The following is a 114,883-nucleotide window of genomic DNA, read 5'->3' as shown; positions in this document are numbered from 1 at the left end:
ATGACTTTTCAAGGAACCATTTATCTTTCTACACAGCAAGCAGGAGGAGCTGTTTACCCACAATAGCTGCTTATGGAAACATCAACGCCATGATTAAAAGAACGTGAGATAGAAAGAGTGTCCGACAAAAAGGAAAAATGAAGAAAGACATTCAGACTCATTTTATGGCTGGTCTACTGTGCATTTTCCGTCTATCCTTGTATTCTACTAATGTCTGTGTGTGTGTATGTTGGTGTCTAAATTTAAAAGCAATCTTCAAGTAATGCACTTGCAAATGGTCAGTTTGAACAGTTGGATGTAATCGAAGTACCAAGAGAAGAAAAGAAAAAACTTGGCGGGAAGGGAAACAATGTCGCAACGCACATGCACGCATTATCATACGCACACACCTACACACACAAACACACAAAGCAGCAGAAAAGCCAATGTATGTCTGATCAAACTAACAGAGCTACTTGGGTAAAATCCTATGTTGTAGGTCAGGTGTACAGCGGAGACAAAATAACACTCTCAGTACAACCCCGACCTTGCAGCTGTGGTTTGTAGACTTGTAGATTTTTTGGAACAACAAAAGGAAACATTAAGCCTGACACAAATAGAGAAGTAGGTACTATGACAAATCAAAAAAAAGAAAGAAAAAGAAGACGATCAAAACTCAACATTGAGTAGATACAGCTTGGTCTGGAGAAAATACAGACAAACGTACAGACAAATCATTTAAAAAACCCTGTTTATATATATTTATATATATTTATATTTCAATACAATTATTCAGCTCCCAGATATACGCTATACTGTATATATACACTATTGGGATATCTTAAATGGAAACAAATCCTAAATTGCAGAGACAAATGACACTGTTCTCTGCCATTTAGAATGGTTCAGAGGCTGAGAGAGAGAGAGAGGGAGAGAGAGAGAGATAGCAGATCTGTAGCGTTGCTAGGCCTCAGACGACTGATAAAGAGGGCGACACTGGATGGAAAAACAAATAGTGATGAATGGGATGCGGTGGAGGTGGGATGAGGTGGAGTTTTGAAACTGGGAGTTTACTGGGTCCAGGCCCCTGAAAACCAGACTGTACCGGGTCGGGCGGGGCGGGGTTGGGGGTTGGGGGGGGGGGGGGGCTCAGGGTGGCAGGTTGTAGGGAAGGGGTTTGGACCGGCCGGTCAGACATTTTGTCAGTTGGAATAGAAGGAGGATGTGAATCCGCTGGTGTCTGGGTAATCTGGTCTGAAAGAGAGAGGAAAAAAGGCCAGAGTATAAAGCAGATGCACTCAATGTCTCAATTTTTTAATATATATCAATATATTACAATATTTATTCATTAAAATCGAAGCATATTTATATACCTTCACTGGATTTTTGGCTGATACTGATTTAGATATTTCGTTTTTTTTACAGTCTCTTATAGCTGCAATAATCAAAACTTTTATAATATAAACCGATCAAACGTCTTCTAATACTATAAAATGTGTGACAAACCCTCAGATGATTATCATCCATTCCGCAGTTCCCCTTGTAATGAGTTTTAATCAGCACCTTTTCATTTTGCTTCAATTTTGTGGAATAAATAACCCAAAAAATCAAAGAGGAAATGTATCTTAAGGTCAAATAAAGTGCAATGGTACGATGAAAAGTAACACAAAGTTTTTAAATTCCTCTCACCTGATGAGCAGCAGCATTCACGGTCTAACACAACCTCAGTCCTCTAGAGCCACCATCCCTTTTACTGGGTCCTTCACTCTCATCTGATGCACATACAGAGAAATGTTGTAGCTGAATGATAACGAACACTCTGATCCAAATAGAACACCTCGGAGCCTCTACAGTTTCAGGACTACTTGTTTTTAATGATTAAATAATTAAATGTGTTTTTTTATTTGCTTACTTCATCTAGCTCCTTGCGTGTCTGCTCCTCCATGCGACGAATGTCCTCCATGTTCAATTCAATCCACTTGTCGATCCAGCAGAACAGCTGACGGTGGAAGTTAGTGAACAAACGCTTCTCTTGCTGTAAAACAACAAAGGGAGGATCAAATGAAAAGCCCAAAAAGCTGGGGTTGGAAGAGAGGACAAGGTTGTCCTGATCAAATAAAGTTGTTTGATTATCAGAAAAGTTTTAATTCCATCCTTCTTTACCCTGTTTATCCACTAGAGGATGGTGCAGCCCATATGTACGGCATTACACTTCGTGGTACTTTTCCACTATGACCTCAAGCTAATAAGATGTCGGACACTGTATTTACTGTATGTATGCACAGGATACGAGACACTATGACAGAAGAACAGACACAGACACACAGACACACAGACACACACACAGACACACACACACACACACACACACACACACACACACACACACACACACACACACACACACACGCACACAGGACAACGAACAAACTGTCCAGTAAAGGAAATAACATTTCCTGCAAGGCAATTATCAGGTTAAACACTTTTTTGTTTACAATCTCCCATTAGGCCTAGTAGCCGGCCTTGACCTGTGGCTAACCGGATGTCATATTTATCATAAAGTGACAAAAAAGTATGTAGGCCTTCAGAACTGTAAACAGACCTTTTGAATGAAGTTCTCCACTTTGTTTTGCAGACCCCACCACTTGAATTTGACAGTGACCAGTTTGTAGGCACACATGTGTGGGCAGTCTTTCTTGTTAGGAAGCTCCTTCTGCAAGTTCACAAATATAAACACAGGGCTTAGCAGTTGCAATCAGGGCTGTAGACATCTTTTATGAAACACTTACATAGGTATTGAGTCTCCCCTGACCCCTGCACCAATACATTTTGAACACAAAAAACTAAACAACAACAGCAAACGGTTTCTAAAACTTTAAAATTATTAGTCTTTCTCATAACTTATGGATTGAGACAGGTTGTCAATTTTATTGACTGTAAACATTTAATTTCCCTACATGGCAGCTAAAATGGTCACTCTCTACACTACCAACACTTTAAAAAAACTTAAACCTTTACTTGTTTTTTTTCTTGTTTCTGACATTATGTAAATAGTCAAATTGAAATATAATGAGTTAAAAAATACTAGACTTTCACCATCTGCTAGTGGGTGTTAGTGGTTCAGTTAAAGGATGTGCTAGAATGTAACTCCCCTATGCTTCCCAAAAAAAGAGTTCCTACCTTCCAGTCTGGTCCTAGAGGGCCTCGGCCTGTCTTTACTGACTTGTACCTGCAAGGATCCTCCTCTGGCTTGTAGTCCTGGAGAGAAACAGAGACAAGATAAAACCAAATGATCAACAAGGATGAGGTGATACAATGCGGCAGAGGAGATCTAGTTGATAGTCCCTATCGATATATTGATATTCAACTGAACATGTTCACCTTCGAGTCCACTTGGGTTCTGTCCGCAATATCAATGTAGACTACATCCACCTTCTTCCAGGTTTCTGCATCCAAACCATGTACCTGAAACAGAACCAATAGAACATTTTAAATTAAAAATATTTTTAAGAAGCTTTAGAGAATGATATATGGGTGATAGATTTCTCATGAGTCCTTTTCTTTTGCAGTTTGTCTCATGATCATATTTGTGTGTAAATATAGAGGCACTTTCCCAAATAAATTATGCAAGTGCATATGAGTTGTTGGAGCAGTTTTAAATGAGAAGATAAGCAGACAGTCCAACGCAGTGGAAAACATGTGGCACTTCATGGCCAGCAACTACAGGAAATGGATAGTAAACAGAAACACCCATACACCCAAGATGTGAGATATAGACAGCTTTAAAATCAAGTATTAGCTGAGTAAAATTAACACTTCTTTGCAAAAACTTAAAAAAAGCCCCTATTGCTGCTCAAACACATAAACCTCTTCAACTCATTACAGTTTTTACTAATTACATTTTCAAGGTGTCCTGTGTCAGGTTTGTGCCATGTCTCAATCTTGATCAGGAAGTTATCTTTCATATACTCGTTCTGCAGAGAGAATAGAAACATTGTGAATGAGTGAAGAGGGAACAGTTCAGTCAACAGAATACTCTGTACAATTGAAAACAGGTCATCCACCTGCTCACACACACACACACACACACACACACACACACACACACACACACACACACACACACACACACACACACACACACACACACACACACACACACACAGTACACACACAGTAAACACACAGTAATGGTGTCTGACTATCCCCGCTGCCGCTGTTGTGTCAGTGAAATAGCTCATATTTCTTCACAACTTTCAGGTTAATTTGCTCCCTCTATGGGCGTCAAAGTTTGGTGTTTCCTTTGTATTAACACATTGGAAATGATCAAGCAGGAAAGAAACAAAAAATTAAATACTTACAGTGATAACTGCAGAGCCAGGTGAAAGAAAGCCCAGGAGCAAATGTAGAGAAAGAAAAAGATAATGTAGTTTAGGAACATATGAGAGCTGTATTATTTACAGTATTGGACAATACAAAGGGGAGTTGTCCATCAATATTTGTCAGAGAGGTTTGGTTGTGTTGGTTCATCTTGTGCCTTTGACTGTCCCCTGTGTTTGTGTGGCAGATGGCTGTGTGGCAGCTAGTAGAGTGTGTGTGTGTGTGTGTGTGTGTGTGTGTGTGTGTGTGTGTGTGTGTGTGTGTGTGTGTGTGTGTGTGTGTGTGTGTGTATGTGTGAGAGAGATCTCAGCCTGAAATACTTGAGTGATTGCATGACTCTTCTCACTGGGCATACAGTTAATTATTCAACGACTCATTTAAGGTGACAGATACCCAGAGAGAGAGAGAGAGAGAGAGAGAGAGAGAGAGAGAGAGAGAGAGAGAGAGAGAGAGGTACCCAGTGGACCACAATTTCTTTGACAGAGCAGCCTCCATGTGACCTAAGTAATTTGAGTCAATTGTATTCACACATTTCTAGGATCAAGATACACAGGATTTCTAGAAGATTTGCATCATTATTATTTATTATTAATTTAGTAAAATGTCGACAACAGTTCTTTAAGTCCTGTGATGTAGGTTTATTTTAGCAATCCCTCTGACTCCTGTTTCATACTTATTTGGGAACATCTTCACCATATAATACATCAAAGTATGGATCATTATGGTGGGCATAATCCTCCATAAATTATTGTGAAGCCTTTGAAAAAGCCTTTACAAAGTTCCTGTGTGTCTACAGTATGTGTGTGTGTGTGTGTGTGTGTGTGTGTGTGTGTGTGTGTGTTACCTGTGCGACAGTATGGGTATGCGTTCCAGGCTTTCTCGTGGATGTTGAGAGCTGAAGCTGGAGCCAACATTCTGACAAATGACGGCACTTTACTGCAGGACACAGGAGTAAAGAGATAACAAGATTAATGGTATTTAAAATAAAATTAAGTTTATTGACGGATATCAGAATAGATTAGATTCACGGGTACAAAGCATAGTTGATCAAATTAACGTTAGATTTTTTTTGCACTGTGTGTGATAAACACCCCAGACTACCTTCTTAGCATCAGTATGTTAGCATTGTCCTTGTGCATATGTTAGCATGACAAATGTCTTATTTCATAGTGTTCAGCTAGGCAAACCATAACTGCTGGAGGTAGCTTAATTTTAACTGTAACCTACAAACAAGTTAGTGGTATTGTGAGGAAGCTGCACTCACTCCCTCACCTGACAGGTCAGCTCTTTGTTTATTACTTAATAAGGATCCAATTTAGTTGATTAAAGATGAAGTGAGCGATATATTTATGTTAATATACGTACTCTATATTCATACAGTGGTCACTTATATAGGGTCTGCGCTTCATAACACAGGTCTCTCAGTCATCCACTCTGCATGTAATCGTCAAATAAACTTTTTCGCACTTATGGATCTGAGATGATGCTAGATAACTCGCTGCTTGAAGACCGCAGTGCATTAATGTGGTGAAGTAGGGACGAGGGAGGGGACTGCTAACTGCAGTCACTGACAGGAAGTTAGCTAAAATAACCATTTCGCTTACTGAACCTTCAATGCATTTGTTTAAATTAATATATTTTCATTCAAATATTTGTTTCATTGATTATTTGTTTGACTTGATTTCTAATCCTTATTCTTTTGTGAATCACTTCCTCGTTGAGGCCTGGTGTTCTCGATCGTGCGCACATGAATGCTACATGTCCATCAGGTGTTTTCAATGTGAGCTAAACATATACTGTAGCTTGAGGAATGGGGAGGGAAGAATTGTTTTTCTTTTGAGTGTTCTTTTTCTCCCCACTTTTGTCCTCATTTTGGCACTTCCATTCTCCCAGACTGCCTGGTCACATCAAGATTTAAAAGGTTGAAGCATCTATCAATCGTCTCATCTAACTCTTGGTGAGTAAGCAAATAAGCATATTAGCAAAAATTTTAATTTTTCCATAAGAAGTAGTCATGGTTTTCTGCTTTCTATACTGCATGCACTTTAAAGGGATGGGATAGTAGGCCAAAGCAGAAATATATTGGCTATAAATGGAATGAAGCCAAGAGATGACTCAGGGGTGAAATTAATGATGTCGTCTGAGTGAACTTTCTGTGAACCTCTGGCCCCCTCGTTAGCATTTAAACATTTCGGACAACTGCTTACCTCTGCAAATGGTAAATTTTGTGGGTGTACTGTCCCTTCTCTCCATCTTTCTCGTAGGGCTCATTTTTCAGCACCTCCACACCTTCTCCTCCACCCGTTTCATTCTTACTGGCCTCAGCCACAGAGTACAGCTGGCCCACCTGGTACTGGATCGAAAACAAGAGAAGACAGCAGGTTGGTAGAAAGCGGGTTTGAAGGGAAAAATGAAAAGATGTTTTCCCTAAAGCCTAAACCCTATTTAATATTGGCATCATGCATGTTTTAGTCTCTGCGTATTTTCCTGTAGATCAGTGAGCCCCACCAGTCACATATATCCTTTTTTCTCATGCATTTCATCTGCTCATCTTTGAATCTTAAGTAGTGGATTACTTTTTTTCTTCTGATCCTTTTCCTGATCGCTATATCTTCTCCTGTCCTCCAGTCCTCATAATCTGATCCCATACAATCTCTTTTTTTGTCGTCTTGTCTGTTGACTTTTTTTTTTTCTCATTCATAAACTGCAACACTTTTTCCTTCTTTCATTGTTTCATCTCATGTCATTCTCATAGGCTTGATCCTTAGTGAGCATGTGAATGTTTGAACACCGCACAATGGCTCCTTTCATTTCTTAATCACCTCTAATCCACCACATAACCTCTGCACAAAGCTGGACCAGAGCACAGACACTTGCAACATTGCAAAGATGGAGCAAGTTGTTGATGGAATCATTTTACACAGGAGGAGGATAACAATTACATTTTCTATTATTATTTGTATAAAACATTTAATAAACATTAACAAATGAACAGTAATAATGTTTATTATTAATTATAGGTTACATTTGATCAAAGAAGCAGCATTGTCTGTGGTCAGCTTTTACACTCCATCTTTACAGAGGATGTGGATTTGACATGAGAGAGTTTGTTTTAGTGGGAATGTCATGAGTCATCTTGAATAGGTATACAGATAGTGTGATAGAATGAAAACGTCTGCACAAATCAGTATATGTTAATATTAAGAAGCTGTTATGTGAATCTTCGCCCACTGAGGGCATTATGTTTTTTTCCTATTTCAATATATTTAACTATCTGGAGGACATTTTAAATATTTCAAGCTATATAAGTGGAGTCCATTTACAATTTACTTTTGAGTGTTTCAAAGGTGTCAGAGGCAGTATATACAGTAATGACAATACATTAAATGAAAGAACAAGTCTGGTTATACCAGAACTTACTTTTTCACAAAAAAAAAACCCTGATCAAGCTTGCTTGAGACTGTTGTTGAATGAAATTAAACCATAGTTATTCATCCCTTGTGAATACACAACAGATTTAGTCAAATTAAATTGTGGGCAAAAAGTAAAAAAAAAATTAAAGAATAGAAATGAAATGAACTCAGCGATGGATTGAGTCACTACCCCCCTTGTACTGTTTGCTTGGATTGAAAACCTCCATATCTTGCATTTTGCGGCAAATAACCAAAGACTGCTGCGTCAGAGGGCTGGGATTGTAGAGAGGGAGACAGAGGAGATGAAACTCTGGAGGGATGTGATTCACTGACATGAGGGGGCCCAATGTGGTTCCAAAGACAGGAGACGTTACTCAACTGTATTCAGGCCTCGTGGCTCACATTCCAGTCGACAAAATTATCTCTTAGTTTTTTTTTTCCAGCGCCTAATTGCAACATTGCATGGTGACTGCCGCACAGTTTCCGGTGTCTGCATTCGGCCTTAGAGGAAAACCAGCCTCATTATGTAGAGATTTGATTGAGATAAAAAGCTACAAATACACAAGTTAATGAGAAGCCACAAGTGTGGATCTAAAGCCAACGTTAGCCATAAGAAATGCAAGGGGGAGGAATCAGTGGCACATACTGTATTGCTCCGTCCACTACCTCATAGTTTGGAGTTAGAATGAGAATGGATAAGTGTAAACACAGATTTGAGCAGTGAAAATATATGATTTGGTTCTCAATGAGATACACATTTCAAAGCTTTGAAAAGAGCTTCGTTTCTTCCAGTTTATTTGTCAGTAATAGACAGCACAAGTCAAATGTCTTAAACGTAGATGTCAGTGCAAATGATGCATACATGTGAGGGTGACCAGTGTGGGGAGGGGGGTGCATGGGGAGTCATGGCAGAAGTTTCGGGTGACTCATTTACAATGCAGGCCTGAATAGTGGAGCAAACTGCAGTGGAGATGATGATAGCAGAGAACATGGAGTCGAAGATTGTGCTGACTGTGTTGATTTGAATGGTTCTGATCTGATAAAAAACATCTTCAATCTTTTTCAAGAAGCGATGCTGCATTTCTTTTGAACGCATAGGGTGCATACACAATATACATTTAAAAGGTCTTCTCTATTTGTTGGAACACATGAACAACTTATATACTGTATAAACAAAAATAAGGGTCTGATAGCCACCCAAAAAAAGAGCACCTTCAGCTATGGCATGCACTCGTGCTGCACTTCAATAATACAATGAACCAAAGAATCACATAACAAAAGCTGAGCCTTGAGCCATTTTAGCCACACACTCACACACACACATGCACACAAGCACATACACACACACACACACACACACACACACACACACACACACACACACACACACACACACACACACACACACACACACACACACACACTGAAATGTACTTAAAATGAAACATACCTCTTCCACAGAGATAGGAAGAATCACTCGACTGGAAGAGAAGGGAAAAAAGAAAAGGAAGTTACTTTAAAAATCATCAAGTAACAATCAAACCAAGTATGTGCTCCTCCTCAAATCTGTTGTATAAATGCTATGCTGAAATGAAGAAGGCTTGAGTCATAAAGAGAAATGTTGGGGACTTTGGTCAGCTAAATGTGCATTTAACAACAGGCAGATACAGTAATACCATGGGAAACAAATATAGTGAGAATAGGGAGCTCAAGATCCAGATATTTTGGATTACTTTCCCTTCAGATGGAGACTTGTCTTTATCAACTCCTATCAAAATATCCGTTTTATCCCAGTGAACAAACTATGCGATGTGATTGTTGTTTAAGGTCTGTAATTTACAATATGGCATTCAGCATGCTTTAATCTGGCAGTAAGTAACACACTTGAGCATGGGGAATTCTAGTGAGTGACACGCTGACATACTGACATCTTTGACCATTGAGTTTGACACAGATCCGGACTCCAATTATCCAACAAACGTGTTTTTTTCCGATGATGCTGTCTCCGGGGAGTCTTCAGCTGAGCTGCAGGATGGAACTACATGTGCTTGGTGAGCAGTAACATGTCAATCAAACCCTCATGGTACTGACTTCTTTCAACTTAAAATCGGTCACCAAGATAAGCACTTCTCAGGTTACTTCCCTTGAGAGGAACTGTACCTCTTGCGGGGCAAAGAGGAGACTGACTTTTGCAAAGTAAATGTCAAGGCTTCTTTTGTGTTGCTTGTCATCATGACACACACTCCCTTTTATCAACAATAATTACAGGACAAGGAATTCCAACAGGGTTTTTTTTTCAAACTGCAACAACAGCCCATCAAGTGTTGAATTACATTTTTATTTTTTTATTTTTTGAGAAGATGAGAATATGCTTCACTGAAGAAGGAAAACAGACAGATTCTATTCAAAAACTGAGATGTGAAGCCTGGTTTTCAGGCTGAGCAGTTCTAAAAAGGTTGATAACAGTTTTCACCAGAGTCAGAGGGTATTCTTCATACATAGGGTGAGGATGTGTTTTAATAGGCTATCATTATTATTATTTCATATAATCAAGAGAAGGTGTAGATAAGGTGAAGGATGACACCTTTCTTGTTGAAGCGCTGAGCAGCACTTGTTACCATACAGGAAACTTTTAATTTCAGAACTTCATAAAAGTTAACATTATCTAAAGTGTCCATCTTTGTTGATTGTTTTGTTACTGTGTGATTTGTTTGCCTAAATTCAGATAATCCTGCATCCCACTCGCCACCGAACATAATCTGGTCCAAGACAGACATCGGATGGGAGACAAGATGCTGCAAGGAAGGCACAGACCGTGAAAACCTACCTGTGATGTCAAATATGATTGCATGTACAGTTGATACATTTTTTATTTATTTAAATAGTTATGCAGCTATTTATATGTGTCAATTGAAGCCAGAATGATTATTTTTAAAGCTCATAAATACCAAATTATAATACTTTTGTGTCGCCTAAAATATGAGGTAAATGTCAAAAACATCACAATTTATTTACTTTATATTAGGCTTAAGCTATACAAAGACTAAAGTCACTTGATTGCTTTTTCTCTCTCTCCATCTCTCCTTAGTCTGAAGGTCTTGACTGTGAGATCAGGTGTCTTTCGGCAGCTTCAGAAAACAAACACCCCTCTTCTCGCCTGCATCTTTTCTGATCTCTTCTCTTTTCTCCTTTTTCAGTCTGTCTCTACTCTTTCACCACTTCTAGTCCACTCTCGTCATCACATCATTATACAGTACATTGTACCATGGCCTGGCTTCTGTGTTGCTCTGAGAGAAGTACAAGGTCCAGAAAAAAGCCTAGATGTACTACAGTAGGAAATATATATCAATTCACTGTCTCTTGATTATTGACCCTCCTTGTGATAGTGTGTGTGTGTGTGTGTGTGTGTGTGTGTGTGTGTGTGTGTGTGTGTGTGTGTGTGTGTGTGTGTGTGTGTGTGTGTGTGCACATGCATGTAAAAGCCTCTCCGTGTGCCTGTGTGTTGACAGTGTGTGCATTTGGCATTTCATTGTGACCGATTGAATTAATTTGCCAGGTCGACTGCTGAGACCCAGACTCTCCCTAATCACTTCAGATCTTTAGCCATAGCCATGCCATCACTCTCATCCCGGGCTCTTTTTGTTGGCCTGGGCCATTTATTGATTAAACATAATGTGGTGAACAATAATGACTGTTGGTGAATGCAATGCCTGTTTAAGCGATACTCTGATCAGTGCAGATTTGTCAAGATTAGATGGGGTTATTTTTAGGCTGAATTTAAGCTGTCAATATCGGAAAGACGAGCAAATGTACAGTATAGTGTCGCTCTGACCTTGCCATAGAGATAAAATAAAAACAGGGAACATGTTAAGAATAGCAATGTGCCTGGATAGCAAAAAATAAATAAACATATTTGAAATATTCCTCAGAAAAGAGGGACTTATACTGTAACACGGAAAAACATGAATGAAATCAGACTGAGGGCATTTTTTTCACAGGTGGGTCACAATCTCCTTAAGGAAAACTGAGTCTGACTGACACTCACATCAGCCAAATACATTGTATTGTATTGCATAGGAACCACCAACCTCTCTGAATAATTTTGTTTTTCATTTGAAGGCCAACATCATCCCAAACTATCGGCCTTACCCATAGTCTACCTACCAACAGCTGATTCTTCTGAGTAGGCCTCAGTCGGATGTCCTTACAGCACACCGAGGCCCGCGAAAGCGATGCGTAAAAGTGATGAGTTAAAAATAACCCCACATCTTCCCTTTTACACGCACGATCCCACTGTACATGCCACCTAGTGCCTTTGGCCCAGCTGTCACATTTTCAAAAATGTCTGCTTGGTGCGTTAAAAGCCTCACCATTTTTTTATTTATTTTTTTTATCTTGTATTGCCAAAGCTTTTCAACCATCTCCCCTACCTACCCCGTTTCCAACCAATCTCCCCATCAGCATCTCTATACAGCTCGCTATCCCCATACCACAGGAGGTAAATGCCGGAATGCTTCCATCAGTCACTCGTTTCACCTTCACCGCGCATCAATAACATGGCCACAGCGGCTTACAGGGGTGGACCGCGACGCTGGCACGGGGCACGGCGCGGCTTACACCAGCCATCCCTCATTTTATCACCACAGCAAATGACATGTTAGTATCTGTTAGAGTAGAAGCCCCCGGGTTGCAATATGTGGTGCAAAATGTGAAGGGCACAGCCATGCCTGCGCCGGCTGCTGATGCGACCACATCCACAGCTGCCGCTTTTTTTGATCGCTCGGTTAATTCTCCTTATGCTTTGAGGGGATGGAGTTTCGTGTGCGTGAAAAACGATGACGGACATGGAGTGAGGCAGACACGGGATATCGACATCAACTAGCCGGACTCTTGTAAACCACTCTCGGGCGACCGGCCACAATGTCAGCGCTGCGAAACCTGACGGATAAACGCGCACACATCCCCCCTCTCTCCCACACACTCATCCAGACATGCACACACACACACACACTCTTGCACACACAGCTACTTACAATTCCTTTATGAGCATATTTTTCTGGAGGTGCAGTGTAGCCTTTCCCTGAGGGAAGCAGCTCAATATACAGGTCCAGAAACAGGGTCGATCCCTCCAGTTTCTTCTTTTCACCGCTTGCTTGTCTCCCACCTCGTCCCCCTCTATGTCATCCTACCTCCACAGTCGCTTATTTTCTTCAAATTCACTTCCTGATCGGGGCCGCGGCGCGGCGTTGCTGTTGCGCGCAGAACGGCGAGGCCAGTGCAGAGCAGCGAACACACAGAAAAGGATGGTTCACCAAAGGGGAGGGTGTGATGGTTATGATGAGTCTGTAGCTTATTTTCTGGACTGAATCACTGAATTTCTAAATTGAGGCATCCAATTTTATAAATATCGGCTGAATTGAACAAAAATAAATCGGTTAATAGCCTATGTCTTTAATAGCCTATAATAATCAATAATCACAAAAACACAGGAGTACATGATAATGTAAGACTGATATGAAATAGCATTAGGCTATATTTGTCATAACAAATCCAAAAAAAGAGAAAGGCCTAGTTTACACCAAGTAATTGCAGTAATGAATAAAAAAATAAACACATCAGTGGTCCAGGCTCCTCTGAATCGTTTTTCTTGAGAGTGTGATACACCCCCTGCGTCATCACAGTCACGGTGACGTAGAAGCGTGGCTTTTCACCGTCACAGTATATAAGCCTAGATATGGGCATGACGAGGGGAGCACCACCGTTGGCACAAACGCATGGTGCGTCAGGACAACCTCCACCAGACATCTTGACACCATGACACGACTTTCAAAATACATCTCTGAGTCAGTGTATTTCCAATGTCGATCTTATATAAGTACAAGCTGATATCGTGAAGGTGATCTTGTGCAGGCCGACCAGCAGTCTTCTCTGGCCCAGTGCTTTGGTCCACCACACGGAGTCGATATGGTGTGTTGGCCCGTGATGCAATGACAAGGCGTCACAGGTCCCTTAATCCAGTCCCAAGTCCCGGAGATTGCTGGATGTGAGTGAGTCTAAAATTATGTCACAGCGCGCTGCTGCTGCTGTATTTTTAGCGCATCTGTATCCTTCTGCCAACATCCGCTTACCATTCCTCTCTCTTCTCATGTTTAGAACCGATTTCAAAAACGGCAGTCTATTTCTATCTATCTATCTATCTATCTATCTATCTATCTATCTATCTATCTATCTATCTATCTATCTATCTATCTATCTATCTATCTATCTATCTATCTATCTATCTATCTATCTATCTATCTATCTATCTATCTATCTATCTATCTATCTATCTATCTATCTATCTATCTATCTATCTATCTATCTATCTATCTATCTATCTATCTATCTATCTATCTATCTCTCTCTCTCTCTCTCTCTCTCTCTCTCTCTCTCTCTGCAGGTTCATCGAAGTTCCAATTCTTAACTTGACATTTAGAATGATTGGAGCCTATATAAGGTGTCAATAAAAGTTACAGTTTTTCTCAGTCGCTTTGGTGCTTTTCTCACATCACTATTAACATTTGCACAGCAGTTAGTGCATTTCTCAAAACAATTAGTGCAAACTGCAAAACGCAGTGGATAACCTGCAAAAGTACGTCACTTGCTCAAAATGGATAGTCTATTCCTCAAAAGCAAGTATTCATGTCAATGAAACTGCCAGTGTCATCAAACTGAGAAGTTTTGGTATTTTCATGCTTTATTGATAGTGTAGAGACAGAGTTGAAATGGGGCAGAGAGGGGAGTGACATGCAGAGAACGACCGCGGGCTGGAATCGAACCTGAGTCCGCTGCTGGCCGAGGCCCATGGGGGGAGGGGCACCCTACCAACTGAGGTAAGGGCGCCCCCCCCATAGACATTATAATTTATAATGTCATAGACATTATAATTTATAATGTCTATGCGCCCCCCCATGTTGCTTCTTTGAACATGTGCACCGGAACTTTCTACCACATAGCTTCACTCACTCAGAGACCCACGAGCCCTGCACTGATGTAAGTGACGTTGTTTCCAGCTCTATTCTCAGGTGACGAGATGGGGCTGCTGAGGTATCGAGTGATGACCTGATGCTGGAGTGCAGTGTAAGGTTGCAGCTTTGAGTGCTGACAGTCAGACCAGGTAAAACCAAACCTGTACAGTGAGAGTGTGGAAGCATCTTGCGAAAAAAAACAAAAAAAAAACGGGTCATAAATTAATCTAAATCTCACCTCTGGACAAACCACCTGGTTAACAGAGTCAATAGACTTTTCTGTTAGCGCTGTTGTTACTGTAAATCAGATTTTTACATGGGAGCAATTCCTGGATAAATAGAACACATATTAAACATTGCAATTGTGTTGTGTTGTGTTGTGTTGTGTTGTGTTGTGTTGTGTTGTGTGTGCGTGCCTGTGTGTGTGTGTGTGTGCGTGTGTGTATGTGTGTGTGTGTGTGTGCGTGTGTGTGTGAGAGAGAGAGACAGAGAGAGAGAGAGAGAGAGAGAGAGAGAGAGAGAGAAAGAGAGAAATGTGTGTTGAAAACCCAAATCAGAATCAGTTTAGTCAAGAAAGCATGTCTTTGGTTCTGCAGGTTTGGTTCAAATGTTTGGGAATGAGTTTCCGTCGTTTGTCACTATACGTTTCAAATCCTGGTGTGTTTGTATACAAAAACAGTAAAACTGAACCTTTATTCAGTTACTATTAGGCCTTAAAGGACCATCACATACCATGGTTTATTGATCTACTTTGATGGCTTTTGAAACCACACTGCCAACACTGACCTCTGCTGGCTTGTTGCTAAACAAACTGAAACTCCATTACTGTAACTGCAAAACTGTCTTTTCTTTACACCATTTCTGATATTATAATCTATCTTTCCAGCCTAACCATGTATGACCATAAAAGCCAGTTGGTAATATCTTCTCACAGATAGTACTGCAGAGCAAGGAACTATTGTTTCCTTCCTTACATAACAACAATCCATCATCAGCACACTCAGAAGTGAGTGTTAAATATCCACAGTTTCTTCCTACAGGTATGGAATTACACAGGTACAGAAACACAGAGACATATGATGTAGCCTGGTGAGTGTCATTAAAAAACTAAAATAAAAACTATTCCAAGCATTTAATTAATCTTTATTAAACCATCACAAATTCTTCCATATTTAAACAGGGAAAAAACATTTCTACATTGTTCTCTATGACAGAAAAAATAGCGCTACAAACAATACAGCATACTGGTCAGGCACACCTCAGTAGTTGCCAGCACCGCTCAATTTATTGAGTTAATAAAAGAGCGGGTGCTGAATGAAATAAATACTCGTATGAAGGTAGGAGGAGCCTTAAGATTAAAGTGGGACTATTTCTCTGGAGAGGCATAAGGAGAGAAGTGCTGAAAGGAGCTGATGACAGTGACATTTAACAGGATTTAAAGTGCCAAAGAGTATGTAGATAAACTGAACGTATCTGAATGATGATGACCATATTGACTCTCCTAATGTTAATATTATCTCAATGTCAAAAAACCTTGATGAATTGACGGTATTGCCACGTAATGTAAAGCGGAGACTACTGATATGTGTCAAATTTTCAATAGAACTTGCTGCCCATTGAACACATCTTCTCTCTTTACATAAGGTCATATTCAAAAGGCACCCCTGGTAAAACTTAAAGTATAAAAAGACTTAAGAAAGCAGGAAACAATATAAATACTCTTAACGTACATATGAACATCTGGCTTTTTAACCAAACTTGACAAAGTTTGTTTGATGTCCCTAACAAAATACAGTCCCAAAAACCAGCTAAGCTACAGTAGTTCTATACTGTAATAAGATGTTAGCCTTTGCAAATACCCAGCCCGATAATTCATTATAATGACTTAATGTCTGTTGTACTCTTCCAAGAAACATCAGCAATAAGGCTCTTCTCTCTTCTCTGTCACTCACTAGCGCCATTTAGGTAGTCCACACCTACTTAACACAATCCATCATGAAAATACAGCTGAAGTACAGATAGTATGCACCACGTTATGGGATTTACAGACAGGGTGATTTAAAGTAAAAATATTAAACACAATAGAAAAAAAACAGTAAAATGGGGCATCCGCTCATAACAGGCGTGGTCTCCTGGGAGGGTGACGTTAAAAAAGTCTTGCTTGCGCCACAAATTCACGGGATCCATTTCATATTTTTTCCACTGCTCGTATGGGGGATAAGCAGAAAGGAATGCAGCTGCATTGATGTGCCGCTCAGAGAGGAGGGAATAATAAGAGAAGTCAGAGGGTTTGGGGGGAATACAGAGGCATGACACCTCTTTCCTTTCACAGTCTTTCCTCACTAGATTCTTCATCTTTTCCCTCTTTTCTCTCTCTTCTCCTCTTTAAGTCTTTTTGTCCAATGGATTCGTTTCTGTGACAACCATAGCACCAGTTCATCTTGGTGGGATTTCGGGGAAAATGGCTGTGGAAGTCTGTTTATATGTGTGTGTCTGTGTGTTACACCTTATGTTAAAATGTGATATTCTTATTTGTTAAGACTTCAATTGTCCTTGTGTATGCAAGTATGACTGCATTGGCAAGTTTCTATGTAAGACAAAAACGTCTCTTTAGATGTAGGCCTCAGGGAGGTCGCAGCCGTTGATTTTTTTGAAGAGTTGAGAGTCCTCCTCCTTCTCGTGAAGCTCTCTGTAGAGCTGCCGTCTGTAGTAGACCAGGTAGAGAGGCAGCATGAAGCCAAACAAACTGAGAACAATGAGACCCACGTTGACCTGCAGGACCACATCACAGTTAGCCAGGCTTGAATCTTTCATTTGACAGTGCATCTCTTTGAGCATGTGTGTTTTTGTGTGTGTGTGTGTGTGTGTGTGTGTGTGTGTGTGTGTGAGAGTGAGCATTCGTACCCAGAGTGGATCTCCCTCCAGAGGTCCCATCATGGCCAGAAACAGGGGTTGCTGCAGTAGAGAAAACACAGCACTGACCAGAGACTGCATGCCTGTTAGACTGCCAAACTGGGAGGAAGGATACCTGAAGAGACAGCAGTGGTTCAGTTAGTTTTTTTAATTTGTAAGATTTGCATCCACATACAGAAGTCAAAGATGAAGTGTTTGTTTGTGTGTGTGTGTGTGTGTGTGTGTGTGTGTGTGTGTGTGTGTGTGTGTATGTGTGTGTGTGTGTGTGTGTGTGTGTGTGTGTATGTGTGTGTGTGTGTGTGTGTGTGTGTGTGTGCGCGTGCGTGCGTGCATGCACATCTAGACTTACACAGCAGCATAGAGACCTCCAACGGCTGAGTGAATGAATCCTCTCACCACAGTGTGTAAGACAAATGACACAATCTGAGGAGATATGAAAGCGGATGAAATCATTATTCGGGGCCTTAAAGGAACAGGTCAACATTTGTGGAAATGCATCTATTTCCTTTCTTGCCAAAGAGTTAAATGAATCCATCGACAACACTTTATTGTCTGTCTGAGTGGCTATTTAACTTGGCTAACTTGACTGGAAACAGTAGGGAAACAGCTAGCCTGCTTCTGTCCAAAGGCAACACAATCCACCTACCATCCTTTCTAAAGCGTGCCCATTAATACATCATATATCTTATTTGTTAAATATACATCCAGTCTAAGCTAAGCAAAGCCAGCTGTCTTCTGGCTTGTAGGCAAACGTTACTACTTTCCTACAGAGTCAGGTTAGCTATTTCTCGGTTTCCTGATACATTGTCACTATGCAGAATTAATTTGGAGAACATAAAGTTGGTAAAAAAAACGTATAAAAACTTAAGGTACAAATAATGTCATAAAATCATTTTACCTGCACCGGGAGATTGGGAATGAGGCTGGTGATCCCAAATCCAACTAAAAGAAGGTTTGTGAGGACGAACGCTCGCATGGCATTTGTCACCTTCTGGATCATTTTGTTACGCTTTTTCTGTGGCTCCCCGCTAGTGGTTTTGAAATCAATGCAAGAGAACAAGAGATCAATTCACTGGCAAAAAAAACAAAACGTTACACTCATTATCTGGTGCGATACATGGAAAACCGTCAGGGTATGGGCAGTCCGAGGAAACAACTTAAAACTTGACTCACTTGCTGCAGATTTCCTTTTCACTATCGTCACACTCCTTTAGCCTCCAGTCCATGATTTGACCAATCACAGGAGTGGTCATCAAGCAGAGCAGCTGCAGCACGCCAAAGATGGAGGAGTACAGACCCACTGAGAGAGAGGGAGACCAGAATTAGGATTAGAAGCTTGTCAAATGAATATTAGAAATTGAAAGGGAATAAGAAAAAGCTAAGGGGTAAAAATGTGGTGGAAGGGGGTTCAGGTCCTTTTTCTACCTGGATAGTACTATATGAAACAAGCAGTTAATCATTCGTCCATGGCTGTGTAGCAGTATTACGTGTATAGGGAGATAGGTACTGTACAAAAGTCAATGTTATGCCATTATGAGCTGCTTTATGGCTGTGTAATGATGTGTGAAAAGTGTGGCATGTGAAACAAACTACACGTGATGTGTGCAGCACTGTGCTCTTGCTGAGGGGGCTAAGTTAGTTAATTAGTACAACAAGTTGTACCTGCTGGTTTTTAGATTAAAACTGAATGACAGGTGAAGGACTATGTTATTGATAAAAAGCCAAGGTCATATGATGCAATAACAACACTAGTTTTGACGAAAGCCAGCAATGAGTGGTAGTGGTTCATGTACATTTTAGTGATGGCAAACCGGACTTAAGGTTAAATTAGTTGTCATCTCTAAAGTATTTATATCAACAGTCTGCTGATATAAATGTAGGATTCTAGTCTTACCGACTTCCATTCTTTCCACTGAAACATTCAATTAAGACCCAGTAAGTCACCGTTCTTAAAGTGAATCAAAGTTACTGTGCAGTTGTTGTCATAAGACATAGTAAGAAACAAGTTGATTATGTATAAAAAAAAATAAAGAAAATAGGAAATGGCAGAGAGACAGACCTTTGTTGAGGTCTCCATCCGCCAGTGCCTCGAGGACGCTGTTCATGGCCCCCATGTAGAACAAGAGACGAAGCTGTGTGATGGACATGGTCACCAGGCTGAGTATGAAGACCGTGGAGCTGATGGTTTTGAAGAATGACTGAGCTGCAGAGGAGAAAGACAATAGAAAACGTGAGGGAAGTGACATGCATTCGAAGGGGAGGGAGAATCAGCTTGTAACTTAACATAAGCTTTTAGAATTCTGAACTCGTACATTCGTTTTGTTGCTTTTGCGCCGTGTCCAGGTCCGGGGTGGACAGGTAGTTGCCCAGGCTGAGCCGGCGGCCCACCGTGGTCACTTGGCTGAAGAACTTCTTCCCTGTGATTTTGTGGTCAAAGCCCAGCCAGCTAAACTTGATCTTAATACTGAGAAGAGAGAGAAATATACAACATTGTGTTAATATAGAAAGAAACAGTACTGTAAAATGTGTGTCACATTAATGGTTGCCAATAATTAAAAAATAAAAAGTATGGCTTCATCATGTGAAGGTTATGGTCAGATTCTCCTTCAAGAATCATTAAACTGGAAAAGTTGTTTTTCTAACTGATAAAAGGAAGTCAAAAGTGGGTCTCAAGTCACAAGGATTAACCACAGTTCAGTAGACTAGCATGGTCAGCATAAAGACTTTAACCCGTCAGCATTTCACTGTACATTTTTGCACACATTACGTAAGTGTGAGCGGTGATTAACACTCCATACACTATGTAAGATGTAAGAGAGTTTTAACACTCCATTTGTCCAGCACTTAAAGGACAAACACGTATTGTCAACTTCATTATCACTGCAATGTCTACTGTTATATCTGGAGCTGTGAAAAAGGATCTCCACGAGAACGAGAATGACTCTGTTAATAGAAATTGAATGTAATTAGTGACAAAGTGTTACATGTGTGTGTTGCATCCTCTTGCTCGGAAGCAAGCCCTATATTTGTACATGTTCGACTTTTACTGTCAGTGGTATGCATGCCGTGTGCCAGTGTGTGTGCATCTGTGGTGGTCCTTACGTGAAGTCCATGTCGTCCGGTGCTGGGAATGGTTCCAGTGGCCAGTTCAAGAAGCAGTTTAAGAAGACAAATCCAGAGCAGAAGCACCACACGACCAGAATAGTGATGAAAGGTATGCCGAAGTCATAGATCACCTGTTGATTAAAAAAAACAATAAAAATAAACCACTACAAACACATCTAAAGAGTGTGTATACTCCTGCTAAGGCTTCACAATAAGCATAAAACTACTTTTCGGTCCAGATCCAAACCACAAAATGGCATCCACCATATTTATAAAAAAACAAAACAATACCAGGGCTTAATAATACAAGGATAATGTGTGCTCAATGGTTGCAGTTTAGAATGATCAAGTCACCATGGTGCATAGGGGTACAGGAGAACAAATGCTCATGCGTAGAGTGTCAATGCGCTTTCGGGGATGTTTGAGGGTGAATTAGTATTTATTACCTTGACACCAGGGAATGTGACGGCGGACGAGGCATAGGAGCCAATCATCAGGGCGATGAAGGTGGAGCGGAGGTCACCAAACAAGTTAGGGAGCTGGAGGGAAAGACAATAGAGACAGCATTTTAGATAATCACATCCTCACAATCTGTCCTCATTTTACTGTAGAATTAAGACCCTCTGCTGCCATGGATGGTGGTGAGCTGAGCTGCAGTGTGGCCGCCCCACGATTGAGTCTGGAGACAGATTGGGGACACTATGAGGATGGTGTCTACTGACATTGGGGTCAATGTGGAGTGGACAATGGGAACCAATTAGCAAGTGGACATGACATAAAAGAACGTCAGTAGTAAACAAATTCCACTGTTGAGGTGAGGTGACATTTCTTCTGTCTTTGGTCCCGTTTGAGTAAAGTGAACAGAGTTGAGCAAACACATTTAAAAAAGCAGAGAAAAATTGAGACAGTGGGTGGTAAAACATCCAAATACAAAGGCATTCACAATCTGTTTGGTTTACAAGAGACTGAACAACAACAATCACATTCAATTACATAAGACCAAATCAGAGGAAGAGATACATGCACTACTGTGTGTGTGTGTGTGTGTGTGTGTGTGTGTGTGTGTGTGTGTGTGTGTGTGTGTGTGTGTGTGTGTGTGTGTGTCTTTGTGGACTAAATTGAACAATACACCACATTACAAATACAGTGGCAGCTGAGGGCAGTATTGCCCAATACCCATCAGCTGGGAATGAATACCTCTAGGTCTGAGGGGGGTTTATAAGGGTAAATGTGCCTTTATGTACAACCCTGAAACTTTCGGGAAAACATCAAAACAAAACCCTTACATTTTGATTTTACTATACCACAGGACATTCAGAAAGATACTAATCAGAGATTTACGTAGATCCAACAAATACCACATGGGCGTTTAAAGATCTTCATCACAGACACAGTCAAGGGTGGTGTACAAAAGGGGGCATTTTATTGGGAGATTTACTGGATTGCAGCCCCTCTCTAGTGAACAGCATCACCATGGTACAGCGCCAGGACTCTGACTGTGAGTCGCGCAGGCTGAACTGTAGGCAAGGGGAGGGAACAGGAGGAGGATGAAGTACAGCAGGGAAAGAATGTGAAGGAATGGTGAGGGGATGACCCTGTGAACTCTGCGATTCTTGGAAAGCATCCGTTTTTGTTCACACCTTGTGTATTTGATGTTCAGCTCGACCTCAAAGTGAAAGTGCACCGATTTCTGCACATTTACGTCTGTTTTCCAGGAATTTAGAAAATGTTATTAGAGGCTAAATTGGCCACTACACACCTGAATATCAGACTTAACTAGTTGGGGTTCTCGTCACCAATAGACCTATAATAGTAGAAAATATCGTCTGGACATGACGCGGCTGTAGGATTATACAGTATTACACAATTTGGCACCACACACTTACTGTGAGGGAGGTGAAGGTCATGCACATGCCCCCAAAGCCGTTGAATGTCAGGGCGATGAAGATGAGGACAGAGAGTTCTGCAAAAGAACACAGACGTTATAGCTCATGAGCCTGTCAACAACCAATCAACCAACAGTGCAAACACCTACACCTGCATGGGCAATCATCAGGGCAGACTTACCATTTGGTTTGTAGGCTCCATAAGCAATGAGTAGACAGGAAAATCCAAAACACGTACTGAAAAAAAAATCGAACACTTTACTTTGGAGGACGGTTTCATTTGTAAATATTCCAAATACAAGTAAAGCTGAAAATAATTGTGTGAACATCTACATATTAGGTCTTTCCAGAAATTATTGTAAAACTCTGCAAAACTGTCTTCTGTTTTCTTTGCTTACCTGCCCAGCAGTCGTAGCTTGCGAGGCCCATATTTATCCATGACGATCCCCAGCGGCAGGGTGATAGCTGAGAGCAGGAAGGATCCTATTGTGAAGGCCAGGTTCAGCATCTCATCCTGTTCTTTACAGATCAGCCAGCCGTTCATCCTGAGGGGCCCATGGGGGACCAGGGGCCTCATCTCTACCCCGTCTCCCAGACCCGCCATGCCACCCTCACTGTCATAGTATTCAGCATACTCATCAGGTATCTGCGTTGCCACGGGTTCCGACACATTGTAGCTGGAACTGTTACCTAAAGAAAATAATGAAAGTGGGTGGAAGAGGAGGTGTTAGATATTTACGGCGGAGAAAAACACGTGGACAGGACACCACACGTGCAAGTGGAACAGATCGCCATACTGTTCATGTAGTCCAACCGGTACACAGAAATGTGTGAGAGGTGTGAATTATCACATGACTGTGTAAGATGGAGGTGGTTATAGGCTGCCTTGGCTTCTAATCATACAGATGCATTTTTGAAGGTTGGCAGGTCATCTTATTCACATCATCTTGATACATCCACATGTACAGGCCAGGCCACATGTGCACTGAGCACGTGAGGTGTATATGGAGTGTATAACTTCATATCAGGGGCAGGGGCCGAAGCAAATAAGATTTGGAGACTTACAGTCAAGACCCACATAAAGATTAAAATGTGCCGACGTGCCTTTACTTTTGAATTTGTATAGTGCGTTGGTATGCCAGGGACAAAAAGTGATTAGCTGGCACTTGTGGCAATAAACTTCACACTATCATCAGAACTTGCGGGGGAGATAATGTGACTAGGTACAAAGGGCCAGGGGAAGTCCACGTGAGGGGAAAAAAAATGGTAGCAGCAGTTTTCGAACTTGATGTATGTAGGAGGTGAGGTTTTTTGAATCAGGTTTCCCTTACACCTCCACGATATCACCAGACAGACGTATTGGTAGTCACGTTTGTGTGGGAGCCCTGTGTTAAAACATTGTGACGCTCTCATAGCAAAGTGAGAAATCACTTTCATATGGTATGAGTATCTGCAGCATGTGCACAAAAGCCTTATCTAAACTACATCATTATCTATAACCCAACACTTTGTTCTTACAGTCCACCCTAGCAGCAGTTTCTACTACTCATCACTTTGCTATCAGTCTCCTCTCCCTCCCTGTCCTTTATCAGTGGACTTTAAACGTCCATATAACCAGTAATAAAAAACAACCGTAGATCTCTCTGTCATGAATCACATGCATGAAAAGAGCTGAGCTAGTTTCCGCTGCTCTCTCCCAGTTCCCTGTTCCCTGTTCTCACAAGATAAAATGTCTACTAAAGTGTTACGTCAGTGGACTGTCCGCTACATGTGCCAATACACAGCTGCTTGTAAAAGTGACAAGAATTAGTCTTGTGTCATCGAAAGTTTTATTGCTGAGTTCTAGGTATGCTACCAACGATATACTGGATAAGCCTGAAGATCAAACAAACTGGCTGAACAAAGTTGTGTCACTTGCGAAAGTAGATTCCTAGGTAGGCCGTGACAGAGACTAGTAGGAGTTGGAAAAACAAGTCTGTGGTCATTTAAATCAATTGTGTAAACTCCCCAGGAGATAGGACTGGCTCCTTTAATGGGAGAGAAAAAAACTGAATGCAACCAATAGTGTGTTGACTGTGTGAGATTAGCAGAGCTCATCCCAGTCACATTCTTCTTTGCTTACTCTCTTCTTTAAGACCTGACTGGGGCCATTGTCTGCCATCAATTCCACCTTTGTACTTAAAAAGACAAAGCACCTGCCGCCTTGCTTTGGTCAAAGTGCGGGACCAGACCAGGCACAACATGGAAGATTTCTTTACAGGAGAAGGCAAAAGGAGACAGCTTATCCAGGTTCATCAGTTGCACACTCAATCATTCTGCTGCTGTGTCTCCATTGAGTTGGAGCCACTGGAACTCCTATTTCCCTCTTTAACTTTGGACCACGTTGCCAACCTGCAACTCCTGTTCTCTCTTTAATTAAACTGATCTGGTTTACTCTCCCGAGTCCCTTAAAAACAGCTCACGGTCCCCTTAATAGAAGCACTAACTCTTTCTAGTGAATGGAAGATTCCAAAGGGCAGACGTGTTAAATTACTTGAATAAACCTTGCCTACCCCCTCGTCACAACTCCCAGTGACATTCACTGCCAAGGCAGCCCTCATCACCAAATCCCACTTTCTTTTTTTTTTGCATGACACATTAAAAATCTAAAATCTTACCCTCTTCCTCGTTGCACATGTACGAGTAGAAGCCTTCCGACTTGAGCATGATGAGGAGGGATCCCCATCCCAATAGCACAGCGGAGAAGAGCAGGTTCTCAATGATAGCTGTCACGGCCATCCACCAGCGCCTGGCAAACGCTGTGGTCAGGGTCGGAGCCATGGTTGAGGGTTAAGGGAAGACGACTGAAGGGCAGAACCAGAGGAGAAAAATGGAGAGAGAGAGATATAAAGAAAGAGATAGCGAGACCACCAGAGAGGAATAGAGAGAGAGACAAGAATAAGCTCAAAACGCAGAGAGAGAGAGAGGCTGGAAGCGCAGACAGTCAGTCTCCCTGACTGACTGACGCTCAGGACCAAGAATCACTGCTCACTTATCTGTGAAGAGAAAAGCACAAGAGGAAAGGGGAGGTTCTAGAGTTAGCCTATCACTGAAGACACTTGAAGGACACAAAGGGTCTGTCATTTTCTTATTATAAGATGAAACCACTTAATTTTGAGACTAACTGGTTGAATTGGCTGAAATAAAGTGAACATGAACCTTAGATGGTGTACACACATTCACCATTTGTTTCATAATTTTGATTAATCCTTTCTGATTGACACAGATGAGCGACAATGCCTAAAGCACTAAACTCACTAATAATAACAGCGGTTGAAGAATGATTAACTTTCCTGATAGTGCAAACTAGATCATTACATAACCCTGCTGAATGGGACAATTATCTTACATCACATAACGGGCACCAATAACTAGCTGTTTGGTGGGAAAAGACAAACTGGACTGAACTGGACTCAAGAAGCAAATGGGGCCCTCTCACTTCTCCCTCACACCATGGCCCTCTCTCTCTCTCTTTCTCTGTCTTTCCCTTTCTCCCCTACTCAACCCCTCAATGTCCTCTCAGGCCCATCCAACCGCAACTTTGCTGTTCAATTACTGTGGGGCATGCAAAACATAAAAGAGATGCCAGACAAACAATAAACAAATCAGCTAACAAACCCAGCCAACCTTTCTCTCTCTCTCTCTCTCTTTCTGTATCGCTCTCTCTCACACACACACACACACACACACACACTACTGTACATGCACCTTCTTGCAATATGTTCAACCAGTGAACATGTAATCAGGGATAACCTGTTGCTCTATCAAATCTATTCCCATAAATCATCCATTTCTCTACAATGCAAAGTCTATTACAGCTATTTACCCGTCCAGTCAAATAATTACAAACTTCCTTACCTCTCCAGGTTGTAAGCAGCACCACCCAGCTTCAAACTTGCAGTGAAGTGAGCAGTCATCTGTGAGAGGCAAGGCTTATATTATCTGACATCCTCACATGGCGCCCCCGATTGACCAACAGTTTTCTGATGTCTGCACCTCAGCCAATCCGCCCACTAAAGCATTGTACACAGACCTAGCACTTTTGTATTTCTACTAAACAAATAGTAGTTTGCAGCTTGGGAGTCAGTTTGTAAGGCTATGTAAACTGTCTATGTGCTAGAGCTGTATGAAGAAAATAGTCTGTACAAATCAGAATTCCAGTTGATGTTATGGTCATTGTGCAATGGATGGATGTGTCTTAACTGGGTGAGAGGAAAGGATTAATCAGGCCCTAACAAAGTCTTGTTGAAAACAAATTGGATCTCAGCAGATACAGATAAGAATGTGTTTTCGTCTAGATCAATAACAGGAATTGACCGAGGGCAAAAGACAGACTGGAAGGTTGACTCCCCATGTTTGGTCCATGACAGAGTATTTACTGGGATTTGTTCAATGTTCACCAATGATTAGGTTGAAGTCTGTGCCCACAAACACACACAGACACAATAATTTCTGAACATTTTGTCCCGTTCTGACCCTTATTTCTGCATCAACGTGCAGCTACATTTGCATGATCAATAGTGTTCCTGCTGACTGCCCTTTTTTGGTGCAATAGAGAGCGTTGAAAGTAGGTCCACATTAAATGTGTTTAAAATCGAGTGGCACCATCTTCTATCTCTGACAAACAAGCAGCAATCAAAACCTGTTTCCGTAATCATTATGCAACTCAATAGCAGAGTACCAACTGTGAACCTATCTAAATAAACATTTATATGGTAATATGGGATGTTACTGATCACTGTCTCAGATTAAAGGTAAAAAAGCACACACTTTGACATTCAAATTTGCTTTCAGTCTGGCCAGCCGGTCATGCCGATGGGGGCTTTTGATCTATACATTCTAGATTAACCAATCAGACTGTTTGAGTATCACACAGAGGATGAGTCTGCCCTGATTTAACAGTTATTTACAGAGCCATAACAAAGCAAACACATCATCAAATACAGCACCAGCTCAGTTACATTTTATTTCCTAGACTTTATCAAAAACAATTAGTGATCTGATCAGCTACATTACATGCTATAGGATACCCCAGATTATCAAGAAGGGATTCCAGTGTGTGAGACTAGCGCAGTATATCACTGTCAAAATATTCAACTCTTAAATCCTGTGTGTATTAAAACTTAAAGTGGAGCTAAATATGAAGAAGTCACATTCAACAAAGGGCACACTGTCCTAAAATCTACAAAAAGAGTTGAAAAGTTCTAAGGAATTGTTGTTACCACAACAAAGTAAAACAACGTTGCACATGGCTGAACATGACCAATGACACACAAATGTCACAACACAGTGGAATAATTGTCTTTATTGCACATTCATAACTAGGAATCAAATATTTGGTAAGAGCAGTGTTTTGCAAAACAACATCAAACACAGAATATAGAAACAATCCACCAATATAAAATGCCACTTTACATCCTGTAAGAAATCCTGAACTATACACACGTTGGTATATATTTTGACTGTTCTGATCATTGCTTTATTATTTACATTCATAACGACCAGCAAATAGGTAAATGCAACAGTGATATTTCCCCTGGAAAGTGCATCAGTGAGCACTGGTAACACACACATACATCCCAGTGTCAGTGTCTTTTGTTAGTGCAGTCCACCTATAACCATTAGGCCAAGAGCTAGTGAGAGCAGCAGGATCTTTATGGAGCCAACTGGTGCTGTAGGCCAGACAGACAAAGAGGTAAGAAATTAGAAAAGGGACATGAGAAACATGAATTTAAGTTAAAAATACATACTGCCCGAGTGGGTTTCTTTTTGGCACATTCACCATCACAGGATAACCCAATAAACCTCCAATCCTTACCTATTCTAGCCTTGAAGGACGCCATTTAAAGTGTCTAGTTAGGGCTTTAACACAGGTAGCGCTACCTCAATTCATTTTTTCATGGAATCTGAGTTCAATGCTTTGGTCAGGAATGCCTGACCTTAATGACGTGTTTTTCCCTAATGCCAATACATAGTCTGCAAAGGTAGATAACATTTGGAAAAACATTCCGCATCCATGTCATAACAGAACAGACAGAGAAAGTCCAATGCCTGCTTTTCCACTTTTGAATTTAACCTTAACCAGACCAAAGAAATTAATAGTTTGCTCTGACTGTGATCAGACCACGTTGAACTATAAAGAGTCTGGAAGGACTAAAGGTCTTGTTTTAGCCTGTTTACTACAAATCACTATATACAGTAATAATAATACATCATAAATCAAAACTAATGCAGGCCTGATGGTCTACACACATCGTAAGACAGTTTGTTTGGTAACACTTTAGTTTGATAGTCCACTGTTGACACTCAACAAGCCATCAGTAGATATGCAGTTGCATGTCAACAGTGAATGAGTTGAACTATCTCAACAGATAAGTAACATGTATTCAACTAACTGTAAGTTAACTATAAGTTGCACTATTAGTAGATGGTTAGTTGATATTCAACAGAGCTTGTTCAACAAATAAGAAACATGCATTCAACTAACTGTAAGTTAACTACAAGTTGCACTATTAGTAGATGGTTAGTTGATATTCAACAGAGCTTGTTCAACAAATAAGTAACATGTATTCAACTAACTGTAAGTTAACTACAAGTTGCACAATTAGTAGATGTTTAGTTGATATTCAACAGTGAGTTAGTTGACACTCAACAGAACTGTCAAGAAACATGTAACATACATTCAACTAAGTGTTAGTTAACTATAGGATCATTTTATTTTGTTAATTTCTTCTTACAAAAACAGTCTGCAACAGACATTATAATGTTTACTACATGTTCTTTACAAATATTCAACTATCAGTTGAGTGTCAACTTCTAGTAAGTTGACTATCAACTGCTGTTATTAACCAATACTCCACCTACGTTTCATATGGATCAACTTTCCCCCCACTCACAAGGAACACATCTAATGAATGAACATTCAACCCTCTGTTGATCATATATGTTCATTGTAAAATAAAGATGAGAATATTTTATCAATAGGCACCCTGTGTAGGTGACAATCTGTTGATTGTCATATGACTGTCGACAAACTATCAGTCAATATTCAACTAAACATTAGTAGAGAGGACTGTCAAATTAAAGTGAAAACAGTTGAGAACAGTAGACATTCTACGAACTAGTAACAGTACAAAATAGAGACAAGTTTTGCTCAACTGACGAGTAACACTGGATGACCCCAATGTAAAGTTAGATAAATATAGGCAGAATATCTGAGCAGGAAAGCACATTCATTTGAAGTAAATTGAACTTTTTTCAGTAGTTACACAACAAGTACGTACACAGCAAGTACCATCAATACCTAAAAAAAAAAGACAATAAAACTAATACATTTATTTAGGTGTCATTTCTGCAATTTCTTAACCACATATCGTCCAAAAATTGACATTCAAAAAGCTCAGTAAAGTTTACCATAACACCCAATACCACTAGTTATGATACTGAGCAAACATAGGTATAACATCAGTTCTCATAAAACGCTATATGGTAAAATATATAATTTTGTTGTGGACCAGAATATCAGAAGCTCCAGGTCGCTTGGGAGAAAATGGATTACTGAAATGGTGAAACAAGACACACTGATTCAGCAGTTAGGTTGGACAAGTAAATGTAAAATATATATTTTCTACTCTCTCTTCCTTGAAGTGTATATCATTGTTGTTTCTCAGTGCAACATTAAAAAAAATTTAAAAACATAACAGTGCCATTTTTAATTATGGACTGAAGATAAAACAACATAATTATCATCTCTTGTGACTAAAAACTAGTTTAACCTGGTCCTGCCACTGTTATTTCAATGAGCACATTGGAATCATTTTTCGCTCTCTTTAGCTCCGGTTCTTGGGTTTGCTGGCCACTCTCCAGGCCTGCTGTAGCCTAGCTGATCACCCAGTTGATCAACATAGAAAGAAATGACCTGAGAATTACCACAAAATAGTTCAAAAGCATTTTGGTTTCCTTTATCCAAATCATTATAGCATAATGGTTCCACATTGGATAACATAATGCTTTGTATTGCTTAAATGAAATATATTTGGTACCCTAATCAAATACAATTCTCACTGAACCTTATACAAATTAACATTATTTTTTAATTAAAAAAAACATATAATCTCTATGACCATTCTACACAACACCATCCATCTCACACTAAAGACCCGTGGGGGTCACAATAATGCTGCCATTAGCCAACGGAAATAATTGGTGAGTTAACTGAGGTATTTGTGAGATATCGTTTTGTGTATGTAAGAATAATGTGATATATATTAGCGAAGCGGCCTCCCGCTAGCATAGCTACGTTAGCATTAGCGCCGCGGTTAGCACGCTAGCTACATTAGGACCGTTAGCATGAGCCTAGAGCTGTCTCGCTTCACACATATCTGTCTGAATAAATTGTGTTTATAGACACTAAACTGTATGTGAATACATGTTTGCATATTCCATATTCATTAACATATTAATTAACTCGACGTCATTGTAAATGAGGGTCACCCCTCAATTGGTCTCTCGAGGATAAATAAAAGTTAAATGAAAATGAAAAATTACTTTGGGGTCATCCAGTGTTACTCGTCAGTTGAGCAAAACTTGTCTCTATTTTGTACTGTTACTAGTTCGTAGAATGTCTACTGTTCTCACTTTAATTTGACAGTCCTAAGACCTCTCTACTAATGTTTAGTTGAATATCGACTGATAGTTTGTTGAGAATCAACTATTTTCTCTGCTTTGCTCTGTTAATAGTTTGCAGACACTAAACTGTTTTCACTTTAATTTGACAGTCCTAAGACCTCTCTACTAATGCTTAGTTGAATATTGACTGATAGTTTGTCGACAGTCATATGACAATCAACAGATTGTCACCTACACAGGGTGCCTATTGATAAAATATTCTCATCTTTATTTTACAATGAACATATATGATCAACAGAGGGTTGAATGTTCATTCATTAGATGTGTTCCTTGTGAGTGGGGGGAAAGTTGATCCATATGAAACGTAGGTGGAGTATTGGTTAATAACAGCAGTTGATAGTCAACTTACTAGAAGTTGACACTCAACTGATAGTTGAATATTTGTAAAGAACATGTAGTAAACATTATAATGGCCGCGTTTCCCAGATTCGTTAAGAGCCTCTTTGGGCTAAAGTACTTATTTGGAGCGCTCTTAAGAACGTTGTGAAAGAAGAATGCGTTTCCCAGATTCGTTCTTAGCGAAAGTAGCTCTTTCACTAAGATGGAATTGTAAGATGGAGCTGACCCACTCTTACAACCTTCTTAGCGACCAAATCGTCAGTGATCATGCCGCATGAGGGAAATTTATTTCCTCCACTTTTCGAAATAATAAAACAATGCTCAATGCGGACCACTGGCGAAATAAACATAGACTAACAGTAGAGAAAAAAAATGTTTTAATGAATTAGACGTTTACGTTTTCCACACACATGAGTTTATAGTACTAGGCTACACATAAAAAAACATCAACAACCCTTTGGCATTTCACAGATATCAAGGAAACAGATTTAATTGAATTCAGCTGAACCTCATTGAGAGCGGCTCCACCTGCTACTCTATATAAAGGCGTTGCCAGAGTCCGTGCGTGTGAGAAACCATGGCTGCAATACAACACCTTCTCGCTGCGAACCAACAGCCTTGCCGTGCGCGAAGCCAGACGGTTTACATAAATGCATACGTGCGTCGGCACTTCTCCCCACTGGACGTGCTATCAGACCAGGCCGTCCAGGCAAAGTACCGGCTGCCCCGTGCGGAGATCCAACGGCTGATCACTCTGATGTCTCCACACATCCAGAGCAACCCGCTGCAATTTTCCCTTCAGCCCGGAGATGCAGCTCCTGGCTGCGTTTTTAGGAACACATCAATCTCTTCTGAGGTCCAACAACCCCAGCCCCTACGTCTTCACCACCAGTCACCAAGCACTGATCACTAAACCACAAACCCACAACCACCACATCACCCATATCAACTGTCAGGCCTGAAGGCTGAAATAAATAAACAGAACCAGAAGGCTACATGTAACGTCCTGCACACTATAATTTATTGCTGCAGTGTCCGGGTGCTTTACCTGAAAGTCTGGCACTGGAATGTTAAGGAAGTATTGTTGCATACTGTATGTGGGAGTATAGTGTCCACGTTTCTGAGGTGACCACGTAACAAGTGGGAAATTAGCGGAAAACATGCTGTGTTGAAAGGGCACACAATACGCACACGTCATTAACCTACGCTTAGATAAATTACAAATTGCCTGGGATTTTTTGTTGCTTGGTTTGACACCCTCATTTCAATGCAAAATTATCTACACAATACATGGTTGAAAAGAAACCAAAATAGTTTATTGAAACCGTATGGGAGAGGGGTTACTCCGCGCTGTCTTTACTGGGCGTCTGCATCACCTGCAACGAAGGGAGATTGATTAGTGAAACCTTCGCACTCTTCCTTTTTGTTTGGTTCTAGAACTCCTGCTACTTCTTCCTCACAGCGCGCCAGTCACGCAGGCCACATGGGCAGGAGGGGGACATATTTTCGGCTATGGCCTGCCTAACACGGTTCTTCACAGTGATGTTCTTTTTGCCCCTTTTTCCCCGAATAAAACTCCCCGGTGCTGCCAGACCTCGTCCACTAAGACGCCCATCTCCTCCGCGGTAAACGACGGTGCCCGCTTGTTTCTTTTGCTGCCGCTTTCTTCCACTCTCACATGTGTGTGCCTATATCCACGGGGTACATGCGCTAATGGGCTTGATTACTACTTGGATACACTTGTTGCCACACACACACCCGCACCCACACACCCCCCCACACACACGATACATGCGTAGCCTAATTCCACCTGTGTGGGGGAGACCACGGGGCGCTGTGTGTGACTTATGCGCTGATAAAGAGGTGGGTGATCGATTCGCCTGGCATCGATTTATTCAGTTTCAGCACCACCGCGGTGGACAGCTCCCACTAAGAACCTTCTTTCGTTTCATCTTACGCGTTCTCCAAAGAAGGCACTTAAGATGGCATCTGGGAAACACCCGTATCTTAGCGCGCCTTCTTAGGCGAACCCTTCTTTCGACCCTTCTTTGGTCCCAAAGAACGATCGAATCTGGGAAACGCGGCCATTGTCTGTTGCAGACTGTTTTTGTAAAAAGAAATCAACAAAATAAAATGATCCTATAGTTAACTAACACTTAGTTGAATGCATGTTACATGTTTCTTGACAGTTCTGTTGAGTGTCAACTAACTCACTGTTGAATATCAACTAAACATCTACTAATTGTGCAACTTATAGTTAACTTACAGTTAGTTGAAAGCATGTTTCTTATTTGTTGAACAAGCTTTGTTGAATATCAACTAACCATCTACTAATAGTGCAGCGTATAGTTAACTTACAGTTAGTTGAATACATGTTACTTATCTGTTGAGATAGTTCAACTCATTCACTGTTGACATGCAACTGCATATCTACTGATGGCTTGTTGAGTGTCAACAGTGGACTATCAAACTAAAGTGTTACCGAAAGGTTCATACGCGAGTTTCAGAGTCTGCTCATTAATTGACATACTAGTAATAAATGAATGGAAAAGAAAATTACTCAATTTCAGACTCTGTGAGGTTATTGTATAGGTTGTGGGCTACTTCCAATTTCTGCTGAATTAAATTGCTTTATAATTGTCCTTACATATTTATTATTGTCATTTTAAGGTGGTAACAGCTACCACACCGCAACATCTACACAGCAGGTACAAACTGTAGTGTAGTCAATTGGTAAATAAAACAAGTCTTACCTTGTGAGGAGTTTTCTGGAATTGAAAAAGATAAAAATCGAAACGTTATCCCAATCCTCTTCATTTGATTTTCTTACCCATGTAAATACTGAATATGCAAACATACTGTACATCCTTCACAAACAAACACACACTTTTGATGGTGAACGTGGTCTCCATTCCGGCATTGATGTGGTCAGTCACGTGGCAGTGGAGCAACCAAGTCCCTGGGTTCCCTGCAACCATCTCCACAGTCTGGAAAGTCCCGGGAAAGAGGTCGAAAACGTCTGCACGGTGCACAAGGTCCGTCTGACACACACACACACACACACACATTTTCTGTGTTTCAGGACAACCTTCTGATAGGACTTTTTTTTTTATACAAGTCATAAATCAATCAATGTAGCTGCAATGGCTTACCTTGTAGGTGAAAGTCTCGGCGTGGAAGTGAACGGTGTGCATGTCTACTTCATTGCCCATGCCCAGTAGGTACCAGTCAACTTTATGGCCCTGCGTCATCACCAGTCCGTGGAGGTTACCGTACAGCTTACCATTGATCCCTTCAATAGAAACGTTCACACATAAAGATTAGCACACAGACAGAATCAGACAAAGACCAGTGCAACAGGGAAACCACAATTTAGACTTCCTACAAACAACAGAAAAAACCTTAAGGATATTTTAAACACTTACCAAATTCTCTTATGAAAAACTAATATTAAATCCAATATAGGATGTAATTTAGTTGGGCTACACTTTAATTTTCTATATTTGACTTGTAGGATTGCAAATCTCAGTTTAAAACTGTCACTAGACTGTAACTTTATTCTCATTGTTCCATTAGAGCTTGTGTGTTGGGTTTACACATTTGTTGTGTATATGTTATTTATTATAAGCTTCATATATTATATTATGTGTTTCATATCTCTAGTAAGAGCCATATCTTCCAATTGTTCAGTATTTTTGTTATTTTCCTTTGAACACTAGGGGGTGTCTTTGGGAGGCCAAGGCTGGCCTCAATAGGGACATGTGTTGCTGTTTGGAAGAACGTGAACTGCTTTTGACTATGCTCCACCATCTATCATTAGTATATCCTTTTCAATTTGTATTTAGAGGACTTATTGGATGTCAGGGTATTTAAAGATATATACTGTACAAAGTAGGACAATAAACACAGTATTGACAAGCCGAATATCATATATTTTTATGAGCGCACGCAAGCAACCACTTTCGGCCTTATAAGTGTATGTTAAGGTACTAAAGTTTGATTAAAAAACTGTTTGGCTGCAAGACCTTGTGGACAAAAACAATGAAAAGTATCAATACTTTATGGTCAATTCTACACTGTGTTCTCGGTTTATCCCACGGGTTTCTATCTTCCTTTTCTTATGTTAAATCCCACACTAATGCTTTCCCTGCTGGGTTGACCTGCTTTTTCTTTCGGGGAGGATCCATAAAACTCCACTTAAATACTTTCATGGATATGACCTTAACCCCTCTGGCTGCCTCCCCTCCATTCTTTCTTATCTCTCACCGTGCATCATGTTACTCTCCTCAAAGTCTTCGTCCCGACTGAAAGTGTCGGGGTCGGCGCCGAGATATGTTCTGATGTTGTCCTCCAGGTACCACGACTGGTTTTCATCGTGCACCATGAAGAGAAGGGCAAACTCCTTCTCCACGTCCCCCCTCTGTCTGTCGGGCCCCTCGCCGCGTCGCAGTGTCCCGGGCCTGCATATCACCAGGGGCCCCAGGAGACCACTGTACAGATCCTGGAACAATGAACCAGTAAACCCCCGTTCGGTCACAAACATGTCATACTTCCACTCCTATCTTATCATCTAATTAAAGGAGAAGTAAGTGATATTAATGTGTTAATATACGTGTTAAATCACTCTTACTTTGCAGTAATTGGCAGATAAAACTTCGAGTATCCTGCTTGTTTTTATCCAATCAGGAGTCAGAGCACTATAAAGAGGCGGGTCTCTGTGCCAGTGAACGATGACTTGCCGCTCTCCATCGTGGCACTATCTGAAGAAGACGGCTGCGCGTTCATGTGGTGGTGACGTAGGGACAAGGGAGGGGAATGCTAATTGCAGTCACTGACATGAAGACATCACTAACTATGATCATATCACTTACTTCTCCTTTAAGGTACATTTAAATAAATGGGACTGTTGGTGCATACAGTGTATATATTTACCCTAATGAAATCAACGCTGGAGTAGTAGGCGTAAGAGATGCAGTTAGGATCAGAAACCCCTGGACCAGAGCTTGGAGGAACGTCCCACGTCAACTCGATTATGAAGCCTGAAGGCAGGAGGACACAACACACACACACACACACAGAAAACATCAGTCACAACTGCTTCAGTGTTCAGCAGTTTGATCCTTTTGTTAGAAAACAACAGGAACGGCATGCAATTGTTATGTACTCAATTCAAATTCCATTCTCACCAGGCTGGACAGGAATGTGTGCACCGCTGGCTTTAACCCCATGCGGGCTTATGGAGTACGGCCTGCTGGCTTTGTTCTTGAACGTGATCACGATCTGCTCTCCGACCTCTGCTTTGATGATTGGACCTAAAGGAGAGAAGGAAACAGCCATAACGTCTTCTGTCAGGCTCTTCAGCGAAAAGCGGCAGACAGGGTGGCCGAGCTCACCTAGAATTCCCAAGTGCTGTCTCCGTTTCTTCTTAACGCTGAAGGTGTCATCGGTGTATTCTCTGTACACCACCTTCTTATAGCGAGAGCCAATCATGCGTTTCCCCTTCTCCACAAATATATTGCCTGGGCTGTGGAGAGACATGTAGCAATTTGCTTCCGTTACAAACAGTAATAATTTGTGCCACTAATCAAAGGCTACAACAATGAAATACATCATCCTACAATTATCTTAGACACACACACACACACACACACACACACAAACACACACACACACACACACACACACACACACACACACACACACACACACACACACACACACACACACACACACACACACACACACACACACACACACACACCTGTCCTCTGATTGGCCATGGTGTTTCTCAAACTCCCAGTCTCTGTCGGGCGAGAAGTCCCACTCTAATTCTTCAGCACTAATGAAATACTGAACGATCTTGGTCGGCTGTGTGTGCGTGTGCTTCACTTTGTGTTTGGGGCATTGGCTCACTGAGTACCTCTGCCTCATGCCAGCTGAGTAGTGGTCTGTGACTCTGCAGCTTACCTCGTACACACCTGTGCCAGGAGGATGAAAAGAGGTTCAGGGTTTAGATATATATGAATGGATGTGTTTAACACTTTGCATTGGTGCAAAGCAACTTTTACCATGGCTCTCTTTACACACTTTAGTCGTTTACTTTGGGGGGTTGCATTTCAAATTTCGGATGACATCTAGTGTGCTACAAATGTCGGCATGTTGGATAAGCCTGAAACCTAGACTATTTTTTATTACAACATTGCTCTGTTTTTGCTTATTTTTACTTCACTTGGATTTTTGGGCTTTACTATTTACTATGATGATGTGTGATATATGAACATAGTTTTAAAATACACATTTTGCCAAGTACATAGATTTAGAATGTAAATAAAATTTAAAACCATTCTGAACTAGGAGTCTGAGACATTTCAGACACAAATTTATATGGCTTAACAGTTTTCCCTTGTTGATCTTTGGAGTTCAGGAATCCACACTCAAGTTTTGTACGAGTATTATAGAAATAAGTAACCTGACAGTATCTTAATGACACACTTTGTACCTCTATCTGTATTGAAACCTAACATCACTTTCTGTGTGCATCTACTAACAAAGGGCATCTTGTGTCTTGTACAGTGCGTGACTAACCAGGAGTGTTTGGCTGCATGAGGACCGTAGCAGTGGTGTGAGGGAACAGGCTGATCGTGTCACGTGTTGTGCTCTGCTTCTCGAATGTGTTCCCCTCGAAATAAACTCCATGCATGTCCACCTCTGTACCAAGGCCAAAGGTGTACCATCTAACTTTGTCCCCGGCACACATCTCCAATCCGGGAAGGTTCCCATACATGCGTCCATTTACAGCTGAAATTAAAGGGAGCATTTAAACACAAAACTAGGAAACACTTAATCAATACCATTAATAGCACCCTGATTACCATGCATCAAATTGCTCTCCTCAAAGTCATCGCTGTCTGGATTTGTCTCGCTGCTGCCAAACATCTTGATATTCTCCTCCAAATACCAGCTAGTGTTTTCATCCATGACGGAAAACAGAAGGAATAGCTCCTTATCCACACCTTTCTGTCAAACAATGCACACACAGTCAAAGTTAGGACATGCAAGGTTTGCAGATTGTAGCAAAAAAGGAAAAGTGACCCATGATAAAGGCATTTAGAAAAACTATATCAAAATAGCATTCCTTGCACTAATGGTCTTGTTTGCTGTTACATGTCATTTATGATCATCAGAGGAAAAATGTGACTGTTTCAGAAATAGAAAAAAGTTCCTCATAGCACCTTTAGATTAAAATGCGTGTGAATGGATAATAAAGCAGCACCTGCGTTCTTTCCACCCGCAGCGTTCCTTTCTTGCACACGAGCAGAGGGCCCACTAATCCAGAGTTGGTGTCCTTGGCAGGATCGGTGGCAGAGTAGTACAGGTAGGGGATGCAGGGAGAATCAGATGACGATGGACCTTCTAGTACCTGCCAGGTGTAGGTGAAGGTCTCCCCCGGGCCAACGTGGGAGCCTGGCTCGTCAACACCTTCAGTTTGGGCCACAAAGAACTGCAACAATCAGATCTTCAGTCACCATGTTAGAGGTGTCGTCTCATATTCTCTCATCGTTAATGAATCCTATCCCTTTTATTATCACTCAGCTGAGCCCTGAAATCTAATAATCGAAAAGATATCAACTTAAAGCCACTGGAAACCTGGTGTAAATAGTAAAAATGAATACATGATATGTGTGTTTTAATAAGCTTTTTCAAAAATGTCATGGAAAATAAATGTCCATAAATCAAATTTAAAAAATGATTTTTTTACCGTCTACACACCATTTGAAAGGATTGTGTGGGCATGGGCTTATCAAACGGTCTCCATGTCAACAGTTATTGTTTTCATAGAACATTCTGGCAGAAGCTGCCGTGATTGGTTCAAAAATACTCATTGTGTAATAAGAACCAGAGCATAGCCCGCCTCGTGTAAACAGAATTTCTGTAAAGTTTGTCAAACTTAAATGATAATATCTTTAAGTGTGATTGATGAATATGCCGAAATCTTTTCAGATGCTTACCATCATGCAACCAACTCCCCAAATGACATAGTTAGAAGGATTTGTTGGATTTGGGTTAACAGTGGCTACCTTCAACTTGTAGCTATAGTAATGCACCCAGCTGCTTTCCTCACCGTCCTCATAGCTGCTTCCCTGGAAGTGTTTGTCATAGTGCAGGCCATGGGGCTGAATGCTGTAGTTTCTATCAGCTAGATTCATGAATGTCACTCTAAGAGTGTCTCCTTCTTCTGCCCTCAGCACTGGACCTGGACAAACAGAAGACCATTGTGACCAGTCCAAAGATGTTGAAAGAACAAAGGTAAAAGGCAAGATACCAGTGTAAAGTGATAAGAAACAAATTAGGGAGTTATGAGATTCCGGCCAAATCTAGAACTCAAGGTCTCACCTAAAAGCCCCAGGTGACGAGAATCGGGTGTTTGTGGTTTTGTGTTGTTGAAGGTATCGTCTGTGTACTCTTTGTATATCACTTTCTGGTAGCGGCCTCCAATCCTTCCACCATCTTTGCCAAAAAACACCTCGGGTGAACTAGAAGAGGAAGGGGTGGAGGAGGAAGGAGGAAGGATATGATCAACAATATACGGTAAGTGTGGGCTACAGAGGAGAAGTGAAATAGATCTGACTTGGATGAAGCAACGGTGAGTGATTATTTTCTTACGACAGAAGGACTAAACAAAGTAAAAAGCTGGCCAGTCAGATGGCTATCACTGTCAGGTCAGGGAACAAGGCACGATAAAAACTGAGTCACTGCATCACTATCCACATGTTTACTCTATAGACACCAAAAGACTGGGAGTCTGCAGAGTGAGTTTCTTACTTTAAATTGATTTACTTTCCTGATGCAAAAAAATATAAATTTGATATGTTTAAGACATTTGAATGATGGAGCTGCCTGGCTGTAAACACAGGGATTCTTCTTTTGTATAGGTGCTTGGTGTCATTTGATGGTAATCTAATGGTTTTATTACAGTTGTAAATACATTTGTTCCAGTTGCATCTTGTTACTGGTTTTGGATTGAACCTATTCCTTTATCCACACAACCAATTACAATATATTGTGAGTGTGTTAAAAAGAAGTTGCTTTAAGGATCCTATAACATATATAAACATGGACAACAGAACAGTCTCATATTGAAAACTTGAGATTCTATAACACTGTACCTGTTTGGCAACAACTTTGTGGAGTAAAACCCTTTTTTGTCTGAATTTGGAATCAACTAGATAGAAATAAACAGCTTGACTTTGAACAAACTCACTCGCAACCAACTTGGATTTAGAAATAAAACAACTCAAATCTCACTCAAACATGACTCATGTTAACCTATACTAGACTACAAATGGGCCGAGCTCACTTTGTTTTATACTACTTCATTAGGGTTTGAGTGACGATGTTACAAAAAAAATAAAAAATCTAATAAATAAAATAATTTGGTGAGTAGTCTGCCCACCTGTATGCCTCTGTAAGAGATACATTATTAATCAGATCCATTCCTGTGGGAGCATAGTTCCACAGGACTTTCTCAGCTGCCAGGTAGTAATCCCTCACAATACCACCGCCTATCTCTGTGGTGCTGTCCTCACTGCCACATGACTTCACCTCATAAAAGGCCTGCATCCCAGCTGAAATGGATAAATACACACAAAAACACACATTACACACACACACACACACACACCATAACTCACATGTACAAAGCAAAAGTTTGAGCTGAAACTGCACTCGCAGAGCCTTAGGGAATGTTAATGGCATAGAATCCACCCGACAAGGGTCAAATTTAATAGACCATAAAATAATAAATATTCCAGGGTTCAAAACGTAAACTCCCTTATCTTTCCCTATAGCATAAGAAGTCAGTGAAGAATTCCAGAAGTGTGATTTGTACAGTAAATCACATATTTGTACATACCGCCGACAGGGCCACATGTAAATATAGGCCACCATAGAAAGCCTGATATGATAACAATGAAAATGTATTTCACAAGTGGAAGCGCTATTATTAGTGTGTTGACTAAGTATCAGTTCTAAGGTTCACTGGACTTTGGACAGCGTTATAAAAACAAGTTCTGGCATGTTAAGAGGTAGAAATACGAGACTCATAACATGCTTTGACAAAATTACATAGGTGCTTCACACTTCACAAAAAAATGCTTTCTCCCGTGTCAGCGCACCCAGTAAAGCAGAGAGGTCAAAGGTCCCACGGATAAAGGTCAGGTTCCCTACCTTGTAAGTGGTCATTAACCTGGCAGGCCAGCAGCCACTTTCCTCTTGCCTTGGGGACCATCCTGGCTGTGGCAAACGTGGCTGGGAACAAGCTGAGGACGTCGGTGCGGTGGCCGCGGTCCAGCAGTGTATTCCCGTGGAAGAAGGCAGAGTGAATGTCCACCTCGTTGCCCATGCCAAACAAGTGCCAGGCTACCGCACGGTGCTGGCATAGCTCGATTCCGGGCAGGTTACCAAACATGTACCCATTAATGGCTGTCACAAAGACAAACAAATGTTAGCCTTTAAGCCTTCTTTGATATTCAGGGAATCAGTCATCTGAAGTAACTAGTAACTCACTTACATAGGAGAGTGAACAATGTAGGGGCGACAGAATGAATGGGAGTTGGGAAAGGACAAACAAATAGTGAAAGACTCTTCTCTCACCGTGCATCAGGTTGGACTCTATAAAGTCTGGGTCTTCTGGGTCGATTCCGGCTGGATCAGAGCAGTTCTGAATGTTGTCCTCAAAGTACCAACTCAGGTTTTCTTCCACCACGTTGAACATCAGGAAGACATCCTGGTCCACGTCATTTCGGGCCGCCTCTTTGACAGACTTTGCCTTGTTAGTCTCCTTCAAGATTCCTGCACGAGATTTGAGACATTTAAGGGGGTTGACATTTAATCTTTGCTTCCCATCCGTCCTGAGTAAATATATATCGTTCTTTCTGTGGTTTTCCACCATTGTTGCTGTCCTTACGTAGATTTCTTTGGCATGTTTTAATTGTAGTCATTAAAAGGTGGTGATAGCAATTCTGGGGAATGCTTGACTTCAAAATAACTTTTTAACAAAATCTGTGAAACCTGTCCGTATTGTGTGTGCGCTGAAAAATAAATCCAGTGATAATACAGAGCCTAGGCTTTGTGAACGGTAGTGTTGCTAGCTATGGTATGCCCCATTTGTTTACACACCAGTTTACAGAGTCTAGACTGTTTATTAACACTAGGATTTTTTTTTCAGCACAAACATACAAGTTACGGGATTGTGAAGAGATATTCACTGATTTTGACTCTTAATCTTTATCCAGAATCGTTGATTCCACCTTCAAGCGCTGAAGGCTAAAGGTATTGTTTGCTTTAATGCAAAAGGACTTCAAGATGATTCAATAGCATTAAATCACATATATTCTTACCTTTCTTGCAGGTGAGCAGAGCCCCGATGAGCCCTGAGGCGATGTCCCTTGGGGCAACCATGTGAGAGTGGTAGACCCAGGTCAGGCAGTTTGCGTCATCGCCTGTGGGGGCGTATTCTGTTCTGACCTCCCAGCGGTAGGTGTAGTTGCCTCCCGGAGGAACGGCGTCATCCATCTTCATCCTGTTTGATGTCCCGTCGGGATAGAGCGCCCCTGGTAGACACAATCAACATGTTTATGCTGAGTTTGGTTTTCCTCTGAAGTGTTGGGGAGCAGTTGAGCCCATTACCCTTTCACTTTATGTTAGCAGAAATCAACGTCGTAACGCAATGGTCTCTATAAGCACATTTTTGCCATGACTGTTTTAAACTATGGTTCTTATCTCTGTTAAGCTTTCAGCCTCCACGTGGGTGAGTGATCTATAAACGCATAAATGACCTCCAGCCTTAGTCAGAGATATCACACGAACCTTGACCTCTGTACGAGTTGGCACTGATCACATGGCATAGTTCAACCCAGAATTAGCTGATTATTTCACTTTTTACCTCTTAACATGTTGACACCATTCCCTCCTTCCTCTTTTTCCTCCTACACCCACACATCTCTCTCCCTTCTTGCCAAACGTGCGGTTTATGAAAAACTAGTTACTCCACAGAAACGTTCTTCCTGACCCATAGACAGATTGAAACAAGCCATAAACATTTGGAAAGAGACAAATGTTTTGTTTCGGTTTCAGTTCCCGTAAGGCTCTGGACATTCCAGGATGCCTCTACACACATGGGAGGGGGACGGGGGACTTGTTCTCATAACAACATAGTCCAGAATTTTTAAGGAGACATATCCACCAGGAAGAATTAAATGGTGCTGTGTCACACCCCTTGCGCTCTTACAAAGGCCTCCTTTGTACTCTTTTAGGCCGCATCTTATTTACTTGTGCTTTTCCTTTAAAGCCTGCCAAGTGCAACATTTGGTTATCAGTGACAGTCTGGCACTGGAGCAGAGGACTAGAACACAGCAAGGTGTTATACTTTTTAGATTGGCATTACACAAAGCCGACACAGCTTTTAGGCAGGAAATCTGGGAAAAAGAAAATAGATTTTATATGTGACTGAATACCGTGCCCACTGAACCTGTGGGGGTGAAAGTGTCCTGCTGATTTGAACTAATGCCAAACATTTGGAGACTGTCTAATGAGGCAAATCTCTTTATAATGGCTCCTGTGCTGCATTGTAAAACTCAGGAGAGATAAGCAGTAGCCTTTCTAAAATACTCATTTAGAATGATTAGTTTTAGCATTATACCTTGTCACTTGATGAATGAATCAGCACTTTGTGATCAGCCGGACCTACTTCCTCAGACTTCTGTAGTGATGTCCCCATAGCTATTATTACTGATATGATGTTTTTCTAACACATTATGTATGGAAGGAACATTAACTGTTTGATTCTGTAGCCAATTCCTTGTAAGCAGTCTACTTGTACTTTTCCATCCGAGGAGTGTTTGGAACTTAATTTAAACTTATAAAAGTGGGCAAATGATTGGTATGTATCATACAACATATAACGCTTTACCCTCCGTGTTCTTCTCATAGAAAACTCCGTGGGGATGCATGGAGTAGTCCCTGGTTGCAAAGTTCTTCATGTGGACCACAATAACTTCTCCAACCTCAGCTCGCAGTATGGGCCCCAGGTAACCCAACCAGGCAGGCCGGGGGACCATTTGCCTGTACGTAGCATCTGTATACTCGCGGAACATGGCCTTCTTATAAACACTGCCAATACGGTGGGGTCCTCTTTCCAGGAATACGGATGCATGTCTGGGATAAAAGTGGAAAGAAGACTGGTTATAATACACAGAGGGAGGAGAGTGTGTAGGGGAGGAGAAGACAGTGCCAAGCTCAGGAGGACACTGTCATATCATTCAATACAGTATTGCAAAATGAAGCAGGATGAAAAAAAAATCAAATATAAATGGTGTAAAATATAGCAATAGAAAGACACTTGTGAGCTACTTTATGAATAGGAGAAGCACAGTCTCCACTATAAGCACTATACTGTATATTGCACCATGACGACATCATGACAACAGTGCAAGTGTCTTATTATCATCAATACACAGACCATAATCAACTTTACTGTATGTGATGAATACAAAATACAGAAGGAGGAGTATTTTATTAGCAAGCAACGTCCAAAGAGTGTGATGCCATTGTAGCTCCCTGTAAAATTTAACAGGAGGCTCAGATTTATTTTTGAGAATATTTTACTTTTACTCTGGAAACACTGCAGAACAAATTGTATCTGGTCTCAGCCCTCTGCCAATAAGACTTGTCATTATTCTGATTGCACATTTCTGTGAGCTAATAACCTGTCACTGATGCTGTGGCAAACACAGCTTTGCCACCGTCAGCTCATAATCAAAGCAACAGGTAGGACCAAAAAGCACTACGTAAACTAGATTCACAACTAAGACAAATTAGTTTACTGACTTTGTTAACTGCTAAATGGAGTGTCACTACGCAGTTTAGTGCTTATGTGCTTGAGCCACTCCTCACTAATACAGTATATCCCATTAAATAGGACATTATGTGTGAAACAGGTGCACAACCAAAACCTTTTTCTATGATAACATAGGCGGGCCTATTTCAGTAATCAAATCTGTGTTTTCCATTGGCTAATATTACTTGGCAAGCCTTGTTATCTGTTCCTTACAAAATACCTTTTAAAACTATTTTTTATAGGTTCGTCAAAAATGAAAGGGGGTTAAGAAGAAAATGATGCACTGCTAAAAACAGCACTAAAAACACAATGACAGGTCAAAGTTGTCATGAACAACATTAGTTAAGAAATCACCTCTATTAATGCAAAGCAATGAACACAAATGATAACGCTGACTATATGTGACATGCAGCCCAGAGAGACACCCTTGTCTGTCAGGTTAACAGTATTAATGATGTGCTCGACACTCCATCTAAAACATAACTACAAATGACCTTAAAGAGTGGAAATTGGGAAGTGTTGAGAAAGTCCTGAGAAATCCCACATTCTCATTAAACCCTTTTACATCTTTCTGTTTGTTCTTAAGAGCAACTTTACATAGTGTGATGTTAGACAAAGTATTTGCTTGCTGCTTTTCCAAAGGAAGCCTCTAATCTAATGAATGAAGACAGCTGTGAATTCACTGCTATTCACTCAAGACCTGTCATCTTTTACTGTGTATCTCACACACGGCCAGTAGAAGTCTGGGGACAAGATCACATTCTAAAAGGACTTTTGACAAAATAAAAAACTTTTTGTTGTTGTAGATCTCTGTATTTTATTTTTGTGATCTTCTGATCACTTTAGTTATTTTAGTCATCTCAAACCTCATGTGTGACTGTGCTATAATGATCAAATGAGTTGGTAGTGACGTTGCTGAGATTGCCCTCACTATCTGTGCATATAATTTTACGTAGCCTATAACTTGACTCTGTAACAACTCACTCATCACTTCCGACGTCTTTGCCGTTGAGAAGGTTTTTTCCACTGGGCGCGTAATCCCACCAGTCCTCAATGATCCCCACATAGTAAACTCGTTCCCTGCTGCGCGTCCCCTCCGCACGGGGGGAGAGAAGAAACAACAAACAGCTCGCCAACAGCCCCAAAGTCAATGCCATGTTGGGACAGTCGCTGCGCACGGAGTGTTGAGCGGGATTTTGGTTCAAGAGGAACAAGTGGAAACCTCAGATGACTCGTCCATGCGAGCACGTATGAACAGCGTGCGTGCGTAGGGGCTGCCTGCTGCGGCGCTTATGAAACTCTGCGAAGGGAAAACAGTCGGCCCATTCAGCCGGAGAGAGCGGCGTTGACGGTGTGACCGCCTCCTCTGGTATCAGACGCACAGGGATAATGACCACTCGGTGTTCTCGCGTTGATCATTATGAAGATGCTTAGCCTATTCAAATTGACTCCCGGGAAATCAAGGAAATTGATCCACTTATGCCGAAGTGCAGACTCAAGCGCCATGGGTCGTGTAATTGACTGTCTTTTTTTCCAGGGGTGATGAGCAGTCAGTCATTAGTCAGCTGGTGTGGAGAATATTCAGATTAGGAGTGTGATTTTCACATTCTGAAATTCATGTTGGTCTAAATCCTGCAGTTAGTTTACAGAACAGTTACTTTACATGTAGGCCTACACTGTGTGCACAATTATTAGGCAAGTGAGGATTTTGGCCACATCATAATTTTTATGCATATTTCCCAACTTCAAGCTGTATAAACCTAAGTGCTTTGTGTAATGAGTGAGGGTGTGGCCTAAGGAGATCAACACTCTATATCAAGGTGTGCACAATTATTAGGCAGCTTCTTTTCCTCAGGCAAAATGGGCAAAAAAAAGAGATTTAACGGATTCTGAAAAGTCAAAAATTGTAAAAAGTCTTTCAGAGGGATGCAGCACTCTTGAAATTGCTAAGATATTGGGGCGTGACCACAGAACCATCAAACGTTTTGTTGCAAATAGCCAACAAGGTCGCAAGAAACGTATTGAAACATACTAAAAGTCTTAAGGAATCCAAGTGGTGGAAAGTTATTTTCTAAGGGGTTTCTTAACCATACCTTTATGTCAATTTTCGGCTTCCTAAAGTACTGTTTTATGGTAGAGGGGATATGTGCAAAATTGTTAACCTTTTCAGAAAAGCTTGAAACTTGGTACACTTAGCCTATATAGTTTGGGGCTCTGAACATTTTCAGATATTAAGCCATTGAAAAATCGAATCATGGTTGCCATGGCGACCATTTTACTTTCCGCCATAGCCTAATTATGCATTTTTCATCATAACTCCTGAACCAAACATAATACCACATAACTAGTGATGTCTAACCCTATGTTTTCATGGTCAGGGATTACTATGATATACCACATACAACATCAGAAACAGTTAAGGTTAGGCGCCCTTAGCTCAGTTGGTAGGGCATCCCCCCGGGCCGGGCCCAGCAGCAGATCTGGGTTCGATTCCCGCCCGCGTTCGTTCTCTGCATGTCACTCCCCTCTCTGTCCCATTTCACCTCTGTCTCTCTGCACTATCAATAAAGCATAACAATGCCCAAAAAATAAACAGTTAAGGTCAATAGGTGAATCCAATGTTTTTCCGAAAATATAAGCCCATAATCCAAAAACATCGCTGTGACTTTACAATTGGGGCCTATGTTGCATACACATTGTGTATCGAGTTTTAATTGTGTTCTCTAACAAAGACATAGGCTTAAATGTATGTAAAATACTATAACAATATAAAAAAAAATATATTTGTAAATGCTAAACTGGCACAAATTAACATAAATTGTTGCACTGATAAACATACATTTTAATATGAAAGTATTTTGGTGCACAGAAGAACTACTAATCCAAAGTGCAGCCAGAGCAGTACTAATGCATTGTGAAAGGGGTAAATCAATGCATACCATGACTATGCATTGCCCTCTGACCCCCTCTGGAGTGTGGTAACTTGAGAGAGGATATGTGAAAAGACATATTTCAATGTAGCCTTTTGTAATTGACTAATATAAAAAACTCAACTTAGTATTCAGATCGACTTTTACGTTTATTTAATAGTTGTATGAAGCATTGGAGCAAGTTTTCTCAAACATAGTCTGGTTTTCCTCATCATCTTCCTCATCATCATCTCCAACCTGAGATGATTTTGCACCCCCAGATCCTTTGCAGGTACCACATGCAACAGAGCACTCAATGCCATGCTTCTTGCATATGCACTTTCGGTTGTTACAGTCCGTCTTGCATGTGCATCAGATGACCCATAAGAGTATCTGTGGAGGTGTTGGTGGGACAGTTTTGATATGGACAAGCACCCCACAATCCCTATTTGTGAGGAGGAGTTTGTTTATCTATTGTTCCCTTCCATTGTTGGATGCTGACTGTGATACTTTGCTCCTGCTGATGTAGGTGGCGGACCCAGTAGCTATACTATACATGAGAACGTTATAGAGGCCAGCTTCTCACAAAAGGGCTTAAAACGAACTGGTTTCTAATTTCTGGAGGGGAGCTCCTTTCCTATTGAGCACAGCGTTTGTTGTGTGGCAAACTCCACTGCTTTCTGTTCTATGAGCCAATCAGCATCACTTGTGGCATGGTACGTCTGACAGTTCCTTTTCTGTTGGTGACCACTGAGCATGTTGATGAACAGCTGCTTGTTTATTTGATTGGAAAGGAATTTGTTTTTCTTCAAGGTAACCAGCATGTTCTCACCTATGACGTCGGCTGCTTTGTCTTTGTATGTATATCAACGTGTCCAGGCGATGCGCATAACAAGTGCTCCACCATCGAGCACACTAAACATGACCTTACCCTCCTGGAAGGTCAGGTGTGTGGAGCGCCCAAATGGCATCTGCTAATAGTGGCTTATGTGGCTGTCGAAGCAGTAAGAAGGTCTCAAACAGGGCTGGAGGAGGACTGCACAGTTCATACTTAACATGGATCCCAGTTCCTGTGAACCTTTTGCAGCAATTATGTGTCGCTTGAAAAGTAGGTGAAGATCCACCTGCACTGCTTCACAATCGATCTTCACTGATGATCTTTGTACTGATGGTGATCACCCGACCCCTCTTCTTGAATACGTGTTCTCAGCAGTAGTTTGTCCATCCATGCTAACCAAAATGGTGTTTCTGATGGCTTTTGCCATAGAAAGGTGCGAGACACTGCACAAGCTTGGATCTAAGCAGTAATTGTGTCTTTCTAATATTTTTTTTCTACATTAGATTTGGAGAGACAGAGTTAACATGGGGCAAGGAGGGGAAGACATGCAGAGAACTTAACCAGGCTGGATTTGAACCCGGGTCCTCTGCGGCATAACCACTGTGCCATGAGCACCCCTGTAATTGTGTCTTTCTTGGAGATAGTTCGGAACTGTGTGCGTTGTTAACTTCAGCACAAACTGGCATGGAGTGAAGCCATGTCAGATGTTGCAGCCATGTCATACCTTGCAATCTTGCCACCACTGGTTTTCATACTGTCATTAGAACCTGCTCAAGATCCATGGACATACCAGCCTATAGGCGATCACTCCACATGGAATCCCCCTACAGATCTCTGGTTAATATCTGGATGGTGCTAATGGACCTTGCACATCCTCTGCACACTGGCCTGCCCACACAATTGGCTGGGCCCCTGAAAACCTGTTTGTAGACTCAGGAAAATTACAGAGTAACTAGCCTGTCCTGTTTATAAGAATGTAGAAGAACTACAAAAGGTACCCAACCTGTTTTTTCATGGGGTCCAAATACTTTTCACAACCACACCCAGACACAAGTAGCAGGTAGGCCTAGATGTGTTTTCCGTGAGCAGGAACGACTCAGGAAATATAATCCAGACAAAACTGTTTAATATCAAAACCCAATCTTGTCACCATTTGGCACACAAAGGGTTTATAGGATGGATTATGTTTGAAACAGTTACACTCCGCTGTGCTCAATCTGAAACATTTTGAACATTTCTGCTTTTCTACTGCTTTTTAAATGGCCTTAAGCGGAGCCGCAGCTCTGTGTAAACACCCAACTTTGAATAGATATTGAATAGTTTGCAATGTGGCGAGGCTATGAAAGCTGTTTGTGTTGCTTTAGATATCGGCACTAGCAACGCACGTGGACATGTTTTTTTCTTTCTCATTTCCTGTAAGCGTTGGATCTCGTGACGTTTTTGAAGTTAATTCAAAGAGTTCTTCATACTTGAGGATTGGTATCTGGGCTGGGCCCCTGAATACCTCCAGTCAATGCCAAAGATACATTTACACTAATTGACTGCACCAAATATTACACTCTTTTGTCTTTCTGCACATGACAATAAATTATTTTAAATATTTTGGTGGTATTGTTGAAATAAATAACGCTTAAAAATTAACATCAACAACAAATTCTTCACACAAAAAAGAAAAAAAAGGCGGTTCTCTACATGAATAACCAAACCAACCTACCCTTCAAAACTATAAAGTTGGCCTATATTTGGTTGCAACATTTAGGCTTAGTTCATTCTGCTCTCATCACTGCAAAATTACTGAAATCATTACAAAAAAGTTCTTAATCTTTGAACACAAATCTGTTCCTTCAGTTATTTCCAACTTCTTTGTGCCTTGTATCTTTCTTTGCATTAAGAACTTTTTAAGGTCTATTTTAATTTTTAATTTTTAGAAACAATACAGAAAGCAGGACCTTGGTGGTTACAATGATTAAAACAGGATGATGCTGCTCGTCAGCTTCATTGTGGTATCACTTGGCTGGTTGGTCAATTGGCCAGGTTTCTGAAAAACTGGTCAGACCTGGCTGGACGTGTCAACCTGAAGACTTATGTCAAAGCCTTTAGAAGTTATAGTCCCCAAAGGGAAATTCTTTTTCACAAAAATGTACTTTATGGGAAGAGATCATTTAAACCTGTTTGTAGACTCAGGACAATGACAGAGTAACTAGCCTGTCCTGTTTATAAGAATGTAGAAGAACTACAAAAGGTACCCAACCTGTTTTTTCATGGGGTCCAAATACTTTTCACAACCACACCCAGACACAAGTAGCTTTTCTACTGCTTTTTAAATGGCCTTAAGCGGAGCCGCGGCTCTGTGTAAACACCCAACTTTGAATAGATATTGACATAAATATCTAAAAATCTAAAAATAAAGGTTATCTAGGTAGGTTCTTGGCTTCCAAAGACCATGGGCCCCCCAAGTGGCTGGGCCCTAGAAAGCTTTCACACTTTCTACCCCTTATGGGCAGCCCTGTCTGCACATACTGTAGATGTGAGCTGATTTTGTGTAGAGATTATGCCCTGATACTGCCATGAAAGGAAGCATTTCTGATATTGTTTCAAGGTGAAGTTCCCAATTCTCAGAAACTTGCAAAATATGTCTACCAATGGATTTTAAGGATTCAGTTTTGCATTTGAGATGTCATCTTATTCTGAGAATCACATCAGAATGGCAAGCCTTCTCTGCAGACATTGTCTATCAGCTTTGCATATGCGTATGTCCCTTCGGACAGGTGTATTCCCACAGGCCCTGAAAACAGCAGTCATCAAGCCACTGCTAAAAAAGAACAATCTAGATACATCGCTCATGAACAATTATAGGCCCATATCTAACCTACCGTTTTTAAGCAAAATCATTGAAAAAGCTGTTTATCAACAGCTAAATAACTACTTAGCAATGAACAACTGCTTTGATGTTTTCCAGTCAGGATTTCGACAACACCACAGCACTGAGACTGCTCTGGTTAAGGTCCTCAATGACATCCACTTAAACACAGACAGTGGCAAAAGTTCTGTTTTAGTTTTACTGGATCTCAGTGCCGCTTTTGACACAGTTGACCACAGCATATTACTAGATCGACTAGCAAACTGGGTTGGACTCTCTGGAACTGTACTAAACTGGTTTGAATCGTACTTAAAGGACAGAGACTACTATGTGTCAATAGGCAATTTCACATCTGAGCGGACACATATTGAATGTGGGGTCCCCCAAGGTTCCATTCTTGGGCCTCTTCTGTTTAACATCTACATGCTCCCACTAGCTCAGATTATGAATAAGAACAAATTATGATACCATAATTATGCAGACGACACACAAATTTACATAACCATATCAACAGGAGACTACAGTCCGATACAAGCACTGAGTAAGTGCATTGAACAAATCAATGATTGGATGTGCCAAAATTTCCTTCAATTAAACAACGACAAAACTGAAGTAATTGTCTTTGGTGCGAAAGATGAACAATTAAAAGTCAGCGCACAGCTTACATCTGTTATGCTAGAAACCACACACCAAGCCAGAAATCTTGGTGTTGTCATAGACTCCGACTTGAATTTCAAGAAACACATTAAATCAATTAATAAGTCAGCATACTACCACCTTAAAAACATATCAAGAATTAAAGGACTTATGTCTCAGCAAGATTTAGAAAAACTTGTCCATGCATTTATCTTTAGTAGACTTGACTACTGTAACAGTGTCCTTGCAGGCCTTCCAAAAAAATCTATCAGACAGCTTCAGCTAATTCAGAACGCTGCTGCTCGAGTCCTCACTAGGACCAAAAAAGTGGATCACATTACCCCAGTTCTGAGGTCTTTACACTGGCTTCCTGTCACTCAAAGAATTGATTTCAAAATACTGATGTTGGTTTATAAAGCACTAAATGGTTTAGCGCCAAAATACATTACTGATCTGCTGATACGTTATGAACCGTCCAGAGCCCTTAGGTCGTCTGGGACAGGTTTACTTACAGTCCCAAGAGTTAGGACTAAACGAGGAGAAGCAGCTTTTAGTTTTTATGCACCAAATATCTGGAACAAACTCCCAGAAAACTTGAGGTCTGCTGCAACCCTCAGAGTCTGAAGACTTTTCTGTTTCCATTTTAACCTGTACTTTTTATTTTATTTAAATGTTTTACTTCTTTTCATTCGCTTTTAAATGTCTTCTAATGTGTTTTATGTATTTTAATCTTGCCCCTGTAAAGCACTTTGAGTGGCCTTGTGTTTGAATTGTGCTATATAAATAAACTTGCCTTGCCTTGCAGCAACTTAATTGACACCAGAGTTTTATAAACGATCTCCAGCAGGTATCATCTGCTGATGACATCTCTTCATCATAGTATTTTGGATCTCCTTGCAGCTAATGGGGAGTTACAACAAGTGCATCAGGCAGACTCAGGCAATTAAGGACTCTTTCAATGCAAATCCCATCCAAACATCTTCCCTGTCATAATGTGCACAACGGCTGCATAGAAAATCATTATCACTTCCTCTTCCCAGCATCAACCATAACATGCCCAATGGACCCCAACAACTAATATCAGTGTGGAAGCCCCCAAGTCACTAACCTCTGGCTCAGCTGCTTTCATAAGAAAATGCCTTCCCCCAGTGGTTGATAAAATTTGATGATTGGGGTGGAATTGTGGCAGTGGGCATGTTCACATAGGAACTTACATGTGGAGTAGCTGCATGTAGGGTCACTACATCTCATATCAACCAATGGGGTAAACACAAAGGATGTTTACCCCGGGTGATTGCCATGCTGTGCAAATTGCATCATACTAGACCATGCTGGCCTTTGTGAGACAACCAGGATGGCAGTTTTCCATATGAGTTCCAGGTCTGCTGCCGGGTCATATGGTTCTGATCTCTCTCTCTAACTAATAAAGGCAAAAATTACCCAAAAATAACTTGACATTGTTATCTTGAAAACGTTTAATACATTTATGGCAAGAAAATTAAATCAAATTAATATTATGACTTCATAGTTAATCATTTATTTGCACATGCATTGTACCATATCTCTTGTTAAACAAAGTTGTCGGTTGATATGGACAGTAATGAACGATTTGTGTGGATATCAGAAAAGAATGTATGTATAAAAAAAAAAAAATAACATTGGATTCACCCTTAACTATTGACCTTAACTGTTTCTGATGTTGTGTGGTATCATAGTAATCCCTGACCATGAAAACATAGGGTTAGACATCACTAGATATGTGGTATTATGTTTGGTTCAGGAGTTATGATGAAAAATGCATAATTAGGCTATGGCGGAAAGTAAAATGGTCTCCATGGCAACCATGATTCAATTTTGCAATGGCTTAATATCTGAACATTTTCAGAGCCCCAAACTGTATAAGTGTACCAAGTTTCAAGCTTGGATCATTGAAATTAATCTCATACACCTGTAATAATTAGTTTGCCATGTGAGCCCAATCAAAGGAAAAACTACTTAAGAAGGACGTTCCACATTATTAAGAAGGCCACATGTTTCAAGCAATATGGGAAAGAAAAAGGATCTCTCTGCAGCCGAAAAGCGTCTCATAGTACAATACCTTGGATAAGGTATGACAACATTTGATATTTCACGGAAACTTAAGCGTGATCATCGTACTGTGAAGAGATTTGTGGCTGATTCAGAGCACAGACGGGTTGGTGCAGATAAAGGCACAATGAGGAAGGTTTCTGCCAGACAAATTAATCGGATTAGAAGAGCAGCTGCTAAAATGCCGTTACAGAGCAGCAGACAGGTATTTGAAGCCGCTGGTGCCTCTGGAGTCCCGCGAACCTCAAGGTGTAGGATCCTCCAGAGGTTTGCAGTTGTGCATAAACCTATTATTCGGCCACCTCTAAACAATGCTCACAAGCAGAAACGGTTGCACTGGGCTCAGAAATACATGAAGACTAATTTTCAAACAATCTTGTTTACTGATGAGTGCCGTGCAACCCTGGATGGTCGGATGGATGGAGTAGTGGATGGTTGGTGAATGGCCACCATGTCCCAACAAGGCTGCGATGTCAGCAAGGAGGTGGCGGAGTCATGTTTTGGTCCGGAATCATGGGGAGAGAGCTGGTAGGCCCCTTTAGGGTCCCTGACGGTGTGAAAATGACCTCGGCAAAGTATGTTTAGTTTCTGACTGACCACTTTCTTCCGTGGTACAAAAAGAAGGACAGTGCCTTCCGTAGTACAATCATCTTCATACATGACAATGCACCATCTCATGCTGCAAAGAATACCTCTGTGTCATTGGCTGCTATGGGCATAAAAGGAGAGAACCTCATGGTGTGGCCCCATCTTCCCCATGACCTCAACCCTATTGAGAACCTTTGGAGCATCCTCAAGCAATACATCTATGAGGTTGGGAGGCAGTTCACATCAAAACAGCAGCTATGGGAGGCTATACTGACATCCTGCAAAGATATTCAAGCTGAAACTCTCCAAAAACTCACAAGTTCAATGGATGCAAGAATTGTGAAGGTGATATCAAAGAAGGGGTCCTATGTTAACATGTAACTTGGCCTGTTAAGATGTTTTTGTTTGAAATAGCTTTTGATTTCACTAAATATGACCTTCACATCCTGCAAATTCAATAAATGACCATTTGTATTTCTTTACAACCTATAAAATGTTTTGAAACTCCGTTGTGCATAATAATTTGGAACGGTGCATTTTGAGTTTTTTATTTTTGAAAAAAATACCGTTATCATTTGGAGGTTTGTTCAATAAAATTTGAATCATCCTTTAACGGTTGATGACTTGAAAATTATACTGACTGTCATTTGCATCGACTATTTAGGAAAATCTGAGAAAAATATAATTTGCATAATAATTTGGAACGCACTGTAAAGCATTATACCTTGATTTATTAACCATACCCTACATGAAGTAATGAGATACAGTTTCCAAACCACTTTATAGTAAGTAACCCTACTTTAAACTCCACATGGATGTTGTCAAAAATGTATTTAAAAAGTATGTGCCCAGACGTGGGAACGAAAATCTCTTACTAGCCACTTTTTCTTATACCTTATGGCCTATTATAAGTGGAATGCCTGTCACACTAATCTCTCTGTAAAAGAAAAAAAGTCAACCGTAAACAAGAAAGATAATCCTATAGGAAGTTTGTTTTGTCAGCAAAGCATTACATTATATTGTTCAGGGATTTTCTCAATTTAAGCAATACTGTGCAACCACTGCACTTTAAGAAGTGGGAATTTCCAAAGCTCACTCATCATAACGAAACCCATTCCTCTCAAACCAGCAGCCTTGTGTCGTACTGTTAGGATCACTGAAAGGTACAATCTTCTCACTCTCCACACAGAAACAACTTCATCCCAGTTATAACCATCACTTCAATCCCGTTTGTTGCATCAGCTAAATCTGGTTTTTTATCTGCCAGGATTTTATCATGACCAACAACATTGACTTTCTTTATCATCACAGATTCCTGTATGAATCCTGATGAATGTACCCCCCCTCATTGATAATGATCATGATGCATCACATTTATATAGCGCTATTTCAAATGCTCAAAGACGCTTCACAATAGCAGCTAAATCATAAAAAAAGAAGAAGAAAAGTTTAAAGTTTCACACGGGTGAAAAGGTGTGTTTTTAGGGTTGTTTTGAAGGATGAAAGAGTGTTGGCATTGCAGGTGTCTGGGAGGACAACCATATCCTAAATCAACCATAAGTGGATCAAAATTGACCCCTGGTACCCCAGGGGTCAATTTTGGGTCCCCTATTATTTACGATTTACATGCTACCCCTAGGGGAAATACTGCGTAAACACGGCATAGACTTTAACTGTTACACAGATGACACCCAACTACATATCCTTTTGCAATGCACTTTATTCCGGCATCAGTAAGAAAAACATACAACCCCTTTTACGGAAAAACATCACTCCAATATGCCGGCTTTGCTTGCTTCTGTGTGTTATTTACACAGAACCAAGCAATGCCGGTCTGCTGGCGCATCAGTAGCCCCTTTTACACAGCGTTCCGGAATGAAAGATGTGCTTGTAAACACCGTCTAGCACCGCGCCGGTCAGCTGCTTTACAACAACAACACTGGCCGGTGAATTGAGAGCAGAAGTGCTGGAGCTTGCACTAAGAGGGCCGTATTTTACTGTCCCCGTGATGTGCAGGTTGATCTCGCTACGCGCTGAGTCCAACATCACTGGGACTGTTAACCAAACTGACAAAATCACTCCGCTCACTGCTTCACCTGTGTGTTTGTGTGTGTGTGTGTGTGTGTGTGTGTGTGTGTGTGTGTGTGTGTTTGTGTGACAGGTTGGCTGTGAGCGAGTCTCTTTGTGAGGGCAGAGATCTGCCAATCAGACATACACTTACACATACACACAGTGTGTGAAGTCACGCTACTGTAGACAGAAATACAGTGTGGATATACGCTCAGACTTAGGATAATAATAGCGGCGGCGATCCGGTCGCAGCCTAGCTTAGCCTAGCCTAGCTTTCCCATTGTACAACTTCCCCTGGGCAGAAATAGACTCATACACTCTGCAAAATGAAGCGTGGGGGTTTGGATTGAGCAGCGGACCTTATGACCAGCTAGATTATACGCCGTTCCTTTCATTTGGTGATTTTTACGGGACATCAGGCCGCCGTGGTTAATGTTAAACACACGTCCTTCAACTGCTAACATGGTCGCATGTTTAGAACGTAGGCTATGGAACGTCAAACGCCCCACTGTTCCGCAACAACAAGCTGGCCGCATTTATACAGAGAGGCGGAACTGATTGTGTCGGCAATCTTACTACCCCCCGAGGTAGTAAAATCCCCGGAATAATCTCTCGCACCTTTCTTCCCCCGTTCCGCAACGGTCGCATTTATACAGCAGGGCGGAGGGCCGAAATTCCGGCATATTCCCGGCTTTCACTGGCTGTGTAAAAGGGGCTAACGACTACAACTGCAAAATGCTGCCGTCAGGCTTTTAACACATACAAATAGAAGTGCCACATCACACCAGTTTTTGCTGCCCTTCACTGGTTACCTGTGAGTTTTAGAATTGATTTTAATATTGTACTGCTTTTTTTAAATCCTTGAATGGTCAGGCTCCTGCTTATATCTATGATCACTCCATATGAGCCTGACCCCTGCCTGAGATCTTCCCGCAGTGCCAAAGTGGTTCCAAAATCTCAACTGGTCACAAAAGGGGACCGAACCTTTACAGTTAGGGCCTCACAGATGTGGAACTCCCTGCCTGGAGATCTCAGGCAGGCAGTCACTATCCTCTTTTAAGTCTCTTCTTAAAACTCACTTATATCATACAGATTTTTATTATCCGTTGACTTAGATGTACCATTTTACCATGTTTTTATTGTTGTATTGGACGTTAATATGTGTTTTTAATTTCCTATTAATTGTGTTTTTACTATTTGTTTTACTACTTTGTAACTAATTACAAAGTAGTTTGTAATTTGTAAAGCACTTTGTAACTCTGATTTTGAAAGGTGCTATATAAATAAAGTTATTATTACTATTATTACACTGAACATCAAAGCGTGGAGGGTGACACCTGCTGACCATTTTGTAGCAGTACAGGGACAAAGGTGGGTTAACTCATGGCTTCTCCTTCACAAAGTGAATGCTGGACACACACAAAAAGGATATAACTCTGTCACCCTGTTCTTTTCCCCTAATCTGGTTTGGTGAGTGTGATCAGAGAGCTTCCATTTTTTGCTAATCCCAACTCAGTACAATCCCAACTCAGTACAATCCCAATTCCAAGTGATAATGTGTACAAACAGATGTATTTGGTTCTACATGAAAAGCAGTTTAAAAGCAGCAAGGCTAAAAAAAAAGTGCCTTAGTTTTGTATTGTTATTACAGTATTACGTCATGTGCTGGGGTCAAGTTTGGCTCAAGAGTTGACTATGTTCTCTTTTTGGTCAATAACACTTTACCGTGGGAACCTGTGGAAATTCAACTTGATGCACGATGGCTATTATTTACCCAAAACATTAAAAGTACTGATTTGCAGCCCAAACTCTCTGATTCCCATTCTGAAATGGGTATGAGTCTCTATTTAGACTGGTACCTTGTGTGTACACTAACATGCCTCCACCTGAGCAGGAACATGGCCTAGTATGTTCTTTTTACGCTGACGGTTTATGTATTGTGCCAGATTAAGTCTTTTATATACTATCTATGGTCTAATCTGACTCCAGATTTAAGCGGTGAGTTGAATATTTAGGCAGATTTACTCATTTAGCTGAAGTTCCACCCACAGTGAGCAGCTGAGGAATTGAACCTGTGATGTATGTAGCAATGTCCAAGAAATAATGATAAGTGGTAGATAATTTAATAAATGGATGCACATATATTAGGTCTTGCTAGTAGGCCTATGTCTTGTCACTTTAAATGTATTAATATTTTAGTTTTCAAAATTTTCCATGCATTTAGTCGTATTTTTGCTGTGTCAGTTTAAGTTATCTTCGATTAAAGCCACTTTCTCATAATGTAGTGGTCAATAGTAGGAGGGTCCTGTCCTGACAGCGCCGTGCACGTGCACACTTGCTTGCGTGACCGCGCTCCCCTCACACTGTGCGCGCGCGCCAGCCTTTCGCCGTTGTCTCCCTGCTGTCTGTTGTCAGAGCACAGACATGGCTGCTCTCAGTAAAATACCGCACAGCTGCTACGAGATCGGTCACACTTGGGATCCGTCGTGTTTGCAATCTGCTCTGGACATAACTAGGGGTGCTCTTGAGGTCTCCTTCAAAATATACGTCCCTCTTTACCTGGTAAGTTCCGCCGTTTTTCTTTACATGTTTGGACTTGGAAGCTAGAGTTCGCTAGCCCACTAAGTAAGGCTAACTCATTCTGAGAAACACGTCGTAAAGATAAGCCAGCTGACATGTCGCTATGGGGGCTAAGTTCAAGTTCATACAACTACAAATAAACTCATTGGGAGAGGTGAAAACACTGTACCAGCGCTACCTTTCCCCCCGATAAACACAACAGGACACACTGACAATGGCTAATTGACAGTCAGCTGAAAACAACATCTAACAAGGTTGTGCAAACGGACGTCTTGCATACTTATCGTTAACTCGTTTGACTATTCATTTAGTTATATAGCCATGATCCATGATTTCACAACCTTTTTCAAAAGTTTACTCAACTCTCTTGCATGCATGTTTTGGCAAACAATTGTGAACCCACCGGTGACTGACCCTCTAACAACGTTTTGCAGATCGCAGCAGTTCTACGGAGAAGGAAGAAGGATTACTACTTAAAAAGGCTTCTCCCTGAGATCCTGTGGTCTACCTCTTTTCTCACTGCCAATGGAGGTCTCTTCATTGTTTTCTTCTGCATCCTCAGGTCTGCAGGTCCCTACAAATGTCCCAAAGTTAAGATGATGAGATGCAAATGGGTTTCAGAGGCTAAACTGATGCATCTGTGGATCTGTACATGTCTGAAGATTCAGTGGTGCCCATAGAAACAAATAAGGAAATGAACACAAGCACCTAATGCCAAAAGAGGCATTCACTGTCTGTGGTAAATGTTAACTAGGGTGTGTTGTTGTTTTAAGACATACCTGCCCGGTAGAGTTTTCTTGTTGGCAAAAACAACTCAGGTCTACATTCAGTGTTACCCACCGCAAAAAAAAAAAATGCCTTGGGTGTATTGTTGTGTTGGATGCATTATCTTCCTCATAAAACATTTGCAAAGCTGATCCAAAAAAGAAGAAGAAAAGAATAAAGTAAATTCATGTTTAGATGTTTAGCCGGCACCAGTTCATAAGTGGAATAGGTTGATACCCTTTGGCATGGATGTGCACCCTGCTCTGGGCACCTGTTCCAAATGATTGCTACCTTTTTTAAAGTTTCTTTTGTGGCTTTTTCACCTTAATTGGATAGATTAAGAGCTGAAGTTAGACAGGAATATTGGGGAGAGAGGGTGGGGGGAATGACATGCAACATAGCTGTCTGCTTGCGATTACATGGCATGCACGGTGATCTCTTACCACTCCAAATGAATGCTACTTCAAGGATTATTGCAGCTGACATTCTAAAATAAAGTTGCATTTTTCTTACTTTTCTAAAGGAAACTGTTTGGCGGGTTCTACTCATGGTCTGCCGGCTTTGGCTCGGCACTGCCTGCCTCCTACATTGCCATCCTCCTGGAGCGCAAGAGCAGGTGAGATTCCTGTCTGTTTATTCACTCTACATTCTTCTTGGTTCTCCTGCTTGTCTGTTCAGGTTTCTGAAATAAGACACATTTGCATAGTACAACACTGCTCACAAATGGTGCCTCATTTTTTGAACCTCATAAAGTTGTTTGATATGGTCAAGTACCAGGCACTGCTTTGTAAATATTGATTCTGTGTTTATTGAGAATCTATATGTCTGTCCCTTTCTTCTCCCCCTCGCCAGGAGAGGCCTGCTGACAATATATATGACAAATCTCGTAAGGGCTCCTCACTTCATTTGAACATGACTATTTATACGTGGGAAGACATGTTTGTCACTCAATGTGTATGTAACAATGTACTCTTTTTGTCAGGCCATTGAGACTTTGTTCCGCATGGCAGTGACACGAGGCGTCGTCAAACCAATGAGACACGGCGAGGTAAGAGGAAAGGAAGGTTGACTGTTGCAGTGTAGTTTGAGTTCTGGTTTGAGTTCAGTACTTCAAAGTGCTGTGTGACACTGTCTGAGGCCCTCTCTTCCTCCCTCTTCCTCCCATTAGGTGCTCTTGTTCTGCATTACTTCATCGCTCTACATGTTCTTCTTCAGGTCAGAGATTCGTATGATGAAATGTTAAACATCGGTCAATTGGTTATTATGAATAACCTCCAATCATAACTAACAAACACAAGGGCAAATGTTAAGATTTTTACATTACCTTTTTTTTGCATTATACTGCAGGAGTCAAGATGGTCTGAAAGGCTTTGCGTTCTCTGCACTGAAGTAAGTCGTTCCGCTGTTGCCTTGAAATTAGATTGCTGTCATCGTTTGGGTTAAAGCTTACAAAAAGGTGGTGTGCATTTTCCAACACAGGTTTATCATCGGGAAAGAAGAGATTCCAACTCACTCAGTCACAGCAGAACACATCTGCGCAAGTCCTCTTGAGCGCACAGCCGCTTTAGAAACGGAGGACTCACGGGCGTCAGCAGAAAGTCCCGGCTCCAGGAGGAAAACTCTGCTAGCTTACACCAGGGAACTGCTAGCATCAATGTGAGAGAATGTACAGATATACACACAGACACATTTGATTGTACACACATGGACCCAGTATTGAATTTTTAATTTTCTTTTACTAATCCAGATGCAAAAAGGGCCCAAGACACAGATGTTGTAGACATTACCAAGATAACTGCATTTCCTACTGTGTTAAAGTAAGACACTTTTCTTTTCATGGTGGACTTGTCATACTCAAATTCTATATTATTAAATGATAATAATGAATTCATGTTAAGTCCTTTTTATCTTCTCTTTCATGGTCCAGGGTTTTGTCAGGATGTTCAGTGTGGGCTACCTGATTCAATGTTGTCTTAAAGTGCCCTCGACATTCAGGCAGATGTTCTCTAAACCCTCACGGCTCCCCTCCCTCTTCTACAACAAAGAGAACTTCCAACTGGGGGCCTTTCTAGGTTCTTTCGTCAGTATCTACAAGGTACATTTCATACTTGCAAGAGTATTTTAATATATCATCTGTACAATTATAATTGTTTTGCTCCCATCTCCAAAATAGTTGCTCTGATTTTATCTCATGTATTTTGTATTATATACTCTAGCATTTCACATGTTTTACATATCATAACATCAATTGTGTTGTCATGTGATTATTGTTTTGTTTTCTTTCACTCAGGGAACAAGCTGTTTGCTGCGCTGGGTGCGTAACATTGATGATGAACTGAACGCACTGATTGCCGGTAAGTCAGGATAGTTTAAACAGTCAGCTCCTTGTAGAGGCAATACTCCTCCTAATTTGTAATCTTGCATCTGATTTACTCCGTTTGACTTTCATCTCTTTTTCCTTTCTATCTTTCTTTCAAGGCTTCCTGGCTGGTACCTCAATGTTCTTCTACAAAAGCACCACAATATCCATGTATCTCTTCACTAAGCTGGTGGAGGTAACAGAAAATCTATTTAAAAAAATATCAATGTAAGGTATTATTGCTATGCAGGTCAGTTTATCAGGAACTTTGTATCTGTATTGGACAGTTTATCATTAACAGCATATGTAATCTGCATCTGTGTCTTTAGACCATGTACTTCAAGGGTATTGAGGCCGGACGGTTCCCTTACTTTCCTCATGCAGACACGGTCCTATATGCAATCTCCACTGCCATCTGTTTCCAGGCTGTAAGTCACTCACACACACACACGCACACGCACACGCACACACGCACACACACACACACACATGCATATCTACATCAATGTGCCTCACACACTTTTTTTATTTTGCTGAGTAGGGATGTAATGTATGACTCATTACTGTTGTAACAGGCTGTGATGGAAGTGCAGAACCTCAGACCTACATACTGGAAGTTCCTGCTGCGTTTAACTAAGGGCAGGTATGTTGTACTATCCGTCGGAATCTGTCATGATAGGAACATCAATTGCACTTCACTGAAGTGTTTCGTTTAAAATTGTGTGTCAATTTCAGAGAGAAATGGCTACTTTTAGTACAGATAAAACATTTTGCCTTCTTTATATTTTAGTAAAAGGAAACAAAGCATACAGTAAGTGGCCTTAGTGGTACATATTCCCTCAGTCCTAAATAAGGTCCAAACCCAGAGGTAGGGATACAGGGACACTTTACAGCTATAGTGCTTAACTCTCTTATTTAAATGAATGTCCGTTACATTCAAGCCATTGCCAAATTAGTTAATACAAAGTTAATTAAGCCCATCAGCTCCACAAAACTCTCTCTGTATTTCACAGTATGGCAGCGTTTACAAACCGGTGTCGCCCCTCAACACTGGCACAGGAACTCAGAAATATCCCAAGAATTGTTTCAGTTCATGATTCTACTGCTAAGAAATAACCTGGACATACAGAAGGACTAAAATCTATGCACAATCACCGAAGGCTTACCTCATGTAGAGGCGCAGACAGTGTTGTAATTACTCAGAATGACTCATGGGAGCGACAGAAGTTACGCACTATAGCTTTAAGGTAGTTACTGTGTAGCTCTGCAACATAAACAATTAAATCCAATTTTGACCTTTTAATATAATCAATAGACTGTGTATGGGTGCTCTGTTAGTTGTATTTTTCATGATGGCTAAGAGATTATTTTCTGTCTCCTCTCTTAGGTTTGCTGTGATGAACAGACACGTGCTAGATGTGTTTGGGACCCAGGCCTCCAGGGACTTTAAAGGCTTTGTGCCCAAACTGGACCCTCGCTTCCTCACGGTGCTTCCGCCAGTGTCTGACATACTACTGGGATGATTTGGGACCAGGCTCTACGAGACACTTTAAGGTTACGCCATCCGGAAATAGGCAGTTAGGCCGACCTCACTGAGTAACGTGAGGATTTTTGTTAAAGGTGTGCTCAAAAGTGGTGTTGTTGTGAAATGGGATGTGCTTTGGAGGATGTAAAAGCCCAAGTTCTGTCCTCCTAAGCAGAGGGTTGTGAGCATAAAGTTTTGTGTTGCACAACCACATTTACTCACTGGGATTATATGGAAAAAGGTAACTGGTAAAATAAATGAAACTCAAAATGTTGTTAAAATGAACAAGTATATGATAGAAATATAGAAGTCCTAATTAAACCCCCTAATAGTAAAAGACAAATTCTACTAATACGAAAATCATCAAAATGATTTATTTATATGTTGACATTATGAATGACATTAACCTGTTCTAAAGTGGTATGGATTGTAGTAAGAAAGATAGTCAGCTAACCAAAAATTGATTTATTGAAAAAAAAAAAAACATTACAACATTATTCTCTATATGCATTAACATAATGTTTCTTCATTTTGCAAGTTACCTACAGCTTTGTACTGACTGAACTCAGTTTGGTTATTTGGATAGTTGATTTCATGTCAGACGGTGAAATTCACTAACTTATCTTTAGGAGTAGACACAGTGATACTGGATTTTGACTCTGATTTAAGAAAGAGATCTAATTTGATTTCATAGTCATTCTCCCTGATCTTTAAGAATGTATACCTTTTCACGACAGTGTGCAACTGATGTGATTTATGATGTATAACTATGTAGCCTTATTCATTTTTTTCATCACTTCATTGGTTTCTAAATTCATTTTTTTGGTGTACAAAATATCCACCTTTACTATCACTTGGTTGTTAACTGCACTTAGAAGAACATTATTCCAATAGAGTGAATCACTTATAGATACTTAATGTGGCTTTAGTTGGTTTTGGTGCCCACAAATTGAAATCCCAGATGGTAAAACCTGAACACAATGGTTTGGCAAGAGATTGGCATATTTTAAGTGTCTTTAAAAGTTACTGTATAATAAAACATATAGTCAGTTTGGTTTACAGTTTAACAGACATAGTTCTATTGCATGCATGAACTGTTAAACAGTTAGTAAAGGCTTTGATTGGAAACTGCCTTTCATTTCTAAATGTATTACATGAGCTACATCACTTTGGAATCCTAAAGAGCCAATTCTTTGTAATGTGATTCACAGGATGAATTTTTCAAATGACAAAGCAAGGAGGATGACATTTTTAGATCTCTATCATTCAGAGTCTGAAAGATTAGCAGATGTTCTTTTAAAAATAAAGGTGTTAAATTGCAAAAAACATTTTGTCCAAACAAATCTCAAAATGTCAATGCTACAACCAACTTGATCCATCCTTTATATCCCATTCTTCAGAGGAGTTAGGCATGAGGTTGCAAATGACTGAAATAAATATGTGGTTGATTCACATGAGCTCAAAATAATGGTGCTGGTGGTTTCAATTTTCATTGGTTATTGTCAGTTCCAAGATAAACCATATTGCTGAAGCAGCACATTTATTGAAACATTGTAATGAAGAATTCTGTGCCACATGGAGGCGTTTGCCTGAGGGACAGACGGTTTCTGTTTCTGTGAATAAAAAGCACACAATCTGTTTTTGTTTTTTATTTTTGTTGCTGGGAGAGGAGGATATCTACAGTTTCTCGAGTGGACCATTCATGACAAACCTCATTCCAGATGTGAAATGATTCCATATTATTACACTGTAAAACTGCTTCATGTCTTTTGGTACAGATCTCATATTTCTAGAAATTGTTTGAACTGCTTGTTCACATTCAGTTTTTCAACTCAACCCAGCTTTAGACACACCTGACCTCGATACCAGAAGCCATCATTGTGAGAAAATGCAGTGCAGAATTCATGTTTCAGATTTTAATACAGTTATATATATAAAAAAGTGATAAATGAACTAAATCAATCATGTAGAATTATGATATAACTCTACAAATGTTTTTTATTTATGTAAAAAACTGATGAATATTAAAGTATTTTTGATTTTAAGTACAAGACTTGTTTGATTTTTGGGCTTTTAATAATTTTTTGATGTTAAAGAAAATGATTTGATTAAGATCATACCAAAGAGCATACTTTAGACATTTGGTCTTCATTCACTGGCAAGGAGTTCTCCACATAAATGTTATTATTTGAGGAAGGGAATGAGGATATACCATAGACTACCCTAGACCTAAAAGGGATATACACATTTCAGCTTTTTTATTCCATGTTGACTTAAATGTCAGTCACCATGTTTTTGTGGGGGCAGCCAAGAGTGTACACTGTCTTTAGTTTACTTCAAATGGACACGAAGAAGAAATCCATAGCGGAAGTAGGTAAAAATACGTCAAGCACATGGCACACACATGTAAGCATCTCTGTTTCCCATTCAAAGTAAATCGGCTCGACCTGCCCCGTTTAAAGTAGAACATGATTAGGCAACATCATTATCTCCACCCCGAGGGAAAGCTATTGTATGCATTTTTACAATAATTATAATAATAATAAACCAATAGCCTATGGTATTTGAAAAGGCTACATGATCACTTCTTGACTAGCCTAAGGTAATTCATGGAATAATCTTGACTATTTTGGACATATCGGAATCACTTGAAGTTAGTTTTTCACAGCAAAACAATGTCTGACACCAATGTCTTTCCAGTATCTTGTGCTTAACTGCTTTGCAAAATGTAAAGTACTAGCCCAAGTAGTCCTGAAAAGTTAAACGTCCATCGGTTTCCTCTTTGCTGTTGATACTGTAGATGTAGTGTGTTGCAGTAAGTTAGTCACACTACTAAATAATTGTGTTTTAAATTAAACTTGATCTTAAAGATGCAATTAAAATTGAATGTGGGCACGAATGTTGGTCATGCAGGTATTTTCCTGTCTGCAGTTTTCATAGATGAATGGAACACCATGCGAGAATGACGCCTTTATTTTGAACGGTTTATACCGGAAGTATTTAGTCCCTCAACGTTAGTACGACAAGTGGCTTTGGCTCCGTCTCATTTAATGCTGCCAACGCTACACACTACGAAGTTAACATAAGAAATTACGACTTTTAAGATTAATGGGGGGTAAGAATAAGCAGCGAACTAAAGGAAATGTTCGGGTAAGTACCACATTTTTGTAAGCTAACTCACTCGGTTCAAGTCCTAGCAACAAACCCGAGCAGAATAAGCTAATACAAACTTCATGTTAAAAGCTACCTTAGGTTAACATTACATGTGGCTGTGCTCTCCCATATGTTTCATAACCTCTTGTTAGTATATATACTTTTATGGGATTTATTGTTTATTTATTACAACTATTCTGTCCTCTCCCTCTACTAGCCGTCCAGTAGCGGCCGAGCTGCTGAGGTGTTGACCCGGGAAGGTGGCGTCATCCCGGGGTTTGTGGGCTTCGACACAACGGTCACTTCGGAGCTCAGTTATGTCCCCGCGGTCCACGGTGCAGAGGAGATAGACAACCTGGTGGATGCTGATTTCCGCCTGGTGCTCAGGAAACTGTCGAAGAGGGATGGTGTCACCAGACTGAAGGTGAGTGTACATTTCAGAGCCAATCACTCATAACAGACAAGTGATAGGGCCTATGTGTATATAGCAGCAAACATGTTACTTAAGTTAAAACCTACAAATGCACGAAACATGAATTAATACGTTTTACGTTGGGTATGTAGATGTCACCACAGGATATGTTGTGTTCAGTTGAGTGTCTTGATGCTGTGTGCCATTCTCAGGCCGTGCAGGACTTCGGGTCCATGTGTCAGGAACGGGACGCTGAAGACGTTAAAGGTGTCCTGCCATACTGGCCAAGGATTTACTGCAAGATATCAGTGGTGAGCTGGTCATTCTCAACACATTCATGAAATGCATTTTTTGTATCCATTTAGCAAATCATTTGTAACATTCTGGAAATAGTGCATCTACAATAGTGCATCTACATAAACAAAACCCAGCTCTAATTAAATTACCACTATAGACTTTTGATCAACCCCATCCTATCTAGGATATTAAAGTAAAGTATCACAAGTATCACATTTCATTCAATATATTAACACATTAAATATATTAATGAATGAAGAGGCTTGCATGGTTCCACATTCAAATTAAGGATGACATTTTAATGGGACTTTAATGTTTGAGAGTGCAAGTGTTTGAGGCGTGTCTACATTAGGATAATTCTGTCTTCATCATCGTTATGCCTATCAGGACCACGATCGCCGGATCAGGGAGGCCACCCAGCAGGCGTTTCAGCAGCTGGTGCTGAAAGTGCGTCGCAACTTGGCCCCGTTTCTGAAGAGCTTGATGGGCCACTGGATTCTGTCCCAGTGTGACACTTACACACCTGCAGCCTCTGCTGCGTGCCAGGCCTTTAACGCTGCTTTCACACCCAGCAAACAGCCGGAGGCTCTTAGCTTCTGCAAGGAGGAGATCCTTAATGTGAGTTAAGCCCCGATCAGACCAAAGATTTGCCTTGCAACGAGATGCAACTGCTCGCAACGAGCTGGCCTGGACGTTCTTAAACTGGACCTTGCGATTTGACATGTTGAATCTTCTGCGCTGCAACGCGCAGTTCCCCCGCGACGTTCTAAAACCATCTCGTCGCAAGTCGCTGCGAGGCAAATCTTTGGTCTGAACTGGGCTTTAAAGTGGTGTCTTTAGTTTAGACAAGGTGAAATCTAAGAAGGTAAATGTAGCACATTAAATTGTTGTTATTTTTGTATTGCAGGTACTTCAAGATACATTGTTAAAAGAAACGGCAGACACACTGTCCGATCCACAGTAAGTTTAGTTATTCTAGCTTCTGTGTCCATTCCTGTCACAGTGTAGGCATGAAGATAATACATGTTGTCAGTCTTTGCTGAGTTCACTGTTCCTCCATCTTCTCTAGAAGTGTGACAGAGGAGGAGAGAGAAGGCAAATATGTGCGCTTGCTGACCAGTTCTCTGTTGGGGGTGAAGAGACTGCTCTCCCTGCTGCTCCAAGATGACAGGACGGCCCTGGAGCCAAGACTGGCACATCTGGTTAACTCTGGGAAGTTCTGGAAGTACAGCAAACACAAGACACCACAGGTACTGGCATTGAATACTAGGGCTGCTCTGTTAATAGCAGGTGTTGGAATGCATATTCATGATACTAGGAAATTGATATTATGCACAACAAATGCAGTTTCACTCAATTAAAATAAGGCACTGAATGTTTACTCTTCCAATTGAATGCCTACATTCATACATTTATCATACATTTTATTACAACGTTTTTAATTTTTTAAAATGTTAAAATATTAAAGGTTGTTGTTTGTTGGGTATAATATGTAATATGTGAATATCTATATGGCATAACCCAACATTAAAGAAGCAATCGGGTTGCCAATAGTTCTAACTGCCCTGGGTGGATATTTGAGTGAAATTAGTTTCAGTTTCATGGGGTTTATTGTAGGTGTTCTTGTTACTGTTAGAAACAGCAAAATGTTAAACAAAGGAATTCCCTCTAGGTTAAACAAACGGATTGTGTGGATATTTTGTAACCTAGTACAAAGTAAACAAATTCTTTGGATTTTTTTATTCTATTTATCGAATCTGTCACAGTCACACACACACCTATACACAGTTCACTAATATAAAATGCTAAAACTGTTAGAGCTTAAAATATATCTGTATGTGCTACCAGGTGCCGCCTTCCTAAACATGCCATAATTCGTCCAAAATACTGCTTTGTTTTGCTCTGCAGGTGCGAGGGGCATTTTTCGAGATGGTGTGTGCTCTATGCGAGTTCACCCCCGATTTGGTCCAGGCCGAAGCAGCTCGCCTCTGCCCTGCTGTCCTCCTCAGCATTGACGACACAGACCCTGTAGTGCTGCCTCCTGTGTGGGAGGCTGTTCTTCATGTTGTGTCTACGATCCCTGTAAGCTTGTGTTGAAATAATGACCTCACATACAGTTATGCTTTGGCCATTATTATAGTGTCATGTGTTCTGTGTTGTTATCCATTGTTCTACAGACTTAATAGGAAGTTTTATCAACCTGCACTAGTAGAGTCCCAAAACCGATGTAGATTGTTAAAATTTTTGTTGTGCTAGTTTATAAATAGGTTACTTCTATTATTTAAATTTTTTTCCTGTTCCTATTTTAGGATTGCTGGACACATGTGCATGCCAAGAAGGGCTTCTTACCTAAACTTTGGGCTCTACTAAAAGAGGGCGGCAAAGGCATGGGTAAAGCCCTACACCCTAATCTAATGCCACTCCTTAGCAAACTGCCTCAAGAGGTCACTGATCCAGCCTTGGACTTCTACACCACCTTCTTCACTTCATGCATTCAAGGGTAAACATTTGTTTTGTTTGTGTGTGTTTGCAAGCGTGGACATGTAAATAATTCAGCATTATCATTTATTGATTTTTAAAGGGAACAGTATAATGCTAATTTTGTGTCATCATTCTAGAAAAATTCTGATGGTCAAATCAATGATTGTATGCAAATGGTAATTAGAAAAGTAATCATTTGAATTCTTTGTTTAAATGCTCATATTGCTGTTATTATAAATTATGAATAATAATATATGTATCACACTTTCTTTAGATATAAATTATGGTTACATATTCTAACCATAAGGGTCTGTGTGTTTGTTTCAGTCTGTCTAGTGAGCGTGCAGGGACAAGCCCATCGGAAAGTGCAGTAATAGTGATCTCTGTTGTCGAGTGTTTGAGATACTGCATACTGCAACATACAGAAGAGGAAGCAGATCAGAAAAAAATACGCACCATGGTTATTTCCCAACAGGTGGGATCACACAGTCAACAATTGCTTTTCCCCATTATGTCAAATCTACGCGAGGCCTTACTCTTCTTACATTGCTTTGTTGTTTGCTTCTTGTAGCTCCTACCTCTGCTAGAAATGTCTCTCAGAAATCCCTCTCTTCAGAGTGGTCCTCTTTTCCTCTTGGTCACTGAAATGCTGGTCTCCTGGGAGAAGAGGGCAGGGTTACACCGTGCAGGTGAAGCCAATGGCAGCAAGGACGTCTTTCAAGGGCTTCTGGCAGACTTCTGGGAGGGGCTTGGTCTTTTGTTTGTGGGCTATGCTGACAACGAAGAAGCAGATGTAAAGGCTTTAGAAGGGGTAGCCACCTTGCTGAAGGTAAGTTTGTTTTTTGGAGAATCTTTATTTTATCTTATTTTTTAACATATTTCCCACTGCAATCTCCATGTGTACACCAGTGATGGAGCGTATCAGTATTGCATTCATATACAACCATGTCTTTAAAGAGTCGCCATAGTAAAAAAGTGGCATAAATGTTGATGAATGAAATCCATCTACCGTCACTTTCTCCATTGTCTTCAGGTAATGCGTTATCCTGAGAGAGTTAAAAGAAAGCACGCCCAGAAGAAGAAATTTGTCAAGATTGGTTTCTGTAATCCAGCGGACGATGAGACAGCTGAAGTTGAGGAAGATGGTGTTGAGAAGCCTGAGCAAACAGTGTCCGAGCCTTTGAATGAGAAGGCCTTTGAGTTCCCGCAGACGCAACATTTTGAGGATGTGGTGTGCCAGCTGGCACAGCTATGCCTGGTGCATGTGAATGAGAGAAAATCTGAGAGACATCTTGTTTTCCTCTCTCTCCTCCTACGGTCTTTCCACACACCCAGGGTCTTCAGTGTAAGTCACATTTGATGATGAGGAAAGTATTTAGTTTTTTACAGCTCTCACACATCATTGATGCAATTGACCTTACCCCTTAAAGCGGCAACGAGTAACTTTTAAATATCTTTTAAACAGCCTCATGTTTCCTCTCATAATCATAAATTACCTTTAACAGCAAACGAGACCATCAGTGCAAAGAAAGACGTTTTTATATAGTTTTTATTACTGCATTTGATCTGGTCGTACACCCAGTCCGATTTTCGGTTCACGCGTGCATGCTCTATGGTCACATATCCGTATTGGTCACAGATTTCAGTGTGGCGCAGTTACGCGATTTGAGAAGCCTATCCCTCCAGGTGAGGGAAGGGGAGCGGGAGCCTTGTTTGAGACAGTTGTTTGTCGTCATAATGACTGATAACGGGGCTGAACCATAAAAGAAAAAAAAGAAAATGCAATGAAGAAAAGCGAAAAGGGAGAGTGATAGTCGGGCGGGAGGGCGTTGCCAAGCAACGTATACACAATTTCACGCAGCGAACGTAGACTGCAGTGTTTACTCCTAAATGAATGAGCGGTAGCCTACTAAAACAAAGTTTACTTTGCCTCACGAGCATCATCAGATGACCATTATTCATCTGAAATAGTCATTATTTACAACATAAACACATTACCTCATCGTGATCCATTCTAACTAACTGCCATCTCTCGTTCATTCGCTTTGTGTGGGGACACGGACTCGTTCAGCTCCGTGAGAGGCGACAATGCATCAACTCATTGCAATCAGGTGTGTTTAGCACTTACTGGCATTAGTTGATGCTGTGTCACCCATAGACTCACGGAGCCGAAAAGAGTCCGGTGCCCTCACACTTTGCTTTCAACACACGGACACGCACCATATTGCTTCCTGATTATTTGAATCTGAACGCCCTGCACGAGCTAGAAAACAGCTTCACGACAGCTGGCGTCGTAATAATACTACCGCTTTTGTTCAAAGGTGTCGCCAACGTGCCGACTTACTCGTAGTGGCTTTAACTGTGCTTTCTTAGACATTGGTGGAATTGGATCATCCAATAACAGAGGATGGTGAGCAGAAGGACAAGGTGAAAACCAAAAATGCAGCAATGCAGTTCCTGCTGGAGCAGGTGGTGTTGTGGCTGGCTGAGGAGGGACGCTCAGACTCTGAACACCTGGTGGAGATGGTCTTCAGCTCACTGTACTGCTGCAGTTTGCAGGAGAGCACCCGTGTCCTCAACCACATTACCACGGTAACACAAGTTCCTGATGTAGATTGATATCATTTATGTGCAACATGCTGATCCCTCTTTTGTTGTAAATTGTTTTTTACGTTGCTGACATTCCTCCTCTTCACTTTGCTTTCTAGATGGATTTACAGTGGGGCATCATCCTGCAGATCATACAGAGGGTATGTGTCATTTTGTTTACACAATCTTGTATCAAAGTGTGTTATGATGAAATGTCCACTGTTCTAGATGTCTGTGCTGCTCTGCTATCCATCCTGTCAAGGCATGTGCAGACACTGAGACTCTGAAGAGCTGTAGAGATTGGCTGAAAGGTTCAGTTCTGGGCGAGAAACTCCTTTCATTGACTGAGGAGCTGTGCCATGGGGGATGCACCTCTGCCTGTGCCACCTCTTCTACAAGCAACCACAGCTGGATGCTCATCAGTCTAGTCCTCTCTCAGCACCACAACAATGGTGAACACAAACACACGCAAAACTTTTCATTTTCTCAGCATCTAATTGTTTGTTAATTTTGTTATCAAATACAAAATGATAATATTTTTTTTTAAATCTGTTTTTACTTGAACAGAGCCTCTGATAGGGGAGGTGTACATGGAGAAGATCTTAGACAAGCTCCACGCCACTCTGTCTGAGACCAAAGGACTGTCTGATGCGGGCAACATGGAGCCACTCATCTCATTCATCTGTGATGTGGCCTTCACCTTCTTCTCCGCTGTGCAAGACTGTCTTCTACTAGTCTCTGCTGAAGAGCTTCTACTCACCGTCTTCCAGCTCACCGCCCAAGATCAAACACACACACTTCTGTCTGGTAGGTAACCAATTTTTGCACGAACATTTATATGAACAATTTCCTTGTAAGTTAAATTTAACTAATCTTTGCTGAAATTGCTTTCAAAGACTCACTTTTAAAAAAGCTGCAGAAAGTCAATGTAGCTGGGGTCCAGTCATTGGTCCAGCACTCTGAATATGAGGTCAAGAAAGGTGGCTTCCTGCACAGTGCGGCTCTTTGGGTGTCAAACCAACTTCTCACTGTCTCCTTGGACATTAAAAGGTAATTTTAAAAGTGGATTTTTAAGTAACCCTTCTGAAATATGGGCCTATTCAATGTGTCTACATCAGTGCAACCCTGTTTATCTAGTTAACTCTTCTTGGAATCATCTTTTAGTTTACAGGTTCTAGTCCTGGCTGTACAGTGCCTGGTGGAGACAATCATCTCTGTCTGCGATCAAGACTCCCCAGTTCTCGTCCAGTTCTTTAACCAGTTGACACCCAGCCTTTCAGAATGGACAAGGATTAGACAAGCTGTACCTGCTCAGGTGAGCCAGCCTTTTACACAGGGCAAAAATCAATGCTCTCCCATACATTGCTATGAAAGGAAGCTGACCCCCCATGATATATTCACCCATTGTTTTTTCTTCTTTTCTGTCCTCTGCAGTGGGTCAAAACCCCCTTACTCTCCGGCCGTTACAAAGGAGTTTGTGAAAAACCCTCCATAGAAATCTGGAAGTTTAGGTTGTCAACCAAGCTGCCGGCCCACTTATGTGTCTGTGCCCTGTTGGGGAGGGTGGCACAGACTGCTGCATTCGTAACTCACGACCAAAAGGAGGAGGAATGTCCTTCACGCTTGCCAAGCCTTAAATACACAGGTACACACACATACACAGGAAATTAACAGTTGTAAAGTTGAACATGCGTATGTGGATCTATTTAAATAAGTTTGTGTATGTATGCTTTTCTTTGGCAGTTTCAGAACTGTTGTATGCACTGCAGTGGTGTAAGGAGGTAGAGTACAGCCCTGCTATAGTGTCTGCCTACCACAGCCTGCTGACTGACTGGGAGCTGTCAGAGGGACTCCACAGCCAGGTGTCAATCAAAAATCTGCTCCAGACACTCTACTCAAGGTGAGCTACACTCCCTAAATTTTGACAAATAAGATATTAATTTAATACTATGCAAAATAAGCCAAAACCAACCCACACAAGATTGGTACTTTGTTGCCTGGATTCATGAAGCATCTTGTAAAGCCATGGCTGGGATTATTTTTTGTATAATTTTATTAATTTGCAATCTCTAAAAGATGGCTGCTTAGAAAAAGTGAATGAAATATCTATCAGCTTCTGAAGAAACAAGACAACAAAAGTTAAAAAGCACTGTTAATGTATACAATAGAATTTTCACCAATATGTATTTTTGTATAATGTTGTTGTTACCTTGAAGGTCAGTGGAGGATGGAGGTCTATGGTCTCTCACGCTTCAAAACTACATCCACACCAACAACCTAGCAGACGCTCACAGTGTGAGGAAGCTTTGCAGCAGTGCAGACAGGTGAGTGATTTGTGAATGATTTAAATTTCACATTCAAAACCTATATATATACAGTATCTCACAAAAGTGAGTACACCCCTAACATTTCTTCAAATATTTCATTATATCTTTCCATGCGACAACACTGAAGAAATGACACTTTGATACAATGTCAAGTAGTCAGTGTACAGCTTGTATAACAGTGTAAATTTACTGTCCCCTCAAAATAACTCGACACACAGCCATTAATGTCTAAACTGCTGGCAACAAAAGTGAGTACACCCCTAAGAAAAAATTTCCAAATTGGGCCCAAAGTGTCAATATTTAGTTTTGCCAACATTATTTTCTAGCACTGCCTTAACCCTCTTGGGCATGTAGTTCACTAGAGCTTCACAGGTTGCAACTGGAACCCTCTTCTACCCATTCATGACGACATCAAGGAGCTGGTGGATATTAGAGTCCTTGCGCTCCTCCACCTTCTGTTTGAGGATGCCCCAAAGATGCTCAATAGGGTTTAAGACTGGAGACATGCTTGGCCAGTCCATAACCTTTACCCTCAGTTTCTTTAGCAAGCCAGTGGTCGTTCGGAGGGGTGTTTGGGGTCGTTATCATGTTGCAGTACTGCCCTGCGGCCCAGTTTATGAAGGGAGGGGATCATGCTCTGCTTCAGTATGTCACAGTACATGTTAGAATTCAATGAACTGTAGATCCCCAGTGCTGGCAGCACTCATGCAGCCCCAGACCATGACACTCCAACCACCATGCTTGACTCTAGGCAAGACACACTTGTCTTTGTACTCCTCACCTGGTTGCCGCTCCACACTCTTAACACCATCTGAACCAAATAAATGTATTTTGGTCTCATCAGACCACAGGACATGGTTGCAGTAATCCATGTCCGTAGTCTGTTTGTCTTCAGCAAACTTTTTGTGGGGTTTCTTTTGCATCATCTTTAGAATAGGCTTCTTTCTGGGATGACAGCCATGCAGACCAGTATGATGCAGAGTGCGGCGTATGGTCTGAGCACTGACATGTTGACCCCCCACCCCTTCAAGCCCTTCAGCAATGCTGGCAGCACTCATACGTCTATTTTCCAAAGCCAACCTCTGTGTACGACGCTGACCACGTGCACTCAACCTTCGTAAACTGGGCCGCAGGGTGGTATTGCAACATGATAACGACCCCAAACACACCTCCAAGACGACCAGTGGCTTGCTAAAAAAGCTGAGGGTAAAGGTTATGGCCTGGCCAAGCATGTCTCCAGACCTAAACCCTATTGAGCATCTTTGGGGCATCCTCAAACAGAAGGTGGAGGAGCGCAAGGTCTTTAATATCCACCAGCTCTGTGATGCTGTCATAAATGGGTGGAAGAGGGTTCCAGTTGCAACCTGTGAAGCTCTAGTGAACTACATGCCCAAGAGGGTTAAGGCAGTGCTGGAAAATAATGGTGGCCACACAAAATATTTACACTTTGGGCCCAATTTGTACATTTTTTCTAAGGGGTGTACTCACTTTTGTTGCCAGCAGTTTAGACATTAATGGCTGTGTGTCGAGTTATTTTGAGGGGACAGTAAATTTACACTGTTATACAAGCTGTACACTGACTACTTTACATTGTATCAAAGTGTCATTTCTTCAGTGTTGTCCCATGGAAAGATATAAAGAAAAATGTGAAGAAATGTGAGGGGTGTACTCACTTTTGTGAGATACTGTATATATATATATACACACACACACACACACACACACACACTAAAGGGCCAATGTATGGGGTTATATAATTAAAAAAGTCTGTCTGGTCAGTTTGTTCCCAGTATCTCAAAGCAAACTGAGCACGCTACAGGTGCTCTGCCCCACCATGACCAAAGAGGACAGAGAGACTCTTGTTGCCTTGGCTACTGCTGGAATAATCAACTGGCAAGAGAATGACGGTAAAAAAATGAACTCTTATAAACATACATATATGACATAGAAAGCTTGAACTACAACCAAGCAATTAATAATTTTGTACTGTTTGTCACAGATGTGTATGGGTGTCTGGCGACGCTGCTGTGTTGTCTAAAAGCCCAAACACAAGTAGAGGAGGAGGTGCTTCAGGCTATCCTGGCCACTGTGATGGAGTGGAGGAACAGCAAGGAGGACTGGTTCCTCTTTGGCAGGTTAAACACATTTCATTTATTATATCTCTTGCAAGCATGTCCTTGTTTAGGTATTTTCTACTGATATATCTACATTTCACACACCTTTTTGTACCTTAGTAACCTGTCTGAAGCAACTGCCGAACAGTTGAACCGGACTGTGGAGATGATGCGTTACCTGTCCTGGCTGGTGACTCATTGTCCCATAATGCTCGGGGGCAGCCAGTGGGACTTCTTGCTCTGCTCTATGTTAGCCTGGTTGGAGGTGAGAGACATAGATCATAACCTATTGTGTTGTTTTGGGACTTTGAGTATTTATTTACAATATTTTATTTACTTGCTTCTGCCCCAAGACCTCCTGCGAGAATGTGAGCAGTCTATGGAACCCCTGGGTGCAGCTGTTTGTGTGTGAGACTGCCACATTGATAGTGAAGCTGAACCAGTTCTTTACATCATCTCCGCCCCAACTACTGGAGAAGCTACCGTCAGAACTGACTGGTGAATGGACAGACTTCTTTATCGAAGGAATCTACAACCTGCTCTTGCCTCTGCCTATCACTATTACAGGTGCGTAATACAGGCCTTCTAAAAATCTAATCTTAAAATCTAGATATTAGTTACTTTTTCATTTAGCAATTAAGAACATATACACATGTCTGACTATGTCCCAAACCTGTCATTGCAATGAAAAGAACAACAATTAGTATTTAATAGTAGTCATATTCATAGTACTTCTGTGTGTGTGTGTGTGTGTTTGCAGATGCCTTCACTGAACCGGACGACCCGGTGTTCCCTTTGGCGGTTCTGCAGTCAGTGGGCGTGGCTCTGACATATGTGCCTGTACAGCAGCTCCAACAGAACTCCCTCCCTCCACGGTTCATAGCAGACCAGAATACAAACCTGCCAGAGCCCCTCCAGACGCTCCTCAACACCTTTTGTCCTCGGCTGCTCTTTAAGGCCAGGCCTCTGCAGATCACTGTCTACCACTTGTTAGAAAAGTAAGTTTTGTGTAAGAGTGTGTAAAAGGGTGTGCACTGTGCAGTCGTGGTTAACTTTTCCTTTAAATTAACAGAAAAAATAACTGTTAAAAGCTGCCTTTTTACTGTGTTGTGATTTAGTGTTGAACCTATCCTTAGATGTTCAGGGCCCTGCAGGCTCACATCATGCTTACCACAAGATATGAAATACATTTTACTTGCTTATTGTCAACACAGGGTCATGCCTCAGCTGCCCGAGTGTGACGGAGAAGGGGACAACAGCAAGTCTGATGATGATAGAGATGAGCCATGTCTGTAAGTCATTAGGGCGATCATTTTACTGTGGGCTTTACACATTATACAATTGTTATCAAGAATCAAGGATTATCAATTGAGTTGACAACAACTGAGCCTAGGTTATATTTTTAAAATGATTCTCACTGTTCTGTTCCCTTTTTGTGTTCAGATCTCCTCCAGCATCTCTGATGGCCGTGCTCTCCACCTGCGAGGAGCTGTGTGATAGCATCCTAGCAGGGGTTCAAGTAGGAGAGTTTGCAGTGGTCCAGCCCCTCAGTGTGGAGTACTCCTGCATCCTGGGTTACCTGCTGGCCTGGAAGCTGCTCCTCACTTTTTTCAAATCCTCCCCCTCCCATGTGAGTCATGATAATGTCCTCAGATGATCAGCCTCTAATGTTGCTGGTTTTGACTTGGTAGTTTGACCATGTGACAGTGTATACAAGCAAGTCCATGTATATGGGCAAATGAAAGGGAGTATGTGTCAATGTCTGTATTGTCACAGTATTGATGTTCTTCTGGTTTCTCTCCAGCTGCGTGCCCATTATGCCCAGTATCTGAAGAGAAGCTGCTCCCTTAACAAGCTCCTCCTCCACCTCTTCAAACTGATGCCTGAAAACCCCATCTACCCAGGCCAGGGGGCAGAGACCAAGGAGACCAAAACCTTCTTCACTGAGAGCCTGTCTCTGTCTGTTGACAGTAAGTAGCTCGCAAGGTGTTTGGTGTTTTGTGTCCCCAACAGAGCTTTCAAGGCAGCGCTACCTGGAAAGCACTTTTGGGGGCACAAAACACCATCGAGCAGCCTGCACACCCACGCAAATTTGACTTCTGTACATGGATATGAAATGTAAACAATGTTGTGTTTCTTGCCCGCAGAAAACGTGAGTGTTGAGTGGGAGCTCCCTCATCTGGCTTGCAGTGTGTACTACAGCACAGTGCAGGACCTGCCTGCCATGGTGCGGCTGTGGTGGAACAGCCAGGAGAAGAGAGTGAGCGCAGCGGCGGAGAAGTTCACCATCAAATACGTCAGTCCTGTTCTCTCGGCTCAGGAGATTTCGTCCGTCCATTCCAGCACTCAGATGTTTGACAGCATGACTGTAAGTTGGCAAACTCGTTGCTCTGTGTGTGTATCTACAAATACAACTTTTACTAAAAATAGATTGTAAAGCAGATGTGTGATTATGTGACTGAAAGACTCTCCCACCATGGCAAAGGCAAACAGCGTATATATATGTATTGATTGATTTTTCTCTTATTGCTCCAGGTGAAAGCCCGCTCAGCAGCGCGGGAGGTGATTGCCACCTACTCTGTGGATGATATCTTCATTGAGTTGGTGATTCAGCTCCCACCGAACTACCCTCTGGGCTCTATCACTGTGGAGAGCGGGAGGCGTGTGGGCGTCGCCGTCCAGCAGTGGAGGAACTGGATGCTTCAACTGAGCACCTACCTCACACATCAGGTAAGAAACACAAACACACCATGGATTAAAAACTTCAAGAGGTTGGTGTTGTTTTAAGTATGGCCTGTTCATCAACCTGATGTGTTTGTGTGTGTTCAGAATGGCAGCATTATGGAGGGCCTGGCTCTGTGGAAGAACAACGTGGATAAGCGTTTCGAGGGAATAGAGGATTGTATGATCTGCTTCTCTGTCATCCACGGCTCCAACTACTCCCTGCCCAAGAAGGCCTGCCGCACCTGCAAGAAAAAGTTCCACTCGGCCTGTTTGGTAAGATTTTATGTGTCAGGATCCTTATATCTTCCAGTGGTGGGCTTCTTTACCCTTAATCTATCATTTTAACTGAGAGAGAGAGAACAATAGCCCCGGCAACAAAGTGTTGTCTGTAATCTGGTCTAATGCCGTTTCATGATAATTTCTTCTTTTACTGGGACGTAATTGAAGGCAGATTTTGTAAATCCACAGCCCACCACTGTATGCTTTTTGAATTACACCTCACAAATTCCATATACAATTTAAAGCACAATAACATATTGTTTAAAGTGAACATGCTTAACTTTTTGACATTGTACATTGATATGTTTCTTTCTCATCTTTCTACAGTACAAATGGTTCACTTCCAGCAACAAGTCCACCTGTCCCCTGTGCAGAGAAACCTTCTTTTAAGGTTGATCAATTGCTAAAAGGTTAACAGGACTGGAAAGGTAGTGATTACACAACTCATCTTGATTAAGGTCTAATTTATTAGATCACAACATGGGTTGTAATTTTTCATCAGAGGCTTTCTCTGACTCAAATGGACGGGTTTGTGGGTTTCAGAAAATCATGTTTCATGCGCTCAGAGGAAGACTGAACTAAAGAACAGTACAATTGTATTTTGGCTACTTGTATGTCCATGTTAGTGTGAGATGATAAGCTGTCAACAGTTTGTTCATACCAATGCTTTACTGTACTGTATATGTTCAGCATCAGTAGCTCCCCGCTGATGTATTTCTCTCGTTAAAGAGTTTGGACTTATTTTACATTTTGAAATGTGCAGGTGTGTAGAAGGGGCTAAATATCAAAGTTTGGCACACCAAAGCTTGACGGGCCCTCAAGTCTTATACTAGCACCTGTTGGTAAATTGACTAATTTACAAATTTAAAAAGAAAGGAGATGGCCTTAATATTGGAATATAATAGGTTTCACAATTATTTCCTAATATTTAGGAGTGTATAGAGATTATGTCTGATAATGCCTTATACCGTTATTACAAGGGGAGATCCCCTATGACAAGCAGGAAAGGGAACTTGTTTACGGTTTAGGTTTTTAATTTTCAAAATGCCAATGCTTACACATATCCAAACCAATGATAAGCGGCTTCCCCTGTGCCTGCGAAAGGCTGTAAATGATGCTGGAAAGTAAATAAAATACAACAGGATTGATATTAATGGATGCAATTTGTCTTTGATTCATTACTTAAAACAGGAGTCACAAAAATAATACACACAGAAGCTGATATGCACTATAACCACTCTGCCAACAATGCGCTCCAGAAACTGATTTTTAAAATAAAATATCCAACATATCTGTCGATGTGTGGGCTATACTTGAAACATTATGCATGCATTTTGACTGCCCAATTGTGATGGAATACAGAGTAAAGCCAAAACTAAATAAATGTGTTAATTACCTTAATAGCAGATTATGATTCATACCATATAAAGTAGTTTGTAATGGCCCTTTATCAGAACACTAAAAGCTGATTTGGCAGCCTTACAGGACGTTACTATGGCCGAGTACAGTGAGCATATTTTGCCAATGATTGAGACGTGTTATTCAGAACAATGCATTTGCATTTCCATTAAATGGATTTATATAGTCTTGCACAAGGACTGCTCATGCATATATTTTTTTTTACTTTTGCTTTACTTTCAGACTTTTACTCTCAAATCTGCCCAGCAGCAGACCCAGGTTCGATTCCCGCCCGCGGTCGTTCTCTGCATGTCACTCCCCTCTCTGCCCCATTTCACCTCTGTCTCTGCACTATCAATAAAGCATAAAAATGCCCAAAAAAATATCTTAAAAAAAAAATAAATCCACTAAGTTTTTGCCCTAGGTAGATTGTTGTGCTTACGATTCATAAAGTCCCTTCGCCAAAGCTTGCTTCATTAATACCTTAACCACAACCATTATCTAGAGTTAAGAATATAAAGACCTACTGATCACAAACGGGAAAAACTAAAAGTAATGTATACATAGCTGAGATGAGTGACCTATTTAACACTTAACACATGGCTTGAGATTTGATTCAAACTGGGACCACGTCTCTCTCTCTCTCTCTCTCTGCTAAAAATGAACAAGTCGCTATATAAAGGTATGTAGGTCAACAGATGTGACATTTATGAAATGCCATCACTTTTTTCTTAGATAACTTTATTCAAAGTCAACTGTAATGAAGCCCAAGTGCTTCTGTGAACTGTTATGTTAACCTCAGCCCCCAATTACAGTTGTATGGTATTTCCATACAACTATCACTGTAAGTTAACCTGCGCTAGTTTCCAAGAAAAGACTGTAATTAGCCTCAGCCTGTGACTGCTGGCACCAGTCTCCCATGCTCATTTATCTTGGGTCCACCTCCTCCTCCTGTTGAATAATGGATCTGTTTAATGGAGGTTTTCTCTCATCACAGTTGTTCCTAAGGAATTCATTATGACGGATTAGGCATGATCAATAAATGATTCCCTATCATTTGGTCTGGGTCGTCTTATGTGTGTTTGCAGGCACGTGTGCATTTGTAATTCATTATTGCGGTCGGAATTTATCAATACATTCAGCCCGCATCCATCATCATCTGCCCTTGACCTTTTTAATAGCCATTGATCTGTTTGCTACGGATAAATATTTATTCTGAAATAATCTCTTTCACACGTTTTGACACTCACTCACACACTCACTCACTCATTCACATCACCCACAAATCGTTCATTATCCGTATGATTAAGCAGTAGCGCAAATGTTATGAATAAACAGTAGAGTTCCGTGTGCAGCTTATTCTTTTCACAATATAGGTCAATCCATACCACAAGATGGCAGCCAAGGCACAATATACGACTGCTAGGAATAAAACTACTATTTGAGGAGATGTGTACATATTAACTTGAAGGAAAATGGCTTTACTGATCCAGACTATCAAGGGAGGATAAATTTCCCACAAAGATCTAATTTTTATTGTTTAATAATTCTGTCGCCCGTTGATTTCAAGACAAATTATTTTTCAGCTCACCCAAATAATGAATGGGTTATTTAAAAATGCCATTAATAAGAGATCCCAAAAGGGATTATTAATGTGCCATCTTTAATTACTTAGATGTGGTGTGATGAATACATTCAGTCACAATGCTGGAACCTGAAATGACAGTTGGAGACCCAGGTTACATGTTGCTAACATTGAGCACAAGGATATGTAAATGTATTTTTTTAAAAGGGACGGGTGCCAGTCAGCATGGAAATAAGTGACTTCAGGGATTCTGAAGATATATGGAAACTCAAATTATTATTGAAAATATGACGTCAATTAATACTTTAAATACAGGCTACAAATTTGATATTTCCTTTTAATGGAGTCAACACACCAATTTTTCTGTTGTAGTAAAATCTAATTTGTTCAATAATGTAATATGAAACTGTAATCAAATAGTGATTTTCAATGCATAATTAGCATTTATCAGTTGATCAAGTTGCATTTACATTTGTGCAGAGCACAAAAGAGCACAGATCAGATTCTATACATGTGTCCCTTCTGAATACCTTTAGTGCTTGTGATGCTGTCCATCCATGAGCTACTGTATCCTACTGACCCACTTGCATGAAACCGCTTTACTAGTTCAAGCTAATTAGCAGCCAACAACCAATCTGTTCGCTAGCCTTTTCTGGCCTTCCAAGTTGATAGGTGGAGGCTTGGTTATTTCATAATTAGCCAGGCCCAGATAGCTCTCATTTAGCGCTCCCTGACCCATTTGTGAGAATATTAGCATTCCAAGCCAATTGTAGGAGGTGGGTCCTATCCCCTTTTACGCCACTCCTCAACACTGCAGGCAACTGCCCGGCTCTGGAAATGGTTTTGAATTAGTCTGTGACTGTGTGTGTTTAGTACGTGTGTATGTGCATATGAGTATGACTGCTGATAATAGTTCTTTTGAAATGAATGCCGCTGATTTTATTAGCTCCTGTGCAGCCAATATCCCCCACCTCCTCTCTCTCTCGCTCTCTCTGTGCATCTCTCCCATGTTACAATTCATTTAGCACACTGTGTGAAATTACACTCAGCATACGATCAATACCTGGATTTGTTGAATTCATTGGGTTCATCTATCCTCAACCAAAGCAGGGAACTTTACCGTTCTATTGGGGCTATTTTCTCAACTGCACTCAAAAGGAAAATGATCAATTTTATTAACATTGGCTGTTTTCACATAATGAACGCCATAAACTATGGTTATTGACCTCAATCTATTGGCTCCATAGACATGCATTTGTATTAGTCATTATGGCTTGGGAAAAGGCTGCCCGGTCTGCCACAGTTTAAATCTACTGTTATTACTCTGTCATCACGTACAGGCCTTTTATGGTTTTCTATTACTGCTGCCATGTTATAGCAGCAATGGAGGACACCAAAGAGCAGGTGGCTGAGTGTGCTGTTTTCAAAAGACTCTGGCCATGAGTCAGAACCACTGTGAGTATAGATTTAAAGTGAACATTTTATATTTTATGACTACAGAAATTAAAAAAGGAGCAAGTCAATAATGAATAGAACATTGCATGCAATACCATTTTGCGAGGATGAGTGGTAAAACAGTAAAAAGATTTGCAGTCTATGTTCAGTTTTATCTAGAGGTGATGTCAGTAGTCGTGTGGGCACATTCTATCAAAAATATCCATTCTTTCAGAATAACTGCAGAGAGACTAAATCCACCCAATATCTTAGAATCACAGCCAAATACTTTTTCAGAGAGCATTTTAAGCTCAATTGACCTAACTCTCTCCCATGATGAAACTTATCAGCCCAAGGCGCAATGCATGGCAAATGACTGTTTGCGTATTACAAGATACTGCCTACGTTTACATTTGAGCACCGGCAGAACTAATCTGACCTACAAATAACACTTGTGTATTTCTTATTTTTATTTGCCAGACCAGAAAACCTCTTGCGTGTAGCTTCAGTCAACCAACCGCAAAGTGGGGCCCTAGTCTACACGGAAATAACGGCACAGGGGAAGTGTAAAAGGAATCTGAGCATGGCCAAATCCTTTTAAATGCAACTAGGACAAACACATGAGCGGTGCTTGCTGAATATTTTAGGTTGTGTGTGTGTGTGTGTGTGTGCAAACTCCTGTACACGAGCTAAATAGAGGCAGGGAAAAGGGACAGCTTTTACACTTCTGGCAGTAGCTCCCTCTGAGTATACCTACCTTTTGCAGCGGTATTGTTATAAAGTAGCAGGGCCTGATCCACTGTGTGCACCCTTCATGACTCACAATGTAGAGGTAGCAATTAGGTACCAGCAGTTCACATAAGACAGATCTCTATCATGCCCCATGCCCTAAACTTAGAGAGAAAACCCACAGGCACCTCCATATATTGTGCAAATGCTTTATAGTACATTGTGATAAAGGCCAAGAAAATGGACTCCCATACCCTGTGGCAAAATTTGATTTACTGTTCTATTTAAATTGCCGCACTTCATTTCAGGGAGGTTGGTGTTTCCATAGCTGAGCCTAAGGGCGTTAAGATACATCGCACTGTAAAAGTAACCAGACATTTAACATAAAGTGTAGAAGGTGGAACACACTGCACCTAACTCACCCAAGTCACTTTCTTTTTTTATGGACACAAATGTACGTAGTTCTTGCCTACAAGGACTACATTCCAAACTTTTTTCAGATGTATATATATATTTATTTTTTAATCCCAGTTGGCAGTTTGGCTCTAAATCCCTAGATCTCAAGAACCAAACTGCTAACCAGCAGTGTCATTCAGTCTATCACTTTGGACCAGACTGAAATATTTGAACAACTATTGAACAGATTTGTGAATAACACTAGCCTGGTGCTACCAGACCATCGTACTTCATTTCACTGGGAAAATGAAATTTGGGCGGAAGTAGGTGGGTGGGCGAAGCCAGACTATAATAACACACCCCTAAGCCTCAACTGTACTTTGTGTTTAGAGCTCATGAGCAAATGCATACATTCACAATGAAGATGTCTATGGTTATTATCTGATAAGCATCAGCTTTTTAACATCTTCACTATGAGCATGTTTCTGATGTTAGGAAGCTGCCATTAGCATTTATCTCACGGCATGGCAGCCTCACAGAGCCGCAAGCATGGCTGTAGTCTTTTTTTTTTTTTTATCTCAAAAGAACAGATCATTTTTTTTGAAGAGTATCGCTCCAAGAAAAAAACATGGCTCTCAAACAAAACATGTCATTTTCTCACCTTGACATCAAGGTTGCCCTAGTATCTTTGCTGATATCTCTCGGAGAGATAAAGACATAACTTACTCTTTTTTTTTAAATACCCGTTCCTCTCTGCCTCAGCTGTAGTATTTACTATGGCGAGTATATCAAAACCTGATCGAGGCTGGTTCTGCCTGTCTGCATCAATCATCAGAATGGCTCAGCTGATAAACAAGTATACAGCTGGATACGGCCTGCACCAGTGCCACAAACCAAGTGAGCAAGCATCAGATTCCTTGAAGTTTGAACAATTAGGTTAAATCCTAATTGGCAATTACTTTGATTTGTAATCCTAAACGTATTTAATGAGCTCATTTAATGGTGCCATGGAGCATGATAGAGTATGGTAATTGGCTTTTATAAGAAAAATCAAGGTGTGCTTGTGAGGTGAGTGGTGCCACTTATTCACCAAGCTACATATGTATTCATAGAAAGTTTTTGTTTTACAAAAGAAGTTTAGGAAATAATCTTGAATCCCCCATCTGTAATAGTCCTTTGGATGAAGGAGAAGTTTTGAAGTGAGACATTTGGGTGCTGGATGCTCTCCTCTTATCATCAATCCCTGATGATGATGTGTTTATGAAGTCAAAAAGTTGCCCTTGCAGCTTTTCTACAGTTGTAAAAATGGACGTCTCACTCTCCAGTTCTAACAAGGTCATAGCTGTCAGGAAAGAGTGAGGCCATGGGAGCTAATATACTCAGGCCAAGAGGAAGAATCATCCTTCACTCACGCAGCAGACAGAGGGCCGGAAGAGAGAGAGAGAGAGAGAGGAGAAAGAACGGTGTGAGACCCAGAAGAGAGAGAAAGATTAGGAAAAGTCAGCCGGTGGAGGGCAGAGAGAAAAGACGCGAAAGAGATAATGGAGAACTGGAGTTGGCGTCGAAGTCTGGAGAGGAAAAGAGTAAAGCCGGCTTGCCCTGCCCTAAAGCACTGTTGATATGACAGTTGTCTGAGGCCAAATCTGAGGCCAACTCATTCCACTGATAAATGCCTCGGGCCTTTACCCACCTTCACACTGAGGAATGCACGCACTCTTCTTTGTCTCCCTCCTTTTCTCTATGGCTGCAGAACGCCTTAAAAACAACTTCAGATGTAGATAACCTACACATGAGCTATCACTATAAATGCCCCACAAAGGGAGCCCATTATTGGCTAATCTGAAACATAATTCATTCCCATGCCGTGTTTGTTGCGCGGCCCTTATCTTTGTGACATTAGCGATTCATCGGCCACACCGGCACCCAGTCATCAGCAGCACTCATGTAACACTCATGCCCTGCTTATCCTTTTTTGTGTTGGATAGGATGTATTCAGCTAATGGCTAGTAAATAATAACTAATTAAGCGTATGATAATGGCATGATAATTCTACAATGTATTACTCACTCACTGCACAACTATGACACTGTGGTATTTCACTGAGTCGAGAGCAGAGAGAGGGTAGAGAGGGAGACACCTGAAAAGCAATACTGCCTACGAGCTAGTACTCACATTATGTCTATATTATCTCACTCTGCAATGGAGCCATATCAACGCAAGCAAAATAAGAAGGTAATCAATTAAGTTAACCATGCAATTAAGTTAATTAATTGCTTGTATGCCCGGGAGTTTCCTGGGGCTTGTGCTGTGGACCGCATTACTACACTGGCCAGTGATTAGATTACAGAGTTAGTGAAAGCCATTTCAGGCTCACGTATGAGAGCTGCAAAGTGGAGTCCCACTGGTTGCCGTACGCTTCCTATCTCCAATTGAATGGTATAATGCATCCGACTGCATCAGCAGAATGAATATGTAAGGTGTTTGTGGGGATGGGAGTCAGAGTGGCTTGAGATTAAGCCAGTGTAGTACAGTTAAATATATTTTGATAGAATGTAGAATCTTAATAATACTACAGATTATATCACTGCAGTGAAGTGTTTATTATTTGTTTGTTGAGAGGGAGGGAAGCAAAATTTCGCTAACATCTAACAGACGAGTGCTTCAGATGATCTGCTTACTGTGAACAGATAAACAGCTGATGGAAACCTCCCAAAATCCTTCAGACCCAAGAAGAAATGTCAGTTGTTAGATTGACCTCATTTCCCTTTTTATGAGTTTTCTGTATAAACTGACACAATTTTGAAAGGCATTAGTCTCATTTTGATAACATGGGTAACTCCCTCATATTTATCTCCAGCACACAGATATTTAGGCCAAGTATCTGTAAAAATAAATATATGTAAAATAAATCCAGTGTTTATACACAGCCTAGGCTCTGTAAATGGGTATGTGAACATGGGGTATATAAACATAATTTGTTCCGTAAAATAGGCTGCAAATGGGCTATCAAGAGATTATGGATTCTTTACAAAATAATTTTTTGTCTGTTTCCATAGTGGATATTTTCCCTTTTATCACAAGAAGTGTTAAACTGCAGACTTACAAAACTTTTATTTTTTCTTGTATTATAATGAACATGCTGACAGTCAAATTAGTATGGTGTCACTGTGGTGGTATGCTTCAGCGACATGACTGCACAACTCTCCCAACGTGATAGCACACACAATAGTCTGTTAAAGGATCATAGTACAGCCAATGAGATACGGGTTGGTGTGTGGTGATGTAGTGTAGAAAATGTACCTTTATTTGGATTCCACTATTGTTCCTTATGCCTTTTTTTTTTTTTTTTTTTTAACTTCTTTTCAAAATTAGAGGGTAGCGTTCTCCTATTTCAGCTCAGTTATTGCTTTGTACGGAAACTGTACAGAAATATCTACAGTGACTGCAACTATGTTAAATTGTATTAAATGGGATTAACATTGTGGTTTAAGGGAACGATTGTGTGATATATATATATATATACAACTTTATGAGTAAAAGTTGCTGCTTGCAACTTACCTTGCCTGGTACTTTCATTGTGGTAATTGTTTATATCACTTAGCTCCTTCGGAACCTAGAGTAATGTTGACTTACTCAGAGTGGGTTACACGGATAAAATAGCAATTACACCTATCAAACAGGCTAAACCGATGTATTGGTCAGGCTTTGAAATAGATATTTACTTGTAAGCATATAAGGTCAGCACACAACTCATGAACTGATTCTGTATTTCATGAAAATATGCATAACTCCGCTACTATTTGAAGGTTTTACCATAATTTTGTTCCCTGAATGCCAGATATATGAAGTTGGGCACTTTCTAGCATGTTTGAAATAGCACCACTGCCTTTTTCATCCTTGAAAATGTAGGATTAGACACCATAATCAAGATCCTAGGTGCTCTACAACCCAAGCTACTGATACTATAACAGCAAATGGCGGCCATTTTTTAAAATGATTGCCATAGCAACCATAGGATAAATTGGCGATGGCTCTATAGCCAAAAATCTTCCTTAGGGCATGCTCTAACAGTGTGCCAGAGCTCATGTTTGTATCAAAAAAAGCTAAATGCATTCAGATATCTGCTGGACTAATAGGGCTCCCTATTTGTCCATTCTATCCACTCCATTCTATTTTGAAGACTTGTGCTGGTTGCACAAGTCTAATTTAAGGCTCATAATCACCTCTCACAAATAAATAGTATGGGTATATTATACATTTTCTGAATCATCAGAGTGCCTTGAGTACTGAAGTTGTTGAGTTTTGTGTCCCTGGTGTTGTTTCATGCCACAGGAATAAAAGAAGGCATACAGTTTAGGCGGAACTTGTGAAAAAACGTGTTATATTTCTGGTTTAAAGAAGTCATGTGACCACTGTGTTTGTCAGACAGACCCAGTGCTGGGCTTAAATGAAAGCCTTAAAGGTCCCCGTTCCAGTGATACCAAGCATCATATTATGAAATATCAACAATATCCCTACCATGAGACTAAACCAGATATACACTGGATTCCAAAAACGCAATTTATCTTAGGGGGTTAGTAACTTCATACGCTGAAAAAAGTGATTTCGCTACCAACCCGTTACTGCTATCGTGATTTTTCTAGTACTAGGGGCTTATACCTTGACAAAAATCAGTATGAGCCTTTGTCCCCAAAATGATACCGATGGCCCAAATTTGGGGCCCTGGCTCATGGACTAATACATACATTTATAGTCTTAAAATCAATACCACATTTTATATTTTATATCCAGATATGTTACTTACAGTGAGGACACAATGTTCAGTCCTTTTTATGGACATTTCACATGCCCCCCCCCCACACACACACACACACACCAGGATTGAGGCCTTTACCCGAGTCCTTATACTGCAGGTGAGGGCAGTGGGGGGAAAAATGCTCATTCTAATTGAGTCTCCCCCTGAGTGAGCTGGGGAAGTTCACCCATCACTCTAACACATGGCTCCTACACACATGCATGAAACCTCCCCCCCCCCCACACACACACACACACACATACACACACACACCCTCACCTATACACAGACCGCACACACCCTCACATACGAACACACACACACACACACACACGCTAGAGAGACCTTTTCCTTTAATAAGCTCCCTAGGGTTATAATGTTATTGTTGATTTCCTTGCAGAAGACGCAAAGATGTAGGCCTACATAATGGCCTTCCATTAACTCTGTTCGCTCTGAGTTAATGGAAACTCTGGGTTTTCCATTTCAGGAAGCAGGTTCAGCGCAACCGAGACTCAGTTACTGCGGCAACATACGCCGTGGGTCTAACCTGCTGGATAGGTGGTTAGACCTAGCCTACTTTGAGTTTGTTACGCTGCAGCTCCGACTGAAGAAAGAGTCACTGTCACAACGCTTCCCAGTACAGTTTAAAGCAAAATCACTCCATAGAGATCTCCATCGGGATGTTTTTATCATGTACTGATGATTTTACGTTTGATTGATCATTTATCTGATCAGTAGCCTTGTTCTCAGCCCTCGTTCGTTCATATAGGCGGCCACCTTACACATTGTGAACATGCTCTACATTCAGATTAATGAACCTATTTGTATTGTTTGTATATCATTCTTTTTTCTATTAATAGGGTTTTTTTAACGTCTGTGCCACTGAGCAGATTTCTGTCAGGTTGAAATGTAATTCTGCGGCTGCACGCGATCGTTCACTTGTGTGATCCCAAAGTCACAGACGAGCCTCGTTAAATAGCCTTATATGAATATAGAAATAATAATAATTTAAACTGTAATCACTTGAGGACAAGGGATCTGGTAATAAATCAGTCAGGCTCTACAATGGAAACGGTCACCTAATGTGTCTGACGTTAATGTCACTCCCCATGTAAAAGAAGCGACAGTCTGTTTACTGAACAGTATTAGGCTATAGCTTGCCTACATAATAGAGAATATAAAACACTGTCAGCAGTGCTGTGTAGCGCCAGCTTACTTTTGCTGCTGCTGATAGGCCTATGCGTAACTTAATTCTTAAAATAGACTATTGCTTCTCATACGGAAGCGTAATGATTCTCTTGACAAAACATGTTTGCCACGTTTTTTTCAGAATTGCCGAGGTGATTAGATCAGAGTTATGAGATAATATCCCCGTTAATGCTTCTCCAAAACCATAAACTCATTCGTTAATATTTCTTACTCTAGTGGGAGGAGCGTGGATATGTAGGAGGATCAAGCATTTGTTTCTCCTGTTTCCATAGTGAATCATGTTATCAGCGATCCATTGACGATGGCTTTTACGCACGTGCTCCACCCAGAGTGAACACGCTCAGAGTAGATTGACCCAACGCTGATCCACTGTTCTGAAACCGATAACCCAGAGTTGCTCATCTCTGAGTTGAGCAACTGAGAGCGCAGGATTAAACCCAGAGTTTGTAAACCCTGCTACCTGAAACAGGCCCCTGTCTTTTTCGTTGGGTCTCTCTTGCAAACACAAACACCTACACACAAATATCAATCTAGACTTCAAAGATCATTCTGCTACATTTCTGTAAATCTAATTAGAACATAAGTCTGTGATAATGTGAGTTTGAATGTTAATGCACAAAGTAGGGAGTCTATTCAGAGAGAGATCATAGGAGGAGTATTTAAGCTGTAACTGTATTAATCTTTCCTTTTTGTTTGTCAGAGTTAAATCACCTAATAGAGTGCTCTAATGTAAACGATATACCAAATGCTCTCCTTTTAAGGCGCTTTATCTTGTCCAGTCAGCACGCACTTAGTGAGGCAATAAAAAAGCAAGTTTGTTGTGACTGTCTCCTCCTCCCCATAGGATTTATTGCGAGATATATTTTTATGGAGGGAAAATGCATCTGTGTTGTTAAAAGTTAAATAAGAACACCCACGCAGAAGAGTTTAGTATGATACATTAATATTTTTGATTACATACTATAAAACCTTTGACACATTTTGCTGATATTATCCACATGGTGCCATTTACAACACATACGCTCCATTTTGTTGCAATGTCCTTTCAGTCAAGTGTGACCTTATGCACAACGTAATGTCAATCACATTACGTCCCAAAGAATGACTGAGAGCATATCTGACACACGCCACCACGACACAGTTTTAACCAGACATGCTTTGCCTACATACTGTATCTCAAGTTAACTCAGGAGGAATGACTTTGACCGTTTTTGACACCGGGGCCTGCAGCAATATATTGTAAAAAATAGGTCCGTGGGAAACGAAACGGTTGGCTTGATAATGAATTATTTTGAAATGTATCATTTTAACGGCTCCATAAAACAACACATAGAACAGGAAGCTCGCTGCATATTCAGTATTCAAATTCATGGATAGACAAAAACTTTGTGAATGTAAAAATCAGAGGCACCGAATGCATTTGACTCAACATATATTGGACCTGAATAATCATCTATGGCAAAACACATTGCAAATATGAAATATGTCAACATACTCTGCGTTTATGAAAGCTTAAATACTCTCTGACAAGACTGCCCAATACTCCAGATTCATATTATAATAAGGCAACTGCATAAAAGGGGAAGACTACAGATGGATCAATGCACACTTAAAATTGGATCAAATTTTCATTGGGACCATTCTGCTCTCAGACATCCCGTTGTTGTCAATAGGTCTATTACAGAAAGTACCGCTTTAAAGGAAGTGTGTTTTGTGCTTCCGCTGATCTAAAAACAGTAGAAATAAACTGTAGCATGTTTGGGACAGACCAGTGAATCTTCTAAATCTTTCTTGACTTTTCTATGGGCGAACGAATTACAGAATGTGCTACTGAACATTGTTAAAAAAAATAGCTCATGTAAATGTCCCCTCAAAGTGAAAATTTTCGATCACAGTTCCTTAATTAACGTTGCATCACTGAGATGAAAAGGTGACCAACGACTGGGAAGACGAGCTTGGTGGTTTATTTCAAAGACGTCCAGATGAGGCTTTCTTTGTCTGTGCTTCTCCTTTAAAAGTCACAGTGGATTTTTAAAGGTCAGTGTCAAGAGAGATAATTAGTGGGTTGGTTAAGTTTTAGCACGAATGAGTGTCTTTGAGAGTTAATGTTTCCGTTTCCGATTGGGGGCATGAACGTAAATCAATCTCCTGTCTTCTCATATTTTGTGCTAAAGCAGTTTTTTTTTCTTCTAAATACAATGCTATTGCAGTTTGGGCAAAGCAACAGTCCGCTAAATCACTGCCAACATAAATGTTTGTGTTTGATTTCTTTGAATAACATAAATTGTATCTAGAAGTGTATACTTTGGAATCCCCTCAAACTCTTGGCATTCTGGTGCAACATCATTTCCCCCTAATAACATTTCCTAGACTTTAAACATTGTAGAGCCTTTTATGTACAGACTAAAATACTCTTTGTATTACAAAGAGATACAAACAATTTGCTGAAGGTGTTTTTAAAGACATGACGTGTGCTCAATGTCCTATACATCATTACTGTACAATATGTTTTCCCTTTTAGTGTGACGCCTCTTGTTTGTGCAGTCAAGTGAAAGTAACTAACGTGGTGTTTAGGTAATTATGACATTGCACAGAAAATCAAGCTCACTTTGATACATTTCACCTATTTTGTTGATACAAAGCAGCTTTCCATACATAATACAGGCTGCCAAACTCCACACTAGTCTAACCATATGGTAGCTCAAAACTAATGCATCACAACCACGTGACCACAGTGGGCACAACTGGAACGACAAGTGCAAAACTCTAACAACACTATGCACAGCAGCGGTTCATGTGGACCAAACTGTAGCCCGTTTTTCATTGCTTAAACGCAATTTTCAAAACTCTACACACTTATCCCATGGCTTAACCACAACCTGCACAACACTGTGGATTTCTAGCACTTTGTTCAAATGCTAACACACTGCTGTCACAACTGTAAACCACACATTCAAAACAGAATGGATTTCAGACTAGTGCATTTCAAACACTGCAGATTGCAATATCAACTGAAACACTAAGAAGGTGTCTTGTTTTGGACTTTTTAGTGAACATACTGTATATATAGTATAGGGAAGGCTCAAAAATATATATTTTTTTGGAAATGGACCAATGAATGTTGTTGGTTGTTGGAGGGAGAAGTGTGGCAGTGAGAGTGTAGAGGAAGATCTAGAAGACATTGAGCTGTCATTTCTGATGGAATACAGTAAGGGCAACACTGATAGACCCTGTTGTGAATCATGGTCTCTCATTGAGAGAAGCAGGGTTGAGAGTGCAACCCAATCTGCAAAGATCTAAAGTTGCATCTATAATACTGATTTTCCAGCAAACAAACATCTTAGAGTTGCATCCTTATAGTAGGCTAAATGACAAGAGGAATTGATTTCTGTATTAGAATTATAGAATATTTACACAGATAAATATTACATTTGGAAATGTTTTCAAAAAAATATAAAATACGTATCTATCGAGGCAAACTTCTGATTTTCATTTATTTTTGTTTCTACGTAAACATAACTGCTATGTTATAAAATAAACAATTTCATGTGAAATAATGTCAGTCTTTCCTCAAAGAAAATATTACGTCATTTGTGTGAAGTAACTCAAATTATTCAAACTGTAAAGATTAAAAGTTTGTAATTTGTGTATTGGAGTTTGATGCTAGTGTTTGTACTCTGAGTGTGTTCTGAGTGACAGTGTGTGTTATCTCAATGAGGCTGGTTCATAGTGTTTGCTGCACTGAGCCTATTTTGCAGGTGAAGTGAACTGTTCAGCTCCAGTGACAGTTGGTAGTGCAGACTGTAGTTACAGTTGTGCCCACTGTGGGTTAGCAATCGAAAAAAAACTGTGAAAGAGCTTACAGTAAGTTCTACAGAAGATGTGTCATTTTCTAGGATAGGCACTATATTTGGAACTTTATATGCAGTATTGCGCTTGACTCTTGCTAACTTGAACTGGAAGGCATCTGATGCTTTGTCCCTGATTTTATAGTGTTCAATGCTGGTTGACTTACATTTAGATTTAAATCTGGTTGCACTGACACATTTGCTGTAGATACCCCCCCCCCACACACACACTGTGAATAATTATGTGTATTGATGTGAGGATTACACATTGGTCACGCCCCTGGTCCTTTTACATCCTCTTTGCACTTTAGAACTTCACTGCGCATGAGTGGAAACCTTGAGGGCAGTGAGTGTCACTGCGGCTGCCTTTACAGTTATTTTATCTTTCTGTACTTTTTGATTTACCAACATGAATGTAATTTTTTTTGGCATTTTCAAGCTTTATTAGGTAGTACAGAGTTGAAATGGGGAGACAGGGAGAGAGGGGGAATGACCTGCAGTAAAGGTCCACGGGTCGGATTTGAACCAGCGACCACTGCAACGAAGGCCAGAGCCGATATGGTACGCGCTCTATCCACTACGCCACCGGAGGGCCCCCAATGTATTTTTTTTTACATTAGTTTATGTCAGCTTACAAAAGTGCAAAGACACACCGAAACGCACACATACTTTCACTTCTGAGGCGGATCTAAACTGGGCCACGAAGAGCCTTGGAGGTAGAACGAAGCAGGGCAGAAAGTACAGCCGCCAAATGGGGAGGTGGTGACTGGGGACAAGGGAAGAAATATAGGAAAAAGGGGGAAGAGTTATAGGAGAGAGACACATGAGAGGTGTGGGGAGAGGAGAGAAAGCAGACGCCTTCAGCCTCAAAACACTGTAAAATTCTTTCTTATCAAACTCTTTTTAAGTGAATGCAATCACAGCGTTGTCCTGTAAAATCCCACTATGACACTGTCAGTGACAGCTTTCTTATTTATTTTCACTTTTATGTTTACTTTTGTTTTTACTGCTCACCTTATCTCCCCTCAGCATTAAGTCATGAGGGTGGATACGTTTGCCCCTCTATCCCCCAACTGTGTAAATATCAGTACACTTTTTTTCTCATCCTTTCGTGCCTCTAAATCTTACATTACTTTGTCTTTTCACATAGCATTGTGTTTTGAATTGCAAAATAAAATAAAGTCGTGACTAGACTTGAGGCCTGTAAAGGGGAGAACAAACGTCCTCACGTCCTTATAATGCTGGAGCATGTCTGTTCTCTTACGCCGTTTGCAGTTTGGCTTCTAAACTAGAAGTGTATTACAGAAGTCAAACAGAAGGTGTTTGCTTACGGTCCAGCGCCGGGTCCTTTTTGGCCCATCTTAATGGCACATCTTTAATAAATATTTATAGGGGGCACAGGGGGATATTAAAAAACATGACATGGTAAGATGGCTTTATTCCCATGAAGATAGAGATCTATGTAGAATTAGAGAAAGGAAGAGAGGTGGGAGAATGAAATGCAAGGCTGTCACTTGGCAGACGGCAGGCCAACAGATGACTTTGGCAAGGGCATGGTTTGATGGACGTCTGTTACGCAGTCTATTTAAACAATGAATGCAACAACCTTAAGGTCAACACAAGGGCTAATTCGTATGGACAAAAATATACAGTATATATTTTACTTGTAATAAAGAATATTTGTGTATTTAAAATGCTGCTATAATGACCAGCTGTAGTAGTTATATACCTGGCTGAAATGATTCTTGGTTGGATTTTTTTGCTATTTAAGATTTATATTTCTAAACAAAAACACATTCATAAATAATCCCCTCTTAAGTTTATATTGGTTTTGCTTTCCCCAAGTGGATAGCTTTATGTTAAATTGTACTGTATGTTGGCAATTCCCACATGATCCATCGTCACTGAAACGACAAACCAAACCGTTTAAATACTTTTCCGACTGCACGGCAAAGGCGATTGAAGGCGATTAAAATGCATCTAGAGTTATGCCTGCAAATGATATGACATGTATCAAATATATGACAACAAATTCCCATCTGAAGGTACAATAAGAGCCTGTTAATGTGGCAAGCTTTAGGGGGCAGTCCACCTCTACTGAAATGTGTCTCAAAGGAATCAAAAATAAAAAGGTGGAGCTGACAAAGAAAAAGACGACATTTGCATACAGGGACAGAGATTTGCAGTCAATCACTTTCATACTGTATGTATGCAGCTAATCCAAACTAAAAAGGCCAATTAAAAAAGAATCAAACGTTCAATTATGTTTGTGTTTTTGGTTGAAGAGATAATATCAGTTTAACACTCTTTATATCTTTATACAAAGAAGGGTTATCAGAAATTGCTACCTTTTTGAAATATTCACAAACATCTTTGAAACTAGACAACCAAACAGTTTAAGATCAATGTAAGTGACTTACTTGATTCACTGAAAAAGGGCAAATAAGAATGAACATAAATTAACAATAAAATAATATAACAAACATTTTTATATTAATGATAAAATGTTCAGTGTGCAAGGTGCAGGATCCAGCTCCATAGTGTGTAATTATACCTGTTATTGTCGGCTACATGCCTGCATGTTTGTGTGTGTTTCCCTTGTGGGTGTTGTGGGGGCACAAATCAGTTCACACTGTCACATTATGGGGACTCTCCTTACATTTGGTCCCCACAAGGTTAACACTTAGATTTTAGGGATACGGCTGTAAGGTCGAGTTTAAGGGACAAACTTTTGGTTAGGGTCAAGGTTGGCTAATGAAAGGTGACAAAAACTGCTCTCTCTCTCACTCTCTCTCTCTCTCTCTCTCTCTCTCTCTCTCTCTCTCTCTCTCTCTCTCTCTCTCTCTCTCTCTCTCTCTCTCTCTCTCTCTCTCTGACTATTCTAGAGGCGAGGCTAAGAACTTACAAAAACAGGGCACACTGCACTCTTTAAAATTCAGTCGCAGAGATAGAGTTTGGGCTTTTAATTTGAAAGCAGCCGTGGGACACAGTGTCGGTTGAGCTGACGTTAGGTACAGACTTCCATGTCAGACTTCAACAAACAAACAAACAAACAAACAAACAAACAAAAATGTGTTGATGCAGCAGCTTCTCCATACAGTATCGTACACTGCAGTAACACACCAGACCTGATGTCAAACCACACCTTTAATGAGAGCCTAAATGTGCTAGCTTAGCACAATGTAACTTTAATGATGTGCATGCCATCAGCAGCCATGACTCAAGAGGACAGTCTCCAAGAAAAAGATCATGTTTTACTGCTCTCTTTACTTTATTATTTTGTATTGGTTGTCACTGCATCGGCTAGAAATAGACATTCTGTCAAGTTATTCATTTCTTTTTAGGGAATCTCACACAATGCAAACGTAAAGACCTTTTACATTGTCAGAAGAATGTGCAATGAGTTATTTTTTTTCACATGATAGAAACACGTAGTGATTGTTGTGTTTTAAATGTGTGTATATTTTTATGTAATCAGGAGTCGAGATTCGGACATGAACCGAATGCATTTAAGCTGTATGGAATACTGGACAGAATTGGGCTATAGTAAAACAGGGATTTTCAGGCCAGATGCTTTGTCTGGTCTCCTGCAGTAGGCCTATAAAACACCCTCATTTGTTTAATGCCTTCCATATTGACGCATAATATGAAGCGGCTACTGCCATGGTATTTTGAGACTCTGTGGTGTGCCGTGTGGTATTTAATGGCACTTGTTATCACCCTGCAGGATTCATTAAAATTAAGATGCAGCTCTGATTATGTTTGACATCTGCTTCATATTAACAGATGCGCTCCCAGGTCACAACCCCCAGGGATATTCTCTCCCCTGACGCTGAGAAAGAACATTTGACCGTTACATTTGGATTAATTAAGGTCTTTGCTCCACAACATCCAGGCTTAAATAAAATATCATTTCCATAAGTGAGGGTTTTAATATCTTTCCTACAGTGCCGGCCGGGGCTGACAGGTGATGCATGCCTGTTGAGGTCCAGACTAGTCCCTGTAGGCTCTCTGAATGTCTCTCCCTCTAGAGTTGCCTTTTATCTTTATTATTTCCCTTATCTCTGGAGCCCATTACCGAAAGCAATGTCTGTGGGCCGCCAGCCAGCCAATCACCATTTATGATACTTCCACTATTTTGTCCCTCTTCTCTTCTCATCTGATGAATTCTGATGATTTACATCCTTAAAAAAAACATACTGTGTAATTTCCTCATGGAGACATACTGTGTTGCTGTGTCAACATTCAGGTGATTGCACATAAATCTACTCAATATGCCTGGACGCGTGGGCTGATTGACATAACCAGCAGTTTAGTGTTTTATCTGAGATCTTCCTGAGGAGAATTTCCCCCTTCCCCAATGGGTTCACTCCTTGTAGTGGACGTCTCAGCTTCGGCCATTAATCAAGTCATATCAGTAAAATGTCTCAAAAGTTTGCCGAAGCTAAATGCAACTCATCCATCACATTACCCAAAGGCTTCATATGTAAGCGATGTAGACATTTTTCTTCTCCATCCCTTGTCAAGCGGCGATGCGATTTATATGCAAAGTCAGGTGTTCCACACACTTGATTAGTTTGTGAGATCTTCCAGATATGGAGCAATGGATGAAAGAGGGGTTAAAAAAACGTGAGAGGTTAAAAAAAAAGTGTGTGTGTGTGTGTGTGTGAAAACAGAGAGAAGAAGGTGGAGAGGAGGGCAGAGAAAGAACGGAGAGGGAATAGACAGATGAGAGAGTAAGAGGGAGATTGGGTAACTTGCAGATAACATCGCTGCGTGATAGATTCTTGTGGAGACCAAATTGGGCTCGTGGGCTGAGAGGGAATCAGTCTAAGTCCTGAGTGACAGGCTTATCAATGACTGCTGAGGGGAAATTGGACACCTCCTGAATGGCCTCATGATAAAGCTCCTCATTTGTGTGCGCGCCTCTTGAACGCTACACAGCAGCACAGCGCAGTGATCAATAACTATTTGACGTCAATTCAAAACACGACGCCGTATCATTCTTTGTCTAATCTGTAGTTAGGCCGACATAGATATTAGTCTGACCATTTTAACTGCACTTATGAAAATGAACAGCTGTCCCCTACACAGGGACTTTGACTGAGCCTCCGGGATTCTTATCTTGGTGTTGTAGAGCACAGAATATTTAGTCCAACATCTGTAACAACAGCTTACCACACCTTGACAATCATCAGACACACATACATACAAAACGGGAGTAATGGTGTGTTAGTCCATGCACAGTAACATCTTGCCACCACAACCATGATAGAAAGAAAAAATAACTTTAAAAGGTGCTTGTAGGCAAGTTTTATTACCTTTGCACGGAGCCAAAGGTTTCCCCTGGTTTTCCAATCCTTGTGCTAAGCTAAAATAACCAACTGGTGCTATATTTACTGACACAGGAGTGGCATCGATTTTCCGATCTCTCTGTGGTGAAAGAGGGAATTAGCGAATTCCACTAAATGTCAGACTAATGCTTTAATAGGGTGTGCTGATTTAAATGACAAGGTGACCTCTGTTGAATTAGTGCACCTGTCCCATTTTCACTTTGCTCCCCCGTCTCTGTCTCTTTCTGTCTGCACTCACTGTCCCACTAAACTGGCTTTAAATGCCTCGACCAGATGTCTCAAAAAAATAAAATGCCACGTCAGGCCAGTAACTATGACAACCCAGTTGCCCGAACGGGCAACCGGGAGTCTCCCCGAAATTATTGAAATAAAAAAATTAAAAATAATATTTTATTTTTTTATTTTTTAAAGCGCCAAATACAAGTCATCTATCTATGGTCTTTTTTCATATAGAACTGGTGCTCATTATTAAATAAACTCTTAGGCCTATGTTATTTATCTAATTTATGTGCAAGTAGGCTAGTTGTGTTTGCTGCGTTCCATCTCTCTCCTCTGCTACGTTTTGTGAAGGGGGGCGGGGCTCCACCGCGGACACACTCGGTGTCCCAATCGAGGGGCCGCATCCTTCTAAGGACGCGGTCTACGCGGTCTATGAAGGCCATAGCCCGTGAAGGCCGAATCGAAGGCCGAACGAGCGTTGTTAAATGAGACGGTCTCCGCAGGTCTCCGTTTACGAGCATTTCCGGTTTGCGTAACAAGCCGTTACCTTGCGTGACGACTCGCCGCTCCTGTGCTGCCTAGCTACCCTGATTGCTGCCAACGGAAACAGCCTTGTCAACGGAGGAAAAAAGAAAAAGAAGTTGCCTACCAGACGAAAAGAAAAAAAAGTACAAGAAAAAAAGAAGATAAAAGTTAGGAAGATGGAGCAACACGTTGCTGTTTTGTTATTTTTTATTTTATTTTATGCCATCTCTGAAAAAAACGCAATGAATCTTGGGATATGTTGGGCCGCGAAGGATACATCTGTTGGACCCTTCAACGAAGGCTGCATTTCTCGGCCGCATATGAAGGAGCCTTCCAAATGACCAGGGGTGCAACTATCCACTTTCCCGAATTACAGACTTCCATTTTAAGTTACATATTAGAGCAGGTGATGGGCTCAACCATGTCTGCCTGCACTAACTTTCCCAAAAGACCGTGAAGAACAAGTTAGTCAGCAAAAATTAAAACCATACTGGGCATTTAAGTTTTTGTAGCCTCACTAGTGTCAGGCATGCAAACTCATAAGCCATGAAAAAGGTGACATGTCCGAAAACAAACCCCTGTAAAGGGATCCGGGGGTTACACCCCCAGAATTTTTTGTGATTTGAACATGTAAAATAAGCAATTTGGTGTACTCTGGTGAAGAGAATTAAAGACAAAGAAAACTTTTATTTGAGTCCAAATGAATAGTAAAATGAGCCAAACAAGTTAGTCAGCCAACCTTCTTGACTTAAACCATACAATGTGTGTAGGTATTAACCAAGAAAAACGTTAAAAAACTGCTCAGAAAAACGGTTAAATCGTAAAAATCAACTTGTTGATAAAACTTTTTTTTCAAGTGAATGAGAGAGAAAAGGCATTAAACTGGAAAAGTGTTCAAAACAGCCTGTCCTGAGCCAAAATTTGAGATTTTGAATAATAAAAAATTAAAATAAACTTTTAAAACAGATTGTTGTAGGCCTAAAAAAAATTCTTACAGAAAAAAGTGTTAAATAATTGCTGTTGTAAAAAGAATAAGGTAAAAGAAAAAAAACATTGGTGTGACCAGTGTTTTTTTGTGCTGTTCAAGTTCTTTACAACATGATTTTTGTTTGCCTAAAACTTGTCTCATTTGCAGTTATTGTCGGTTTAGAAACTTCAAATTACAAATGTTCCAACTCAAATAATATTTGAATAATAGCCTCCACTTTCAGTATGACCCTTAACTCATCTATAACACTGTCCATGATGTGTTTATAGATTGTAAATAAAGAGTGAATATAACAAATATTTGAACACCACTAATAAAAACATTTTTATATAGGGGCCGGTAAAATTGACTTCAGGCAAGTAGAATTCAGACCCAAAAAAACCTTAGCGTTGAGCCTTGAAGAGATTTCTTAGTCTTCACCTCGTTCGTTCATCTCCATCTCTATATCTCTCCTTGACTCGTTCAATCTTGTTTTCACTCTCTATAGTTCTGCACGAGCGTCTATTTAGTTCTCAAACAAGGTTATTTTGAAGTGCCGTCTGGCGCATCTTGCGGTGAAGTCAAATAGGTGCTGGGAGGAAGAAATGTGCCATTTTCATTATGAGTGAGCAAGGCTTGTCTGAAGTGTTTATTTCCTCCAACTGAAAAAATATTTCATTTACAATTCACTTTCTTCCAAGGACATCATTCCTTTTGAACAATTTGCTGCACAGACATACAGTAGTTTTAAAGCCAATATAATTTTTGGTTTTCTGTACAATAAATTATTCTTCAACCCTATAACACATTTTAGAAAGATAGGTAACTTATGTCGCTCTATTTAATATTTTTTCAAAGATGAGCATTGGACATAGCTATACTGGGATCACGGGGATCTTTGTGATAATTGTTTGGTCATCATTCTCTGTTTGAGATCTGAAAGTCATATGTCAGCCATTTCAGCGAAGAAACTAAGTTGATCTTTGCTCTGATGGGAAAATTGCTTCATAAAGTGTCCTTTGCATTTCATGTGTCACTTTCAAACATCTTTGCTTAAGTTGAAAGTTAAGCATATGTTGATAAATATACTGTATATTTGTTAATATTATACCTCTATATGAATTAATGTGGACAGCCATGCATAGTGTTCAAAGTGGAGCTCGATGTGACTGGAAGTATAGTGCAAATTTATTTATCATGCTGGACAAATATACAGCAGAGATAAATGATACAGGGGATTCATGGTGCATATCTTTTTCAATGGAATTCACTTCTCTCCTATGTCACCGACATATTAATCACTTCCGGGAGGAAGAGTGACAGCATGATAGTTTCATGAATTAATAAAGCTGTTTCTATACAACAAAGCCTTCCGGTTAATCCAAATAAGGTCATAACTCAGTTGCATTTGTATGTACCAAACACACTCACACACGCACACACACACACACACACACACACACACACGTGCACACACACGTGCACACACACACGCACACGCACACACACGCACACACACACACACACACACACACACACACACACACACTACCACTGCTCTATTGCAGCACTTTTCATAAAGGAGATAGCACAGTGTTAATACTTATTATTCAGAAACAGTGGGGAGGTGTCGAGCTCAGCAGTCTACCCATTTTTTAATAAACAGCACACTGCTGAGCTAAATCATCTCATAGTGACTGAGCGTTTACGTGTTCACATGAAAGAGACCCACCACAAACATGGAAACTACACAAAGTGAGAACAAAATTGTCTTTTTATTTTTCTACTTTAACGTGAACTAATGACACTGTAATTCGATTCCTGTCCTGCCGCAGTGGATTAAAAAAGTATGAGGGGGCGCCCTTAGCTCAGTTGGTAGGGCATCCCTCCCCCCCCCCCCGGGCCGGGCCCAGCAGCAGACCCTGGTTCGATTCCCGCCCGCGGTCGTTCTCTGCATGTCACTCCCCTCTCTGCCCCATTTCACCTCTGTCTCTCTGCACTGTCAATAAAGCATACCCAAAAATATCTTAAAAAAACACATCTTAATTTTGAACACTGTGAACTATCTTTGAGCTATATGTTTCCTTGTGCTTCAGGGAACGAACAGCAAGAACAGAATGATGAAACATTCCGTTTGCACTTGTTCCCACACACAAAAACATTGAGCTGCATATCGCAAGGTGTTAGCCCCTAGACCAAAGAGAAGCACTATCATGATTGACTTATAATAAGTCAGTGCAATGGAATTTATAGCATGTGGCACTGAATAGTCATCCATAGCTTAATCAATTACTTGTCGGTGTAATGTGTGTATTTTTAATTTTTATTACTGTGATCATGTCATTACAGGATTCCCAACATGGAACATTCCTTACCTATGTTCAATTTAAAGCAAGTTAAGTGTCACCTGACAATGCACTGTTACAAAAAAAGAATTAATTCATGCAAGATCTCAGTCCCCGAAGACAGGGGGCTATTGTTTATTCAAGTGTTCTTCAAGGAGATAGGGATACTTACTTGCACATCTGCACCGTATTTATGTGAGGGAATTACTGATTTGCTTGTAAATATTGCCAGGAATTCAAGGCACATAATCCTATAGTGGGAAAGCAATCACATTATAGTGAAAGGCATTCTAAGGTCGGGCACTCACGGTAGGGTCCTAATTTATGGATGAAAAGTCAAAATGGTGTGAGATGTTTGTAGTTGTTTCTAATAAGTAAGTATGTTAGTCTCAGTCTCTCCAGCAGATCTGCTGCCACTCAATTCAAATGTGATGTTCTGGAGGGCTCTGCTCAATATACTTCCGCAGTAAGAGGCTCATAAGGCAGTGAAATAGGTCGCCATTGTCCTGTCACTCTTCAGGAAAAGAATACAGTATACTCATTATAATAACCCAAGTTTCTTTACTCAATAGCTTTCTGAATGCCAGATAATCCATTTTGTAGATCGCGGACAGGATCAAGGTTAGTGATTATAAGGGAGGTTGTATGGACGTCTGCTGTCATCATTTACATTCAAGACCTCAACTGCTAATTTGAATTAATTCATTTAATATAATCGCTGGGTTTTATGGGAAAAATGTAATATATGTATGCCACATGTGCCGTTTATCATCGACTCAGAATCAATTTAATTAGTTGCCTGTGGCACAATTTTGCCAAGATTACAGTGATTCTACGTTTTAAACATCCAGTGTGGATGTGGATGGAGCTAAATGAGTGACATTTAAAAAAATATTCCCAGGAAGAATCTAAATTGCGGTCATGGACATTTCCATACAATACAAACAGATGGATTTGTGCGAATGAGTGTAGCGGTAATTACTCTTACAGCAAAGTTATTTTTCTGTAGTGTATGTTTTTGAGTTTAAGGGATTCAAAGGTGATCATATCAAGCTGCACTGAGAGGGGCTTGTACAATCACTGTTCACTAACAACCGAACGGTCGACAGGAGAGAAGAATGACATCCTATCTGGGTCCTTTTCTCCCACTATGGAACATTAGCAATCATTTCTTTAGCAACACCATGGCAACAGCACACAACAGGTGGACTCCATGCTGTCCGGCTCACAGGCAGGGGGTATCTTTGACAGAGGAGGACAGCATTTAGTGGGCTCAAAGAGGACGTGACATGCTAATCCCTCCATGGTCTGCAGCATCTGCTTAATACTGACCCAATGTCCCCAACGCACTGGCAACACAGCCTCTGCCACAACATCTGTTTAAAGGTGACCCTGAGCCCTTTTTGCAGTGCCTTGGTGTAGAGTCGTATACCTTTCTATTGACGTAGATCATTACCTCTGGCCAGACCATGGGGGGTGCTGTGTGTCAATTGAGAAGCGTGTGGAGTCCAGAGCCCAGTGAAAAACATCTGGTTCATTGTGACCCTTTTGCCCCCCCGATTTCTTATAGAGCTCCAACTTTCTCCACTTCTTTCTTCATTATTGTGACTGTGTGCTGTAGGTACAAGGTGATATTATGGTTAGTATTGAGGTTACGTATGTGTATGTCCATGAAACCAAAACTTGGCTTTCTATAGATCCTGTTATGTACAATTCCAATATACAAAATACAATATTTGTATCATACTACATAAATCAATGTATCTTCTGTTTCATCTGTTTACAGTCTTCAGAAAAACATCTGATCACAATGCAAACCAACACAATATCCAGGTCCAAGCCTTACGTATGATTGCCTGGTTAAAGCAGTGCTGAAAAGTAACCATGACAGAATTAGAGATAAAAAAATGTTTTTGAAAATAAAAGTATAAAATAATATAGTAGAAATGAAAGTCTGGGAAATTGGACTCATAAAGAGTTAAGTTATGTTGTGCTGCTGTGTGGCAGTTGCCGTAAATATATAATTATATAGAGTTCATAAAACATTAACAAGGTGCAAATCAAAAATATACACAATGCCAAAAAATATAAACAGGTTAGAAGGATAACAGATATGTTTGATACGTGGCATATATAGCTACACAATATAAAATAGGACCTTTAGTCTACTGTACACTGTATGGTCAGTTTGGGATATAATTTAGAGAGTGGCAATGACTGTAATCCACTGAGAGACAGAGAGAGATTTAATGAACGGAGCAGAGCTGAAATGGAGGCTGGAGCAACCATAGCACCCAATGCCTTTCTCCCATGTCTTTCTCTCAACATTGTGTTGGATGAGTTGTAAAGGAGAAAAAAGGATTTATTGTGGTGTTCTGTGGGGAATGATAGTATTGGTAGAAGTAAAGTCAATACTAGTAAAGGAAAACAAACTGAGCGGGGCAACTGTTGCCGGCTGCCGGAGTCAAAGCAGAAGACCTTAACTCTTTTTTCAGTTTTACAGTGTAACTTTGAGGTGAGAATGTGGAGCGTCTGTTTTACACATGATCACAAAAATACGGTCTCCCCTCCAATGGAGTGACTGATAACAACACGCAATTAACAGCACTGTCCAGCAGGATCTTTTCTGAAATAATATTCCAAAAAAGTGAGGTTCAGTGAAAATGGCTTGTGTTTGTCTGTGTCATACAGAGAGAGAGAGAAAACAAGGGAGGCATGAAAGGGCATGATTGCCCCTGCCAAACTAAAATAATTCAAGCCATGCTTTTTGGTTTGTACTTGCAGCAATTACATAACACAAGCTGTCAGCTCTCCCAGTACATTGTGTAAGTGTGTGTGTGTGTGTGTGTTTGTAATCTGTGTGTGCATGAAATGGAGACAACAATGCGAAAAGAGTGTTATCTGTTCTAATAAATGATCAAAACCCTTCAGCTATTTAATGAGGCCCCATTCAGACCACCTGAGCACGCACACACACACACCCTCAACTGACACAAAAACTCTCACTTGCCTCTGCGCTTCCTCATCATTTGGAGCTGTGCCCTAAAACGTACAGTCTGGATTGGTGTAACCTCAGGCCTTTTATGTCCTCCATTAGTTGTGCAGCAGATATAAATGAGCAGTATCACTGTATAGCCACGGCAGCATGCAGCCAAAGGCCCACTAATGCTTTGCAATCCTCCACAAAGCTCACATTCCACCTTGATATACTTCACATGTGTCTCACATAAAATGAGTCATTTCAGACATTTGGACAGACATACAGTGGTGTTCTGGCTCTGTGCTGTTATTACTTTAGATGTGAAATAGCAGAGCTGCTATTACTTTCATGTCCATACTGTCAGCTTATAATGGACACGTTCTCCCACATGACACGAGCAGTTCAAAACTCCTGCCACACTTATTTTTTTCTTTTTTAAACTCTACCCAGTACCAGAGCAGCAAAAGTGCAGATAGTCATGATAGAATGGTCACATGTCAAAAAGAATAGAAAATTACAATGAAAGACTTTTTTTAGATGCAGTTTCATAAACAGCTAAATTCATGCTTAAGCTTTAGTCTTGGCAAGTCGAAAGGGGAGTCAGCAATTCTGGAGAATGCTTGTTGTCAAAATCAGTGAATATCTCCTCACGATCTGCTACCTAAAGATCCAATGTTAATACACAGCCTAGGCTCTGTAAACGGGTATATTGCTAGCTACGGTTAGCCCCTTTGTTAACATACAGTACCCTTTGTTTACACAAAGCATAGGCTGTGTAATAACACCAGATTTTATTTTCAGCACACAGACAGGTAGATTGTACTGTTTCTGACAAAAAGTGATTTTGACAACAAAGATGTCTCAAAGATTAGCCTGAACTACAAAAAGGTAAAAGAGGTATTTTTTTTTGCGCTCTCAGTGTGTCTTTTAATACATTTGTGGGTGAAAAAATCCCATCAAATTAAAGCTTTTTCTTCTGCACACATTCTCTCTGATGGCATCTCTAAGCGCAGTAAACAGGTTCTAGTCTATGTGTGTGAGCGTGGTTTCGGCTGCATGTGGTTCTGCACAATTACTGAACTTCGAAAGGCTACCAACAACTCCGCTGTCAAAGTGAGTATGAGTCATCCGGCAAAGTAAACGGAGATCTGGTTACATAGAGTTACTACAGAGGGGGAAGAAGGGGGGATGAAGGGAGAGAGAGAAAATATGAGTTAAGGGGCCCGCGTTGAGGGCAGGTGATAAAATGGAGGAAAGTGATTGAAGTCAAAGATTTGGATTGATGGAGGGATGGAACCAAGTGGCTTCCGACTGAAGGACTGAAAGGAGGCGACCAGATATGTGGAATCCGCATCATAAAGAGAAAGGGAAGCATTTGCATAGAGAGCGGGCTGATACACCTTCGAGACAGCTCCAGCTCTCACAGCTGGCAGACTGACAGCACTGGGCAGGTGTGTGGCTCGGCACCGTGGCACATTCAGAAAAGTGACACTTATCGAGAGCTGTGTAGGTGTGTATGTGTGTCTGTGTGTGTGTCCGTGTGTGCCAATGGGGGCACACCATTCATCTTAAACAGCCCTTTGTGCAGCAGGCAGCCTTCAAAAATAGAGACACACACTGTATCAGTGCTCACTCTTTTCCCCTAGCCTAGCACATCCATATGCGTCCTTCTTTCTAATTGCTGTTCACTTCTCTACAATTTTGGCTCCCTCCTCTATCAAAGTGAAACCGAGGGGCTGGCTAGAACGTCTTTTCTCTCCACTAAACGGTAAACATTCCTGTCATCCAGTCATGTGAAAAACCTTTAGTTACATGTCCGTAGGCTACTGATGACTGATATTAGGCCCCTATTTTACATTATGTTTGGATTTCAGCTTTTGTAACAGAATGTCCTCCACGAAACATGTTTGATTTTCTAGCTTGGCAAAGAGGTTGGGCTATTCTTCATTCTGAGACAGTCTTGCACTGACAAACCTAAATGAATGCATCAATCAATATTCAATCCGTGTTTTACTCCCTTGTCATTTCACTGGTCGCGAACAAAGCAGCACATTTCAAACAGGAGGCACAAGCTGGGCAGGTTAAGGGCAATATATTTTGTCATCTTTCTTAAATTGAATGCAACACTTCTGTATCCTGTTTTGCTTGCATGGGGCTCTTTTGAATGACTCAGTCAGATTTGTCTTATCAGCAAATCACTTTGTAAGCACACAGATCTGAGGTCATCCATTATACAGTATACATGAGCGTTGAGCCAAAGACATCAGTTGTTTGCCATCTGTGAAAGAGATACAAACTAATGTCCTAGAAACCTGGGCTTTCAATGAAACGGCGTTGTCCTCATTTTGCTTAGAAGCGTATTGACAAATTCAATATAAATCGCAGGCAGTAAAATAACTGAGGGTAAAAAAGAAAAAAAAATAATTTCAGACAGATTGTGTTTGGAGAAAGTATAAACTCTGTAGCTGGAAGATACTGTTTGATAAATCTGGATTATTTACTTGTCTCTGCTCTGAAGAAATACATGTGTTGAAAAAGCATGTTTTTAGGGTATCATGGTTATGGGATATTGCTGTTAAACATTCACTTATGCATTACATTTAGCGTGTGATTGGCCATGAAACAGGATGTTGACAAGGCGTTGAAAATATACGTACAGAAATACAGTGTCAGGGTTTGGAATATGTGACAGCTCAGTGTAGGCTACTATGAGGCGTGCTTTTCAATGATTGCATGGCTTTAAATCCATTGGTGCCTGTCATCCCACCTGGCTCCTCCATCTGTACTGTTCTATTCTTCCGCACCGTCTAACCAATAAGATGGAAAACTAGAAGCGGGTAACTTTTGTCATATAATCTCCGGTGTAGTTTGCACTGACTGCAAAAATCTGTTTGAGAATAAGCAAAAAAATAAATAAAATAAAAAAAAACATTCACGCACCACAACATATCACATGAGCAGTCTGGTTTCACTCAAAGTCCATTTCCCAGTACACCAAACTGCTGAGATTGATTGAGTGGTCATTGAGTTTTTCACTGACCCCTCACTTTTCATCAGGAGAAGAATCACACCTCAGGAAAGCAGAAATTCAGGAAGCGTTCATTCCTGACAGGTGGGCTGATTGCAGCTGCTTTCTCCAGTCTAACATTACGTTTCATAGCCATTACTTAATTGAAGGCCTGCAGGCAGCCATCATCTTCTGACTCACTGCAATAGGTGTATACCTCTCCCTCCTGTCTTTTCAGGCTTAGTTGCTCCTGCACTCTCTCTCTCTCTCTCTCTCTCTGCCTTTCCCTTTTTCATATTCTTATATTCCTCTATATGTGCTTAGGCTGCCGTTACATCATTCACTGTTCTGTTTTTTTCCATTCCATACACCCATCAAATTATATCTGTCTATAGTTCCATGCACGCACGCACGCACGCACGCACACACACACGCACACACACACACACACACACACACACACACGCACACACACACACACACACACGTGTATTCTACAGTACAGCCTTTTGTTTTTACATTATTTATATATCTACTTTATATTTTATTTTTTTATTTCACATTTTCAATGTTTTGCACTGTTGCATATTTTTTCACTATTTGTTTTTCTTAGATTCTCTTGTGTGTTCTTATTACATTATTTTATACTGCACTGTTGAAGGAGCCAGAGATGTTTCATTGCCAACGATTGAGCCTGTATCTGTTGTGCACATGATAAATAAAGACACTTGAACTTGATGCATTTGGAACGGAGATGATGGAAGCTTCATGATCGAGATTTAAAGGACTCTCAATTCACCGCAAATAGACAAAGCCATCTAGTGGGGTTTAGTTTGAGTGGCTTATGTTATTATGAGTGAGGGATATTACCCTGGACAGAAGGTTTTGTACCCCCTTTGTGTCTTCCACTTCATTCAAATTTCAGTGCCAGTGTGGATTGTTTTTTTTACCCCAGCAAAGTGCAGCTCAATGTTAAAATAATATCACAGGTTTTCCCTGTAGGCCTATCCTTTTCATGTACTTTTTATACTCAAATACTCAAAAATACTGCTCCGTAAGCTGAAAGACTCCACAGGACAAATATGATGCCAACTTACTGTAACAGAACCAGCACCACCACCACAGCATGCAGCTAGGGGAGCTAAAAGGCAACATGAATTATTCTTGTTAATCACAATTCATGAACATGTGTCTCTGTGCATGTGTTTGCTTGTGTTTTTTTGTGATGGTGTGTACATGGATCCTTGTGAGAGAACAAACTCTCACATGTTTCCAAAGCAGCAGTATTTATGGTGCATCATCAGTGTTTTATCTCCCAGTTCCCAAATACAGAGGGTTTCCAGTATAGGTAAACGATGGTTGAAAAAAATAAATAGAATCAGGCTTATACAAACGTTTTGGCAACTATTTATTCAACAAGTTTTTATTTCATACATGAGAAGGAAACCCCTAAATTAAATATAATAAATCCCACAGACAATGGGAGAAAAACACCTCCATTACGGTGATATATCGCATCAAGGCCCCCTCAGTACGGCTAGAAATGAATACCCTTTGTTTCACCAAGCAAGGGAAATCAGAAGCTGAACTAACACGTGTGGTCTAGCTCTAATCCTGATATTTACTGAGCTTTACTGTGGATGTTTTGTATTTTGTGAGTGATAAAGAGACTGACATACATAAAGAAGTGTGTTGCTACAAGGGAAACATTATGAAAGAGGACAAAAAGCATCACACTGCTTAAACACCATGGGCCAAACATTTGATAACACCGTGTATAAACACAACTATCATTACTTGAAACTCATAATTAATTTGCAGCATATTTCTAAATATCAATATTTCAAGTCAGTGGTAGTATAAAAAAATAATCGAAAAGAGTATGATATCCAATTTCCCAAATGACAGCAAGATGACAGAGTTACTGAAGAGTCACTGAATAATTTTTTTATTAACATTGTGATAATCTTGAAATCAACAGAATACATGGTGTCAGCAATTCAGGGACTGGCCAGAGTGAGACGGGCGCCCACAAGTCCCTGTTTCTAAGACAGCAAACAAAACAAAACAAAAATCTAGAAATTAATTATTTTCCTGAGATGCAAAACAAAAGAAACAGATTTCGTAAAAAAAAAGAAAAAAAAAAAAGCGTAAATCTTCACCACATGAAATGATGTCACATGTTGCTGTCATCATAGTGACACTATGGAGATTGGGGCTGATTGATTCTATAGTTTCAATATTGCAGAGGAACAAAGAAGTGCACTCAAGCCAAACTGTACAGCAAATACATATGAAGGGTCAGAGGTGGAGAGATGGCATTGAACTGGGCTGTGTCATGCTATTATCAGTCACTGCAGTGGTGGAACAAAACCATCAACATCATGGGTTTAAGCCTTATGTTAACCCATACAGTTCAAACTTTTTAGAAAGATCATGACTCAAAGTGATAATTATTTTTGTATTCCCTTCCAATTTTTTAGATTAAGGATTCAGAGATTCCACTTGATATGGGCCTCTAATGTCCTGCAAATGGGGACAATTGCTGGCAGAAGCTTAGGGCAAACACAGGTGTGAGTGTGTGTGTGTGTGTGTGTGTCTGACTGGCTGACAATATTCTGCGAGTTGCTCCTGGGGCAGTGCAGTTTGGTTGAGAAGGCTGTAAGCAAAATGAATACAAAATGCAGTATCAACAGGTGGTATTGATCAAGCTTCAGTAATGGCCACTAATCACGTCAGCTCTTCTCATCCCTCTTTAAAAGAAGCAGACAGGGCAAAGGAGCAAACTGGAGCTGCAGAGTCGCAAGGCACAAATGAACGGCCTCCATAGAGTGATCGGACGTCCTTTTTCT

At 40.7% G+C, this 114,883-nt stretch overlaps 6 protein-coding genes across 7 annotated transcripts in view; 2 read left to right on the top strand and 4 right to left on the bottom strand.

Moving 5' to 3' along the window:
• Positions 1-1,703: 1,703 nt before the first annotated feature.
• On the bottom strand, positions 1,704-12,822 carry pitpnab (phosphatidylinositol transfer protein, alpha b; the record flags this gene model as incomplete). Its single annotated transcript, XM_080040678.1, has 11 exons — positions 1,704-1,751; positions 1,892-2,014; positions 2,582-2,692; positions 3,160-3,237; positions 3,361-3,444; positions 3,879-3,953; positions 4,341-4,348; positions 5,204-5,295; positions 6,567-6,712; positions 9,223-9,253; positions 12,806-12,822. 11 exons carry the CDS (start codon positions 12,820-12,822, stop codon positions 1,704-1,706), a joined length of 813 nt encoding a protein of 270 aa, XP_079896804.1.
• Positions 12,823-15,955: 3,133 nt separating this feature from the next.
• LOC307261140 (large neutral amino acids transporter small subunit 4-like) lies at positions 15,956-25,657 on the bottom strand. Its single transcript, XM_080041603.1, has 13 exons — positions 25,341-25,657; positions 23,082-23,373; positions 22,865-22,920; positions 22,684-22,760; positions 21,244-21,336; positions 20,795-20,928; positions 20,005-20,156; positions 19,752-19,895; positions 18,866-18,992; positions 18,591-18,720; positions 18,042-18,115; positions 17,684-17,807; positions 15,956-17,551 (listed from the first exon to the last, which is right to left on the bottom strand). The coding sequence occupies exons 1-13, from the start codon at positions 25,501-25,503 to the stop codon at positions 17,390-17,392; spliced, it is 1,728 nt and encodes a 575-aa protein (XP_079897729.1). The 5' UTR covers positions 25,504-25,657; the 3' UTR covers positions 15,956-17,389.
• Positions 25,658-28,025: 2,368 nt separating this feature from the next.
• Positions 28,026-46,913, bottom strand: hephl1b (hephaestin-like 1b). Of its 2 annotated transcripts, none has more exons than XM_080040513.1 (20): positions 46,631-46,913; positions 44,720-44,964; positions 43,149-43,361; positions 42,403-42,600; positions 41,977-42,231; positions 41,204-41,375; positions 40,144-40,283; positions 39,872-40,003; positions 39,023-39,228; positions 38,622-38,766; positions 38,335-38,547; positions 37,511-37,727; positions 37,143-37,273; positions 36,936-37,061; positions 36,682-36,788; positions 36,016-36,250; positions 34,902-35,041; positions 34,637-34,790; positions 34,503-34,517; positions 28,026-28,394 (listed from the first exon to the last, which is right to left on the bottom strand). In XM_080040513.1, exons 1-20 carry the CDS (start codon positions 46,801-46,803, stop codon positions 28,321-28,323), a joined length of 3,291 nt encoding a protein of 1,096 aa, XP_079896639.1. In that variant the 5' UTR covers positions 46,804-46,913; the 3' UTR covers positions 28,026-28,320. The 2 variants fall into 2 exon arrangements, with proteins under 2 accessions (XP_079896639.1, XP_079896640.1); XM_080040514.1 differs by lacking the exon at positions 28,026-28,394 and adding an exon at positions 33,008-33,125.
• A 13,133-nt stretch (positions 46,914-60,046) lies between these two features.
• tmem135 (transmembrane protein 135) lies at positions 60,047-66,778 on the top strand. Its single transcript, XM_080040542.1, has 15 exons — positions 60,047-60,197; positions 60,650-60,777; positions 61,504-61,596; positions 61,833-61,866; positions 61,963-62,028; positions 62,149-62,195; positions 62,328-62,369; positions 62,460-62,636; positions 62,728-62,797; positions 62,908-63,075; positions 63,271-63,334; positions 63,459-63,535; positions 63,669-63,767; positions 63,915-63,982; positions 64,727-66,778. The coding sequence occupies exons 1-15, from the start codon at positions 60,060-60,062 to the stop codon at positions 64,860-64,862; spliced, it is 1,407 nt and encodes a 468-aa protein (XP_079896668.1). The 5' UTR covers positions 60,047-60,059; the 3' UTR covers positions 64,863-66,778.
• Positions 66,779-67,876: 1,098 nt separating this feature from the next.
• Positions 67,877-83,430, top strand: ltn1 (listerin E3 ubiquitin protein ligase 1). Its single transcript, XM_080040443.1, has 32 exons — positions 67,877-68,014; positions 68,235-68,441; positions 68,642-68,740; positions 69,114-69,344; positions 69,634-69,686; positions 69,796-69,976; positions 70,635-70,808; positions 71,036-71,226; positions 71,535-71,682; positions 71,779-72,036; positions 72,241-72,552; positions 73,581-73,799; positions 73,916-73,957; positions 74,059-74,248; positions 74,364-74,603; positions 74,693-74,846; positions 74,961-75,111; positions 75,231-75,441; positions 75,540-75,696; positions 76,013-76,120; positions 77,903-78,030; positions 78,123-78,258; positions 78,358-78,502; positions 78,591-78,804; positions 78,998-79,235; positions 79,452-79,529; positions 79,681-79,867; positions 80,042-80,207; positions 80,385-80,605; positions 80,773-80,967; positions 81,067-81,234; positions 81,568-83,430. The coding sequence occupies exons 1-32, from the start codon at positions 67,973-67,975 to the stop codon at positions 81,628-81,630; spliced, it is 5,307 nt and encodes a 1,768-aa protein (XP_079896569.1). The 5' UTR covers positions 67,877-67,972; the 3' UTR covers positions 81,631-83,430.
• A 30,071-nt stretch (positions 83,431-113,501) lies between these two features.
• The window catches only part of cadm2a (cell adhesion molecule 2a), a 193,744-nt gene continuing 192,362 nt past the window's right edge, over positions 113,502-114,883 (bottom strand). Inside the window, exon 10 of the mRNA XM_080040444.1 lies at positions 113,502-114,883. This exon is cut by the window's right edge and continues 4,407 nt beyond it. The gene's annotated coding sequence lies outside the window, so the exon portion shown is untranslated.

The sequence above is a fragment of the Ammodytes marinus genome, assembly GCF_949987685.1.
Source record: "Ammodytes marinus genome assembly, chromosome: 14".
NCBI classification, from domain to species: domain Eukaryota; kingdom Metazoa; phylum Chordata; class Actinopteri; order Uranoscopiformes; family Ammodytidae; genus Ammodytes; species Ammodytes marinus.
Note: the sequence above shows the minus strand (reverse complement) of the source record. Positions and strands in the feature narration are given on the sequence as shown.

Excerpts from the sequence above, each read along its gene's own strand:
- LOC307261140 (XM_080041603.1), bottom strand. The coding sequence starts at position 25,503 with ATGGCTCCGACCCTGACCACAGCGTTTGCCAGGCGCTGGTGGATGGCC. Across the intron at positions 23,374-25,340 it reads CATGTGCAACGAGGAAGAGG|GTAACAGTTCCAGCTACAAT; the intron begins GTAAGATTTTAG and ends TATTTTCTTTAG. Across the intron at positions 18,721-18,865 it reads GAAAAGGAAATCTGCAGCAA|CGGGGAGCCACAGAAAAAGC; the intron begins GTGAGTCAAGTT and ends CAAAACCACTAG.
- hephl1b (XM_080040513.1), bottom strand. The coding sequence starts at position 46,803 with ATGGCATTGACTTTGGGGCTGTTGGCGAGCTGTTTGTTGTTTCTTCTC. Across the intron at positions 38,767-39,022 it reads TGCGGGTGGAAAGAACGCAG|AAAGGTGTGGATAAGGAGCT; the intron begins GTGCTGCTTTAT and ends ATTGTTTGACAG. Across the intron at positions 35,042-36,015 it reads GGAGAGTAACATGATGCACG|GGATCAATGGTAAGCTGTAC; the intron begins GTGAGAGATAAG and ends TTTCTATTGAAG.
- tmem135 (XM_080040542.1), top strand. The coding sequence starts at position 60,060 with ATGGCTGCTCTCAGTAAAATACCGCACAGCTGCTACGAGATCGGTCAC. Across the intron at positions 62,029-62,148 it reads AACCAATGAGACACGGCGAG|GTGCTCTTGTTCTGCATTAC; the intron begins GTAAGAGGAAAG and ends TCCTCCCATTAG. Across the intron at positions 63,768-63,914 it reads CTGCCATCTGTTTCCAGGCT|GCTGTGATGGAAGTGCAGAA; the intron begins GTAAGTCACTCA and ends CTGTTGTAACAG.
- ltn1 (XM_080040443.1), top strand. The coding sequence starts at position 67,973 with ATGGGGGGTAAGAATAAGCAGCGAACTAAAGGAAATGTTCGG. Across the intron at positions 74,847-74,960 it reads GTCTCCTTGGACATTAAAAG|TTTACAGGTTCTAGTCCTGG; the intron begins GTAATTTTAAAA and ends ATCATCTTTTAG. Across the intron at positions 80,968-81,066 it reads GCACCTACCTCACACATCAG|AATGGCAGCATTATGGAGGG; the intron begins GTAAGAAACACA and ends GTGTGTGTTCAG.